This window comes from Elaeis guineensis, chromosome 10, assembly GCF_000442705.2.
Source record: "Elaeis guineensis isolate ETL-2024a chromosome 10, EG11, whole genome shotgun sequence".
NCBI classification, from domain to species: domain Eukaryota; kingdom Viridiplantae; phylum Streptophyta; class Magnoliopsida; order Arecales; family Arecaceae; genus Elaeis; species Elaeis guineensis.
This window is the reverse complement of record NC_026002.2, coordinates 16,367,239-16,499,509: the sequence shown is the minus strand read 5'-3', so window position 1 is coordinate 16,499,509 and position 132,271 is coordinate 16,367,239. Positions and strand designations below refer to the sequence as shown.

Sequence of the window (132,271 nt, the reverse complement as noted above, 5' to 3'; positions counted from 1 at the left end):
AGAAGCATTAAAAATTCTTTCTAATCTCCTTCCTACTTTTGGTCAAAAGATTTTTTCGAGTCATCTAGGAATAAGAATACACAGGATGTGATCTTCTCTTATTAGGAGTGATCGATTCCATATTGACCTACTCACAACCTTCATACATATTGCATCATATCCAGAACACCCCATACATGTCTTAATACCATGCCTGGGTATGAACTAAAATATGGGTTCATGTGCACAAAATTTCATGGTGATCTCAGATCTAAGGATCACTTGTACAACTCCTACTTAGAAAACCATCTTTGACATACAAGTAAAGCTTCCATAAGATGTTCTCTTTCATCGAATCAATTCAGTAGACTCATTTTCCAAATGAGCACCCACATCCTTGTATTAGTGTCCCATACACAAGTAGCTAGTGAGATCTGCCATCTTCTTCATCGAGCATATATAGGATGTGCCAGTCTATCCGAAATATTTATTTCTGACTCAATATTCCTACAATAAGAAATATTTAAGATTAAAATTTTAAGATTTTAGATCTCACCAGTATGATTCATTCATGTCTTCTAAAATTATTGTCCTAATCTTTGGAGTTCATCATAATCTTAGACATAATAAGATGCAGCTAATATGATGAATCAATACCTCATTTTATTATCAAATAATAAATATTATTATACTAGTTAAAAAATTATAAAAAAAATTACATCGTAATATACTTGCGATTGACTTATAGAGCACTCTTTTTTCAATCTCCCACTTGCACTAAAGTCAATCATCTTTATATCTCAATCCCATACAATCAAGATGACAATCAAATAGCTGCTGTGGTATAGCCTTAGTAAATAGGTAAGCTATATTGTTCTTTCTATCTACTCGTTTAAGGACAACATCTTGTCTTTCTACTATTTCTAGAACGAGGTGGAAGCATCTGAGGATGTGCTTGGATCTTTGATGAGACCTAGGTTCCTTAGCTTGAATAATGGCTCCAGTGTTATCACAATAGAGTGGCATCGATTCTTCAATCTCAAGAATAACTTTTAAATCCATAATAAAATTTTTCATCCAGACAGCTTCCTTAGCGGCTTCACTAGTAGCGATGTACTCTGCCTCAGTAGTTGAGTCAGCTACAGTCTGCTGTTTGAAACTTTTCTAACTTACTGCCTCATCATTTAAGATAAATACGTACCCTAATATTGACTTGCTATCATCCGGATCAGATTGAAAATTAAAATCTGTATATCCCTCTAGTTTCAACTCTGATTCTCCTCCATATATGAGAAAAATATCTTTAGTCCTTCTTAGGTACTTAAGAATATTTTTCATAGCTTTTTAATGATCCTTCCCTAGATCAACCCGAAATTTGTTAGCTATGCCTAAAGCATAAGCTACATCAAGCCTGGTACATAGCATAGCATACATAATTGATCCTATAGCCGAAGCATAAGGGATTTCATTCATCTTCTTCCTCTCCTATGATGTCTTAGGACATATTTTCTTAGAGAGACATATACCATGACTTGTAGATAGGTAACCTCTCTTACTTGTCTCCATATTAAACGTCTTTAATATGAGATCTATGTACCATGACTGGGATAAGCCTAACATCCTTTTACATTTATCTCTATAAATCTTTATACCCAGTATATAGGATACTTCACCTAAGTCTTTCATGAAAAACTTATTCGATAGCCAAGTCTTGACCGATTGCATCATTAGGATATCATTCTCAATAAACAGTATGTCATCGACATACAGAACCAAGAAGATAACAGTACTCCTACTTGTCTTCTTATACACATATGGTTCATTCTTATTTTTGATAAAGCCAAACTCTTTAACTGTCATATCAAATCGGATATTCCAACTCCTCGAAGCCTGCTTCAATCTATAAATAGATCTCTTTAACTTGCATACTTGATTTGCCCTCCACTTGAGATAAATTTTTTGACTGTGTCATATAGACCTCTTCCTCTAGATTACCATTCAGGAATGCAGTCTTGATATCCATCTGTCAGATCTCATAGTCGTAGTATGCCGCTATAGCAAGCACAATTCGGATAGACTTGAGCATAGCCACTGGTGAGAAGATTTTATCATAGTCAATTCCTTGCCTTTGTCTGAAACCCTTTACCACCAACCTAGCTTTGTAGGTTTCTACTTGGCTATCTACTCCGATCTTCTTTTTGAAGACCCACTTACACCTATTGAGGTTACACCCTCAGGTACATTAACCAAGATCCATATTTGGTTGGTGTACATCGAGTCCATCTCAGATTCATAGCTTCTAGCCATCTGTCTGAGTCTCTACTCATGACAGTTTTCGAATAGGTCAGTGGATCATCATCGTGGGTGATGTTGATTGCATTATCATTCCCAATGATAAAACTATATCTTAGAGGTACTTGACGTACTTTATCTGACCTTCAGAGGAAGGACTGTGCTGTGGATGTACCTCATCCTTGGATACTTTTGATTGAGGATCTTCTTGTGATTCAATCACAGATATTTCTGGATCGATTTGTAGATTCTAAACTTCTGTAAGTTCAATATTTCTCTCACTGCCTCCTTCTTGGATGAATTCATTTTTCAAGAAAGTGGCATGCCTACTAACAAATATCTTTTGTTCAATAAGGTGATAGAAGTAGTATCCATTAGTTTTCTTAGGATACCCTACAAACCTATACTTGTTTGATCTAACACTAAGTTTATGTCCAAAAATATTTTTGACATAAGCAAGACAGCCCAAATCTTAAAATATTTAAGATTAGGCTTTCTTCCCTTCAATATCTCATATGGTGTACTTACAACAGACTTTGAAGGTACTCTGTTTAAAATATATGTGGCAGTCTCTAGGATATATCTCCAAAATGATATTGCAAGATCAGTGAAGTACATCATGAACCACACCATATCCATCAAAGTGTGATTCCTCCTTTCTGCTACACCATTCAACTGGGGTGTATAAGGAGGGGTCCATTCAGAGAGAATACCTTTACTTTTAAGATGATCAAAAATTTACTGGATCAGTATTTTCCTTTTCGATCAGATTGAAGAACTTTGATATTTTTTTAGTTTATTTTTCGACCATACATTGATACTCCTTGAACTTATCAAAGGCTTCGAATTTATGTTTCATAAGATACGCATATCCAAACCTTGATAGATCATCTATAAAGGTGATAAAATAGGAGTATCCTCCTCTGACTTGAGTTGTCATCGATCCATATACATCTGTATGTACTAGGGCTAACAACTCATTCGCCCTCTTTCCATATCTAGAAAATAGAGTTTTGGTCATCTTATCCATGAGACAGATATTCATAAGTTCTCAATGATTCATAATCATACGAGTCAAAGAATTCTTCTTTGTATAACTTGTTTACCTTGACTCACTAATATGACCAAGATGGCAATACCAGAGATATGTGATATTCACATCTTTTCTCTTTCTTTTCATATTTCTTTCAATATGAAAAATATTTTCATTGAGTGCAATAATTAAAAGATTGTTATCAATATAACTACTGCCATAAAATTTATTAGAAAAAAAATGGAGCATCTATTTTTATTAGCCTTATTCATAACTTTATTTTAATAACAAAGGTATAGAAATAATATTTATAATGACCTTTGGCACGTAATAATAGTCTTTCAATTCTAAAGTTTTGCTCGAAGGCAAATCAAGCATATAGGTTTTCACAACCTCTGCACTAATAGACTCTCCACTTGCGCCATAGAGGTCGAGGTCACCTCTTTTCAGACCTTTGATATTCTGTAGTCGCTGTAATGAATTACAAATATGCGATCCACAGGCGGTATCTAATACCCAAGTATCAGAGTCTGAGCCACTCAATGAAAAATAGGTTGTATCATATACACATATTTTGGTACTGTACTTGTACCCACTTCAAACTTGCAAGATTATTCTTGCAATTATACTCCCAATGTCTAAATTTGTCACAAAATGAACAGCTAATATCCATATAGACATCTTTTGCCATCTCATTATTACTGATCGATCCATAGTCAGGAATATCCAGAACATCAGAGTTCTTCTCTGATATGAACCTAACTTGCAAGTTCCTCAACTAATCCATATAGTTGGGGTCGATCAACATATTTTTATTTATGGTGTTATACAGTGAAAATAAAGAAGCTATAATGCAGACTTAAATCTGCATAAATAAGAATACTAGTATAAGCAGACCACTCATATTTGACATGCATAACTAGTGAGGACTTTTAAAATTAGATAAGTCTCCCACTATTTTATCGGATACCATAGCCCTCTCTTATGGTAAACGAGAAATCCTAATCTGATTTCTTAATAGGGTTGAGACCCTGATCTCTCAATAAAGTCTTGTGGATATCACAACAAACCTCAATGAGTTCAAAGGTAGAAAAATCTATCCAATTGCATCTCATGTAACTCTCAACATAATTCTTATCTCTAAAAATACTCATAGCTTTGTGGATATCATAACAAACTGTAGTGTTTTATAGTTAAGTCAGACCCTTCATTTCCATACAATCATATCTGAAAAATACTGTCCTTGTGGATATCACAATAAAGTAATATATCCAAAATATACCATAAAGCATCTACTATACATCAAGATAAATCCACATCAATCTCCATAACAAGTCTTGTGGATATCACAACAAACCTACTATAGATTTTGACAGGATATTGACTAGGCATGAAGAAGGCATATGTAGTGTTCAAAATACTGAGCTACCTTCATTCAAGATTCAAACTAATCAATTGATCAGAAAAGTGTTAAGATTGGTAGGGGTCCCTATTGTTTTTCTTAGACACCAATAAAATTGGCCAGACCACAACGGAACCAATTAAATAACCATCGCACTTGAAGCACTCTTTAGACACCAATTGATTAATCGATTCAAGAAAATATATCAGCTACTAGTTTATAACATTACGACTTAATATGATTTTTATGAGGACTTTAAGATCTCATGCACATCCTAATTCAATCAATTACAATGATGCACTATTATAGTTGTATCTTAACAATCATCACAACTAATCATAGCATCCAATCATATCTCTAAGATATGAAAGCATAATCATATAACATGATTATAACATAGCATTTTAGCATATCAAATGCACAAAATTCTTATAACATGCATGAATATAAAATACTCTTTTCACAGTTCTTCTTTTAGGACATCACAGTGGCAACCCTACACGCATAATAGTACCCTATGGAATAGGAAGAGAGGATCTTTGAACCCTATTTACTCTTATGACAGGACAGCCTGGTGATGAACTTCAATTAGAGTTTAAGCTACTAAGAAAGATTTTATAATACATCATTCATTTTATATTTAAAATATTTCTCTAAGACATGCTAGGGTTTGAATGTTCAATCAGGTTCAACCTTTGATCGACTTGAATCAAACCAAAAATCCATGCTTGATCACAATCAAGACAATAATTTAAGCTTTGATTATATAGATCAAGGTAGGCTCTGATATCACTTTGGATTTCGATGGTACAGTGAAGAGTTTGGTGTTTAAAATTTTTATTCAAAACATTCGATGCACCGAAAATCCTAATGCCCAAAATCTTGACTATAATAATCAAAGTATAATTAAAATAAATTTAGATCAGAAGAATACTATAGTGCTAATCAATTTTCATGAGACATCCAAGTGTCTGTCCTCCAACAATGATCCATATAAAAATTGAACCAAAGACAGTGCTCCTCATTCACCTTGCTTCAAGAGTTCTAGTCCTAGAACTCGACTAGCCACCAATCGATCGATCTTTTTCAAACTTGAGTCTGAACCTCTCAGAACCACCTACTGAACTTGACCACTTTTTTTAGACCTCTTAAACCTTAGAGCTATTAGGATTAGCTTGTCTTAAAAGAATAAGCTTTTTCCTAAACCCTAGAGTTGTAAAAGAGGGAGAGAGGGATGGATAGGGGATGTAAGAATTGAGTGATCAAACTTTTTGTTGTCCTTATTTATAGCACTAGATGGGGTGCCAACAGAGAAGGCACACCTCATCTGAAGCCATATCAAGTCTCGTATCACTTATCTGAGAGTCTTTAAACAGAAGGATTCTTCAGGGTGTGATACGTCAATTTCAATCCTCTCACGCATGCATGCCCAAATAAAATGCATTTGGCATCTCTTCTGACTTCAGATATGCATGAAAAATTATCACGTAATACATAATTCAAATAGAAAGGCTATCAGAAGTGACACCTTATTTGGATAAGTGTTTAAACCTAAAAAGGACTCTCCATTAGAGAGATGCACGAGCACCTTCTCGCTGTTGCACGCGCACGCCCAGAAAAGGGCATCAAAAGCAACCTTCCAATATCCAATAATTTTTTAAATTTTTTTCACATGATCAGCACTTAAATCTAATCTTTATCAAAAAATTATCAAATAAAAAGTCTCTTAAGACTCCTTAAATAGAAGGAGTCTTCGCATCCCTTCGTGCATCCAGAAAACCTATCACGCATGCAGCAATGTTTCAAGAATTTTTTCATACATAATTGATTGATTTTTCATACTTTAAATAGTGTGCTAGGTGGTTCATGATCTGATCTAATTATCATAAAAATTAGAGACCCAAAATAGAAGGACTCTTAGTCCTCTACATGCCAAAATCAAAGAGCACGTGCGCTCTTCTTATTTGCCCAAGAGTCCTTAACTAGGACTCTTGGTTTTTGGCGTTAATCATAATATATGGTGCTTTTTTTGGCTGCTTCCAGGTGGCTTGACCTGATCCAAATGTCCATCAAATTGGGCTAACAAATCAGAAAGGCATGAGATCAAATTAATCTCTAAAGGAGCTAGATTTCCACACGTGCTAGCATGCTTACCAGAATCCTGATTGAATCTAAAATTCCAATCAACCTTTTTTAAAAAATCTTTGACTAATTTTTATATATATGTAACCCATTGATTCCACATCTAGTTAGTAATAAGTTGAGTGCAAGTTGATCTAATTTGATTAGACTTTAATCTAATCGATTTAGGTCCAATCGAGCTAACCCGAGCTCAACAATTAGAACCCTTTCTAATTGATGATCGAATTAAATTTTTAATTCGATCAGATCTATAAGTCAAGATTGATATCTAGCAACGTATCATGATTATCTAAAAAATATAAAATTTAATAAAAATATCAAATATACCATTCAGTGGTAAGTTACCATCCAATATAATCCTTCAATCATCCTTGCACCCTGAATATGTTCATGAGTATGGAATCATATCAAACTCAAACACATATTCATATCAATTCTCAATTAACCAATGATGACTCTGATGAAGAGTATTAAAAACTCTTTTTAATCTCCTTTTATTTTTGGTCAAAAAAATTTTTTCGAGTCATTTAGGAATGAGAATACACATGATGCGATCTCCTCTTACTAGGAGTGATCATTCCATATTGACCTACTCACAACCTTCATACATATTTCACCATATCCAGAATACTCCGTATATGTCTTAATGTCATGCCTGGATATGAACCAAAATATGGTTCATGTGCATAAGTTTCATGGTGATCTCAGGTCTAAGGATCACTTGCACAACTTTCACTTAGAGAACCATCTTTAACATACAAGTAAGGCTTCATAAGATGTTCTTTTTCATCGAGTCAATTCAGTGGATTCATTTCTCAAATGAGCACCCACATCCTTGTATTAGTGTCCATACACAAGTGGCTAGTGAGAGCTGCCACCCTCTCCATCGAGCATACATAGGATGTGCCATCTATCCAGAACATTGATCTCCGACTCAATGTTCTACGATCAAAAATATTTAAGATTAAAATTTTAAAATTTTAGATCTCACCAGCATGACCTATTCATATCTCCTAAAACTATTGTCCTAATCTTTGAGGTTCATCATAATCTTAGACATAATAAGATGCAGCTAATATGATGAATCAATACCTCATTTTATTATCAAATAATAAATATCATTACATGAGTTAGAAAATTATAAAGAAAAGTTCATCATAACATACTTGCGATTGGCTTATAGGGTACTCTTCTTTCACTGATTATAGAGAGATGGAGGCCATTATCAAGGAGTGCCTTGAGAGCTGGCAGTCTAGAGCTGTTTTGATGATGGCCAAGATCACTCTGGTGAGATCAGTTTTCAATGTTATCCCAACTACATGTTGTCTCACACTATTATGTCGAGGTCTTCTCTTTGGAAGCTCGAGAAACTCTTTAAGATTTTTTTGTGGGGCTCACACAGTGGAAGGTGTACACTTTTGGCATGGGATGTTATCTATCAGCTAGTCAGCTTAGGGGGATGGATATTCATTCCTTATTGGTCCAACGAGAGGCCTTGATTGCTAGGCATACGTGGGGTTCTTGATTCAGTCAGATAACCTATAGAGTACGATGATGCGGATGTCATCTGTCAGCCAATCAGTCGAGGGGGTGGGTATTCATTCTTTGTTGGTCTGACAAGAGGCCTTGATTGTCAGACATACATGGGGTTCTTGATTCAATCGGATGATCTATAGAGTACGATGATGTGGGCTAGATACAATCATGGGACCTCAGAGGGTTATATTGTCGGAGAAGTTTTTTATATGGGAGGAGATTTGCACTTGCTTCCCTAACATGATGGCTCAGATCAGTTTAATAGTTGGTGACAGACGGGCGATTAATATTATTCGGGACCAATGGATGGACGACATTCTACTTTTTCATTGGCCTACCTTTATCAGCTCGGAGGTGGGTGATACTATAAGGGTCCGTGATCTGTTCTAGTTAGATGAGAGGAGCTAGAATAAGTAGGTGGGGACTCAGCTCTTCAATAAGCAGCTAGCCAAGAGGATTCTATCCTAAGCGATTCCCTTAGTTGAGGGTCGGATGTTAGAGTTTGGCGATCATCATGCACATCCAAGGTAACGGCCAAAAACCTATATGATCTTTATAGGGGGAGCCGGTCAAGAGGTTAGATGGTGTTTAAATATGGAGACTTAGAGTCCATCAAAGGGTTTGTCTATCCATCTAGAAGGTTGCTTAGAGTTGGCTTCCTATTAGAGCCCTGTTAAGGGTCGGAGGGATGATTATCCCATTCATTTGTTCATATTGCGGGTTGCAGGACGAGATGATGGAGCACATCTTATTCTTCTATCCGAGGATGGCCCTGGTGTGGTAGTTAGCTAGTCTCTTCTGTATAGTGTCCTTGGGGAGCAGTTTGGGCAGGCATTTCTGGAGGTTTTGTGGTAGAGTCTAGAGTCTGATTCTTCAAGACCTATTGGCATTAGGGTAGTTTATGCTGCTTATCACATCTGGTTTGTCCGAAACACAAGTCTTTTTTAGGAGAGATGGTAGTCAGCAAGGTTCATGCTTGAGAGAGCTTTATCTTAGACTGTCGAGATATTAGATGCGTCATCGTCTGGATTGACCCTAACGAGTTAGGATACCTGAAACTATCTCTCCACTCTTGTAGCACCCCATAGGGTTTATATTACATGGAAGCCTCTATCTTCGACTTTCTTCAATTTCAATTTTGATTGCAGTGTAACTAGTGGCAGTGGTGGTACCAATTTTGTGATCAAGAGTCCTGACTCTAGGTTCATTGCGGCTGGAGGAGTCCATCTATTTGGAACCACTCTTCCCAGCATGGAGCTACGGACTGTCTGGGAGGGCATCTACTTGACGAGTCTAGTTCTCATGGCTAACCGACTGGTGGTGGAGGGGGATTCAATTGTTAAACAGGATCCGGTACCACTCATTGCAGCAAAAAGAAAGAAATAAAATGAAAACATAATCAAGTACGTAGATCAGTCCAAGTACTATCTTTACAGAGCATGCAAGCTTCACAATGAGAAAAAAATAAGTACAAGAGAAGAATACCCACTCTTAACTCTCATACACAAACCTCCTTAACAAGAAGTACTTATAAAAGCTCTCACAAAATCATCCAAGGAGACCCTCTCAAAGGCTTGCCAGTATCAGGATCCTCGACGACCCTGAATGCTTCCTATGATCCAAACCGCTACATCATGCCATATCCTTAGCACTACTGCTGCCTCTACACGGCGTGCTGTGCTACTCGCTGTCGCTCTACTCTGCCACCGATCCTCTGTCAGTGCTCTACCTGCCTCTGCTCTGCCGGTTGCACTCTGTAATCTCCATGGACCGTCAGGCCTTCTTTATAGGCCCTAAACCTAATACAGATCGAAGACACTTCTGACTGAACTCCAAAAATTCAGCCGCCGTCTGATCGTGCCTGTGAACTCTCCTAGATGTTGGATCATGCAGACCAACTTCTGTACACCGTGATATTTAGCCCCTGCACCATATCGATCCACAGATGGCTCATGAACCACGAAAAACGAGCATGAAATGCCCTGAACAGTGTGTGGACCATGCGATCGGTCCACGCGCTACCCGTGGATCGCGTCACATCTCGCTGTCCAACGTGGACCGCATTATACGATGGGCCTGCATCCTTGCGCCTGTGCTTGTGCTGGGCCAGTGCACGCTTGGGCTGCGTGTCCCACGGGTCTGTGCACCCGAGCTCCTCACCTATGGGCCCCATTGTTCCATATCTTCGAGCTCCTCACAACGTGCTCTTCGAGCTGGACTTTTCTGTATCTAGATTTTAATCACTATGGATCAAATTTGAGATACCAAATCTCAACATCAATGATAGTGATGAGTTAGATTTGAAGGTTGGGTGAGAAAAGTGGATAGTCTCTAACCCATTGGTCTATAATATCTGAAGCTTGTTGACGGGGTATGTCTTTATGGATGTTAAACACATCTATGTAAGTTGAACAGCGCCGCCGATTAGAATTGCTAGTTTGCTGGTGATATTGTGGACCATTATGGGTGAGATTGTTGAACCGGCGTATCTATTTTGTCAATATCTTTTTAAAATATATTTTTAATTTTTAAATTATATTTGTACCCGCATTATATGAATGCTTCGTTTATCAAGAAAAGAAAAGAAATATAGCATTCGTAGTTCCAACTGCACCTTCCAAGTTCCAAGAAGCAAAGCAAACCTGCAAGGCGACCCTATGCTCCGAGCAACGAAAGCAAGTCGGTTGAGATTTTCCAAACACAAATTTCTCAATAAACCAAGTCCAACCCGCCTACGATTAAACCCAAACCGGTCCAATTCTTGGTCTCTTCCCAGCCCAAACAAAATGGCCGTCCCGTCCGTGCACAACTCTCTTTCTCGGTTCCTCCACCCAGGGGGAGACCAGAAAGCCAATAAAACAGACCGAAGACCCGACCGGTAGGTAGACCCTCCTTCTCTCCCTCCATGGCCGACGAAGACCCCAACGACGCCGTCCTCAGCGACGTCGAGGGCGACGACGACCCCCTCCCCATCGTCCTCCCTGCCACCCCCGCCCCCGCCCCGGATGATCCGTCCTCCGTCTCCACCGCCGCCGCGGCCGCCGAGCAGCGCCTCCGCGACCTCCTTGCTGAGCTCGAGGAGGAGCGACGCGCCCGGAAGGCCGCAGAGGACTCCCGCGCCGACCTCCAGACCTCCTTTAACCGTCTCAAGGCCCTCGCCCACGAGGCCATCAAGAAGCGCGACGAGGCCCTCCGCGAGAAGGACGAGTCCGCCCGCTCCGCCGATCGGGCCGCTGCCGACCTCGCCGAGGCCCTCCGCCTCAAGGACGAGGCCCTCAAAAACAGGGACTCGCTGCAGTCCGAGATGAGCACCGCCGAGCAGATGCTGGTCTCCGGCATCCATAAGATCTCCGGCAAGGTCAGCGGCTTCAAGAACTTCAACGCTGGCGGCCTCCCCAAGTCCCAGAAGTACGCCGGCCTGCCGGCCGCGGCCTACGGGGTCATCAAGCGGACCAACGAGATAGTCGAGGAGCTCACGAAGCAGATCGAGGGGCGTCCAAGTCCCGGGACCAGGCCAGGGAGCAGATGGAGCAGAGGAACTATGAGATCGCCATCGAGGTGTCGCAGCTCGAGGCGACGATTAGTGGTCTTAGGGAGGAGATCTCGAAGAAGGGTGCGGAGATCGAGAGCCTGGAAAGGTCAGTTTCCGACAAGGGTGAGAAGATCTCCGAGATGGAGAATGAGATATCGGAGCTGAGGCAGTTCAGTGAGGATTGTGATAGCAAATTGAAGAGTTTGGAAGCTAAATTGGACGCTCAGAGGCCGGTGCTCATCGACCAGATGAATCACATTTCGAAGGCCTACGAGCAGATTCGTGAGATAATTAAAGCTGTGGATTTGAACGATTTGGATCAGTTGGATTCGTCGGACTCTTTATTTATGTGGAAAGAAATGGATATGGAGGAGAATTTGCGGATTTCGTTGGAAGGGACGAGGTCGGTTTATGAGTTGGCCAAGGTTGCGGTGGATAAAGTGAAGGATGAGGTGGAGGAGAGGAGTAAGGAAGTGAAGGCCTTGAACGAGAAAGTGACAGGGTTGTTGGCAGAGAAACAACATATTGGGACACTGCTCCGAAGTGCATTGTCGTCCAAGACAAATGAGGTCTTCCAAGTCGCACAAGAGGGGCTGAGAGAGGCTGGGATTGATTTGAGATTAGATGGCCAGAATAAAGAGGGCTCAGAGGAGGGAGGAGAGGATGAAGTCTATTCCTTGGTAAGTAACATGCACTCCTGATTAGGTGTTGAATGTTTCAGTTGCTAATAACTAATTTTGAAATTAAATTGCAGTAGACTTTTCAAATGTGAATATTTAAGAATCAGTATGTAAAATCTGCTGCATTTATTCTTTTATAGGCTGGGGCATTGGAAAGTACTGTAAAGGAATCTCAACTCAAGATACTTGAATTGCAGCATTTGGTTGAAGCACTCAGGTATCCATCATATATCTTGTATATTTATCTATGTCCACACTTGCAACTTTGAGTATTGAAATGAGGGGGTTGCTTCATCATTGTGTTTCTTATCTTTTCTCAAGTATCATATTATTGCTTATCTGGTTGGCAAGTGTATTTGTTTGTGTTGATTATTAGTACGCGATCGCTCTTTAGTCCAATGTATATGGTTTGAATTGTGCAAGGAACTGGAACCAGAACCTTAGAAAGAAACTTATAGAAGTCACATGTCATGGATCTATGTACGTGAATTCATTGAACTCAGACTAGATAGGAATTGGTCAAGATCTGATTCACTAGCCAAATAGTCTAATTTTATCTTATTTGGTAGTTTGACAAATTAGTACAATGGCTATTTGGGGGTTCTGTAGAATTAGATATCTGATCTAAAAACCCAATTTAATCAAATGTTGATTTATGGGGCTAGTGTTGCAATTTGATGTTTCAGTGATGGGGGTAGTGGGAATGGACTGGAGATGCTTGCAGAGGGGCAAAGAGTGAAGGAGAGTCACGCACATATAGAGAGAGAGACTCCTTTACTCCATAGAGATTTGTTGGATCATTAGTTAGTAGTTGTGGATTGGTGGTTTAGTTTTGGTGTCAGAGTTCTTAGTTCCAAGGACCACAAGAAAGTGAAAAAAGGGGAATAGCAAAGGGTGGAAAGAGAGTGGTGCGATGGAGGAGGGAAGTGGGCAAGAGAGGGATGGAGGTGTGGAAAGGGATTTTATAAAGAAGGCCATGTGGGGGAGCTAGGTTGGGGTTTTGGTTGCCTAGTCCCTCCTCCCATCTTATCTTGATGTTCAACTTGATCCAATGGTGGTTTGGCATGTGTATAGAATTTGATTAAATTGACACTTAATTAATTTGGTGGTTTACCATAGGATTCTATGATCAATCATTATTGTTAATTACTAGATTGAAAATCCTTATCAATCTTGGATCAGAACTAGGTCAAGATTCAAACTTTTGGTAAGTCTGAATGATTATCATCTGTTGACCCCAATTGGAGGTCATCTCTCTCTCTCTCTCGCTCGCTCTCTCTCTCTCTCTCTCTCTCTCTATGCCCCCCTCTCTCCAAGTTCTCATGCACCTCCAATTATTCCTAATCTTTCGCATACTAGAACTAGCTCTAATGCCTCTCGTTAATGCATGATGCATATAAAATAATTTTATACTTCACACGCTTAAATGGGGCTGGGTTTTTATACGACAATGTATATTTCAGCAAATGTGTAGTGGTGTTTTAAAACATGATTCTTTTGGCAGCATATGGGGATGCAATTTGTTGGCCACATAACTTTGGGTTTGAGTTGCTGCGGTTGCATGTAGTCTTGTCCTCCATGTTGAAGAATAAGTCTAGTCGAACCAATACCGAAGTTCATACCAGCTGGCGAGCGGTTCAGTATGGTACAATCCATATTGTACCATTTTTGGGATGTATTGAAATACAAAGAGCGAGGGAGGGAGAGGGGCCGAGGAAGTTCGAGCCATCATGGGGAAGTTTTGAGAGCTCTAGATCCAACAATGGGGATTGAGAGAGAGAGTTCGAGCCATTGCAGGGTAGCTTCGGATCTAACGATGGGGACAGAGAGAGGAGAGAGGGAGAAAGAGAGAGGGGGGAGAGGAGAGAGAGACTCACATGTGATTTGGGCTTTGGGGATGGAGGGCTTCAAAATCAAGTGACTAAGCAAAGGAGAACTGGATGGCTGCAAAAAAAAATGCAGCTATTATATACCAAACTGGTTGGCTGAACCATGCTGGTGACTGATTGGCCAATTTGGCATGGTTGGCTAACCTTGTTAAAGAATAATTCATTCCATGTTGAATGCTCGTAATTTGCTTAACTATAGTTGGACCATGAAATGATTTAAAGGTGATAATGAATGATTCTAGAACACCTTGAAGAAAAATGTAATGCTCATCTTGTTTAAATATATAATAATAGATATTTTGATTGACTTCAAGGGAGTAGTTGAATGTTCTACTATACCAAATAGTATTTTTTGATGCATGCTAATAATGCATTCAATATGATGGTTCCAAGATGCAAGGGCTTTCAACCACTGTCTAGACAAATCATCTCGGTTCACTTCTATGTTACACCTTCAAGTAACCTACTTAAAACACTTCACAAGGATTATAAGTACTGTGTGGCTGTGCGGCATTGTGCTAATCCCCAATTGGCATGGATCAACTATATTGTATTGTGCCATGCCATGCAAAGTTGGCTGCTTGGCATGGCTAGTAGCATTAAAACTAAGGTTGTGCTAGTCTATACTAGCTTGTGTTCATGCTGCTCATGTGTCTTTTTATCATTGTCTATTCCCATCATTGTGATTGACACACATTGCCATGGACAAACATGAATAGACATCGACTAGCATGCATGATACACAAACATGCCCTTGTACTATGCCAATCTCAGAGGTACAACATGTGTTGTATGACATGAATTGGCATTGCACAATGCCTTAGTCCACAACATCTTCAGACTCATGGGTGTGGTTATAGTAAGAATAATATTCTTGTACCAAAAGAATCATGTCAATCATGTGCCTTGTTTCATGCTCCAGTATCAAGGAGCTGGTCAGGAGAGAGCAAGGGTTTTAAGATGCATCCAAGACCTTGGATCTCTGGACTCAGTACGGCTTAGTGTCAAGGACATTGATTCTTTTAATTTATTTTTGCCGTTTCATGTTTTGTCTTTTTGTTTTTGTTTTAGTGGTTGTTTAAGATAAATTTGAGACTGTTTTATTACCATACTTGACTAGGCGCTATGCTGGGAAGGGCCCTGGTATTGGCATTTAAACATTCATGCATCTTGTGCATTATTTTCATGGAAAGTTGGATGGCTAATTTTATCTATTTTTAATGGTCTTGTTTGTGGGCTCAAATTCTCCAAAGTAGCATGTCTTTGATATTTTATTCTTTTAGCTTGACCTATTACTGTATGTGATGTCAAATAAAGCAGGTCCTTTTTCTGTTTCAGGAAAAATGGTGGCATATAAAATTCAGATTTTCAGTTAACAATGTTTGAGGAGTTCCAAAGTCCAAATAAAATATTCATATTCTTTTTCTTGTTCAGTTTCATATACTTTTCTATTTTTTATATATAAATACTTCTATGAGGAAAGGAAAACCATGAAGCTATTCTTTAGGTCTCACCTTATTGAGGTTCATAGTGCACCAAGTTGTCTTTGCTATTAAAAAGAGTGAAAGAATTGATCCCCTCCTTTAGGTTTGACTGCCATTTTTTGTTTACTCCATTTCTTGTTTAAAGACCATTCCATTGTGCACAGTCATGCCTTGTCTTTATACACTTATTCCTGTTTTATTTGCACTTATGTGTTGTTTTATACCAGCTTATAGATGTGCCGGCAGAAGTAAGATGACCATTTAAGCTAAGGCCAGTAACAAAATTGCTGGTGATCAGGTCCTACACTTAAAATGGGCGTCAGACAAAGGGGTGGACCTCAATTTTTTCTGGAGAAAAGAATGGTCGTACTATTTGGGCAAGAGTATTAAATATTAGTCAATAAACATTGTGAAGTTGGTCTGCATCATAGCAAAATTTGATACATCTAGAGTACTATAGAAATTTCCAGCTTAGAAGTGAGCCTCTGTTTTTATCCTTCCATTCATATGTCAGTTTGCATTCACTAAGGTTTTGCAGGCCCATATCATATGCCAGTGGAGAGTAGCTTCTATGTCAATTTCATACTTTATATTCATAAATCCTTTTTAATCATCCTCATTGATCCAGCCATAGCTCTCCTGTTGAATTAATCTATAGGTCATTCCTCTATATTTGAAGGCATTCAGCTTTAGGTGTCTGAAATTTACCATGCACTTTAGCACCCCTCTGTGGATTGATTTTGCCATTAAGTGTCAATAAGCAGGCTCTTGAGGAAATGTTTTCTTGTAGCAAACAATGATATCGTTCTCCTCAGGCATGCTAGACAATTGCTCTAATATGATTGATCACCATCAAGGGAAAGCAGATTTCAAGGATTTGAGAATACGACCTCTTTCTCCATCTTCCATCGTGTACTCCAATAACATGCTTAAGCAAATGGTACTCGCAAATTTTATGGGTGAACAAGCACTTGCAAATTTTATGGGTGAACAAGCATACATAAAAAGGTAATCAACATTTCGTGAAGCAATGAGACAAATGGCACAAGAATAACAACTGAGAGTCCCCCTTATTTAAGCTCAAATTTTGTTAAAAGCTGCATGATAAATGCTGATGTTTGGTTTTATTGAAATTATCTCCCTGTATCATCTGGAATTTTTCCATTTTTTAAATTTCTTCTTTTAATAACCAAACACATTCTAAAATGTCTCAGCTTTTGAACTTCCATTCTTTTTATGTCAAGCTCAAGTTACCATTCATTAATTTGAAATTTAAAACTCCCAAAAGCAACCGTCAATATCTTGTTTATTCTTTATTATATTTAGTTCATAGGTGAATGCTTATAATGTGGGATGGTAGTTACTTTTGAACGGATGACTTGTATTATGAATAAATTAATAATTAGCAAACTGGCTAAAATAAACAACAAAAATGAACCCCCAAAAAAGATCTGACAATGTTGATGGTAAATGATAAAATAATACTCCTGAACTAGGTATGCCTTCTTAATTTATTAAACTTTCTAACCTATATACTCTTCTCCTACAGTGATTGCTCCTGTTTTGAAAGTTTTCATTCTTTTAATAAAGCGTCATAATGGATATCGCACAATGAGTATAATTGATTTATATTATGAAAAAAGACATTGAACTGCTAAAGTCATCTGACTTTTATATTATGGAAGCATTTAGTTAGCCTTGGAATGGATTCAGCTATTCATCTGCTGCCAATTTTTCCTATTCCTATTCCTATTCCTATTCTTTGCCTTTGTCCTGGGGAAATAATAGTCTTCTTCATTCTTCCTTCTCTTATCCTGTCATCTTCTCTTGTTTTCCCCACCGCATGTGTCATTGAAGTTAATTTTGATGGTGTTGTCAATAAGCATACCTGTGGTTGGAGCTGGCCTACTTCTCCATGACTGCTTGGGTTCATTGCTTCATGTTGGAGCTTGACAACTAAGTGGTTCTGTCGTTGTTGCTGACATATGGGCAGCATTGGAAGGTCTTATAACAGTCTGCAATAACTTTAATTCTCCATATTTTGCTGCAATGCAACTCGATGACAGTTGTGAAATAGATTTGCAGGCAACAAGATGCCCCTGACATCTTTCTTCCATGCTTCTCAATGTTTTGTCTATCATGTATTTTTTTTTTCATTTTTTTTTTCAAGGTGTCATGCATATTTCATGAACAAAATCAACCAGCTGAATGGTTAATGCCTAGGCTTTGACTGGGGACGGCAAATTTTACTGTTCCTTTTATTTTCTATTCCTCAATTTTACTGTTCCTTTTATTTTCTATTCCCTTTGTTTGTCCTTAGCGCAACAAACAGTTTTGGTTGTTCTTTTCCTAGGGATAGTTAATGTGGTTGAACCTCCCTGCTCACACCCCCAACCTTATGGAAGTTGTTTGTCTGATAACAATTCTGTGTTATTCTTTACTTTACAAAATGAAATGGACATAAAGGTGGCGCACTCATTGAAGCTGCATATTGACCAGATTACTGGAGCCTTTATGTTGGCGTTCTTGCTATTTCTTTTTTTGTGTCTTGAGATTGGTGCTAAGTTGCTTTCCTCTGTATGCATGTGCTTTTACTGGATTAAGGGCAGAGTCCTGTTTACTTAAAGCTCGTTTGGATGCTCAAGCAAAAGAGATTACCCAGCAAAAGCATCATATTAAGGAACTTGAGGAGAAGGAACGGGTGGCAAATGAGAATGTAAATTAGCCTCACTCTTCATGCATGTTCTGTGCAATATTAAAGCCATTTTTTCACAATAATCATTCCAATCGGCAGTGCATTAAGTAATAAAAGTAAATTTTTGTATTCTTTATGAAGGTTGAAGGCCTCATGTTAGACATTGCAGCAGCAGAAGAAGAAATTGCAAGATGGAAAGCTGCGGCAGAACAAGAAGCTGCAGCTGGCAGAGCAGTTGAGCAAGACTTTCTCACTCAGGTATGCTAGTTATGCAGGCCGTATATGATTTCTGGAATATGCTTGTGTCTAAATGGTAACAATATTTTGGGCAGTGTCTTCTTGATATAGGCCCAGTTAGGAAAGATCTTAAAGTCATTGGCGTTAACTTTAGGAAGTTTATATGTGCCTCTGCATATGGGGTTTTATAGGGATCTGAATTTTCTAAATAGTTCTCTTTTTATTTCTCTTTTTTTGTTAAAGGTTTCCCCTATGGAAGGGGTGGACAACCTTTAACTATCATAGCAGTGCTGGTCATGTCTCCTTCAAACAAGTGGATCTTTTTTTTTTTTTTTGGGTTAATCTGAACTCAAGCTAAAAGGAGCTCCTAAGGTCCTTCATAAGGAGGAGCCCTGTACTTCAAGTTAGACAAGCATGCTCACACAAAAGTGCATGCCTGTGCACACATAGAGACACTGCACATAAACAAAGAAATGGAGAGTAAGGTACATATACAGAGGAGTGAGTGAGTCACGAGCCGAAATTTGAACTTGCTCGAATCTTTAGGTGTGACCATCACAATCAATCAAAATATTTTTGAAACTTAGTTCTTTGAAAGAACCATGTGATCCAATAACTATTTACGCCTTCTCTAATGCACCATATTATATCGTCAATGATATCAATCAAAACACGAAAGCTATGTCACCGGTGTTGCCTTGATGACCATTCAATATAACAACTTCAGATCATGCATTCTTTTTGCTTGGAAAGGGGTCCACTTCATATGTATGATCTTCCTCTGAAAAGATTGAAAATTAAGTGGAGGGAGCTGCAAAGCTCAGCCAGCAATCCTCTACCGTGGTCAAGAACTTAAATTTCCATTGAACACACACATTTCTTAAATCATAACAGATTTTATGAATAAAATTCTCACTGAAAAGCAAGTATGGGTTCACTGAAATAAAATCAAAAACTTCAATAGAAACATGATGGCTGTGCAAGGATCAAGAGACATGATTTTTGTGAAAATAGTTCAGATAATTCACATTAGGTCATAAGTTGAATAATTTTCCAAAGTTCAAGCAGAGGTTCACTATAACACTTCAATAAAATTCTGCAATTAAAATCTTTTATTAAGAAATAAAAACAATAAAACCGTTAAAGCACATTTGGTACCAAACTCTAAGATTTTACATAGTTTCCACTTTCTTATAAGGTTCCTTTCTTCCCTTGAGGCCTCTCTTACCCTCTTTGTAAATACAAGTGAGGTCACTTATTATCCTCATTTATAATTTGAGCAAGACCACTCATATACCAACTGGCTGGGGATCCACGTGGATACTCGTTGGTAATCTAGATGAGGCCGTGAATACCACCTAGGCAGAGGTTCCTTATTGAAATTCGAGTGAAACCACTCAAGTCACACTTGGTTAAGGATCTAAATATATCTTTCAAGTTTGATATCATTTTTAGATTTGGAAGGATTTTTAAATTAATTCAAAAATATTGGCTTAATATTATACACATTCAGAACTTTCATATTGAAGCAAAAAATAAATTCAAACTATCATGGCAGCAGAGTTTAAAAAAAAAAAAGAAAATCTCTCTAAGTCCTTGCATTGAACCATGTCTTAAAATATGGAACAACTTTAAAGCTTAAGCTGATAGCAGCAAAATTTCAGAAGCCTTAATTTTGGAATGATAATGTTGTTTATCACATAAACCTGAAATCGACCTCAAGTTTGAAAAGCCACTAATAAAAAACCATTTTCCAAAATTGATTAGGTTTTGTTGATTAAAACAATAATCAGGTTTGAAATTGACTTTTCAAAGGATGGCAGCTTCAAACATATAAAAGTTATGAGAATTACTAAGGAAAGAAATTGTATCATTTGGAAAAGATGATGTAGGTTAGAAATCCAAACAATGCACAAGCTCATATGAAATAAAAACACTAACCAAGAGTGCTTTTGGCCAATATTAGAAAGCTATCATGATTTAAATGAAATTTTTCAATAACCAAAATGCTCACCAACAAATTTTATAATTATATCTTATATCATATCATATCATATTATTATACTTTAAATATAATATAATGATAAATTAATATTATGATATATTATAATATATAATATAATGTATTATATAATTCTACTATTATAATAATACAACATAATATAATAATATTTTAATAATATTATTATATTATAATAATATAATAATATAATAGAATCTACTATATGATTAGATTATAAGCCATTATATTACATTACATTATATTACATTATAATTACAAGAATATTATATTGTAGTATAATATTAAATTATATTACATATTATATTACATTATATGATAATAATATTATATAATAATATACTAATATTTTGATTTTCATCATATAATATTATGCAATATCTTTTATTATCATTTTATTATACCAAAAGCACTTTCTTATTTTAGTTACCAAACGTATATTAAAGTTTCAAAATACTTTATAAATGTAGTTATCAAACATCAAACAGCTTTTTGTAAAAAATTTACTTTCAAAAGCTTCAAAAGCTCTACTGACAATAATAATCCTAAACTGGATTTTAATTCTGTTTGGTTAAGCTTTTAAAATGTCAGAAAGCAGTTTCTGACCCTTAGAAAGCACTTTGGGGTGCTACAGTGATGTTTGATAAAAAATTAAGAAGCTATTTTGGCTTTACTAGAAAGCTGAAAAAATTTACTGGAGGAAAGCTCTGTTTTGAAGCTTTTCTCAAAAGTACTTTTTGGTTAATGTCAAGAAGTTATTTTGATTTAAATAAAATTTTTAAATGACAGAAATATCCACTAACAAATCTCATAATTATATCATATTATATTATTATACTATAAATATAATATAATAATAAATTAATATTATGATATATTATAAATATATAATATAATATATTATAATATTATTATATTATTAAAATATAATTTGATATAATAATATTTATTAATAATATAATATTTTATATTATAATAATATAATATAATATGTTATATTATAATTTATTATTAGATTAGATTATAATCCATTATATTATATTACATTATATATTATATCATAATTATAATAATATTATATTATAGTATATATTATATTATATTACATGATAATAATATTATATAATAAAATAATATTTTAAAATATAATAATATTTATATTATAGACATATAATATAATCTATTATAATATAATTATATAATAATAATATAATATAAAATATTATAATCTATTATTACATTAGATTATATTATATTACATTATAAATTATATTATTATATTATTATATTATATTATTATGTTATATTAAATGATAATAATATTATATAGTATAATCATATTTTAGTATATAATATTATATTATAATATTCTTTACTATATAATACTATGTAATGTTTTTTATTGTCATTTTATCATACCAAAAGTATTTTTTTATCTTAGTTATCAAACATATATTAAAATTTCAAAACAATTTATAAATATGATTACCAAACAGCAAATAGCTTTTTGTAAATACTCTACTTCCAAAAGCTTTACTTCCAAAAGCTCTAGCAGCAATCCCAAACAGGGCCTTAGTCAATTACCTAGGTAGGTTGGTTCCCCTTAGTTCAATTAGTAGTTGGGTTGGGTGGGTAGTTAGGTATAAGTCAGTTTGGTCAAGGACTTTAGTGAAACAGATTACTTATAAGGACAAACAGACTAATAAAATAATAGACATTCTATTACATACATTCTTATATATCTATTTTCTTAAGACATTACATGTAAATGAGGAAGTAACACCCATTTAAATTTAATAAAAATACTTAAAATCATATTGCTGAAGAACAAAAGGTTGATTTTCCAAGTTTAATTCAAACTTAAGATTTTTGCTGTTGGATGGAGATAGAGTCCTTTAAAAGCTAATATATTTCTCAAAATCCAAAGTTCCTGTAAGAAACGTCATATTATGTCTCTAAAACATCTCATTTAAAATGACAATAAACAAGACTTAATGCTTCCACAAAATGATTCACGTTCAAGTGTCACGTATTCATGTTTATGTGTAAATATTTTTATTTATACATCGGGTTATTACATACAGAGATAGATGAATAATAGATAGGCAGATGGAGAAAGAGATTTTTGCTTCTTCATGGTGTGATTCTGCGGTGTTGAGGTGCAGCAACTCCATAAATTGACATGCTGCCTTGATAATTTTGGTCATGTGACATCACTGGCATGTCATTCTCTTACTCTCATATCTGGCAATTAGTGGATCTGGTCTAGAAATTCCTAAATGTCAAATCATAAATCACAATGACAATAAGAAGGCTGAAGATTCGAGATTATCAGCGAGGGTCTAAATTGTAGAATACCTCTTGCAGTTACTTAAGAAGATTGAACTCATTGTGTACCCAACAGCGAATGAATCACAGAAAAATGATCAGTAGTATGCACAATCTGTGAGTAGAATTCCTCAGATAAGGATATATCTATCAACTCTTTCTTTCTATGATTTCTATTGAAGTTACTAGGTCATTCTGACTTCTAAGATCTTGTCATATAAATCAGTAGTCTTTCTTTCGTAACATCCTTGACATTTCTCTATTTGTACGGATAGCTCATTAAAATTCTATTCAAACTTAGTTATTGTCATTATCACTTCATGTTGCTACTGATCCCTTATTGATGTGGCATAAGTTGGAAATGAGATTTAAACATTGTTAATTTGAACATTCAGTTGTCAGCTCTCCGGAAAGAGCTTGAGGAGGCAAAACAGGCAATTTTAGAATCAGAGAATAAGCTCAAGTTCAAAGAAGAGACTGCAGCTGCAGCAATGGCTGCGAGAGATGCAGCTGAGAAATCATTACGGCTGGCAGATTTGAGATCTGCAAGGCTGAGGGAGAGATTGGAGGAGCTGACCAGGCAGCTTGAAGAATCCGATAATCAGGATGACTCAAGGAACAGAAACAGTCACAGATATGTTTGCTGGCCATGGCAATGGCTGGGATTGAACTTTGTTGGATACCAGGGTGGTGTGCAACAAGATAGTAATGAAATGGAACTCTCAGAACCCCTTGTCTAGGTTTATATACTCTTGTATCCAGGAAGAAAAGAAAAGTAAGTGATTCTTGTAATTGTTTAATTATAAGGTAATGGTCTTCGCATTCTTTGCAATTTTTTTATTTTGGTCCAGAGAACTGAGAATTGCCTGCTCATGGATGCTCGTGCATTATAGCAAGTGAGAGAAAACTGTGCTAGTTCATTTAAAAATCAAAGAAACTTCAAGCACGTGCCAGTTACGTATCAAATTTTGATCTCCAGAGGCACCATTAGTACATCGTTATTGATTGACTATTTGTTTATTCTGTTTGTGCATTGATTATCGTGTTATACGGCATGATTTCACATACATGACGCTAAACTTTTTCCATGATCTACCTGCAAAATTCTAAGGAAATTTTGTCATTTGAACCAAGGGGTTGGATTTTGATGGTACTTCGTTTCAACAACTCTTGCAGCTTTGCTGCTGCTTGGCTGTAGGGCTGCGACTGTACCTCACATCCATTAGGGTCCACCTTACCAGTGACGGCAAAATTTGTGGATTTTTACTTTCACTCTACAGGTAATCTGTATCTTTGACTGTAGTTGCGACCTTCATTATTTTCAATCAAGCTTTAACTACGTAAAGGGTGGTTAGTACCTTTACTTTCTTGTCAAGATCATGTCAACTGCAGTTACCAAACATTAGCTATGAACTTAAAATTTCAATCAATAAAATATCTGTTGGAACTGTTACATGGCTGGACTCTCACTGCTCCAAAGGATCAAAAGTTAATTTATGTTAGATCATAAGGCCTGCAATGAAACTGTTACGACCAGATCATCTCAACATGAGATATCAAACATGTGTTGTGAACGTAAAATTTCGATCAATAAAATATCTATTGGAACCTTTCACTGCTCCAATATATGCAACATTAAGTTCAAAATCGATTAAAAGCTAATTCATATTATTAGATCATAAGGCATGCAATGAAACTGTTTTGAAGAAGCAACATTTAAGAGAAGATGAATTGGTCTGGCTATCGGGACTTATTTTTCTGGTGTTAGGCGGCTTGTGATGGATAAATACCTCTACTTCCATCCTGTCAATGTCTTCTCGATCGTATCCTTCAAGCACGTGGATCCTCTACGGTGCATTGCATGTATGATTCTTCGCATGATGGATGGATGGTGCACGCGATTGAGTACACATGCATATCCGACCATATGCAGCCATTTATCACATCCGACCATATGCAGCCATCTATCACATCCGTCCATTATGTGATGGATGGCATGCATGATGCATTATACCATATGATTCATCATTGTACCATAGAGAATCCACGCACGTCCTTCAAACACTGTAAATCCTTCTTCGTCAGATAACCAAACGCCATTGGGACACCCAGATACCTTCCAAGTACTTTACCCTTTGCATCCCAATCAATTTTAGTGCTGAAATGAGTTGTGAAATATTGATTCGCTTACTGGACACCTGCAGTACTAGGAGAAAATTTACTTCAAACCAGCAGTCATCGCTAAACATGATATGAAATACTGCTATACCAAGTTTAATAGATAAGATCTGTATCTATTGAGATTTCTGAAAACCACTTCAGAAATCAAAGCGCGAGAGAGTATGTCTGCCCATAAGATGAATAGATAAGGAAATTCACCAAAAAAAAAAAAAGATGAGGAGACAAAAGGTATCCTTATCGCAAACCCATAGTTGAATTGAACCAAGGGATGGCGATCCATTAATCAAAATAGCAAATGGATTTTTGATACAAGCTAAAACCCAATTAATTCACTGGCTAGGGAAATTGATCGGTAGTTATCATTCTATATATTGCTTGGGATGATTTGAAAAGAAATCAACTTCACCCATGCCAGTCTTCCATTATCGGATGGTATCCCTTCTTTATATGATTCCTACTTTTTATTTGAAATTTGGCAACTTAGTAATCTTTCAATCGTTCTTGTGTTTATCATGTTTTCATGAGGCCGATCAATCCAAAAAAAATGTGATCCAAATGTAGAATGATGCTATACCATGGCCTCCAATCACCCAATTAGAGATCAAAGCTGCAATCATCTCCCTTCTAGCTGAGAAGACACTTAGAATCGACGAATTTCCATCTTTATTCTTCCAAAAGCTGTGAACATTAGCAAGGATGATGTGAATGAGACGGTGAAATAATTCTTTCAAGATTATTGGATAGTGATTGATGGGAAATTACCCCAATCACTTGGATCCCTAAGCAAATGAATGCTACGAGACCTCTTTACTTTAGATCTATCGGCCTTTGTACCACTCTTCAGTGAAGATCCTTGAGAATCTATTTAAGACTGCTCCATTGGCCCGTTTCAATGGAACAAGTATTAGAATTTAACGTTTTGAGATTCGATCCACATTGAGCCCACAGTGAGGTCCGCGATGATGGACGGAGTCCAACGAGCCCAATTTATCCAAATGAAGTCCGATGAAGGAGATATGCTCGATTGAAGATGGTATGAAATTCGAAGCAGCAGAGACCGACAGCGACCGGCGATGGGTCGGCAGAGGCCACCGTGGAGCGAGTACGCACGACAGAAGGTGGCCCAAGCCATTTTTTCCTCTTTCGATCCATGGTGGACGGCTCCTATTATCATGGACCATGGCAAGCCTATGACCTTAAGGGGATCGTCCGAGGTGGTCGAGGCCAGGGGGAGAAGGTGGCCAAGCCATTTTTTCCTCTTTCGATCCATGGTGGCGGCTCCTATTATCATGGACCATGGCAAGCCTATGGACCCTAAGGGCGGGAAAAATCATGGCTCACAAAGAGCACTGTTTATATGAGCAGTGCTCCGATGCTAAGGCTACAGTGGTGGGCGTGCAGATGCAGGTTTGGGCGGCATGCGGATCCAATAAAGAAGTTTTTTAAGGGTGTTAAGAGTTGGATTTTTATCAAGATTCAGACATCATTTTTCACCCGAATTGAGCCACGTTTTCAACGCTGTATTCATGCAGTTTTGGGCCCTTTAAATATAGATGCTGGATATTGTTGAATAGAGCTCAGAAAATCAAAAAGAGTGGTTGTTTGTTCGGCAGAGGACCCAGAGCAGTAGAGGTAGATGCCGACAGAGAGCAAGAGCAGGATGCTTCAGGCAGGCTATCAGACAATGGACAGCGATTGCTTCAGAGGTTTAGGAGGGTCTTCCTAAAGAAAGAGCTTTTGTGAGGGAGAGCTTCTTGTGAGAGAGAGATTGGGTGTACGAGGTCAAGGGTGTTATCTTCTCTTGTAATTTTTTTCTTTTCTCATAGTGAAGTTTGCATGTCCCGTGGAGGCGAGTCTTTTTTTGGCTGATCTACGTATTTGATTGTTTTGTTTTATTTCTTCTCTCTTCCTACTGCGATGCACGGTATTGAAAAGGTCCAAGAGGTGGTGTCCTGGCCAGACATCCCAATAAGTGGTATCAGAGCGAGGCAGTACTAGAATGCAGATTGCGGCGGTGGCGAGCAAGATTGAAGATGGAGAAGACAGGATCAATCAAGATGGAGATCAACAAATTTGATGGAAAGAGCAATTTCTCTTTGTGGCAGGCAAGGGTGAAAGATGTGCTCATCCAGCAAGGGTTGATCGACGATGCTCTCTTGTGTGAGGAGAAGCCGACCACCATGAAGGTATAGGATTGAAGGTGGCTTCAGATGCATGCAGTGAGTACCATCTGCATGTACCTAGCGATTGAGGTGGTGACCATATACTTGGCGAGACTTCTCCGACGGTGCTGTGGTCGAAGCTCAAGGAGTTATACATGACGAAGTCTTTCACCAACACTCTTTTCTTTGGAGGTAGTTCTACCAACTGCGGATGACTGAGGGACAAAGCGTGCAGGAGCATCTCAGCCACTTCTAGAAAATTCTCACCGACCTCCTCAATGTTAACGAGAAAGTTGAGGAGAAGACCAAGGCGTTGGTCTTTCCATCATCATTTTCTCCTTCGTATAAGTCCTTGGTGACTACTTTTTAATGAAAAAGAGCACCATCAAGATGGACGAGGTCACCGCGGTAATTCTTCAAAACGAAATTCTCAGGAGAAGAACCAGCTTGAAGCTCAAGTGGCAGCTCCGCTTTGGTGTTTTTAAAAGAATAGGAGGTGATAGATGGAGCGACAGAAGATCACGACGATGGTAGTTCAAGTCCGGATGAGAGATTGAGCAAGATCAGATGTTATCGATGTGACGAATTGGGGCATCTAACCAGAGATTGCTCTCAACTCAAAATCGAACGAGGACTACTGCAACGACGGTCAGTAGCGACTCAAAGGATGATGCCTTGAAATATCTGACGAGGTATCTACTTTTTCTCAATAGTGGATTTTAGATTCTGCATGCACCTATCATGTATGTTGCAAAAAGGAGTAGTTTGACTCCCTGAAGAGCAATGAGGGTACTATTTATCTGCCAGATGGATCGAGCTGTGCAATCAGAGGTATCGGACGGTTAGCTGGAAGACACATGATGGTGCAGTGAGGAGATTGAGGGAGATCCGATATATACCCGATTTCAGACAGAATCTCATCTCACCGAGCAGATTGGATTCGAGAAGCTACAAGACGGTAGCTGTGGAGGAATTCTGAAGATGTTGCGCGGCGATAAGATTGTTCTGGAGGAAAAAAAGAGAACGAGAGGACTTTACTACCTAGCGGGGAGCCTAGTGCGAGGTGGAGCTTTAAGAGCTAGGAGAAGTCCAAGTAAGATGGAGCTCCAGATGGAGGTGGATCGGGCACGAACTCAAGACTCGAGAGGATGATAGGCGATATCGCAATGTGAGATTCTTATTGCCATAGGATGATATCCCGAGCAGGTCTCAGGTCAGGAGGAGCACAGTATATGATGGAGATGAGATCGAGCAGTCTAGCTCGACTCCCATATCTGTCCATCTATGATTAATAGGCGATTGTCCAGGGCATGGGAGCGAGAAGATCCAGAAGCTCTCAGAGTTAGGAGGAAGCCGAATGTCGAGTCGAAATGAAGATTGTTAGAATTTGACGTCTCGAGATTCAGTTCATATTGAGCCCACAGCAAAGTCCGCGATGAAGGATGGAGTCCAACGAGCTCAATTCACCCTAAATGGAGTCTGAATGAAGGAGATATGCTCCATTGAAGATGACATGAAATCCAGAACAGCAGAGATTGGCGGCAGCCAGCGGCGGGCCAACAGAGGCCATTGTGGAGCGAGCGCAGCAGAGAAGGTGGCCCAGGCCATTTTTTCCTCTTTCGATCCATGGTGGACTGGCTCCTATTATCATGGACCATGGCAAGCCTACAGACCCTTAAGGGTCCATAGGGAAAAATCGCAGCTTAACACTGTTTATATGAACAGTGTTTCGATGCTGAGGCTACAGTGGCGGGCACGCGGATGCGGGTTTAGGCGACATGCGGATCTGGTAAAGAGGTTTTTTAAAGGTGCTGAGAGTTGGATTTTTATTAGGATTTAGACACCATTTTTCACCCTAATTGAACCCCATTTTCAATGCTGTATTCATGCAGTTTTGGGCTCTTTAAATATGGACGCTGGGTACGTTGAACAGAGCCGCAGAAAATCAAAAACAGTGGTTGTTTGTTCGGCAAAGGACCCAGAGCAGTAGAGACAAGACGCCGACAGAGAGTAGGAGCAGGATGCTTCAGGCAGGCTATCAGGTAATGGACGGTGGTCGCTTTAGGGGTTCAGAGGAGTCTTCTTAAAGAGAGAGCTTTTGTGAGGGAGGGCTTTTTGTGAGAGAGAGATTAGGTATACGAGAGTTGAGGGTGTTATCTCATTTTGTAATTTTTCTCTTTTTTCATAGTGAAGTTTGCATGCTCCATGGAGGCGAGTCTTTTTTTGACTGATCTATGTATTTGATTGTTTCTGTTTTATTTCTTCTCTCTTCCTGCTGCGACGTGCGGTATCAAAAAGATCCTAAGATGTGGTGTCTCGGCCAGATATTCAGAATATAATTTGCATTCACCGATAGAAAATTCTATCTTGGATAATTTTTTATATTGCATATGAAGACTTCTACATCCTGAAGCATATCTTGATCAAATCAAGCTTGATCTCTGTTAAACTGGATTTGGAATATGCCATCGATACGGTGCACTTGGATTTCATCAAGGAAGTACTACTTTGGCTTCAACCATAGATGGGTTTCATGAAAATTTGCTTGAATGATCAACGACACTGTTTCGGAATTCTCTGGGTCTTCTATTAGGTTGTGCCCCCTTCGTCTCCTATCTTCCTATCTATGCGTGCTTTACTGAGTGGTCCACCATGGAAGGCTCTTTCCTTGACAAGCTTCTACTTCTAGAGAACTGACATTTGTTGTTTGTGGATGATTATTTATTGCCTGAGTGGACTACCATCGAAAATTGCTGATCTTTTATATCAATTCTCACCAACCGTAGTTTGGTGTTTGGTCAAAAAATCAACGTGCAAAAATTTGATGGTTTGGTTCAGCACGAGACTATACGGGCGTCTAAAGTGGAGGTGGTTGGATATCTTGTAGATCCCTCAGAAAACTTCACTTTACGTACCTCATGCAAACATATTCTGAGGGCGTATTTTAATTGCCTATAAGGTGCTTGGCTGTCTTGGATTTATTCGTTTTTTCTGGCCATAATGTGCCTTGACTCCTCCCCACCTTAATTTTGGTCATCCCCTTGGTTGAATCTATCTTTTAGATTTAATTACCACAACTGGTTTACCAAAGAGAAAAACACATAGACAGCTGAGTTTTCTTTTCCTTTTTTTTTTTGGTAGAAGGGTATAATGTATTTATTCATGTAAAAGTTATGCGATTACAAAAAATGCAGGCATGCAAACAATTACAACAGATTGCAAGATGGAATGTGGACAAATGAGGTAGAACACAGTTCCTACAAGATACTTTACAAGACAACATTGTATGGGAGTAAAGTGATCAAAAATTGCAGTGTAAGAGTATGAACTTGAAGAGAAGATCCCATAGTTACAAGACAGCTGAGTTTTCGTTGCCTATGCATGATTGTCTAACTTTTATATGTTGCAATATCTATTTCTTTATAGGCAATGATATAGTTTTACATAGTTTTACATTCTTTAGAGATATATATATATATATAATAACTATGCATCTTTTTTTAATATATAATTGTTATAATGCAACGTATGCATATATGTATGTGGGGTTATTAGGGTAGGACGAAATATTTGAATTGAGAAAATAGTCATATGTGAAATTTATATTTTTTAACCTAAAGTCTATCCATACGAGTGAATCAACGAAAAATGGCTTGAGAAAATAGTCATGTGTGAAATTTATAATTTTTTAAACTAAAGTCTCCCAATACGAGCCTAATTTGAATTAGTGAAAAATGGATCCGCTCGGATCCAGCTCCAACTCGAACAACGACAAGAGAGATATTAGATATAATATAAATTATTTTATTAATAAAACGAAACGATGAAGCATATTCGTAACGCATGACATCCGTGATAAACGCCAGTTTGTGACGCGAGGAAGCATCCCAAGCCAAAGACGTCAGCTTCCAAGTGGAACGTTCCCGGTACCTCCTAGCAGTTTTTTTTTATAAAAAAAATCCCCAGCCTTTGCTTTATTCTCCTTTCTTCCCTCAATAACTTCCGGTCAACGAAGAGTAAAATTACCCTTCCACCGGCACGGGATAAAATAATTACTAGAGATTAAAAGCCTCCGAACTCTTTTATAATAAAAAGTGAGACCTTCCGTATTCCGTCGCCCCCTTTCCCCCTTCCAGCCTTCCCCAATCCCATCCCTGATCCCCAGCTTTACAGCGATCAAGAGATCGAATAAGAATAATAATAATAACATCAGCAGCAGTATCACGAGAGGAACAGGAATAACAATAGAATAAAATCCAATTCCCAGCTGTATCCTTGCATGGATCCCTGCTGCTTTGGGAATAATATCCCTTCTCCAGGTATTGCCATGACTCGGGATCTCTCCTTCTCCTTCCTCTATTCTTTCTTCTTCTTTGTCAAGGCTTCTAATCCTTCATCATGAAGCCTGTCCATGATTTGCTTTAGTTTTTGGTCCCTTTAAGAAAGGGTTTGTGGAAAAAATTTGGTAGAGAAAGACAAGCAACTTTTGGCTTGACTTTCTTCCGTTTTCGTAAAAAAAGGACATTTTCTTCTAATACAAGCTTTTCTGTTTTTTATTTTTTTTGGGTCATATACTCTGATCTATTCTCATTAATACCTCATTCATGGCTATCCTTTTTTGCTGCCACAGAAGAAGACGATAAGAAGAACAAATTTAAGTCGGTGACTAACTTTGAAATCTTCTACAGAGAGACGTAGGAAAGGAGGAGACACGGTCGGAGGATAGGCACAACCGACCTAAGGGTTGGGTTTGGTCTCCTCACGCCGCCGCGGCCGATTTCTTTGGCCGAACACCATTCAAAGTTTCAAACCCTTCTTTCTTCGAATCTTCTCTACTCACGCTCAAATTAGCCTTCAATTTATAGTGCAGTCGTTTCCAGTTTTCGGAACTTTTCTCGACATTTTTAGGGCGATATTCGGTCGATTTGATCGACGAATCTGCGCGATTTGGGAGGATTTTTATTGGATTTGTAGGGGGTTGAGATCGATGGGATTGCGAAGCTCGAGAGAGGCGAGCCCGAGGAGCTTCCGGTCGACAGGGTCGTTTCAAGATCGGAGCTACTCGCAGGAGCAGTATTGGGGCGAGAGTTATCCCTATGAAGCGCCTGGGTATCGGAATTACCCTCCTCCGCCGCAAAGCTATGGTGAGCCGGTGCAGGCCTATCCACCGCCGTCTTCTGGTTACTCGCAGCCGTCCCGCACGCAGCGTGCTGGTGGGTCTCGACCGAGGCTGGATCGGCGGTACTCGAAGATAACCGACGATTACAATTCTGTGGAACAGGTAGGATATGGAAACTTTTTCTCTTGTTGATCTCTAGAATCCTGACTGCAACATCAGCTTTAGAATCCTAAGTTATCATCTAGAAATGATGTTAAGGATGTCAATTTTTCTTTGAGTATGGTTTTTTGTTTGGGATTTTTGGAATGGTTCTTTTGACATCTCGTTATAGTAACTTTTAAATGAAACAAAGTGGAAAGAATTATTCATTATTGATGGTCTTACAGGGGTGGATGAGATATTGCTGCATGGTCTGTGATTTTTTGGGCAATGCCCGACCCATGTAACCAAGCAACAAGCTCGGGAATCAGCTGGATGCATTTTGTGTCAATGATGTTGGTCATCATGTTAAATGTCTCTAGGGTTAATAGATAGTTGGCCTCATAAAACTTCTGCACTAACTTAAATATCCTACTCAGGGATATACCAGAATAATACGAGACTAAGTAGCTGGAAATCGAATGGTTATAGAACTGCTAGACATTTTAATATTTCCAAAGGAAAATGGTATAAAAAGACTTTAACTAATTTGGATTATCTCCAGTTTGGATGTGAACCGGAAAGAGCTGGTTCAATCATGACCATTCATGATTGGATGGGCTCCACACATGGGCTGCCCTGTGTACTGCATGGAGCCCATCCAATCACAGCCATCCATCATGCCAACCATGGATTCCATGATTGGAGAACCAACCCTCTCCGGTTGAGGTTTGAACTGGAGAGGATCCTGATCCCGACTTTAACTTATTAGGGTTAGGGGTGTTCCATATTACTGCCTGGTAGCATGTTAAGCGTAGGCAATCCTTAGATCTTTTTGTATTATAATTAAATAAGTTATTTAGACAAAAATAATGGAAGATTTAGTTGCAAATAGGATAACTTTATGTCTGCTAGATGTTATCAGTCTTTTAATTGGAAAACTTACATAACTTTTTGAATCACAACCCCCACAAAATAAAACTCTCTGTCTCTCTCACACACACACATACACCCCCCTCTTTTCCAACAACTTGACGAAGTAATACATGGGAATAAGATCACGACTGTCCTATGCATATGTGATTGGTGGGGATGGTGTTAGATTCTAGTTGATTTCATGGCGTAAAAGTTGATATCAATGGTGTTGATGTATGATGGTTTGGAAAATCTTAACGATATTGAATGAGGAGAGGAAAGGAAGACAAGGCAAACAATCTTGGTGATGAGGTGGTATTGAATCTTGGTCAAGGGGGAAGAAAGGCATAACTTAGCCACATTAGAGGGATTTGAAACGTGATTGGAATAGACAGGAGACGATCACAGGTTTTTGAGGGTTTGGTGTAAAGGTAAATATATATCTAGGTGCATATGGTCCATTACCTTTTCCATTCATAGCATAAAATAAATTTGCAATGTACTTGGCATTAAGCTACCTTCCTGCTACCTTCCAGGCTTCTATTAAAATATTAAATTAAACCATGGAATCATTCTTCCTTTATTAGTAAGAACCGAGGAACTTAGTGTTGGTATCCTCTATTTGCAAAGTGACCAAGGATTTCAGTTCCACGGTACCCACTTCTTGTAGCCCAAGTCCAAATATTCATCTTTTTTTTTTTTTTTTTGATCTGTTCTCTCCATTCCCCTTTTGCTAGCTTATTAGGTTTCTCCTTTCAGTCAGTAAACTAAATTTGACTAAGCATCCACTTTTGTTCTTTTCATTGCTATCTGCTATGTTTTTTTCACAGCTACATGGAACTGGAAGAAGGTCGTATCAGTAACATTGATTGGATGAGAATTTTTGGTCATGCTAAAACTGCTCTATAGTATTTTATGATGTGTTGCAAATTACAACATGAAATCAAAATGTGATTCCAAGAACAACCTAGTTGAGTTGTATTTAGTATCCAGTTTTAGGTTTTTTGCTTTTTATCTAACCTAGATTGTGAATTTGCTTCTTCTCAGGTCACTGAGGCTCTTGCACAGGCTGGCCTGGAGTCTTCAAATCTCATTGTTGGTATTGATTTCACAAAGAGCAATGAGTGGACAGGTTAATTTTTAGTATTTAGATGTCCCATGTTACTTACCATTCAACGTTTATGCACTGAAGTTGCTCCATATAAACATATTATACATCTGACATATTTTGATGATCAGGTAAATTTTCATTCCATGGACGCAGCTTGCATCATGTCGGTGATATTCCAAATCCCTATGAACAAGCGATCTCTATCATTGGACGAACCTTGTCAGCATTTGATGAAGACAACTTGATCCCATGTTTTGGTTTTGGAGATGGTAAGTTTTATTTATTATGAGGTACTTTCTAAGAAAAGCTAAGGAAATTAATAGTAATTATGAAATCTGCCAAATCACTCATGTTATGATTGAACATTTTGTCTTTTGGCAGCATCAACACATGACCAGGATGTCTTTAGCTTCTATCCTGATGAGAGACCATGCAATGGTTTTTCAGAAGCCCTAGCACGATACAGAGAGCTTATCCCCCATCTGCGATTGGCTGGTATATGTACTGCTATTTAATATTTTCTGGTTCAGGCCATGCTTGGCAATTTGATTATTCAGTTGTTAGCTTTTCTTTCCTTGCAGGGCCTACCTCATTTGCTCCTATTATTGAAATGGCTATGACCATTGTGGAACAGAATGGTGGACAATACCATGTTTTATTGATAATTGCTGATGGACAGGTATATTGCCTTCAATTTATCTCGTTTTAAATGATGCTCTTTTGCATTTATTGTGAGTTCTGTGTTTAGTCTCTGTGGATAACTTGAGAAAGTTAAATTTAATACTGAATTTATGACCAAATAATAAGACACAAAACAATATATGCATATGACCCTCTCCAAATCTGTATGTATATGCGTCTTTTTGTTTGTTGGTTCTTGTTTAAAACCCTTAACCAAATTATGTGAACGTAGACAAGTCAGTGAAATGACCACAGACAATGGGCATGGTAGGACTTCCGTTCTGCAACATGCATCATTTCCAACATAAGAAAAGTGAAAACATTTGCGGGAAAAACTGTGAAGAATCCAAGATTTTTGATAGTTTGGGGACTACCATGCTTAAGATGTAATAGTCATTGGCTAAGAATAACTCATTTCTGATGGAACTTGACTACAAGGCCAATACGAAGCAAACATGTAACTTCAAGGGGCTGAATTTATGTAGTGAGACGAAAGGTAGATATCATTATGTTTACACGATGATTACTAAGTTGATAATGAATACAATAATCGTATGGAGCTTTAAGAGGATATATCCAGTGTTCTTGTTTAAATATTATGTATTCTACCAATTTTAATTGGTGAATGAATTATCAAATCGTATAATAGTACATTATCTTCCATGCCTTGGACTAAAAGCATAAAGAAACCAAGATATTTTATTTGAGGTCTTACATATTCCAAAATCTGTAAACTTTTTCTTAAGCATATATTCTTCATGCCTAAGCAGAATTTAGGTTAAAAGTTAGTAGACTTTGTTAACATGAAATGTACACGTAATAATCTATTTTTATAATGAAGATAACTAAAATGAAAGAATTTACTAACAATGGATTTTTTGGTGACATGCCATCTCTTTTCAATGTGACTTCATTTATCAAAGAAAATTTAATTTTGTATACCTTGATTGCCTATAGCTGAGTTTATTGTGTGAGCAAATATCCTGATGTTGTCCTTCACTCATTTCATAGAAATATATTACTAAGTCTATATGATGATAGTCATGTATTCATATTGCCCACCTGGTTCATGCCAAGCTGCCTGTCTGCATGTGTTTTATCCTGGAGAGTAATTAAATTTTTGGTAATCCTATAATCTGATTATAATTAATTATGCTTGTTCTTTAAAATGATTTCTTGAAAATGATGGCTGGTACAGGTTACAAGGAGCGTAGATACTGAATTTGGACAGTTGAGCGCTCAGGAGCAAAAAACTATTGAAGCCATTGTAAAAGCTAGGTAATATTCTTCAAATCCTACTGATTCTGGTGTATTATTTCTAAATTTATCTCGTCATTGTAATTTAAACTATAATGATGCCCTTATCATATGGTTGTTAATTGGAATGCATTGGCAAATCTGTCTGGTCAGCTACCTGACTTGATATAATGGTGATAAGCTGTTGTGACTTGACTGATGTGTACTGTATAAGTCAGTCACTAGTAACGGGATTTGTTCTCCTTCCTATAAGTGTTATTCTTACCATGTGTTTTATGTCGCAGTGAATTTCCTTTGTCTATTGTTCTGGTTGGAGTTGGAGATGGCCCTTGGGACATGATGAAGCAATTTGATGATAACATTCCTGCTCGATCCTTTGATAATTTTCAGGTAAGACATGGAGGCAGATATGAACTCTTGACACTTACTGCTATGTTTTATCCCTATGGTAGCTTGTAATTTTGTGAAGTTGTTCTCCACCTCTCCAGTTTGTAAATTTTACGGAGATAATGTCAAAGAACATGCCCCAAACCAGAAAAGAGGCAGCATTTGCTCTCGCAGCATTAATGGAAATACCTTCACAATATAAAGCAACATTAGAACTGGGAATCTTAGGGTATGTATGCGAACCCCTTTAGCATGTGAAGCTCTTTTTTTTTTTTTTTCTGTTCAACTTTATTACCGACCTACTTAACCTGGGGCCTGTGTTGGTTTCCATTGTTTATAAGCAGTCGTTGTTCAGCGAAGTCTCCGGAGAGGGTCCCTCTTCCCCCACCTGTTGGAGGTTATGGTACATCTTCCTCTGGCTCTAAAAGTTTCCAGTCAACCAGTTTTCAGAAGAGTGTACCACCTTATTCTGGATATGATACAGCACCAAGTGCAGCTCCTACTGCGCCAAGTGCATCATTGGACAATCAGGTACGCTATCTAAAGGACATAAAAATTATATTCGCATATGCTCTTCATTGGTCCATCAAAATATTCCAGTTTTATACTGCTAAGAAATCTTTTGACTGTTGATTGAACTGGAAGTAATGGGGTTATGGGTTAGTTGTTCGACCATTGCGTCAACCAGAAATAAAACATGATGTCACCAATTATTAATTAATTTTAAATAAAATTTATAATTATGATATATATTTTATTATTTTAGGCATTTTTCTAATAATTTTTGGCATCCTTGGTCATCAATAAACGTTTACTTCTAAACATGATATCATGGTATCACAAATTGGAGTTCTACTGGTGAAAAAAATGCCATGACTCCTGAATCTTTTTAAAATTTTAAGATTCTAGTAACGAGTATTACTCATCCAAGATATCAATTCTGACCCTTTAAGGAGTTAGCTATTAAACATGTGTTATCCTAAACATTCATTCTACGACGGTATGTGAAACTGGGAACACATGGATTTAAATTCTCGGCCTTTTGGCAACAAAAATATGACGGTAAATCAAGAAAAGAAAAGTCTGAAAAAACATTACAGGTTTATCCAAGAAAAAACTTCAGGTCTTCTATTCTGAATCCATTCACGGATAAGAAAACCACTATCCAGTAGCTTTTTCTTGTCATCCCCAGATCCCAGCTTCGCAGAAAGAAGGGAATTTTTCTCTACAGGTGATTTCAGTTTTAGAGACATAAAAGGGGGGTTGTCCACCGGGCTTTGGAGGGCTTGAGGCTTTTGGGAGGGCCATGGCCATGATTGCCCTTTTACCTTTGTGTGATTCCATTTTTGGATGGAACAGGAGGCGAGTGGAATACGCTTCAGGCTCGAGGGGGACATGGCTGCTATGACCCACTTCATGGTCCTTCTTGTCCTTTCTCATGGTGGGTGATGGTGATTGGCTGGCTGATGATGAAAGTGGGGATCTTATATAATTTATGAGAACTGTCTGGTCCATCCAAAACCAGAATGGTTCTCAAGGTTCCACTGGTTTGACCACGGGTTCAAGCAGTTCTCACAAAGATAAAGCAGTTTTCTATGAAAACAGGTTTAGGAGGTTAACTGTACTGGAAACCTGACTCCTTGATGGTTCAACCAGTTCAACCAGCTGGTTCAGTTCTGTTTTTTTTTAATAACATTTGCTTCTAAGGTTGTATCTCTGGGATTTATTATGACAACAAATATTATACCTTGTCAATGCTCATTAACTGTTTTCTTCCCTTTCATTGTTTAATTAAAAAAATTATTCTCTGAAAGCTCTGCTAACTAGTATGTTGCTTTGATCTTTTGCAGCTTTGCCCTATTTGCTTTACAAACCCAAAGGACATGGCTTTTGGCTGTGGGCACCAGGTGAAGGCTTTTGACATTCTTATATCTTTTGTTGTTCTCATGTTTCAGTTTATGTAACATCATCTCAAGGCAACGACTGAACCAGAATTAATTGTCTGCACAGTTTCCAAATAACTTGAGTATAATAGCTGATAATGAGACTACAAATAGTAGAGCTTATCAATTTCAGCGAAGTAATTCTTACCATTGCTGTATTTATTTTGCTTAAATTGCCTCCTTGCAGACTTGCTGTGATTGTGGCCAGAGCCTGGAGTTGTGCCCCATCTGCCGAAGTGTAATTCATACTAGAATAAGGCTTTATTGACGTGATCAGCATTTATGGTAATTATTCTGCTGCCACCGACGAGCAATGGTTGTGCCTCCATGAACACCGTGCGGTTCCCGTGTCCAAATGCCTGTGTTTGAATTAGTGAAAGTGTTCATTTGTATTTTGGGTACAGTATTGCAGTATCGTAGAATTTTGTACATAAATTACCCTTTCGGCCATTGTTTAGGTCTAGTGAATTCTTTTCTTTTTTAATTGTTTTTGTTCCGGGTATTTTACATCTCAAGGTTGCATTATTTTTTGTGGCACTAATAACATTCTTTGTTTGATGAGCTTTTATATATATATTTGAGTAAGGTTTGGTCAGCTGTCTTTATTGTTGGAAGATGTTTGTTTGTAACATGGGGGCTGGCATTCAATTATCTAATTGGGCTAAAATGAACTAACGCTGATGAGCTCAACTGGGTTACGAATGGTTGCTAACAAATCATTTTCTGCCGGTGGTGTTCTTCATTTCCGCTGGTGTAGAATGGTTGGCGTGTTCTCTTTAAGCTTTGAGAGGGCACATTTCCTTTGAGAGACTGGTAATCGTTCTCTACGGTAAAATTAAATTTAGGACGTTATCTAATCTAAGCTAGGTCAAGCGGATACAACCTTATCCAATCGAAGCTGACTCAAGCGGTTGCAAGAAGTTTGCTCATGAGATCTTTCCTTGCGGTAACAGAGCTCGCCTGAACTGCTAGTAACTCTACCTCATATCCAGAAAAGAAAATAAAAAGTGTAGACATGCATCCATAATCTCCTCGTTTTTATCATGCATGAACAATGAAGCCTTCCACCATAGACATACACTTTAAGCGCATTATTCATGACTCTATTACATAAGGTGATCACTAAATGATTGTTTGGATGGTATCCTCTCTTGGTAGGAATTATTAGTCTAATCTTGATATCCATAAGTATGCCGTCATCCTCATTATTAGGATCTTACGGTAACCGTCATCCTCATTATTAGGATCTTACGGTAAACTGGAAACAGTGCGTGAAGACGAAGAGGTGATCCCAGCAATATAATCTTTGTTTCGAGAGCTGATCTCAAACCACTGGTTATCCGCCTCACACCTTTCATTGCTCAAGCACAGGCATGGATTGGTGATGAGAGTGTTCCCAGGATCAACATCCAAGCACAAAAAGCTTCCATCTGCTTTCTTTGTTGAAAGATGTGGTTTTCCACTCGATGTCACCTCCCATTCAGAATCAGAAGAGCAGACAATTCCAAGCCTTGCAGGCTTCCCGGAATCCACGGCTTGTAAACAGAAATATGTGCCCTTCACCATCAAAAGCTTTTGTGGTGTGTAGGTCCAGCCATCAGATTGGTTGCAAGGACCAAGCTTCAATGGTTCATTTAGAGATTGACGAAGGACGCAGGAATTAGTTGACGGGTGGAAGATTATATTGTTGGGGCGCCTCACTGGAGTCACCAAACCTATAAGATTTCATCATAAAAATGAGAAGAAAAAAAAAATCGATCAGCTAAAAGAACAAACTGCAAACGATTGCGTCACTTGATTGAGAAGATTTCATTATAAAAAAGTAAAATATTTTCTATCATCCAAAACAGCAAAGAATATAAAGCTGCATCACTTGATTGAGATTTGAACAATAGTAATTTACAGTATACCACTTAGAAATTAAGTCCCTCTACTAGGAGAATACTAACCAAAGTTTAAAATAATTAAAGCCAGATCAACCAAATAAATTTTTAAATAGAAGAAGTTTATGTAAAATATTTTGTGTCATCAACATACCCAATTGGGATGCTCGGTAGGGCCAGAATAGACCTCTGGTATTTATGGTACCTCCTAAAATCCTCCACCCATGGGGATTTATCTTTTCCTGTTTAAAGGTTGAGATATGACAAATCCATGCCCATTGATGAGCAAATCAAGTTGCTTTCCTTTCCAAAACTTCAAGCTAAAGAAAAGGGTTGATGAAACAAACTATATCCAAGGCAACTGTTCCTTCCCAAAACTTTAAGCTAAGACAAGGATTGATCAACCATCTCATCAGGCTAATGCACATATTTTGTGAGGGCTCGGTTGGAGTCCTCTGTAACTAAATCTAATGCTGTTATCGTTCTGGCTGTGCATACGCAATTTGTTTGACAACAAAAAGGAAATAGACAGAAGTCTGAAGGAAAGCAACGGTTCCCAAAACCAAATAATTCTTAATAAATAAGAAGAAGATGGATGGTGGAAGCAAAGATCTTTTCATGAGATGGCTTTTTCTTTTTCTTTTTCTTTTTGAATGTAATAATTCGTGGCATCTTTTAATCACCTCAAGGTGCAAAGAGATTTCAGATTGATACTGATACCTTGTCTTTTTTTCTTTTTATTCCTTCTTCTTAGAGGATAGATTGGCTGCCCCATCACTTCATTTCAAAAGCAGACTTATAATGATCAGTTGTCATTAGCTGAATTCTAACCATGGAGCTATCTCTTTTATTAAAACCTAATGATTAAGAGAAAACTCATGTAGTTTTATATTAACAAAAACTAATGGCAGAAGAACTAAGAAGAATGGAGAGGGAAAAGAAGGGGGTTTCTGGAACCTGTTTGCTCCAAGTGGGTGGTGGGTGGCGCAACGGGGAGAGCCGTTGTGAGAGGAGGATTTTGGAGCAAGAATTCTGAGCAAAGGATCATCAGAGGCGGCAGCAACGAGAGCTTCATGTCTGCCTTCTATTTTTTGGGGTACCAGATTTTTTGGGGTACCAGAAGACGCAAATGAAGCGAAGGAACCCCAATCTAGGCAGGCACCAGTGGATTAAAACGAAAGGAGTTGAAAGGAGGGCCTGGCTTGAAAGCTCCACCTTTGACTTTATTATATGAGACAATTTCTTATGAGACAATTTCTTCACGCTTCCTATTGCTTGTATTATAAGTTCATTAACTCGGGGGGTTTATGTTGTCCCTTTTCCAATGCTATGTGAAAGACCAAGATACCATGGATATTAAGGATATGTTTGATCCATAATTGGAATCAAAATATATTAACATAGAAATCAAAATGATCATATTTTTGATGTATTTAATTTGTGATAAGAAATGGAATCAGAATTAAATGTGAATTCAAAGAAAAAGGTACGGATTGGATTTTAGAAGATTGAAGTATTTCTATTTCTTTTTAGAGTTAGAATAAAAATGGGACTCTCTCCGATCAAAATTTCAAGTTATATCTTACACACGAAATAACATTTGATCTTTTTTTTATGGCATAAATCATTAGATTGCATATTACACATCTTTCAAAGCACAACAAAATCTGTACCATGGATGAAGGGAAGAGATTGGATGCTTTGAAAGATGTGCAATGGGTTATCCAATAGTTGATGTCGCAAAAGAAGATCAACCATTTTTTCACACAAAAGATACAATTAGAATTCTTAAATTTAATTATTGAAATGTGAGTCACTCATTTCTATTTTTATTCTAGAGTTCGATACTTTTCGATCAAAGATGCCTAAATGAGGAATTTTTTTCTTCTCTGCTTCCTCTCTCTCTCCATACTTTCGCAAGTAATTATTGCCTCCAATTAGAAGAAAATCAAGTTGGTTTATTTAGGGTCTATGCTAAATAGTTGCCCATCTTTGAGCACCAACGGGGCTGTTTTTTGAAGATTTTTTTTATTATTTTATTATTTCTTATTTCCAAAAGTATCCTCTTTCTTATTTTATTTTCAAAACTATTGTCCATGTTGAAATCGTCGGTTCACAGCCACGTTGGCGCCGATGTGATTTTTTTTTTTGGACGAACTGAGGGGAGGAGGACGGCCGATGGGCGAACGGAGGGGAGGGGAGTGCGGCTGAGGGGCCGAGGGATAGTGTCAAGAGGAGAATAATGTCAGGGGGCAGTGCCGGAGACACGATGGGCACGGGACCGCAGGGGGAGGGGAGCACGAAGCAATGGCGGGCGGTGCGATCATAGGAAGGGAGGCACAGAGGGGTGGCGGTGGCACCGCATGGGTTGGCCGCTGGCAGAGGAAGATCGGCCCAAGGGGTGGGAGGAGGGAAAGGGAGAAACGAAGGAAAAAAAAAGATAGAAAAAAGAAAAAAAAAGATAAATATAAATTATAAATAATTTTGAAAAAATATTGAAAAAAATTATTTTTTAAAAAAAATATTTTTTAAAAAATATTTTTTAAAATTAATCATTTATTATTAATTGAAATCGTCATTTGAGCGTGCAGTTTCACTGAAATCGCCAGTTGGGCCGACGATTTCAATGAAATCGCCATTTGGACCGGTGATTTTAGTGAAATCACCATTTGGGCCAACAATTTTAGTAATAATATTTTTAAAATAAAATATTATTTCTAAAAAATTTATTGTAAAAATTTATTTTTAATTTATTTTTAATTTATTTTTAATTTATTTTTAATTTTTTAAAAAATTATTTATTAAAATTAATAATTTATTATTATTTAAAAATTTATTTTAAACTCCCGCGGCTCTGTACCGAACATCCATAACTCCCCCTCCGATGTCACCCGTGGCTCCTCCAAGCCTATCCATGTGTTTTTCAAAATTATTTTTTAAAAATAATATTTTTTAAAATAATTTATTATTTTTTAAAAATAATAAATAAATTATTATTTTTTAATAATAATTTTTAAAATAATAATAAAATATTTTATTATTGTGTCAAAGTACAGCAACAACCACGATTCCGAATCAATTTTTTGATCTGTGTTGCAGCTATAGCAGGCTCGGACTCATAGACTGATGTGCTTGCTATATTTTTTTTTAATTATCTTTTAAAAGAAATCATCCACTCGTGTCGCCACCTTCACCCATCCTCCGATCCCTCGCACCCCACCCCCACAGCGCCCTGCACTGCCCCCTAGTCACCCGCACCACCATCCTCATCCACCCGCACCGCCCGTCCAAATGGTGATTTCACTGAAATCGCTGGCCCATGATGAGTCTGAGTCTGCTACAGCTGCAACACAAATCAAAAAGCTGATTAGGAACCGTGGTTGCCGTTGTACCTTGGCACAGTAATAAAATATTTTTATTTTTTTTATTTTTAAGTATTTTTTAAAATTATTTTTAAATATTTTTTGAAATTATTTTTAAGTATTTTTATTTCTTAAAAAATATTAATAAATGAATAAATAAATAAAATATTTAAAAAATATTTAAAAATAAATTTTTATTTACAATAAAAAATAGATTTTTAAAATATTTATCGAGTAAAAAAAAGAGGATCACTCTATGATAGGGCGACTATATGAGTTGCCTTGTGATAGGGCGACTATATGATAGAGCGACTCTATTTGGGATTGAATTTTTTTCTAAGTGACGGAAAGGGAATGGGGGTCGGGCATGAAATCGTGGGACCAAGTAGCGATTTCACTAAAATCATCGATCCAAATGGCGATTTCAGTGAAATCGCTGGCCCAAATGGCAGGGCCAGCACAAGGGGGTGTCGGCATAGGGGGTAGGGTGTGTGGAGCCGGAGATGCGACGAATGGGGTGCCGCGAGAGATAGAGTATGTAAAGTAGCCAAGAGTGGGACAGAGAAGGATTGTGATTTACAATTGATGATGGACGCTTTTATCATTGGTGAAGAGTCGATGCCACATAAGGGAGGCATGAGTATTTACCAGGCACTTCAGTACATGAATCTAAGTCTGCTGCAGTTGCAACATAGATCAGATGGAGACGTGATGGGTGGGGTGCCGGGGGATGGTGCGCAGAGCAACTGAGGGTATGGGTGGTGTGGTGTGCAAGTGAAGGAGAAAAAAAAATATTATTATTATTATTATTATTAAATATTAAATAATAATAATAAATTATTAAAAAATTTTAAATATGTCGATCTGTGGGGGGAAGGAGGTGGGGTTTGGGGGCCAACGTGCAGGGGCAGGGGGTGCGCGGAGCAGTGGCCGGCATGTAGGGGCCGAGGGGGTGCACAGAGGAGAAGAAAGAAACCCCAAAAAAAATAAAAATAAAATAATTTTAGAAAATAATAATAATAAAATATTAATTTTTAAAAATAATTCAATATTATTTTTAAAGTAATATTTGATTAGTATTTTCACTAAAATTATCGACCCGATTTCAATAATAAAAAATATTTTTATTAATAAAATAATAATATATTTTTATTAATAAATAATAATATTTAATTATTAATTAAATAATAATAATTTATTATTAATAAAATAATAATAATTTATTATTAATCAAGTAACAATAATTTATTATTCATAAAATAATAATAAAAATATTTTATTATTTATTTATTTTTTTTTTCTTCTGTTTCTTCCTCTCACCCCTTCGTCCGACCTCCCTCCGTCGGCAATCGATCCACACCCATCCCCTCCAGTGCACCACCTGTCATCCTATCCCATCGCCATCCTTCGCACCGGTCATGAGCCAGACATCCATTGCGGCCCCATCTTACCACCGTTCGTGCCACACCCGTTGTTCACCTCGGTCTCCACGTGACCACCACTTCTCCTCCCCTCTCTCTCGGGTCACGACGGCTATTCATGCAAACACAAACCCCTCCCATCCTCAGCCCTCCGTTTGTCCAAAAAAAGAAAAAAAGTGGAGAACACGTCACCGGCAAGTCGGCCGTGCTGGTTCAACCGGCGGATTTAGTGTAGGCGATAATTTTGAAAAATAAGACGGGAGGATGTACTTTTGAAAAGAAGAAATAAAAAATAATAAAAAAAAACTGTTTGCTGGTGCTCTTTTTTATTTAATGTTCTAGGATTATATTTTTCTTTTAGCGTGTGTACTTGTTTGTAGGACATTTAGCAAGTACATAGAGAAGAAACTTAAGATGAAGAAAAGAAAGGAATCCATGGAATCCATCATCATAAATCAATAGCTCATAATTGTTAGTATTTACAACCCTTTTCAAGCTATGTAAATTGACTCTCATTAATACAAATCCTAAACTTTTTAATGTAAATCATAGGCCAAAACAAAGAGCTTCAAATATTCATCAGTTTCAGAAATTTGGAAAAAAAATTCACTATATTATTTTTCTCAGTGTACTTGTAATGTAAATATAAGGATCCACAACCTCACTAAAATGACATATATTGTACAAGAATCTATGCCAACATGTGTTAATCCCCACGCCATTATGGAATGATCTGGATATTTGAAGAGGACCAAGAGAAATTATTAACTTCTAACTAATCCTATTGGTGAGGTTTTGGATCGTTGTTAGACCTGATCATGCTCATGGCTTGACCTCACCTTAAAAAATTAATTAAAATATATTATTTGATTTTTTGGTCCTTTATAAATACTCAGTATCTCCAACACATAATCGATGTGAGACTAAATGCACACTAGTACAGATGCTTATATATACATCTAGTTTAAGCTTTGATACACTTATCAGATTAAGGATCTAAATTTAATCACAAATCTAATTAAATTAAATTACAAATATTACGATTGATCCATTCTTCATCCCAAAAAGGTTTTATTATAGTATTCCCTAGTCTACATATACCGTAGGCCAAATTTGCTTTGATATCATTTTAATTATCTTGCTCTTGATCTGGAATCCCAAGTTAAAGATGTGGCAACTATTGTATACTCATAATGCTTAACCCCATAAGTATGCAAGGCATCCATCATAATATCTTAATAGAATAAATAAGGTAATTAAGTAAAATCACAGTAACTAAAATTTCAAATTTAATTATCGAGAAGTTTAAAACAAACAAGAATCTTCAAGAATTTTATTCATAAGAGCCGATCTAACGTCAACTATTCTCCAAATGCTAAATCAAAGAAAGAAATCCATAAAAATGCTTCTAAGATTTAAACCAAAAAAACAAATACTAATTCTAGACTAAATTGAGTATTTTGCTCTCATATCTAGTCATGCTTCCATAATAGCACCCCCTTCGCAACTAGTTCTTTAGATCTATAAAGAAAAAAGAGATCAAATAGCGAGCTCAACAACCTACTATGTAAAGAATATCCCGATCAGATAATGCAAGCACTAATTTAAATAAGTTTTCGTGCCAATGCTAAGCATATAAATATAATCATTATATTTTAATAAGATAAAAATATCCAAAATTTCTCTGGTATTCATTTTCATATTGTAAGAACAACTTACAATATCATGTATTAACTTAATAGCTTATTAACTATGATCATATTTATACTTTATAGCTGGATTAAAAACCATATTTGTACTTTACGGAGTGGGCTCGAATACTACAGTTATACTTTGTATACTGGATCGAAATACCATATTTATATCTTACAAGATAGTAGGATAAAATACTATATTTATACCCCACTGAATGGGCTAGAGTATCATATTTATATCCTATGGAGTAGGCCAGAATACTATATTTATATCATATGACAAAGTTGGAATAATGAATATTGGAATAGCTAAAGTATACTTTATTGCATCCTTTGCTTGAAAAATGAACATACATTTGAATATTTATACTTGTTTTAAAGAAAATTAAAGTTGTTTTTAGTCCGACAAATCTGAATAAATTATTTTATTTCATGTATTCTTTCATTTTAAATGTCATTCTATTTTCACAAATATCACTCTCAATTTTTTTAGGTTAGAAACTTAGAATAAATTCGAATTATTACAAATATTATTTAGTTAGATAAGCTGAGACAAATGAATAAATGCGAACCGACCACCTTAATCAACACTTAGTTGGGATTTCTTTTGCAAACCAAACCTAACCCAATCCTTGGTGGGTTCCCTAAAGAAGAAGCTAGGGTTTTATTGAACAGCACGTGCATCCATGCGTGCCTATGCTAGCACTAGCACAAAAAAATGGGGAAGATATTATCATGGCTAGAAATATCCCCCTCTAAGCCCCCGTCCGTCCATCTTTTGGGCCGTCCGCCCTCACCAAAGGACCTAAAACCCCTCTTCTCCTCCTCCTTATCCCCTCCGTCTCTCTCTCTCTCTCTCTCGCCATGACCGCAGCTCCCGCCTTCAAGCCCTTATCCATGGTGGAGGGCTGCCTCCCCTCCCTTTCCACCCAGTTCTCCTCCAAACCCTCCCACCCCTTCCTCCCCATCCCTCCCAAACCCCTCCGTCTCCTGCACCTGTCCTTCTCCTCCTCCTCCTCCTCCCCTTCTTCCCTTCCCCCATTCCTTTCCACCCAAAAAAAGCTTTCTTTGATCCCCCTCGTGGCCCAGACCTCCGACTGGGCCCAGCAGGAGGAGGAGAACGAGGTCAAGAGCCAAGATGTCGTCTTGGAAGGCGAGGAGGAGCCGGAGCAGCTGGAGGGGGAGGGGCCCGAAGCTGGGTTCTCGGATTGGGAGGAAGAGGAGGGTGGTGGAGTCGTCGTCAACGAGGGAGAACCTGAAGGGGACGATGGGTACGTAGAGGAGGAGGGTAGAGAGGAACCCTACGCCGAGCCGCCCGAGGAGGCCAAGCTCTTTGTTGGGAATCTCCCTTATGATATCGACAGCGAGAAGCTCGCCCACCTTTTCGACCAGGCTGGTGTTGTCGAAGTCGCCGAGGTAAATGCCTGACGGAAAAAAAAAAAAAAATGAAACTTGTGCTAAGGCAGTTGTTTTTCCTTGTCATTATCATTGTTCCTATGATGATTCTTTTCTGTTCGTGTAATCAAATTGGCATTTTTTGAAATGAGCTTTTGCTTGTCAACTTTGCTTGTTCGTTGGATGATTTCGTCCTATTAGTGTATTTTTCAGGGATTTGTGAGGTTTGTTTTATTTTGGTATGAGAGATTCTATGTTTAGTATGAGAATTATCAGGAATAGATGTTTATTCTTTTACTAGGAAATCTTGTGAGTAAAGTATATCAGGATCTGTTTCTTGCGGTGTCAATAAAGATCTTTTCCTGAACCTATTGTTGCATTAGGAACAGAGAAGAAAAGATTCAGGGGGGTTCTAATGCATGTTGTGAACATTATGGGTTTTTGATTCTTGGGTTTTCTTGTTTGGTCGACTATTTTGTTGGAATGGATGATGCAACCTAGCGCTTTAAGACTGTTCTGTAATTTGTTGCTGTATTTGTAGGTCATATATAACAGGGAGACAGATCAGAGTCGTGGGTTTGGGTTTGTCACTTTTAGCACTGTTGAAGAAGCTGAGAAAGCTGTGGAAATGTTCCATCGTTATGTAAGTTTTTCTTTTCCATCTTTTTTCAGTGTCATATAATAGGATGTGCACAATGTGCAATACAGAATAGAATATTGATGTGTTCTATTTCCTCATCAGAATACGCGGAATAATATGTTTGCATGATTTTGATCAGGTGCTAGATAAGAATGTTCTACATGGTGAACTGCCAAGAATGACCTTATTTTTCTTTCAGAATTCATATCTTATTGATTAGTTGCTTTACATTGCGCCAGAGATACTAGGTTTTCCTTGATATCGATAATTTTAGAACAATAAGAATTGAATTTTGGGAGATAATGCCTTCATCATTCCATTTGAATGCCAAAAGATATTCTTCATCTGCACCTTTTATACCGTGCCATGCCTTACAGATGCTGCAACATTTTGTTGTATTCATGTTATATTTATCCAATAAATGCAGAAACTAACTCATAGTTGCATTGCTTGTTTTTCTTTTGGAAGCTTCTCAGTATTGGGGATGCTTTCATGTGACATATTTATCTCATGCCATCACTTAGCCTGTACGTGATAATAATTTTTTAATTAGCGGTTCCTTGTTTGTTTATCATGTGGGCCCTGACTGATGTTATAACTGTTGACACAATGATTTTTGGAGTTTGCTGTTTGTTAGAAGTAAGACATCACCATCAGAAAATTGTTTATACCATTTATGTGGTTGTTGAAACTGTTCCTTGAACATGCTTTGGCTGCACAACTTGTAGTTGTGGTGGAAGTTCAATAACTTCTCAAGTTGGAGAATAATTTCTGTGGTGTCAAAATCAGCTAATTCCATTATTCATACAAAAACCAGCTAATGTATCATTGGCGGGGCCATCTAAATTTTTGATGACTAGTTGGCTAGAGGAAGCAATATCTCAGGAAACAATAAAAGAAACAGAGTGGAACATACCTTTTAGTAGTGATGTGTCGAGAAATAGTTCATGAAAGCATGGAGTTGGCACTATGTTCCTAGCTGATCCAATCAATGACCTTCGTCTGCTACTTATTTTCAGCTTCTAGATTTCTATTGACCACTACAGCCTGGTAGCAACAGCTTATTGAATTTTCTGTGATTTTGATTGAAGTTCCTCATTTAAGAGCTTCCCCTTGTTCCCTTTCATACCCGGTAAAGAAAATGGAAGCTTCGAAACCCATCATTTAAGCATACCAAGTGTGTGAAGAATGGAACAATCAATTCAATTTTGAAGCTTCAGTTGTGAGGAGTGAAATCTAGATAAGAAAATTTCCAAAAAAGTTACAAATGAAGTAACTATGCTATTGTCCTATTTCCATTTATGGGTTTCAACTTTCAAGTACATGAATGCCCTCCAGTTTTATTAATGTTTTCTGTAGTGTAGATGGTACCAATTTACATACATATTCTCTTTTGGAAGAACAATGGGGAGCAATTCTGAAATTTACTGGCACCATCCAGGTTCAATCAGTTGGCATTTTGATGTTTATTATTTCTGGCAAATGACAGGAGTTCATTATATGAGTGGTGTCTGAATTGTGTTCACTTCTCCAATTTCTTGTGTTCAATTAGCTTTGGAACCTGACCGGATGGGAGATCCGTGCGGATCGGATGATGGAGGAACTGACTGGATTTGAATCCAAAACCAAAAAACAACTGGATATATATTTTCTCATTCTTTGCTAACTATCAAAACTGATTAGAACTTTTGATAAAGTTATGTATTTTCAGTGCAAATCTCAACTATTTTGAAATTAGAACAATCAAATGAGAATCCTCTTAGTTGCAAATAAATTGTAAAGGAAGAAATGAAATCAAAAGTTTATTTCATCAAAACAAAGCAACTAGAAAATTGAAATTTTCCTTTCTTTTATTTTAAAAGACAATAATATTGAAATCTTAAATAATGGATAGCAGATGATGAAGATGATATGATGTCATTGTTGTCTTATCTCATCATTTTCATGGTCTCATGTCTGTGAGGGGATAAGCAATGGCAAGTGACGACCTGAGGGATGAACTTTATACAGTGCTTTGGAGTATTTGAGTTTTTAGAAGGCATGAGGGGCTAATTTTTAGGGTTTGAGAAATGGTGAAAGGGGTGTGTGTGTTGGGGGGGGGGGGTTGGCAAAGAAGAATCTTTCTTTTTCCATGCTCCCAGTGTGAATCATTCTTCTAAGGAATGTTTGGTGAATGGATTTTAGATGCCTTACCATATAAAATAGAAAGCCCGGTTTTGAATTAGAAAGAGAAATCTTATCAAGATTTTTGTTTGACATATCAAACAAAAGTTGGTTATATTAATTTAGGCCCTTAAGCATCAGATTTTTGTTTGACGCTATATCTGATGCTAAATTTTATAGACATATTGGTTTATCTAATGGTTAGCCTATTTTACAAGCCCATGATTGTATTATTGCATTTAGAGTCTTCAGCAAATCTCTTCAAATATGACTTCTAGTATTTATATTTTTAAAAAATTCTTTTGCTGCCTTTACTTTGTTTAGGTCATGTTGTATGCTTCTAGATTGTTGTAAAAACAGCTTTCTAGAAAAATATCATTATATATTTTTCCCCTATATTTTTTTCATCCATATCTTGCTTTTTCTGCTGACCTTGTTTAGCTCTGATCTTAGGTTTTGAAGAATTATATATTATATTAGAAAACTAAACAACTGACAATATGTTTCTCTAAAATGGACTATAACTAAGACACACCCCAATGCATGTACATGCAAAAAAAGGCAACATTACTTAACTGAATAATTTTGTTTGAGACCATTATTCTGGATAAAGATTCATATCTGTTTCATCCTGTGCGAGCTAAAAATGCTACATCCTTTTCCAGCATTCCATTTTGGCTTTTGGGGCCCTGCAAACCAAAATCGTTCAGGCTAGATGTTCAGTTTGGGATGAAACATAAAATGTTTTTTTTTTTATGTTTTCTAACACATTTCATGGCATGGTCATGATTTTCTCATATATCTATCTCTCTATCTATCTGTCTATCTATATTATTTCTGATGCTGCTGTTAGTTGACTTGCGCCTGCTTGTTTTTGTATGTATTAATCAGGATTAAAAAAAAAAAAAAAACAATTGAGGGAAATGAGTGTATAGTCCCCATCTATCTATCTATATTATTTCTGTTGCTGCTGTTATATCTATATTTCTGTTGCTGCTGTTATATTCATATTATTTCTGATGCTGCTGTTATCTGTTGACTTGCATCTGCTTGTTTTTGTATGTATTAATCAGGATTAAAAAAAAAACTATTGAGGGAAATGAGTGTATAGTCCCCAGAGGATACTAAATTACAGTATTTTGTCGAAGCTTATACTTTGCTAATTTGTTGAAGCAGGAACTAAATGACAGATTGCTGACTGTAAACAAGGCAGCTCCTAGAGGCACTCGTGTTGAGAGAGCTCCCCGAGAGTTTCAACCTTCTTTGAGGATCTATGTTGGCAATCTGCCATGGCAAGTGGATGATGCTCGCTTGGAACAAGTGTTTAGCGAACATGGTAAAGTAGTGGATGCAAGGGTCATATATGACAGAGAGACTGGTCGTTCCCGTGGCTTTGGTTTTGTGACAATGTCATCCCAGAATGAAGTAGATGATGCAATTGCTGCTCTTGATGGCCAGGTCAGTCCACCCGTACTGGCTTACATATAGAAGTATGTAGTATCTTAGTAAACCATGGCACTAATTACCACTACTCTGATATTCAAAAGCTTAAACTAGCTCTCGGTGAAGAAAATTAAATTCTTGTACCCACCTAAACAGATGCTTCCAGACTACAAAATTATGAAACATGCTTTTCTTGTTATATGAACAGGATACCATGTCATATTAGGGCTGTTTTTCCTATAGAAAATTTACTCCACAGACAAATAATATATTTTCATATGTTACAAATTTTGGCAACAAATTACAGTCATAAATATATATTTTATCAGCTAAAAATGTTGGTCTAACGGTTTTTTCAGTTTTAGCAATTGCTTTTGGCTATCGGACGAAAATTCTAAATGGCAATGAGTTACATGTTAGATGTATCTTTAAATGGGCAAATTTTACTTGCTAACATGCTGCCATGTGCGCCGTTGGTGTTAACAGAATTTGGATGGTCGGGCACTAAGGGTGAATGTTGCTGAAGAGAGGCCACGACGCGGCTCATTTTGATATTGGAGAAGCAACTGAGAGTTTCTGAATTCTTGGAAGTCACAATGAGTGTTTTTATTAAGCATTTTAGTATTATTGTTATTATTTTTTTGTAGTTTGTGCTGTAGAGGAATTTTTGCATGCTTTTTATTTATCAGGACTTTTGGGTCTTCAGTGCTTCATTCATGTTGATGATGCTGTAATACACCATCTCCGTCCCATGTTGATCAATCCTTTTTGACAAAGTTCTTGCTTGGAAGCTATAAGATACAAGTTGGAGACTCAAAAATTTCTCAATTGAGTGGTTCCGCTGTTTACTTATTTTTGAGATGCTGCATGCTAGTATTAACTTTGTATGCCTTTTCTCAAAACAATCTTTTACTTAAAAAAATAATAATTTTAGCCAAACAGACGAACGAACGGTGCTACAATTCATGTACCCATATCTTATGTGCTACATTATGAGCAGCGCTAACCAAAGTAATAATACATCTTGTTTTTTTAATTATTGCTTTTCATAATTAGATTGAGTAATGAGAATATGAGAAACTCTTTGTGCACCATGGGCAGTGTAGAAATTCAATGTGGAGCACATTGCTTTATCTAATTGGTTTATGTAGTTGTCATTTTTTAATTTGTATTTAATATTTGTAAGTTGATTTTTTTGTTTAAAAATTTTATGTGATAAAAATATTTTTATCTTTTAAAAAAAATTATGACATCCTATCGCATATTATGTCTTAGGATGTCATAATATAATTTCGGATATCATAATATATTAGAAATATTTTTGTCTAATCATTTTTCAATGTGCATTTAATGTTTGTAAGTTGTTTTTTTCGTTTGAAAATTTTGAATGACGAAAATATTTCTGTTCTTTCAAAAAAATTATGACATCCTGTGCATATTATGATATTACGTGTTATATTATGATATTTTATGGATAAAAATTATAAATTTTAGGGTGCAGCATATCATAATATGGATATAGGATATTATAATTTTTTTAAAGAATAAGATATTTTCATCGTATAAATTTTTAAACGAAAAAAATCGATCTATAGATATTAAATACACATTGAAAAATGGTGACTACATGAATCAATCGAACAAGACGATGCATTCTACGTCGGATTTTTTACGTCGTTCGTGGTGCACAAAAAATTTTTCATGAAAATAATATTATATCTCATTTTGGTCCCTATTTTTTTTTTTTTTTTTTAGAGAAAAAAAATGAAGTGGGGTGGATGGGAAGGCTCTCAAGGAAGCCATTAAATAGAGAGAGAGAGAAGAGAGAGAGAGAGAGGATTCAGTGGCAGGAACGGTGGTGGTTAAAAAATGAAAACTGCTTTTAATTGGTTGAATCACTGCAGAGATCATTGAAAACTGGTTTCGGCTAGTTTTCTGGCAAGCGAGCTGAATGATCCCAACAAGACCAAAGCACCTTTGAAAGTACAATATGCCCTCAAAACAAACTTGTTGGAGAATGTCATTTCGGATTTTGGTTGGAATTGATTGTAATTGGCCATCTTAATACTTGGTTTGTGATTAAAATTAAAATAGATTGGAATAGAAATAAAATGATCAAATTTTTTGAAATGTTCGATTTATGATGAGAATTAAAATGAGAATCAAAATTTGAACCATAAAAAAAATATGTATTAAATTTTAAATAGATTGAATCATTTTCATTCTATCTCCAATTCAGAATTGAAATAAAATTTCTTCCAACCAAGCAACAGGACCAAAAGTTACTTATTTCGATTCTCAATTCTATCCCACCAAACATCCCTTGAAAGTTCACGCTGGCCAAGCTGCTGAATAATTAATTGCCTTATTTGGCCACTTCAACATTGACCAAATGTGCACCATATTTTCTCAGACAGAGATCACAACAGCAAACACACCCTTCTACTTTTTGTGGCTAGGGTTAAATTACAGAATGGCGTGCAATCGAGTACAGTTTCAGCTGCACCGAACAATTTACTTATACAAAAAAAAAAGAAAAAAAAAAGCCAATTAGAGTGATCTACTGATATTTAGTCCGATCTTATTCTATCCGTTCATGTTTTATTTTTTTTTTTCTTTCCCTCTTTTTTTTTGTATTAATGAAATCCAGGTTGGATTTTCCCTCACACTTCCTCAAAAAAAAAAAAAAAGGTTACAATGTCTAGAAAGAAAATTCTTTGTGCACCATAAATGATGTAGAAAATCTAACATGAAATATACCACTTTATATGATTGATCTATATAACTACAGCTTTTCAATACGCATTTAATATTTACTTTTTTATTTTTTTATTTAAAAATTTTGAATAACAAAAATATCCTCACTCTTTGAAAAAATTATAATATTTTATATCTATATTATAACATCCTACATATAGAAAGTCATAATTTATGCAGGATGTTATATCATAAATTTTTTTTTTCAAAGAGCAAGAGAATTTTCAATCATTCAAAATTTTTAAACAAAAAAATAAAATTACAGACACCAAATACGTATTGAAAAATAATTAGATAAAAATATTTTTTTTATATTATGACATCCTAACCCATATTATGATATCCTAAACTATATTATGATATCTTGTATGCAGAAAATCGTAATTTGACGTAGGAAGCCATAATTTGATGCAGAATATCATAATTTTTTAGACCATATTATGACATCCTGCGTATAGAAAATCATAATATACCATAGGATGTCATAATTTTTTTCAAAAAATAAAAATATTTTCGTCATTCAAAATTTTTAAATAAAAAAATAAATCTACAGTCATTAAATGCGCATCGAAAAATAATGACTACATGAATCAATCATATAAAGTGATGCGCTTCATATCGGATTTTCTACACTACCTGCGGTACACAAAAATTCTATTGTCTAGAAAAAGCATAACAATGGATGATCAATACTCTTCCACATTGCTATGAATCAGGTTAGAGTATCAACAGTTTAAAAGTCAATCAACCACCGGACCTTTGGTAATACAAAGCATGAATTTGTGAAGTGAAACTTAGCAAACTTTTTGAGCCTATCAATACAAAACACGCACAGAGTATATGCCTGGCCGATATGCAACTGCAAAATAGCCGACATTGTCACACTACCAACATAGCTAAGCGTACAATTGATTACAAGATTCCTAGACATGGCACCGCTAATTATGCACACAAGCTCCTGCCCCAGTAAAAGAAAAACAAAAAAAGAGGAACCATCAAAAGAGATATCTAAAGGGGGGTGGAGATGCCATTCCTACTTAACATGTTTCATTTCTTCTCCTTCTGTGCATACAAATTTCGCCATCCAGCGTACATGCAAATTTTTCGATGACACCAACTGCTGTCTTCCATGAACATGAAGTTGCACAATGTACTTGGAAGGTTGGCTGGTGTTAACAATCTAAAATGCATGCCTTAGTCAGAGCTTGTTTGCCTTGTTTATGGTTTGAACATAGTAGTACAATCTCCATAGTGTTACGTTGTCCTACAATGGTAAACCATCAGAAAAATGAATGCAATACTCAGTTAATCAATACAAGTTAAAAAAGGGTGTCCAGTGGGGATACTCCGGGGTTTGGGGAAGGTCCTAAATTTTTACCTGTTCTTCCAAATTTATAAAGATATTGTCAGAAATATGTCTTGCCGAGAGGTTCCTTTGTTGGACTATATCTACCACACGGTCAAATGCTTTGTCTGGAAGCTTCTGGATCTGCTTGCCAAGCTGTCGCTTCTCAGCATGAGTCATTGCTCTGCAAATTGTGCAGCAATTATTAAAGACTAGCCCAAATTTTCTTACACCAATGCTTGGACAACCATGTAACAGAATAACTTAATGTTGATAAAAGGGAAGCCATGAGGTCATCCATAATTTCTTTCCATTAATATGCTAAAGGGTGGCCCAGTGCACTAGGCTCCTGCCATTGCAGGGTCTGAGGAAAATCTGATAAGAAAACATTTATCAAACCACATTTATATAAGGAAAATAGAAATAAATCAAAATATAATCATCCTGCATTATCTGAAAAAGGTTTTATAGAAAGGCCACCAACTTCCATTTGGTATCCAAAAGAACCGAGTGACAATTGGAAAGGGTAGAAATGAAATAGAGCAGAAAAAAGTAGACAGTTTAGATTGCAATTGGATGAACATCAAATGACACAAAGGTAATAATCATTCTGTTATAAAAGATCCAATCATAAAAGGGGTGACTAAAAATATATCAGGAGAGGGATGCCACATTATAGACAATAGAATTTCATCATATGCTAAAGAACCAACTTTCAAGAACTAAAAGAAATAAGAAAACGAGTTTTCATGGCTTCCGATATTGGAATACCTTAGTGGTAAGAACTTATTAAGACTGTAATTAATGCACTCTCTAGGGCATAATGGGCATACATGCTCCAGCAATAAGGATTAACACTATTAGCTAACTACTGAACAATATTGTGCATGCATAGAAACGCATGTTTATATAGATACATGTATAAAATCAAAAAAGAATGAAATGCATATATGGAGAACATGATAAATGGATATATATCATAATGTTTAATTAATGCATATTCAGTATTCCCATACAATCTAAGAACTATATTTCTATGATATTTTGAAATAACATCCTTAGTACCAATTGGTGTCCTTTTACTAACATTTATAACAACATTCGGCGGTGGATTTTTTTAGTGCTTTCTATCTCTAATACATAATTGTGCACACGCGCACAATAAAATTGCTCTCTATATCTCATGTGCATTCTCATATCCATGCTTCCTCTCATGTATATGCCACATGTTCATAAATCATTGTGCGTCGACTATGAATAACACTTTAAACATGGAAACTTGTCTCTCTTTATCATGATGCTTTTCTATAATCTAAATGTCTGTCATAAGAATGATTCTGTTGATATTTTGTTTATTCTATTTTTAACCAAAGCTAGTCATAACACTCATTTCATGTTTCCAAACTCCCAAGCATGGAAAGATCAGTAAATTTAATCAAAAAAATTTGACATTTTTTTCCTGTTTCATGCCTGTTTTTGTCTTATTTTATTATTTTTTTAGGCAATCCATGTGATTGTGAAAAATAGTTGATATCCAACCATGGGATATTTCAATTGCGAAAAAATGGTTTCCACTCTCCAGCATCCTAAAATCCATTATTCAGTTCAATGGACACCAGGTATTAGCATAACTTGATGACATCATCATGTATAAAGAAGCAGTGCAGATAGCCATGTCATGTAGAACCTGCCAACAAAAAATCAGAAAAGAGAACAAGCATTTATCTGCTACCACCAAAGAGTAGTTATCTACTCCAATGAAGCATCATCAGTCAGCTTACAGTCTTTCTATATTTTCCTAGAGACCAGAGTTCAAGTCCACTTGTGAAGACCTAAAATTGTACTTCAATTCCCTAATCTGCATTTTAATTCTAATACAAACAGTTAATATTCAAGGAACAGATGTAGGTAAACCCATAATTATTTGGTTTCTTCACAATCTCAAAGCATATATCAGGGAAACACCAGATAATCCAAATTTTATGCATGCTCCAACTTAAAAAAGGATAAACTACAGAAGCAGTATATTACCTTTTCTAGCTATGAGATAATGGATTATTTACCTGCATTTGGATACCACCACATCCAAAAATTCTTCAAGATCCTGTTCCATCTTGCAAAGCTGAAAATATAATATGGTTTTCTTACTATGAAGAACAATCTTTATGAAACAACATGTATACTATTGTACATCAGCAATGCTGCATATTTATCAGTCAAAAAAAGGAAACAGGAGTTATCCATGAAATCTTTATCAGCATATCAACAAAATTACCGTTGCAGAAATCACGTTAGCCTTCTCCAGGGCCTCCTGGCATATTTCATCATTTCCTTGAACAGCTTGAATATCATTATAAACCTAATGTAGATCCAGAACTCAAAACTGTTAACTGCCTGCTTAAGTGTTTCAATAAGGCTGTTCTTAACCACAACTACAATGACAGGTGTTAATTTGTAGCTGATATATTCATAAACAGCTGGCTTTTAAGAGAAAAAAGAGATATATTTGGTAGATAAACAAATACATCATGCAAGAACAGGATGGAAAGGCTAGCTTATACCGAAACATACACAGCCACCATCAATTCAACTCATGGAGTGTTGCAAATAATATTAGTCTGGAATGTTGCTTGCTTATGATTATGAATGACTCACTCTCCATACAAAGGCAACATTAATACAAATTTTCGTAAAGAAGGCTTAGCTCGCAATAATATTCGGCAGTCATGATTAGCTTTAAGTGTTCAAAATAACATCTCATATTTATAGGAGTTTATTGGGTAATGGGTCTCCAGAAAGATGAAGGATATAGAGATGAAAGGATTAAATCACAGAACTAAATAAGAAAGAAGTGGAGAAATTTTAGGAAGAGAGATATGAAAGTATTAAATTGTAGAATTGAATAAAGAGATGGAAACATAGGCGTCTGGAGAAGGTAGAGAAATTTTAGGAAGATGAGATATTTTACGTATCAGTTTATGCTGCAAGTTATTCATATCTTCTTTGTACTTTTATCATCAAAGATACCAAAATCCATAACATAGAAAATTGAAGATAACAAGCAAAAATGCAGAGCCCAGAACTACAAATCAAGATGAATAGCAAAAGGCTCTTTGGACCACAGATAGGATAATTAGAACTGCAATATAAGAAATTGCTAAAATCAGGATGATTCCACTGGGAAAGCTGAATTCATGTAGCCGTTCAGTTAAAAGATCTATATTATCATAATAATCAATTCAGATAAATTTTTCTAAATTAGATTGTTATTATAATTTGGAAGATTGGTGGCCACTCTAATTATAGATCATAACCATAACATCTGAATTGCAGAGCTCCATTTGATGCATGACTGCAAGCCTAATTTGAAGTTTCATTTCAATAAACTTCATTAAAAGAGCCTAATGAAATAGTGCTCATTTTAGTTCACATATATTTTGGTTTTAGATTTTAATTCAGGTCCTGATGTGCTAAAGTATATTACAGCTGTACATGGAGTAACTTTGCCACTTATGCTTGAAGTTTCTGGTGGACTCCTGAGGAGTCTACTTTCCTTTCCTTTTTCCTTCAATTTCATGACAGTTCACTTTTTCTCCTCCTACACATAGCACAACACTTTTTCAGTCCTTTATATTTTTTAATGTATATCCATAAATCACACAAGAGGATAAAAAAAGAGATCAATCTTGTTAAATCTCCAAAAGTATTATTATCCCCATAGACTTCAATACAGTAAAGAAAAACAAAACAATACTACATAGGGACCCTAGAAACTCTAATTTTCTTTTTCTTTTCCCCTTAAGTTAATTGCCAGTCTTTATATGCAAAAATATAGATTTCTAGACAGAAAGCTTATCTCAATTCTAAGGCATAGCCTTCTAATAACCTTTAGCTTTCTCCCTATTTGTGGCACACAAAACATATAGAATCACATCAAACTTCTGCTGCACCAAAACAATGTAGCATTACAAGATCTGTCTAGAAGGTCTAAACTGACTTATGTAAACCCCTGTAACTTGAGAAGTTTCACAACAAAATTATTCATTATAATGCATGTCAGTTATTTTCTATGTCTGCATCCAATCTCACTTCTAATCTTCTATGATATTGCGATGGTTTTACAGAAAATGCTGAAGTAACCTGTTTCAAATCTTGGATATTTTGCCAAATTTTACATTATGTTTTCCTGATGGTTCTAGTTGGTACTAAGTTTCCCTTCATCAGTAACTTATATTGTTGCTTAGTTTGGCAATAAACTCAGAAGTTCCGGGTTCTGCACACTGAAAATGAAGAAAGAAAGATGAAAGTAAATGGTTCATGATTTCATAGTTGGATGCTTCTCATGCCCACGAGAGATTGACCAAATAAATTTGAATTTGTAACCTTGCTTTTGTACCGTGCATGTGCCTGTAGAGTATATCAATATATGTAGAGAGAAACAGTGATGTCTATTAGCAGAATTTATTATGTTTTCAGCATCAAAACAATATACCAAGCAAAGAGTAGCAGTGAAGAAAAATGATAAGGATAACGATGACAACCACAAAAAAACTCATGCTTGTGTACACATTTACCTGCCTAACAGATTGGGAATTAAGAATGTCAGTGTAGCTGAGATAACTTCTCGATATGGGAGAAGGAGATGCTTTCCGCTTCCTACTACAATTAGGTTCATTCATGTCTTCATCTGAGGCACTTGCACAGCCTGACAATAGCTCTTTTTTACTTCGATCTGATTCAGTCTGGAATACTGATAAAATTTGACCAAATATCTGCACTCAGAATGTGGTCGACTATCACTACAAATTTTGGCAAGTCCATCTCCAGTGCATCATTAAACAAGTGCATATAGACAGGATTCACAAAACACAACCTTAGCAAGGCTGATGATCATTTCTATTTTGCATAGTTAAGCCATGAAGCAGGCTAAAGGCAGATACAATTAGCCCACATACAACTGTCACAGCACAGGTGTATGTTAGATTAAATCAAAATTATGGATTTCAACAGGCCAATAGGAAAGCTACTTTATTTTGTATCTTCATGGTATTAGATACCCTCCAGCATGAAATAGCATGGAGTCAAGAGGGTCTGGTTTGTCAAAACACTGGTTTGGACCAACTCAAATCTTTCACCTATGAGCAACATGTGATGATCTGTTGAGACCAGCTTGGCAAAGATTAGCAGAAGATTAAGACTAAATTCTATAAAAGACTCCAGCCATATATTAGCATACATCTAATACATGTTCCTTCTTGTAAAAGCAATAACATCCATGAGGTGGCATTTTCTGTATATATGGAAAGGATGCAAATATACCTCATCAGCTTCTTGATTAAAACAAAGTGCGCTCTCATGGATCATTGACTTCAAATTCTCCTTCTGAAACTCTGAAAGCTCTTCACCTATCCCTCTTGAAAAAAATGAACCAGAAGCACTGCAGCTTTTATCTTTTCGGCCCTTGTCTCCTACTGATGGTTCAGAATTTGATCCCGGAATGGGTAATGCAATGTCCTCATTCTGAGAAAACAGCTCGAAAAAAAGATGCTTGTAGTAACCTAGATAGTTAGGTCCAAGTTCATTTTGCTTCGCATAAGAATCTTTGGACATTGTAAGAAGAGGAATCCTGCATACATGGTTCTACAAAAGTTAGAGCAAATAGTTAGACTAGTTAGCCTACAACTTTAAGAAACATAAGCATGGGAATAATATTTTAATACTATAGGTTCTGAAAAACAAAAGCATCTAGATAAAAACAAAATTGGATCAATATTCAATTGAGGTTCAAGCATGTGCTTCTCTGACAAGTTATGAATTGGAAATCAACTCTGAAATTGGGACTTGAATCTGCGCTCATGCATAAGTACATGAATCTGGCACATAGCAGGGAAGGATTCTTATATTTAAGTAGGAATAAGTTGAAACATTCAAATTTTGAGTTCATGGTAGCATATGATGCAGCAAAAACATAGGACAAATTAGAAGAACAGGAGGAAGTGCAATTTAATTTTAATCAAGTATAGAGTTGTATATCAATAAACTCCCAACTCAGCTATTGTTAATCTCAAAGGCATCCAGCTTTCCATTGTGTACAGATGCCTACTTTTTAGCAAGACAGACGCCAGCAGTTTAGACTTGCAACTTGGATTTTTAAATCATGATCCTTCATCTATATTGTCATTTTAACCAGTGTTCAGTTGCCAACTGCAGTAGCTCAGACAAGAATTTTTTAAATGGTCATATCATGGTCATTTCAAAAGAGGCAACTGTTGGATCCAAGGACAGTTGATTGTCATTACAACATAGCGAATGCTTGTAGGAAATTAGAATCATTCCATCAGCTAACTGGCTTTTAGACCAAGTTAAATAGCAACTCAACAAGCTAACCCAATCTACTTACAGTCAACTTCATGAATGGTTCTTCTCTATTCCATCCCATCAATCATCAAATTTTAATCAAACTGTGCTTTTCCAGCTTGTTTTATAACAACTAACCATTGTGTGTCTTAAGCTATCTGTTCCATCTTTAACCCAATAACAGAAAATTGAGCCTTGTTTCTCACTGGAGCTCTCTTTTAGACTAATATGTTTTTAAGCGATGGCATCTCAAGTTGTGAATAACTAGTTCATCAGTATTGTGGCTCCTTCTGTAATAAGCTCCCTCTTGACCTGTCCTTAACACAAATTTTCCACATCATTCTCCTCCATTCATAAAATAAATGCATACATTAGTATTGCACAATTAAATATTTTCACAATCACACAAACATTGATCCATAGCATTCTAACAACAATTACCACACATAGAGCTGGACATCTCAAGTCTTACAAAACAGAAGGAAACAAAAGAAAATAATGACAATCACAAACTTTTTTGAGAACTACTGTCAAATTTGGGTTCCTTTAATGCATAATACTTAGCTGTCCGGGCAGTTTGACAAATAGACAGGAATTTTTACAAATGGCATCTCATTAGGCATCCACCCTCCCACAAGTTATCAATATTTAGAATTATGCTAGTATGTTGGTGGGAAAAAGAGTTATCTTCATGGTATTCCTAATCGCCCCAAACCGATCGGTACTTCCTGGACCGTACCCTGCTGTAGGGAACCAGTCTGATTCAAACTGAATTTTTGAAAAATGATCTGAACCGGACCAAACCAATCAGTTTAATACCGTATCGGCCCAAACCGTCCGATACCGGATGGTTTGGTCCGGTTCGGGGACGGTTCGATCTAACTTTTTTTTTTTATGCTGTTGGATGGAATTTTTTTATTATCAGTATGGTACGGTACCACACCATACCATACCGGCCAGCAACCGGCATGGGTTCCGATATCGAGTCCGTGAACCTTGATTATCTTAAAGTAAGAAATGCCTAGTTCCTATCTAATGCCTTATTCCTATCTTCATAAGATTTGTCCAATAGCTTATAATGCACGCTATATATAAAACATAATTTTTTTAATTATTTTAATAATTTTTAAAATATATATAGAATAGATATAATAAAATAGATAAATAAAATTAAATATTATTTAAAAAAATTACATCCCATGCATCGCATGGAGTTACAAACTAGTGCCAGTTTGTAATGAAGTCCCAACATTGTCAACAAGAATTCAATAATGAAATAAGAGGAAGATAAAAGAAACAAAATAATGAAAGTCTTTGGTTGTGAAAGCAAACTACCATTGAGATAATATAAGAGACTTATCCTGAACTGTAGGCTCACCCTTATTTTATTACCAAAACCATGACAAGAGAATTTATGTCCTTTAATTATGATAGATCTTAATCAACAAATAGCGAATTTTCTAAATACAAAATTTGCCAGAAGAACGATAGGATGCAAAGAAAGATTATTCAGCATATCACCTTAGAAGACCTGAAGGCTCCAAGAAAACATAAGTACCCTGCCCCAAAAATAATAAAATAATCCCCCTACCCTTCAGTTTTGTTATTTTCAGTATTACCTTGTCAGTCAGCAAAATTACACCTTAAGCAAGAGTCACCCCTCTACATACACATCTCCACTATATAGTTGCAGCCTTGGCACCATTGATACCACAAATTTCATGCCTTTGTTACTACATTTTGTAAACCATTCATACATCTCCAACTATGAGAATATCTGAGGACAACTCTGTAGTCATTTGAATCACTTGACATGTCACCAAAATGAGGCCCTAAGATAAAGGTCTCAAGGAATTGATCTTGATTGAGATTTATAAGAAATATGCACGTGCAAATTTTCAGGAATTCAATTTGGTCTAAATTATGTGGAAGAAGGGCTAGAATATCAAGTGAACGTGAGTTTCTAAAGGAGTAAATTTTACATCTGAGTACTTGGCAAGACAGAAGTAAACTTCTGAACATGACAAAAGTGACATAATCATATTCATCCAAATGTGTCATAATAAATGCTTAACAAAATCAACAACTTTCAAGAAGTTGGGAGAAATATTTCAAAACAGTGTAACATATATATAACGTACATCATCCAAACATCTAATATTGGAAGACCAACATGAATTATGTTACTTCTGGGTCCCCTTTATTTCAATTAGATAGATCCTAGTATAGATAAGCATTTGAAAAGAATCAGTATCAAGATATAACAAACATAGAATACCCACTAGAAAAAGAGTTATGCTAAAAATCAAAAACAAAAAATTTTACTTTTCGAAAGTTCATCATCTATATAAACTAGTTAAGAATCTACTAGAACATGTAAATGATGCCAATCAGAGTTCTCTGGAAAGTTGAATAAATTCCAAGAATGATACCATAAATGTTACTTGGACACTGATTTGGGTGTCAGATGTCCAAGTAATCCAGAAAAATCTGAAATGGGAATCTTAAAAAAAAAGACAAGGGACATCTCTATACATGTTGATGTCTAGATATGTACTGATGTACGCATATAATGAAAAAAAGTAAGCTAGATCTATGCTAGTTGATAAAGCTTGACAAAATGGTTGTTAATTATTATGTTAGAAATTTTAAAAAAAAAATTCATATGGAAAAACCAGAAAAAGCATGCAATCATGATGGCATCATAATTTGATGATATGAAGTGTCCAAAGTGTCCCAAATCCCGAGTGCCTAAGTGTCCAACACATGCAAAAATCCAAAATTTGGAGTGTCCAGGTAGCACTAGGCAAGGTCGTTAAATAGCTTGGGCAACCCCAAGCAGTTGCCAAGGCAAAATATTTAATTCAAAACCAATCATTTTTCGACAACCATTTCCTTTTCATTAACAGATTTTAGTACTATTTAAATAAACCAACAAACATACCTATAAAGCATATGTGATGACTTTAAACAAGAAAAAACCACTTATATTATATTCTAGTTTGTAAAATTTGTTTTAAACTCATAACAAACATGATGGAAATAACAACATGTATCAATTGTGTTTGCTCAAGAGGTGGAGATTGCTAAACTTTTTAAATTGTCCATCTTTCTGGAGCATGCAATTTGAGTCCGAGGTTTGACCGGAAGATCTCAAAAGCCCACCCACTTATTTAATACTCAAATTAAGTTATTTTATTTTATTTATTGACACGGCATATTTTGTTTACTTGGAGACATAACGTGAATTATCTCACTATCTTATTAGCATTGATTCCACAAATCACCTAGCCTCATCCCAACTATTTGGGGTAAACAATACGAATCCTTGTTCCCCAACAAGGATGAAAAAAATGATTGAACCATCTCTGTGCTGGACCAAAGCCAGTATATGAGGGGCTGACATGCCCCTGTTCTTGGCAAACCAATCCTAAATTGCTTGTATTAGCCTCGTAACATTGGTCCCAAACAGACCTGTACCAAGGCTACATCAAGTAATACCCCCTAATACCCCTCAAGATAAGCCCTTAACGCCTTTTAGAGCTCATTTCCATCACTTCAAGAAAGGATCTGAGGAGCCATCAGCCATCCGAGGGTAATTTCCACAGAACTGAAGCAAGGATCATGGAGTTTTTGGGATCCAAAAGCATTCTTGTAAAAGCCTACATTTCTAGCTTTCTATGTCCAGAAGACGATAGTTATTGTTGAATAATATTATAAATATATTCTTTCTTTTTTCATCTCTTATATCAATGCTAGCACTACACAATCTCATCTTTACTGTTGATAATCTTTGACATCATTCATTTATTCAATTATTTGTAGTATGATAACTACTTTTAGACTGTCAGGATCAACAGATGTGTGATATATATATATATATATATATTTCAATTGCAAGATGTATAGTGTTGTTTATTAAACTGGTAATGAAAAAACTCAAACAATCAGCAAACATCAAAAACCATGACCAAAGAACTTAAATTGATACTCCTATTTTATTTCTTCCAAAAACAAAGGATTAAGATAACGAAACATAAAAAATGCAACAGTAAACCATTCTTAAGGTCAAAATAGGCAATATGTGAGGTATACTAGTCATATCAAAGCATATAGATTGACAACCTTTGTCCATATGGTCCATAATATGCCATACCCATGCTTGCTCAATATGGGTTTGATCATCAATATTTCAAAATCTTATTCACCATGCATCCTTATTAAAAACCATATCCAATATTACATCAAATTTCCCCATATCCATTTTGTGACCTCCACCATGTAACCTTAGGTTCTATCCTATGTTTTCACATCCTTCCAAATTAAGGCACCTCTCTTTACCCCAGCATTCCCTCATTTTTGTATTACATGCCTAATTATCTCTATATAGTTTTTATCATTTTGTCCTAAATATGACCCAATTAAAGCATTTGCTATTAGTAGGAGAATGTAATTGGAATCAATAAAACATACATCTGGTTACTACAAAGTTCAGATTTAAAATAGTAAAAAACCGATTCTGATATTTCAAAATTCTTGTTTTCCTTAAACCAAGTAATTAAACAACCCTCAACCAACAAGCTTTATTCGAGCTTGATAAAAATAGATTTAAGTATCGAATAACAATTCATAATGGCAAATTGCATATTACATGTAGAATTCAATCCAACATGGAACTTATACTAATTGAAAGCATGATAATGGAAGAACAAATGGAAAAAGGGATCACACAGTAAAATATCAAAAGCAACATGAAATATCTAATCAAAAGACATAGTAGAATGGATTTGATACTATACTTAATTCAAAATACAAAATCTAATAAAGACCTCACAACCATAAGTCCTTAGATGAACAAGGCATGTTTTCCAATCCTCTTGTCCATGCTTAGTCCATACTTGGTCTCACTATGCTCACAAAAGCTTGGTAGGATTTCTTTAAACCAAGGTATGCCATACCATACCAAATCGGACAGTATGGGGTGTACCATACTGTATTGGTACACAATATGGGAGGCATACTGACACTTGGTACCCCGAACTGGCCTCCATAATAGGAGTACCGATATAGTGACAAATTGGCACTAATGGTACAGTGCCCGGTATTGAGACAGTGTACCTTGCTCCAAACTTTGTGTTGCTATAGGAAATAAGATATGGAAGCAAAGGATTGAGAGAAAAATTATATGAAAAAGATTGATTCATAAGACTAATTTTACGAAATTAAAACTTTGGAAGAGGATGACTGAGCATAGGTTGACATATGATACAAAAATATCAGAGATTCAATTTATTTTTTTTACAAGAAAAATATCAACTACGAAAGCTATTTTTCCTCTTCAAAAGTTAATGAAAAAGTATAGAGAAGAAAGCAAGATCTTCATATATTTTTTATTGATTTAGAAAACATATATGATTAGAGTCCTTAGAAAATTCTTATGATGGGTATGAAAAAATAAATGAGTTTCTATTAGATATATTAATATGATTAAGGATGTGTATAATGAAGTAGTTATATTACGCAAACTACTGATGCTAATACTAGTGAGTTTCTAATCACAATAACTTTACACCAACAATTCGCTCTAATTTCTTATCCTTTTATGCTAGTTATGAGTAAGCTTACTAGACATATTTAGAATCATATTCCTTTATGCATACTATTTGCCGATGATAAAACCTTAATGAGTGAATCTAAGGTCGGGGTTACTTGTCAATTTGAATAATGGAGAACATTAGAATCAAAAAATTTTAGATTAAGTAGAATCAAAACAAAATACATGAAATACAGTTTTAGTAAAATTGTAAATAAAGATGAACATAGTGAAAGTTAAAAATCATGAAGTATTTAGAAATGATCATTTTAGATATTTAGGATCAATTATTTATAAAAGAATATTGAAGAGGATGCTATCCATAGGATTAAAGCAGGTTAGATGAAATAGAAAAAATGCAACTGAAAAATTATGTGATCACAGGATATCTGCCAAAGATTTATACATAAAATGAGTGGTCGAAGTGAGCATGTTGAAATAGATCTATGGTAATAAAAATAAAAAAGATGAATAAAAAATAAAGTCTTTCATAAATAGGTGAAAGAAGCATCAATAAAGGATAAATTAAGAGAATGATAACTTAAATGGCTTTGACATATACAACGTCCATCAAGGGATAGATCAACACACAAAAGAGATTTTAAACATGTAGAAAGAAAAAAAGAAAGAGATAGACTAAAAATCATTTGAGATAAAGTTGTAAGAATATAATATTTAAACATCCTTCAAAAAGTAGCCGATCCTAACTAATTAAGATTAAAGCTTAGTTAAGTTGAGTAGAGTTAAGACTACTAGTATATTAGGTCCCATTTGGCATCACTTCCATTTTTCTATTTTTTTGAAACAAAAAAATTTATTTTTAATTTTAATTTTTAAAATATAAACATATTTGATATAGTCAATTATTTTAAAAATACAAACATTGCAATAGCGATGGAGGTAGGCAATGAAGAGACTAGTGGTGTTGATGATGAGGAAGATGGTGATATGGTGGATGTAATGATAATAGTGATGACGATGACTATGGTGGTACGGGTACCAATGATGTGGTGGAGATAATTACTATAACAACAATAGTTTGGCAAAGGTGGTAGCAATGATAGTAGCTACATAATGGAGGCAACAATATAAAGTGATGGTAACAATTGTAATGGTAGAAGTGCCAATGATGATGGAAACCATGGTTTTATGTCCCGATGGGATAAGGAGCATCCTGACCATCCCATCCCGTTTTTATAAAAAAAGAGGACTGAGATGGGATCGGGATTCCGAAACCTAACCATGTAGGAAAGAAGAAGAAAGAGAATAGAAAGAATGAAAGATGGAAAAAGAAAAAAATGAAAGAAAAATAAAAGAAGAAAAATGAAAGAAAGAAAGGAAGAGAGAAGAAAAAGAAAGAGAGAAGAAAAAAAAAGGAAAAAAGAAAGGGATGACAAAAAAAAAGAAAAAAAAAGAAAACTAGAAGAAAAGAAAGAAAAGAAGAAAAAAAAAGAATGAGAGAGAGATAGAAGATATCTTTCGGGATGCATGATCAAGACGGCTGTTAGAACGAGATGGGATGGAATAGTAAAGACAATGATGATAGTAGTGATGGTGGTGGTGACAGTAATAGCAAAGACAATGATTATGATGATAGTCGAGGCAATGGCAAAAGTGATGGACATCATGTTGGTGGTGATAAAAATGATTTTTTATTTTTTAAAAATAATAAAATAATTTAAAATATAAAACAAGAGTATTAGATTTTTTTTATCTTAATTTTTGTGATTTTGCTTTTAAAGTAGAAAAAAAAAGATAATGACAATCAAAACTTAACCTTTTGTTTGGTATAAAAAATGGATTAAAAAAAATATGAATAGAGAAAAAAGATGGATAAGAAGAAAAAAAGATGAGTCTTTCATCTATCCTTCTGTATTTAGTAATAATAACAAATAGATTCGAATGGTTCTCTCCTTTATTTAATAAAAAAATAAAAAAAATAAATAATATTTATATGACATTTTACTAAATTACTTTTTGATAAAAATTATTATTATTATTAATTTATAATGCCAATTTATACTAAAAAAGAGACAGTATATAAATTTATAATCTTTATAATTTATGATTATTTAAAAATTTATACAAATATTTAATTTAATTTAATAAATAATTTAATAAATTAATTATATATGAATTAATTAATTTATATATTAATTATGTAAATAAATTAATTTATTTATAATTTATGAAGAGATTTTTTTTAATAAAAAAATAAAAAATATTAAAATTTTATCAAAAAAATTAATGAGAGATAATTTTATCGTAAAATCCATCACTCATATTTTCCATCCATGAAGATAAATCTGCGATCCCTTCTTTTTTTTTTTTTTTAGAAGAAATAGTAGATGAGGCTATCAATCATTATAGTTCAATTCTTGAACGAAATGAGAGGTGGTATAATGTAGAAGAAACAAAAATTAGTCCCTCCCGCTCTTAAATAATACCAAATAAAGAAAGAATTTTTAATGAGAGATTTTTTGGGATAGAAATCTCACAAGAAGAAGAAGATTACTTGAGATGCTTGCCTATACACGAGCGAGCAAGCAAGCAAAGTAGGGAAATGGAGTGAGAGAAACTTCTACCTTGTGAAAAGGAAATTGAAGACAAAGCAGGTTCAGATCTGAATGCTTTGCCCTTAACAATACCCTTCCGTTCATCCAAGAAGCAAACCTTCCCCCTTCCTCCTCTCCCCTTCCCCAAAAATAAAACGTCCAGTCCTAGCAAGGGGGGAGATGGGAAAGGGAACTATAGGGCGGGTTCAGGATTCACCCTAATTTCTCCAACATATTTATCAGCATACCCTCGCTTTACGCGCCCAACAGACGCCTGTCATCTCAGCCGTCGACTTGGACGGCTATGAATACTCGAGATCGACGGCTAGCATCGAACCAATTATTTAATTGCAGACAAAAGACTCGTGAACGGCGCTGCCATCCAGTCTGATGGATGCGGTGCTTATACCACGATATTCGGCTGAAAAGCCGGATATTCTCTCGACTTCGCTCCTCTTCCGTTGGATGGTAGTCATCGAACGGACGGCAGAACGGGACCATTTCCTTTCCTCATCCCTTCACCCCATCCTCCTCCGCCTTTCGTTCTCTTTGGCATCGAGGCATCGCGCGGGATCGCCTGATATGATCTTCCGCCGGTGAGACGAAGAGAAACGAAAGCATCAACGGTGGAAGCGGATGGGGTAAACGCATGGGCCCAAAAATCATATGAGGCAGGCGCTGTAAAGTATCGTATGGAGCCGGCTTCGTAGTTTGTCTTGATATCAATTTTAAAGAATAAAATTGAAAGATAAAAAAAAATTTACTAATAAAAACACCGATCTATGATTTAGATTTTTTTTTTATTTTCAATGCATATTTTTTAAAAATATATATTATATGATAATATCATATATACTAAGTATATAATTAGATGATATATATTATAAATTTTTTTGATACATATTTAGCAACAACTAATATATATTTACAGTTGAGTTGATGCATAATTTATCAAATTTAATATTCTCTCGTATGTAATATATAATTAATTGATATACACCTAACAAAATATTTATCCAACGTTCTAATATATATTTTTAGATAAAATAATACACAATTTTCAACATAGCATGAACATGAGTAAATGATACATACCGGATATTTTACTGAAATATATTATAATTTTTTTTTATATATATCCAGCAATGATCTGATACATACATATAGATAAATTGATACATAGTTTACTAAACTTAGTATCCACTAATACACAGTGTATAATTAGTTGATATACACCAATCAAAATATTATTTATCGTCCTAATACATACTTTTAGATAAAATGATACATAATTTTTATGAATTTTTAAATATAAAGATCTTAAAAAAAAACTCGAAAAAGATCTCATAGATAAAAGAGATAGTGCATAAGATTTGGAAGAGGAGAAAGAAACTCGAAAAGAAGATCTTATAGATAAGAAAAATGATTTGATGAGAAAGATAATGGATGGAGAGATTTGATAAGAAAAAAAGATAATATGGATGGTCATAAAAGATCTCTATTAAACATGCATTTTTTTTTTATTGTTTTGATTATGAAACTAACGGACTCCTTTAATAGGAAAAATCTAATCTCTTTTTGATTTTTATTTTTTTTTTAAATATATAAAAAAAAAAGAAAACGTGATATAAAACTAGGCTCACCCTATATAATTTTTGTTTCTAAGACATGACAGGCTATACTCAATGGACCAAACTATTATATATAATTTATTATTTATAAATTATTTTTTTGATATAGAGTTTGTATACTAATATAAAAAACTCCTAAAGATGTATTGAATGAAATTGAAAATAGAGAAAATAAAATTCTTTTTCTCTCTAGCTTTCTCTCTAGTTTTTTCTCTTCTGCTGTAAATATTTTAACATTGCAACCCATGCATCAACTGATAAAAAATATCCATATTTTCATATTCTTTACACAGTTCAATTTTATGTTTTTTAGTGTTTTTCCAATGTACTCCTCCTCCTAGGCTAATAACATTATAATTCTTATTAAATTAAGCATAATTTAAAATCCTTATGGAGAATACTACATCGGCTTCTAATAGGAATCGAAAAGATGGAAAATATAGATAGCTTATGTGATGCACATGCAAATGCCCCTTTTTCAATGCAACTCACAATCCATGTTCTTCATAACAGTTTGAGATCTTCTGAATGACCATAGCACTCTATTTTGAGAACTTCCAGCTCTCGGCATACATTTGGCAATGCTTGGAAGGATAGCTCCAATGGCTTGCCTGTTTTTGAAGTAACTAGACGAGGCGACCAACATGCTCTCGAGATGAAACAAGGAGACAGGAAGGAACATATTCAGACAGCTTGCAAAAATTGAAAATAACATTGCTTATGCACAATGTAGCCTCTCTATAGCCTACCTTGCGGATCCATGCAAGCTAATTGCTTAGCACTCGAAACTTATAATCGGTAATGAAATTCTCTTGTAAAGGAAACGATGGCTACAAATTGTTGATAAGAATTAAAACCTTGTCAAAGATTTACTCTCATCGGGGGTGGAAGGAACCGTGTCTCTAAATTACAAATCGGAAACTGGAAACTGCTTGCCGAGGATTCACAAATTAGATCGGCCAGCTTAAACAATTTCAAAGAGTGTTGGTCCTTTGCCATCTCTCTATCTCTAATTTCAGCTTATTTCTGACGTTTCTACTTTAGATATTGAGGTAATTGTTAAATCTCTTTCGCACAAGGCACTTGGGCCTGAGGATATCCCTCTTTTTGTCAACACCAGTGACCTATCGTTGGCAAGGATATGTGCTGTTCAACTTTCTTTCTTCTTAATTTTTTGGCCACGGGTTCCACGAGACCATGAAGCATGCTTGGAAAGCCACATATTTCTTTTGTTCCACGGGTTGAAGGTCCAAGTGAAACGTCTCATTTCCATCCAACCAACCTTTATAATACTGCCTATAAAATCATTGCCAAGATTCTAGCCTAACAGTTGAAGTTAGTGATTGAGAACTTAAATCTCAAAGGAGCAAGATGCATCTTCCTGGTCACAGTATTATTGATAACGCTATGATCGTTCAAGAGGCTCTCCATTCATTGAACAGATCGGGAGCTAGGTCTTACGGCCATTAGAATTGATGTAGAACTTGGTTTTGATAGGCTTTCTTTGAACTATGTCAATGTGGCCTTAGGACAACTTTGAACTTCTTAGGGCGTTAGATTCAATGGATCATGGCTTGTGTCACGGGTACCGAATTCATTGTGCTTGTTAATGGGACATCATCAGATTGTTTACGTCCTCCACGGGAGTTTAAGCAAACTTGCCCACTGTCATCTTATATATTCTCTGTTTGGACATGTTGTGGAGGTCTCCGTGAAAAGATGTTGAATGATTACATCACCGACTACTTAAAAATTTAAAATAGAAGGTAGAGACGCACTGAATGCCATTGACATAAGACACCTTAAATATAGAGTATTTACTGGTACATATATGCATGGCTCAGTTTCAACCGGCTAGAAATTAATTTTTAAACTAAATTGATTTGAATCAATTTTCTAAAACTGAAACCAAAACTAAACTAACCACATGGAAAAACTGATTCAAATCAAACCAAAAAAATCAATTTGATATGGCTCAATTTATGAAATTGTAGGCTATTGGAATTATATCAAATAGATAGTTTATGAGATGGACCATATGGATTGTTATCTATTTTATTTTTTTCTTGCCATGATAAACGGACAGCTTATGAGATAGATTAAATAAATAATTTATAAGATAGACTAAATGGACTAAATTTAGAAACAATGAACCAATAGAATTAGGATGACATATAAATAAACCGGTAACAATATAGAAGTAGGATGAAATATAAATAAACCAGTAACAATTCATACAGCATACACATACACACACATACCCATTGATCGGTTTGTTTTAAATTGAGTTTTTCAATATCGAAATCAAAACCAAACCATTTTTTTTGGCTTTTCAAATTTTTAAATCAAAATTGAACCAAATATAAAAATTCAAACTGAACCAAAATTTACTATTCGAATCAATTTTGCAATTTGACCGATTTACTTGCAGACCTAATCATAATAGTGAACCAGCATGTTCTAAACACCATTATTACAAGAAAACATGATAAACAATTTATACTAATATATAATCACATGAGATACAATTTTTTCAGTTTTTTTTAACTATTTTTTGAAATGTAATATAATAATTTAACAAAGTATAGTAAATATAAGACTTTAATAACAAAATTTCTATGATACATTAAGCAATGAATTTTAATAATTACCAAATAAAAACTCCCATCATTCATACTAACATTATTAATACCAACATCTATATGATGAACAAAAAAACTTTGCACAAGCTAAAACAACATGCACAAGCTATTGCCATAAATATTAGCATCATTAATACAAATCTAACAATGCATAGGTACAATTTTTTTACTTTATCCAATTATTTTGGAATGCAATATAAAATACAACAAATTAGAATAAACAGAATGCTTTAATGGCTAAATTTTCATCGAATACTAAAAATAAACTTTAATGATGGCAAGTATATTAATACTAATATCATTAATATTTATTGCATAGTAGCTGAGCATAGTAAATGAATATCATTGTTACCAATGTCCATATGACATAACTACAAATAGAGAATGCTGCACAAGCTGAATCTCTATTTTCCACATAGATATAATAAGATAATAGATTCCCACACAAACCAAAAAGCACAGGAATAAGAAATGACAAATAAAGCACATTATACAATCATAGTAGCATGCTACCAATTTGAAGTAGTCAAGTGTACCTTCACAGCCTTCCTAGCAGCTTGAAGGCAATTAAAGCCAAAAATAATGCTATCTTTTTCCCTTTTCTGAACATTAAAGATAGTATGAAGGAAAATCCAGAATTATAAGCCTTGCATTAGAAGAATTATAAGGTGCTTGCAAGCAAATTATAATAACCTTGATGAGCAAGAAAATCATTAGTAAAGATCATCAGTTTCTTAGGTGCGCAAAAGTCAATTGCACCTTCAATGTGATCAACTAAGCAGCATCCCAGTTATCCATCTTGAGCAAGGAGATCTGATGCAACAGATCAATTGGCATGTACTTAAGCACTCCTAAATTTAAGTATAGCCTTCTGAAATCTTTTCCTCCGTATTAAACAAGAATAAAGGCAAAGCACATCTCTACCAACTGGGTATGACAAAGCATCCATTACAAGTACATGCAATTTAAATTGGTCACCACAACATACAGAGCAACTAGATAACATGGACCAACTTGCATGTGAGAACAAACTGAACCTGCAAACAACACTATATCATACAATCTTATTAAAGCTTGTACCGGCATCTCCTTTTGTTGGATATGGCTATAGTCAAAATAAACAATACGCTAGGTCTCATGAAGAACAGTACTTGCAGAAGATGAAACCGTTGCTAGCATTAGCAGATCATAAAATTCACAGAAGTAACTTCTGTCAATAATCATGCAACTGGGTTGCTCGACTTGTGAAAGGAACATACCATACACATATTTCATTTCTAACACTGACAGAACCATCCAACTTCTTATCAACTACCTTCAGATTCTGGAAAACGGTGCCAACAGGGATCACCATCCTGCCACCAGGCTTCAACTGATCAATAAGTGGTTGAGGAATCTCAGGTGCTGCAGCACCAACATGGATGGCATCACATGGTGCCAGTTCTGGCCAACCCAGCCTTCCATCTGAAGCCAGTGGGAAGTCAAAATAAAACAAAGCTAATACTAAATAGGGACAGATCCATATACTGCACAGCAGCAAAAAAATTCCTGGCCTTAGAGCAGATTTCAAATATCTATTAACTTCCCATAATCTGGAGTAAAGCTAGAAAAACTGCCATTTCATTATCGACCTTCATTAATTCAATGTAGTAGGGTTCCACCAAGTTCTTTAATAGCAATGATCTATGTTGCTATTCTTCATTTGTCAAAGTTGATTGTGCCTCTATTTATTAAGCTTGCTCATATATGGGTATCTTATTTTGAGTACATAATGATCAAAACACAAAAACTGGTAAAGTGGCCCCGTTTCTGTACCAGCAAAAAACTTATAAAGGAAACCTGTAAGGACCAGATATTATCTGGTAAGAGACAAAATGCAAAGAAGAGGAAAAGAGTAAAAGCATAAACCAAATTTGATTCCATACAAATAACTTAAACATATGGTCTCATCCCATCTGTTGTCTTTTATACAGGCCCCTTTTTTTTATTTTGGCCATTCCTTGATAAACAGGACCACATCTTCTGCCATCACAAGCATTTCAAAATCTTCTCCTAGCAAGTGCATCATAACTTTGGGTCTTACAATATTTTTTATTACATTATTCAGCAAAGCAAATCAGCCATATAAAGAAGAAAAGGATAAAAAATTACAAGAGCAATTATGGAAACTCATACAACAGCAAGGCCAAAGCTAAATTCAGGAAAGGATTGAACTGACACAAAAAAGACCATGATGTCAAGTAGCAAATCCCACGTTATTTGATTATTTCACTCAAAGTTTGCCATCTTGGTACCAGGCCTTATACCAGTACCAACTTATTACGATGTTGGTACAGGGCCAGTTTGGTATACCGAGTGTCAGTATGCCTCCTACACCACGTACATGTACTGAACTGATATGGTACGCCCATGCCGTTTGGTTCAATATGATATGGCAAACTTGATTTCACTTGTGACCAAGTGTATCCACATCATGAACCACTGACCACATTACAATCTCGTAGGATTATCTAGTTTAGAATTAGACTCTGCTTGCACTTTTTTTTGGAAGGATTTTACTATTGAATTAACTTTCAGATCAGATCTGAATTATCAGTCGATTGTGATGATAAATAGCCACATCATTGATCCAGAGGTGAAAGGAGAAAAAAAGCAGCAAAGGTCTCTGAAGAGGAAAAGAAAAACCCACATTTTTATTTCTTTACCAGAAAAAGATATTAATCATAACTGATTTGCCACTCTTGGAGACAAATATCTATAGACACCATCTAAACAATCCTAAAAGGCTAAAACAATTTGTTTACTGAGCCTAGGTATCTAAGTTATATAATTTCACTCATTAAAAAAAATCCTAATCCAACAAAAAATCTACTTATTAAAGACTACTTCCATAAATCTATGTCACTTTAAGGATAATCTAAAATTCACCTTTAAAAAAATATGTTATATCATTAAAAGTTAAAACTATTTCCTACATGTCAAACTGCTACTTTCCATATTTCCTTCAGTTTTCTTTACACATTAAGTTTATCCCATAAATACCATGCAAGAAACAAGGTAACCCAGTAAATAGTAGTCAAATTTAGAATACCATACCAGCAACATGTATAGAAAGAGAACCTTCCTTTGACAATGATGCTGCTGAACTTTTCTTGATATTCTCAACGGAAGAAGTAACCAGCTCAGGAATGTGTTCGACACCCACAACATGACCTTGAGGTCCGACCATCAGTGCGAAGCATGCGGTTAAGTACCCGGTCCCTCCAAAAAATAACACAAAATTAAAATATGATTATTTATGTCATAGTGCCCAATGAAAGAGGGGACAATCTAGGGCTATTCTACTATAACTCCAATAACTACTTCTAAAATTTTATGATTAATACAGCTAAAACATAATTATCAGCCGATGTATAAGTAACATAAGCAGACAGAATTCTGGGCAGAATATTTATGGACAAACATTTTTTTCCTACTATAACTCCAATCATGACTTCTAAATTTTATGAATAAAACAGCTAAAACATAATTATTAGCCAATGCTAAGTAGTATAAGCATACAGAATGCTGGGCAGTATTTTTATGGACAAACATTTTTCTCTGATCTGATGCTTTATTTTTCAGAGAAAATAGCTGTCGAACAAAAGCTAGCAAAAAGTACAAATAAACAATGCAAGAACCAATAACAAAAGCAAGGGATGCCTAGCAGAATTATTTGTGGAGAAGCATTTTCTCTGATCTAATGCTTTACTTTGCAAATAACTGTTAAAAGAAAATGGAAGTAAAAAGAATTAATGACTATTGGAAGGAAGAGATATTACGGGTGGTAATTGTGGATCTGGGAGGTAAATTTGGGATCTTGATTTATTTCCTGATCTTGTTTTCTTTTCTCATTTTGGTAGAGAGAAATTCTATATATTGTAAGCATTTGTAAATGTTGCGGCCAATCCCCTCGTCGCCTGGTCGCCAGGAACAAGCGCCTGCAAAAGAAGTCCGCACTAATCGGAGATGCCTCCGGGGGGACCCTCCGACGGTCAATCAGAGAGGAGACTAGGCAACAGTAGACAAGAATCAAGGAACTCAACGAGAGAGAGAGCGAGAGTTAGAGAGGAGGGATTCAAGGGGTTCGAAAAGACCTTTATTACTGTTGCCTTCCCCAATATATATAGTGGAGCGCGGTATGGCGCCGTCATTAATGGCGCAGACAATGGAAGAATTGTCAAATCGCCAAAGACTATTAGAGCCACCGTGAGGTTGTCAAATCGCCGTGGGGCTATCAAATCATTAGGGTTGACCCATGCCTTAGGTGGGGTAATGCCCCAAGGCGGCTGTGCCGCATGCCGATGTCAGGACTGGCAGCCTCCAGCAGTCGTACTGCGTTTGGAGGAGCCGGCCGACTGTAGTCGGCGGCTAGTTGAGGGGCGTCGGGTGGAAACTCGGGGCCCCTCCGACAGTTAGTCGGGTGCGTTGCGAGAGTCGGGCATCGGACTCCATAGTTCAGCTGACCAAGAGAGAGAAGGTCTGCCCGACCGACGTATCCTCAGTCGGTCGGTAACGGCAGCCGTCGGTCGGCAGAGTCGGCGTCAGTCAAGTAGCCCGACGGTGAGTCGGCGTGAGTGGGGTCGGTCGGTATACCCCAACAGTTGCCCCCCTCCACTCCTGAGTCGGATGGTGCGTTGGCCAATGTCTTTGTATGGGTGACAGCGTCGGACGAAAGGAGTGGATTCCCATCGCATCAGGTCCCAAATCTAACGATCGTACCGCCGGCTGATCCGATGTCAGGCGCCTCATGAATGCCGGGCGATTCACCGGTGTCAGATGTCCCGTCGATGTCAGATGTCCCGTCGGTGTCAGATGTCCCGTCATATTGGGAACGAAAACCGTCGTTCCCGACGCCCCTTCGGGGATGCGAAACGTCACGGAATTTTCACCACGTGGCAAGTGGCCATTGGGCCGGATCCATTCGAGCGGATGGGGGTGACGTAGCTCGATCTGAGGATGGGTGCGTCGAACCGTCGGGCTGAAAGACGGTCCGGATGCCGCCACGTGGCGCGATCTGGGAGTTCCTCGTTGGTCGTGCTTCCATCTCGGCCGTCGGGGGGCACTATATATACAAGGTCGCCTGCTTCCAGATCTCTACTTTCCCCATTTGCTGTCGAGACTCTGCCCGTGCGTCCCCAGCTCCAGGTAACCGTCTCCGTTTCTCCCCTCTTTGGAGGTCCTTTTTCTTCTCTTAGGGGCCTGTCCCCGTTGCCCATCTTCTTCCCATATTCTGCTCTCTGTTCTGGTCCATGGCCAGACATCTCCAAGAGGAGGCCGATCGGGAGAGCCGACTGACGACCCTCGGTCGACCCCGGAGGTGGAGGTCTCTTCACTTTCGGGGCCGAACGTCGATCGGCTTCGGGAGCAATATTGCATCCCGGAGCAGTTTCGGCTGTTCGCCCCTGGTGCCAATGGTCGGGTCAACAGCCCCCCGAGGGCCAGGTGGCCTTCTACATCGAGGACCTCGGGTCGGTCTTCGCTTTCCGATCCGGAGTTCGTCCGGAACGTCCTTGACTATTACAGACTATGTCCGGCACAACTTGCGCCGAACTCAGTTCGGCTAATAGTCAGTTTTGCACTGCTGTGTCGGCTTTTGCCGACTGTCCCTCAGATCTCGCTCTTCCGAGCATTTTTTGTCCTCCGACCCCACCCTAAAGCCCGAGGGTGGTGGTACTTTAATCCTCGGAAGGGGCTTTCTTTCATCACCGGTCTTCCGTCGTCCATTCATGGATGGAAGAACCAATTCTTTTTCGTCTCTTCTTCTATTCCTTGGGGGTTTCCTGCCCGTTGGGGAACCCCCGAACCCAACCGAACGAGAACAGTCGGGTGGAAGTTGGGGACCGGGAAGACTTCCACCGCTGAAAGATATTTCGGTGCCGAAGCAGAGGGAGCTCGTCACCGAGCAGGCCCTGTACGATGCCGGTCTCAGCCCGATCCCTCGCTTAGGTTTGCTTTCTATTTTTCCCCCTCCTTTCTCCTTTCCTTTGTTTTCGGGCGCTGATCATCTGTCGTCCTCTGCAGATATGCCGCCGAGGGAGAACTGACAGTGGCCGACGTCCGGCAGTATGCCGTGCGGAAGAGGCCGGTGCAAGGGGCCGGACCATCGCGGCCCCCCAAGAGGCTTCAAGTGGCTCCATCGAGCGAGCCGGCTGGGCGGAGGCGGAGCCCGTTATCGCACTGTCGGCGCCGACGGTGTTCGTCGAAGTCCCGTCCGAGGGACCGTCGGTCGAGGGGGCAGCCTCGCCCGAAGGAAGGGCGGCCGAGGAATCGATCGAGGATGTGCCGGCTGCTCAGCCGCGGAGGAGGATCGGGAGGAGGCGCGCGAGCCCGAGCCGCCCCGTCCGCTGCTGCCGCGCCTTTGGGGGATACTCGGTCGGGCTCGAGCATGCCATCCTTCTCCGACATTAGGGCCTGGATGTCGGCCGAGGGAAGGCTCCGATGGCGTCTGGCGACGAAGGAAGGTCGGCCGGTGGCAGGGCATCGACCGACTCCCCTCTTCCCGAAGGTGCGTCGGCCCTGGCCAACCATGACTTGGCCAGGAGGCTATGCCAAGCGCTCATCCTTCCGGCCGACATTGAGGCCATGAAGAATCAGCGTGTCTCTGACATGCTGTCTTCGTTTTACCCGACTATAATCCGGGTAAGTCTTTCTCTTCTTCGTTTCCATTGTCATTTCTCATAAGTTCGGCCTTCTGACGGTCGGTTTCGTCTCTTGCAGCTGGTTTACAATATATCCGAGCTGGAGGCCGGGTACCGTAGATTCGGCGATCTGCGTGCGGCCTGGAAGGACAAGGCTGCGGCCGTCGAAGCCGATAAGGTTATACTGGTCGACCAGCTGCAGCAGTCGGTCGACCGGGAGGCCCGGCTTGAGGGGGAGATCTCTCGTCTTACTGAGGGTCTCCCGACTCACAAGCGCCTTGGCGACTTCGGAGACCGAGCTGCAGTCGGCTCGTGATGACGCCAAGAAGAAGTCCCGAACCACCCGTTGGCTGCGTCACGAGAGGGACAGCTTCGATAAGGAGCTCAGGGCCGAACGCGAGCAGCTCCGAGTAAGCCTCGAGAACCTTGCTAAGGCCGAAGAAAGTCTGTCTATCGCTCAGGCCGACGCAGACGTTGCGAGGGCGGAAGCGGAGTCGGCGAAGGAAGCCATGGGTCGGGCTATAAAAGACTTCCGTGACTCTGAAGAGTACCGGGAGGAACTTCTGGCGAGCGGCTTCCTCTCGTACCAAGTGGGGTATGAAGACGCTCGGGAAGCCGTCCGAAGCTTGTACCCGGAGCTCGACCTCGACAGCATCGTTCTGCCAGAGTCGGAGGCCCCAGCAGCGGAGGAGATGGCCGACCCATCGTCGGGAGGCCGCACCACCACAGCGGAAGCCGAAGCAGACACGGAGCAGGCCACCGAAGGTCAAGCGGCTCTGACTCCCGAAGCCCGAGCAGATTCGCCGACCGTCCCCAGCCATTGTCCAGTGGAAGAGGCCGACTCTGAGGACTAGTCGGTTTTTATCTTTCCTTACTTTTGTATATCACACTTGTATTCGGGCTTCTGCCCAGTTTTGTAAACTTGGCCCGAATTTCTAATGAAATCGAAGTTAATCTTTTTGGACTTGAACTCTTCTCCTTTGTGATGTGTCGCAGGATGTATTTTGTGTAATTTGCCGAAGCACCTTTAGAACGCGTAGGTCGTAGACCCAAGGTCGTTCGGTAGGATCCCCGATAGTGATTCAAGATAGCCGGTAACGCGCGCCGCTGCGAAGGTAGAGCAAATCCCGACTTTCGATCAGTCTCCCGATGGTCGTATTATCCGACGATCGGGGGCTTAAGTCGAACATCTATCGCCCGGTCGTAAGTCGGGCGTGTTCGTCGAGTCGAAAGTTGACCGACTACCGGGCAGGACTCGGTTGTCGGATCATTTCATAGGGTCTGATAGTCGAATGTCGTTTGATGCGTTCAGTCGAATGGCGTCCGACGCGTTTAGTCGGGGAAGCGATGACAAGTCGGGTCCCCATTACCCGGATCTAGGTCGGGTACTTACGTCGCGCCGTGTGATAAACGGTGGTAAGCCGAATATCCTTCGACCGGTCGTGACCTGGTCGGTAAGTTGCGAACGTGACGTTGGTCGCGTTGGCGCTTTGCCTTTCTCGATCGGGGCCGAGTCGGCCGATCGTTCTGCCCGATCGTTTTGCCCGAGAGTTCTAACTATAGGAGTGTGACTCCCGTTGTCATGGATATATCGGCCTTCGTAAGAGCGTCCGATGCATCGTCAGCGATCGGGCCGTCGGTCCCCGGTGGAACGTTAAGTCCGAGTCGGGACGTCGGGGCTCGTACTTCTTGGCAGCGCCGACCAATCGTCGAAAAGTCGAGGTTCCAGACTCCGAAGTTTGAAACTGGATTTGTACTTCGAGTGAGTGGATACAAAGTTCACTGGTAGTACAACTTCAGGTTGTCGGCATTCCAGGTCCGGGAAATGGGGCTCTCTTCCAGAGTCTTCAGTCGGTAAGCCCTCGGTCCGTAGGTGTCCGCCACTTTGTAGGGTCCTTCCCAGTTCGGAGCTAACTTCCCTTGATCAAGAGGCTTCGAGACTTCTGCCTTTCTTAGGACTTGGTCCCCAGACCTGAAAAGCTTTGGTTTGACCTTGACGTTGTAATATCGGGCCACCTTCTGTCGGTAGGAAGCCATACGGAGTTGTGCTTCGCATCGGAGTTCGGGCAGGAGGTCCAAGTCGGCTCTCCGACATTCGGAGCTGTCTGGCTCGCGATACTGCTCGACTCTGGTCGATGGTAACCCGATCTCCAGCGGGATCATGGCTTCCGTTCCATAGGCCAAACTGAAAGGTGATTCTCTGGTCGGGGCCCGGGGTGTCGTCCGGTATGCCCACAGGACGGAGTTCAACTCTTCGACCCAAGGCCTTTGGCTTCATTCAGTCGGGTTTTGAGTCCGTGCAGTATGGTCCGGTTGGTCACCTCGACTTCGCCGTTGGACTGTGGGTGCCCGACCGAGGTCAGTCGGTGCGTGATATGGAATCTCGCACAGAATCTCTGAAGTCCTGGTTGTCGAATTGTCGCCCATTGTCGGTGATGATGGTATGCGGTAATCCGAACCTGAAAATGATGGACTTCTGAACGAAGTCCTCCATCTTTCGCTCGGTAATCTGTGCCAGAGGCTCAGCTTCCACCCACTTGGTGAAGTAGTCGATGGCAACGACTATGAACTTCCTTTGGCCAGATGCCGGAGGAAAGGGACCGAGTATGTCGACCCCCCACTGGGCGAAGGGCCACGAGGCGATGATGGGGGTGATTTGGCTGGCTGGTCGGTGTTGTATGTTGGAGTACCTCTGGCATGGCTCATACTTCCGGACCAACTCAGCCGCATCCTTCCTCATAGTGGGCCAGTAGTAGCCCTGTCGCAGGACTTTATAGGCCAAGGATTTGCCCCCCAAGTGATTTCCGCAGATTCCTTCGTGCACTTCTCTGAGCGCGTAGTCCGCGTCGGTCGGTCCCAAGCATCTGAGCAAGGGAAGGGAGAACGACCTTTTGTAGAGTCGGCCATCCATTATCACGTGTTGGGAGGCCGACCATCGGAGCTGTCTGGCCTCCGCGGGATCTTCAGGGCTAATCCCGTCGGTCAGGTACCGGACAATCGGATCCATCCAGCTTGATTCGGCCGCCAGCTGTAGCACCTCCTCGGCCTTGTCGATGCTCGGTTGCTTGAGATTCTCTACGAATGTCCGGCCCAAAGCGTCGTAAGCTGAAGTCGCCAGCCTGGAGAGTGCGTCGGCCCGAACGTTCTCCGACCTAGGGATGTGGGAGATCTCGAAATATCCGAGGCGCACCACAAGATCTTTCACCTTCTGGAGATATCTCGCCATAGCCGGATCTCGCGCCTCGAATTCGCCCTTGACCTGTCCCACGATCAGCTGAGAATCGGAGAAGACTCGGAGGCTGTCGATCCCCAACTCCTTCGCCATCCTCAAGCCGGCGAGGAGCGCTTCATACTCGGCTTGATTGTTGGAGGCTTTAAAGTTGAATCGGAGGGCGTACTCAGTGACTACCCCCTCCGAGTTGGTGAGTAGAAACCCAGCCCCGCTCCCCTGAGCGTTTGAAGCTCCGTCGATGTGCAGTACCCAGGTGGACCCCGGATCAGGCTCGGAGACCGCAGCTCCTCCGGGTTTCTCACCTCCCGACCCTTGGTCGGTTGTCGGGCATTCCGCGATAAAGTCGGCCAAAACCTGGGCCTTCAAGGCGGGTCACGGTCGGTACTGTATGTCGAACTTGCTGAGCTTCATCGTCCATTTCGCCAGTCGTCCCGACGTGTCGGGTCGGCGCAATATCGCCCTCAGGGGCTGGTTGGTGAGGACCACAATGGCATGCGCTTGGAAGTATGGACGGAGTCATTGCGCAGACACGATCAAGGCGAAAATCATCTTCTCCGTCTCCGAGTACCGAGCCTCAGCGCCGTGGAGCACTTTGCTGGTGTAGTATACAGGTTGGTGAATTCGGCTCTCGTTCTCTCGAACGAGCACCGAACTGACCGCCTCGGGGGAGGTGGCCAAGTAGAGGTACAGCGTCTCCCCGGCTTCCGGCTTCACGAGCAATGGCGGGGAAGCCAGGTACCTTTTCAGGTCCTCGAAGGCCTGTTGGCACTCATCCGACCAAGAGAAGCCCCTCACCTGCCTCAGGATTTTGAAGAACGGAAGGCATCTTTCAGCCGACCGAGAGATGAATCGGCTAAGGGCGATGATCTTTCCGTTCAGCTGCTGGACCTCCTTCTTGGTGTTCGGATGGCGCATGTCGATGATTGCCTTGATTTTCTCGGGGTTGGCCTCGATTCCTCGTTGCGAAACGAGGAACCCGAGGAACTTTCCCGAAGTCACTCCAAAGGTGCACTTAGTCGGATTCAGCTTCATCCGGTGTCGTCGCAGAGTGCGAAAAATTTTTTCGAGATCCCGAACGTGATTTATATAGCCTGCGCACTCTTTATCAGCATGTCGTCCACATACACTTCCATGTTGCGCCCGATCTGATCTTTGAAGACCTTGTTGACAAGTCGCTGGTACGTGGCTCCGACGTTCTTCAGTCTGAAGGGCATTACTCTGTAGCAGTAGAGGCCCTTTGCGGTCACGAAGGCGGTGTGTTCCTCGTCTTCGGGTGCCATTCGGATCTGATTGTATCCGGCAAAAGCGTCCATGAAACTGAGCAGTCGGTGGCCAGACGTCGCGTCTACCAGCTGGTCGATCTTTGGGAGTGGGAAGCTGTCCTTCGGGCAAGCGCGGTTTAGGTCGGTGTAGTCGATGCAGATCCTCCATTTTCCGTTGGCTTTTTTCACCATAACAACATTGGCGAGCAAGTCGGGATAGGTGGTCTCTCTAATGAAGCCCGTCTCGAGTAGCTTATCCACCTCCTCGTCGATGGCCTTCTGTCGTGTAGGAGTCATACCTGGGTCGTGTCGGCCTTGGACTCCGCCGTCGGGGCGACCTCTGGTTCCACCATGGGGGTGAGACCCGACCGTCGGTCGGGGGCCTGCTAGGCTCGGCAGGGTCCCGACCCTTCCTCCGCTTCTCCTTCGGGCCCTTGGACTCCGTCAGGCGCCTGTCAGATGCTCCTTCGTCTGCGCGCATGTACTTGTACGCGCGCTCCAGCAGTTCGGCGTACGTCCGGGGGAGGATCTTGTCTAAGGAGTAAGTAAATCGGGATGCCCTCAACCCCCGCTTCATGGCCGAAATGGCCATGTCTTCGTTGAGGTCCCGAACCTCCAGCGTGGCCGCGTTAAATCGCGTCACGAAGTGTCGGAGCGTCTCATTTTCTTCCTGTTTGAGAGAAAAAAGGCTGTCCGAGGTTCGTGGCGGCTTCCGGCTGGTGCTGAAGTGGGCCACGAAAGAGTGCTCAAGCTGCCCGAAGGAGTGGATACTTCCCGATCGAAGACCGGAGTACCAGGCCCTGGCAGCTTTGCGGAGCGTGGCGGAGAAGCCGATGCAAAGGAAAGCGTCGGTTGCCCCTTGAATCGTCATGAGAGCTTTGTAGCTCTCCAAATGGTCGATCGGGTCAGTGGAGCCGTCGTAAGGCTCCACGTGTGGCATCTTGAACTGATTGGGGATCGGTTCGTCGAGGATGAGTCGGGAGAGAGGTTGGGCGGTTTGGAAGTCAACGTCGTTCGAGGACTTCTGTCCGTCCACCTGCAGCTGGGCAAGCCAACGGTCGATTTTCTCGAACCTGCGTTCGTAGTCGTCGATCCGTCGGTGCTGAGAGACCCCGGGGGTGGAGTCTCCGGAGGAGTCCGAGAGAGAGGCGGACGGTGTTCGCGGTCGCTTCTCCTTCCTCGCTCGCTCCAGCTGGGAGGGAGATGGCCGTCGAGACCGGTGGGTTTCGCACCGCGGCCACCCCTTCTCCTCTTGGTGGGAGCGCTGTGGCGGGTGTTTCGAGGAGGCGACGGAGGCCGATGCGGGTTTCGACGGCTGCTCCTGGAGGGCACCGGTCGCGTCGCCGGTTGCTTCGCCGGTGAGGGCGGCAACCGGATCGGTCGTTGCTGAAGGCTCTTGACTGCGTCTGTCAGCACGGTCATCTGCCGCACGATCGCTGCGATCTGTGTCTCTGTGGTCACCGCGGGATACGAAGAGCTAGGTTCCACCATGGAGGGTGGAGGAGAGGCCTCTTCCCGACGGGAAGAGCGCCTCGCCAATCCGGTGACTTCGACCGTTGAGCTCTTGTTCTTGTCATTTTAGGAGATGTTTCGAGTCCCCCTACCTGACGCGCCAAATCTGTTGCCGCCAATCCCCTCGTCGCCTGGTCGTCGGGAATGAGCGCCTGCAAAAGAAGTCCGCACTGACCGGAGATGCCTCCGGCGGGGATCCTCCAACGGTCAAGTCAGAGAGGAGACAAGGCAACAGTAGACAAGAATCAAGGAACTCAACGAGAGAGAGAGCGAGAGTTAGAGAGGAGGGATTCAAGGGGTTCGAAAAGACCTCTATTACTGTTGCCTTCCCGATATATATAGTGGAGCACAGTATGGCACCGTCATTAATGGCGAGACAATGGAAGAATTGTCAAATCGCCAAGGACTGTCAGAGCCACCGTGAGGTTGTCAAATCGCCGCGGGGCTGTCAAATCACTAGGGTTGACCCATGCCTTAGGTGGGGTAATGCCTCAAGGCGGCTGTGCCGCATGTCGGTGTCAGGACTGGCAGCCTCCAGCAGTCGTACGGCGTTTGGAGGAGCCGGCCGACTGTAGGTCACGACTAGTTAAGGGGCATCGGGTGGAAACTCGGGATCCCTCCGACAGTCAATCGGGTGCGTTGCGAGAGTCGGGCATCGGACTCCATAATTCAGCCGACCAAGAGAGAGAAGAAGGTCTGCCCGACCGACGTATCCTCGGTCGGTCGGTAACGGCAGCCGTCGGTCGGCAGAGTCGGGCATCGGTCAAGTAGGCCCGACGGTGAGTCGGCGTGAGTGGGGTCGGTCGGTATACCCCAACAGTAAAGAAGAAAATAAGAAAAAATATCGCTTTTCCTTGCCATTCTCTTCTTCCCATCTCTTCTCTTCTCGCCAACATGGTATTAGAGCCCGATTTTGATCCATAATTTTTTTTTTCTTTCTCCTTCCGTTCTTCCCTACCCTTCCTCTTCCCTCATCCGGCGTCACCAAATCCTTTCTTCCCTTTCTTTTCCCTTCCTCTGCTTCCCTGCACCTTCTACCGTCCTGCACCGCCCATTGCCGTCCTTACCTCCCGGATTGCCCCGCCGTCCTTACCTCCCTGGCCCCATCCCACCGCCCACCTTCCCAATCGCCCCCTGCACCTTGTGCCGCCGATCACCACCGCCCCGCCCTGCACCCCATGCCTCTCGCACCCAGCGGTCCCACCCCCTTCACCCCGAGCCTTCGCTGCCACTGCCATTCTCCTCCACCCCGTGCCTCTCCTGCTGGCGCTGCCGCTGCTGCTACCGGTGCTGACCAACCAACTGCCACTGCCACCGCCGCCTGCTGATCCGCGCTCTCAGAGGTCCGCTGACTGCTTTCCTTCCTTCATCGATGGAATTCATCCGTGAACCACGGGAGCAAGAAAGGATAAGGTCCTCCCCTTCTACTTTATAGTTGACTTCTTTTTTTTTAGAAAAAAAAAGAGAGTGGGTGAAATAAAGTAATTTTTTTTGAAGTTGTCCAGCAATTAAATTCTCGATCTGGGATGGACAATCCTTCCCTTCAAATCAGCTCTGTCAAATTGGATGGGCCCTAACTTTTTGTGGGCTCGGAATGTGCGGCTCTTAATCAAAGCCCGCGGTTTGGAGGGATATCTCACCGAGGCCAAAACAAAGCCGTCGTCTGGAGATGCTGCATTGGAGCAATGGGAGTTAGAAAACTCTCTTGTGACAACCTGGCTCCTTAACTCTATTGTACCCTCTATTGCTTGAGGGCTCTCCTTTTTCAAAACCGCCCGCGAAGTATAGGAGGCTGTTACTAGGACGTACTCTCAGTAGGATAACACCACCCAGGCATTCGAACTCAAGCGCAAGATGCGCATACTAAGACAAGGTGATCTTTCTGTTACGAGCTACATTGCGGAATTCTAGAGTCTCTGCTCTGAGTTGGACTTTTACCGCCCTTTTAAGGCATCCCATGCACAAGATGCTGCTGAATTCAAAAGTACAATGATGAAGAACGCCTTTTTGACTTCCTTGCTGGTCTCAATGATGAGTACGACCCAATCCGAATCCAGATTTTGGATCGTCGCACTAATCTGCCTTCTCTTCAGGATGCTTTCTCACTAGTCTTTAGTGAAGAAACTCGCCATCGAGTGATGATCGCCCCAACCGATACAGTCCGCTCTACACTGATTGCTTAGTCACCGTCCCAAGCTCGTGGACATGGGGAGAATGGTATACGGGTATGCTCTTATTGCAACAAAATAGAGCATGTCCATGACACCTACTGGCAGTTGCATGGCCGTCCCTCTGGACGTGGTAGGGGTGGTCGCCGAGGGGGAGGACGATCTGGTGGCCGTACTCAGGGCAACCTTCATGCCAACCTTTCAGAACACATGGAGGCCTCTCCTTGAGCACTGACTGTATCAACTTCTACTCCGACACCCTCTGATATTGAGCATTCCCTTTCTACTAATGAGATGCTCTGGTTGATCATGGCCCGCCTCAATGTCTCTGGTGAAACTTTCTCTACTACTTAGGGTTTGCCTAATAGCTTCTCCAGATCTCCTTCCTTCTTCTGTTCTCACTTTGCACAATCTAATTTTTCTCATAATCCTAATGCATTTATTTCAACTAATCCTTTATTACATTGGATAGTTGACTCAGGTGCCACTGCACATATGACTGATTAGCCTAACAGGTTTAGCTCTTACGCATTATATTCTGATCCTAACAAGGTGTAAATTGCTGATGGTTCCTCTAAACACATCTTTGGGAAAGGGACCATCCATTATACACCTAACATGAAATTATCGTCTGTCTTGCATGTTCCTAGTTTTCCTACTAACTTTTTGTCCATTAATTCTATTACAAAAGATTTGAATTTTAAAGCTATCTTCTTTCCTACCCACTGTGTCTTTCAGGAGCTAACTATGGGGACGACGATTGGGCATGCTGAAATGCATAATGGGCTCTACTACGTGACTGAAAGGACATCACAGAACTGTCAGCATACTGGATTGACTTCTTCTGATAATGCAATACAAGAGCTGATGTTGCAGCACCGCAGGCTCGGTCATATCCCTTTTTCTATTATGTCTAGATTTTTTTCTGATTTATATAATGCATGCAATAAAGAACAGTTGGTTTGCGATGCATGTGAATTTGCCAAACATACATGTAGTTCTTACCCTATTTCTAGACATCGAAGTAGTATACCTCTAGAGGTTATTCATTCTGATGTATGGGGGCCTTGTAGCATTGCCTTAGTCTCGGGGCACCGATATTGTGTTATCTTTATTGACTGTTATAGCAGAGTGGTGTGGGTAATCTGCTAAAATCTAAGGACAAGATTGTCCGATGCTTTTAGGTGTTTCATAAGTTAGTCAACATCCAATTTGGTGCCAAGATTAAAGTTTTGAGAACTGATAATGGCATCAAATACTTAAATCGAGACTTTTGTGAGTATCTTAGTACTTAGAGAATTATTCATCAGACTACTTGTATTGACACATCTACACAGAATGGTGTAGCCGAGCACAAGAATAGGCATCTTTTGGAGGTTGCTCGATCATATTATTTACTATGAAAGTTCCTAAATCCTTATGGGGAGAAGCTGTCCTAACCACTGCTTACCTAATCAACCGAATGCCTCTCTGTATCTTGGGATACAAGACACCACTAGCATACTTGCAGAGGGAGTCTTCGTTTCTTGTACCTCCTCAGATATTTGGATGTGTGTGTTTTGTTCGTGATCACCGTCCTACCAGCAAACTTGATCCTCGAGCTTTGAAGTGTGTATTTGTAGGTTATCATGCCACTCAGAAGGATTATAAATGTTACCATCCTCCTGAACAACGAATGTTTGTCAGTATGGATGTCACTTTTCGTGAGTCTGAAGCTTTCTATGATAATAGTCCATCGAAAATCTCTGCCACATAACTGACTCTTGCCTCAGAATTTCTGTTCTCTCCTAGCATCTCTCCTAATCCTGCTGGTCGAGAGGGGGAGATTGTAGCCACAAAAGAACAAACTGAGTCTTTTCAACAGAGAGAGTCTTCTTCTTAGAGGGAGTCGTCTTCGTCACAAACTGAGTCTTTTCAACAAAGAGAGTCTTCTTCTCTGATGCCTTTACTGAGGGAGTCGTCTTCGTCTTCGTTCGAGTCTTCTGAGCCTATTATGCATTCTGCTCCTGTCCAACAGTCTCCCTCTGATTCAGCTCCGATGCCTTCCGATAACAGTAACATTCCTTCTTCTGATAGTTTTCCTATTGCTCTTAGAAAAGCTTCACGTCCACATATTATTCCTTCCCGCCATCATCATGATATTGCTAATTTTGTTTCCTACAAGTCCTTATCACCTACATATAGGTCCTTCATTGCATCCCTAGATTCTACTGTTATTCCTTCAAACTGGAAAAAAGCTATAGCAAATCCTAAGTGGAAGGAAGCAATGCTGGAAGATATGCGAGTCTTGGCCAAAAATCAAACATGAGAGCTTGTTCCTTTACCCACCGGCAACGTGCGATCGGCTGCAAATGGGTATATATAGTCAAGCAGACTCCGAAGGGTACAATTGATCGCTACAAAGCTCGATTGGTCGCCAAAGGCTATGCACCGACATATGGCATCAATTATGAGGAGACCTTTGCTCCGGTGGTGAAGATTAATATAGTACGTACACTCATTTCTTGTGCAGCAAATCTTAGCTGGAGGCTTTTTCAGTTAGACGTGAAGAATGCTTTTCTTCACGGGAATCTCTAGGAGGTTTATATGGACATCCCCCTAACTTCACGAGTGCAGCAACTGCTAACAAGGTGTGCCGTCTGCATCGTTCTCTCTACGGCCTGAAGCAGTCACCTCGGACATCGTCTGATCACTTTCGTCGTGCTATGCTCGAGATGAACTATCGAGAGAGTAATGCAGATCACATGATATTCTTCCACCACGACAAGGGTAAAATTGCAATTCTAATTGTATATGTTAATGACTTTATTCTTATTGGTGATGATCTCCTGGAATTGGCTCACCTGAAAGCTCAGTTGATCCAGTCTTTTGAGGTTAAAGATCTGGATAGTCTCCGATATTTCCTTGGGATTGAGGTTGCCAGATCCTCTCGAGGTATATCTCTCCAGCGAAAATACGTCCTCGACCTATTAACAAAACAGGAATGTTAGGATGCCGACCTGCTGTGACTCCTATTGAGTAGAATCATCGCCTTTCAGCAGATAGTGGTGAGCTAGTGGACCGTGGACGTTATCAATGTCTTGTTGGCCGACTGATCTATCTTTCACACAGCAGACCTGATATAGCCTTTGCAGTGAGTGTTGTGAGCCAGTATATGCATGATCTCCGAAAACATCATTTGGAAGCTATATATAGAATTCTGCGATATCTTAAGAGATGCCCAGGAAGTGGTCTGTTATTCTCTCATCATGGACATCTCAAGGTTGAAGCTTTTTTCTGATGCAGATTGGGCTGGCTTATTGACGATCGACGATCTACTTCGGGCTATTGTACTTTTGTTGGAGAAAATCTGGTAACTTGGCGCAATAAGAAGCAGGATGTTGTTGCTCGATCCAGTGTAGAGGTCGAATATCGAGCTATGGCTCAGGGCATTTGCGAGATCTTATGGTTGAAATAGTTGCTTACTGAGCTGCGTCTCTTTCAGTTATCTCCTCTATTTCTATTCTGTGATAATAAGGCGGCTATCAACATTGCCAACAATCCTATACAGCATGACAGAAATAAACACATTGAGGTGGACCACTACTTCATTAAGGAGAAGCTGGATCGGGGAATTATCTGTCTTCCTTTTGTCAAGTCTTCAGAGCAACTGGCAGATGTTCTTACTAAGGGTCCAAGCACTTCTTCTTTCTCCTTAATTTGTAACACGATGGGGCTTCATGATATTTTCGCCTTATCTTGAGGGGAAGTATTGAAAGGAAGAGATATTATAGGCAGTAATTATGGATCTGGGAGGTAAATTAGGGATCTTGATTTATTTTCTGATCTTGTTTTCTTTCCTCATTTTGGTAGGGAGAAATTCTATATATTGTAAGCATTTGTAAAGAAGAAAATAAGAAAAAATATCTCTTCTTCTTCCCATTCTCTTCTCTTCTTGCCAATAATGACCGCAAGAACCAACACATAAAACATGCACAACACATTCAGAAGCACAACAGTGTGTATGCATGCACATGCACATGCTCATATTCGCCATACATCTATTTGTACACATAGGCATATATGCATGCATACATGTATGTGTATTTTGTATGCATATGAAATCATGTGTGCATACCATGTACAAATGGATGTTTATGCATATACCAACAGCCAGAGTCAGCAAATAATATTCAATCTACATCTGATCCCAGCTTTATAAGTCCATAGTCCTTCACTAAATCTGTCTTGGATTTAGGGCTGTCAAATGAACAAGCTGTTCATGAGCAGCTCTTGTTCAGCTCGAGTTGAGCTCACCATTGGCTACTTGTTTTAATAAATGAGTTGAATACAAACTACCAAATTTGAACTTGAAATTCTAGCAAGCTGAATATGAGCTTGATCGAGCTCACTGGTACTTGGCTCAATATAGACCGAAATGTAAAATCATAATATACAAATTATTAATTATTTAATAAAAGATATTCTTTATATTTATTATTATCTTTCTACAAATTATTCAAGGATCCACTCAGCTGTTATATCTTAATCTAAAGGCTCCACTATTTAGACAAATAGTAGAAATCTAAAAAATAAAGCTGTTAGATTAAGATCTAGCAGCACTTATAAAAACATACCTTTGGCCCCTTCTGTTCCATCTCTCTCTTGAATGTTCCAGACCATGCACCCAAATCTCTAGTCTTACTCTCCTCTCTTGCAAACTGCAAATCAACACAACTACCTCTGCTTTGGATGTCCCTGCTGGATCACCTCCATCATAACCTTGTGAGGGATATTCCTCTCCTCTCCAATCTCAAAACTCTTTCTCCAAAATCCAGAGGGCAGTTATCCCCTTGCTAAGGTGTCAATCTAATGGTGGACCACCTCCTCCTCCACAACTTCAATGCCTAAAGTGGTAAGGTAGTTTATCAAGAGCTGTAGATCTGGTAAGAGATGGAAGGAGAGGGTTTTGTTTTTTTACCTTTTGTTGGGAGACAAGGGAGTAGTCAGATTCCATATCATGCTCGAAGAGAGAAGCATAATTGACCTCAAAATGCACCGAGGTCAAGCTTATCCTTTGTAGCATGACTCGAAGTAGAGCCAAGCTTGAGCTAGTCATCTGGAATTCTGAGCGGAGATTGAGCTGGACTCAGCTTGCTTGTGTTCGGCTCGTTTACACCTTAGTTAGATTGAGATGTCCTCCCTAACACTGATCACCCTTTCACTTCTCATTGCAACCAAGATTCACCGCTTAAACAGTTTTTTCCCTTTTTTTTTTCCAAATGAAAACCAATATAGAAGTCAACCTCCCCTTATCATGCATAAGATCAATAATGGGAAAGTTGCACATGAGTGAGCAATTCAGAAGTCTGAAATGACCCTACAGTTAGTTATTGCAGATTTTCATACCTGAAAGTCGCCTGCTGATTCCAACCTTGTTTTTCTTTATTGTGTGGCGGAGGCAGATATTGGTGGTACCCATATTTTTTGTTGCAAATTAACATATGCGTCCAAAACTAATCCCAGAAGTTCATTCTCCCATGACATCAAAAAGCGGGTTCAAATCTTTTCCATGGAGGATGCCCTCATCACTTTACTATCTGCTGATAGCATGAGCATAACCCAAAAATAGAACAAATTGAAAAAATCTTGCTTGAAAAATAAAATATAAGGACAATAAAACTGAAACTATATAAGTTTTTTATAAGATTCACCGAACCGATCCCGAAACATGCGTCGGTCAGCAACTGGCATGGTATGATATGGATCCGTACCACTATACCATGCCAGGGCTAACTTTTTTTTTTTTCAAATTTTTGAACTAAAATTGGCAAATCATTATCCGACTTCAGTCCAAAATCGGCAAAAAATAACAAAGAGGGCTTCCGAGCCCTCTCTCCAAGCCTCTCTTGCTCCCCCTCCCTCTCCATCTCTCCCCCTTCCTTCCCTCTCTCTCTCTCTCTCTCTCTCCTCTCTCCTCCCTCTACCTTCATTTTGAACCAACATAAGGAAGTAAGGAACTACGGAGTAATCAATCAGTCCAGCTCGGCACACCCTACACCAGCCAGTTCGGCAAACCATGGAACCTTTTAATGCAAAAGGATCAAGGTATAAAAATTTTCTATTTAAAAAATCATAAGGTCAAAATAAATTTAATTATCCAGTTCTTACAACAAAATGAGCAACATATAGAAAGCAGTTACAAAGTACATTTGACCTAGCCTTACGACCCCATGCTCCAGTATTTTGCTCCATTACAGATGGCTTCACTAAACAAACCAAAAAAGTACAATTAGATACGAGAGAATTTTAAAAATAAAATATTCAAAAAATGTTATGAGGAAAGTATTAAAGAACAATATAAGGAAGAGAGGTCATTATGTATAAATCATCTTAAGCTTAATTTAATATTAAAAAATAATAAAGATGCTACGAAGCAAACAAATTTCACAAAATAACTAAAAGAAAAATAAATATTCCACAGTCAACACTCACCATATGCTACCGACGATTGTAGAAAACTTACATGTCAAGACATAATGGACAATGATCATTGTGCAAGCGAAATTTTTGCATCTTAGACAAATCCAAACTGGTTCCTCATGCCAATAGTCAAAACATCATGGACAAAATAAATCTGTTTTACCCTATGTTTCTGTGGGGCCTAGCCTCACATAGATTGGGTCGGCCTTTTGGTGTGGCCTGGCACCAACAGCATAGCCTGGAGAGCCATCCCCATATCCAAACATGGCAATCCTCTGCTTGAACACATTGACCCATTTCATTTCAAAGTTTAGGTTGGGTTGGACAAAGCAGAAACTTATGCAAGGTTCATGCTACATGATTCTTAACCAAATTATAAATCTTTCCCCCATGTATGGTCACCGTTTGTTTAAAGTATATAAGAAGAAAAGTAAAACTCAAGCAGCCTCAACCCATCGTCGATTAAATGATGCAAGCATAAAAACATGAAGATGGGGATTCCCCTATTAAGTATCAACAAAATCTTCTTAGAAAACAAAGTTAGAAAAGCTACCACAGAAACACAGATTAGAAGCTAGAGAGGCAAGAATACTAGTGTAACTCCATTTCAACATTAATGTAAAAATTGGAGGGACATGATCTCAGCAGCAGCAGCAACATTAAATAGATAGGGAACTTGACCCCCTCCATATCAATTGAATATCAAATATCACTATGAAGTCAATTCAATTCAGCATGCATAAACATGTTGAAATCTGACAGTTTATAATTATAGCCATGTGATAGAAGCCTGCAGTCTGCAGATCTTGAGAAAGCTTGGATAGAATCTTTAAGTGTAAGTAGAATGTAGGAAGGTGAATAGATAAAAAAACTGACACTTGTTTCTATGCCTTATGACAAAATTAAACCTCTACTGTAGAGCCACCAGAAAGCATAACATCATAAGAACAAACTATGTGCGAGTAGAACACCTGAACCAACATCTAAAGCACTCATTCCTGGCAGCAGTTGTTTTTCTAACAGTTCTAGACAACTTGCATGCATATGAGGTGCAGAGATAGTTGCATTGTAGCCAATTTGCACAGGCCTATCAACATAAGGCGGGCATCCAGCTGGCACAAATAAACCCCGATCAATTGCCTCCATTACTTCTGCCACTTCCCTCGATTTGATTATTCCATGCTGCTTCAAATATTCCACCATCGCTTTATTTCTATCTATTAATCCATCAGTCCAAAAACGCTGTATGAAACAAGAGACGAGCATAAAGGCAGAAAAAATTTCAGTGCATACCTTGCTCTCTTATCACTAGGGAGAGAACTTACGACAAAAACATGCAAAAGAGTAGAATCTCTGACTTACAGCTTACTGACGATACTACACAAAACAAGAACACAAAGAAACCAAGAAAAAGAGAGCTTAGGCAGCATCAAATAGATAATATGTGCCCTAGCACTCATATAAGAACTTTCTCAATGATAGCAATATCTCCTTACAGCTAAAAATGTTTTAAATATGAAAGGATAATCAACAGACATATAACTTCTGAACTTAAATAAGTCAACAGTTTGATCTAAATAATCATTGAACCAAGCGACACTTATTTTAAAATGGACATCACTGCCTGCTACTTTTCAAACACAAAAGGTAGTTCGCTAAAGTTGGAGATTTATCCTAATGTAAATTGTTTAGCAATATAGCATATAGCATATGGTGAGATGTAAAGAGAAGAAAAGGAAGATGGTACTTGATGTGAGAAAGAAGAAGATGAGAGGGAGTATTCAATTCCATCACAAAAGAAAATATTAATGTTAAAGATAACAAATGATTCCTCTTAAATTCAACATTTTACTCGTGCCCCTATTTGATACACCAAAAGTACTCTAAGTTATTATTTATCACCAAAAAAGGACTCCAAACTTGTCTATATTTACTCTAAGACTTTAGTGAACACATTTTGAGTCAAAATATGGATTCCTATATTTCTGAACTCTACAATGTTGAAATTTGAAGTTTTTTCTAGAAGAAACATGACTCTAGAATCCTTATTCAGATCATAAAGTAACATCTTGAGACTTATAGAACTATCTAAGAATTACCTTAGAAACAAATCCAAGGAGACAATAAAAGTAAAACTAAAACTGTTCTGGTGCATAAAGCTCATTCTCGAGTTTAATTGCTTGATTCAATTGGTGTCCAACCAAGATAACATCTGTGAGGATCCATGTAACAATGTCCTTAGTCCCACATCAGTTATGCACTGGGTAGATCTTAGGTACTCATACAAAAAATTCAAATAATATCTCCTAGTAGCTTTTTTGAGCGAGGCCCTAAATTGTTACAAATGATATTAAGCCCAGCCCATGGCCCAGGTGGAGTAGGAGACATTGTAACACAAGTCTAAATTGGATGTAGTATTTGTGATTGGATTTGAATGGATTTGGACCATTAGTGTAGCAAGGATGCTAAGGCTTGAATGGGGGGAGTATGTGAGGATTTGTGTGAGGCATGTATTTAGTTTCACATTCATTATATACTAGATAGATCTTGGATACTTAAACAAAATCAAGAAATCCATATAATACCTTCCAACTAACTTTTTTGGGTGAGGTCGTGGGTTGTTATAAAGCCCTCAAATCTTATCTAGATTGCATTGCTTTAGTCGCAAGTTGGCCCAAATTGTTATTGCTGAAGATGCTTTAGGAGACAATAGTTGCAGAGTCAAGAGCTCATTATCAAAAAGGAAAGTATAGTTAGTGGAATGCACATGCTTGATTTTTGTCATCTTTATTTGATACTTACATAACCTCAAACCAATAGCATAACCTCACAATTCATAATAAATAGATGTTACAAACTGATCTACGAGCTCTATGACCTAATCTACTTGATCTCCCAATTGGCGGTCATGTAATTCAAGAAGGTGAACTTAAGGTTGCATGAAGAGATATTGTTTCCTCTTCCAACATCATAATTGCCAATACCATGCCAGTCATATTAAACCAAAGAAGCACTCGAACATATTCTCTACTCTTGATTCCTTTGAGAACAACCTCTTGTTTATTTAGTTTTTCTTTTCTTTGATTTCCCCCTTCATCGAGAGGACGAGGGCGACATACAAAAAGTGCACATCTGGAAGGTGTAAGTGAACTAAACCTCTAACCTGAGGGAATTATGATCATTCCTTTATGTAGTTTGCTACGACAGATAGCCCACAAATACCAGCTATTTCCTCATTTCATTCTTCTCTTTTGAGATATGTATGAGTTTAAGAAGGCCATAGAAATCTTAAAAGTGCTCACAAACCTTTTACAAGTTCATCTTGTAATCCTGTAAGGTATCATGCATTTGTTGTAGGAGATCATCTTGTCTAGCTCCTATAAATCCTAGAGGATAACCCTAACCTTCACAATATAAAGACTTTTTACAAAATCTCTTGTAATGCATACACTTTGACTCCTTTAAATAAAAGAGCCCCATCGTGCAATGCTCCTATCATCACAAGTTTGTGATTTGTGTTAAATCATAGTGCATTAGGAGCAAAATAAGGCAGCATGGGATTTCATAATCATGTAGATTGCAAAGATATGAAATGGAATGCATATTGCAGGAAATTTCATACCAAAGTTGTTCCTCCAAAACTAGTCTCAACTCATATTCTGTTCTATTAGCTTGTGAAAAAATATGGTCAATGCATAGATAATAGATGCTTTAATGCATTGATAAGAGGCATAAAAAAAAAACAATATTCTAAACTCCTAGTTGCAATGATCAACGAACTACATGGGTAGCTCATTACCCCAAGCTTAACCTCTAAGCATGCTATCATCAGAACCAGCTACATAAAGAGAAGATCTCTAGAGAAGTTATTAGAAAATTGGACAAGCAGGGATTATGTCTACCTAATTATGTTGCTCTCACCAACAAATGCATCTTCAATCTAGCCAAGTCTGGGGAAGTGCATTCCAAGGCTCACTTGCACAAACTTTTCCTCTGTTCTTTTATTCTAGCACTAGGTTGTTTTATAGCTCGACATGGAAAAGCCGCATCAAATACATCATTCACATTTATATCCAGTTCAGCAAAAAATGAGAAAATTTGCCCTAATACCACTAACGACACGCTGACCATGAAAGGAAGCAATCAAGAACTGCCTCGGTAGCTCAGTATATTACAGCTACGGAATTTGAGGGTTCAATTAATGATTCCTATCTTTGCATTTATGCTATGTACTTCAACCTTACAAGATGAATTCGTTCTACCTGAAATTAAGTAATAAATTGTATAAGCTCACCAGAAATCTTATGTGGACTTTACTTAGACCTTTTTTCTTTTCCCACTTCTCTTAATCCATATAACCCTTTTACCGTGTATCAAGATCAAGAACCAGATCCTCACATAAAACTCGTCAATTGCTAGAATTCTAACACGATCAACCGAGAGAAAACGAAGAGAAAAACGAAATCAAGAACCCGGAGAGAGAAACCCTCACAAAAAAGAGGAACCGGGGACTTAAAAAGTCCGCTTACGCGGAAGAATCGATTAGAGTATAAGCAAAGTACCTCCATTCCAAGGAAGGGTTGGATCTCGGAGAAGGGCCGGAGATGATCCTCGGAAGAAGAAGAAGAGGACGAGGAAGACAGAGAGTGGGGCGAGAGCGGATTGGAGATCGCGGAGAAGAGGGGACAGAAACGGAGACGAGAAGAAGGGGATGGAACGGTCGAGAGCAGCGCCGGATTCCACGGCGGGAGAGCGGAGGGTATATGCAATTGCAGGCATTTCTTTAGTCCTCCGTGGCTACCGCCACTTTCAAACATTTCTTGCGTTTTTCCGCCGCCTCCACCTCCGCTGGCCGCCACGGAGCGGCATTGCGCACGTGCGCGGAGGGAAAAGCTTGGCGTTCGCACGAGCCATGCTGCGCCCAAATCCGGTGTTCAATCAGGTCGCGATAACGGTGATTGGATGGCCCCACGCGGGCGTTTACGCACGAGAGCTTATTAGTTTTGGGCCCAGGCTCGGGGACAGAATCGGGCTGGGTAGTAGTTGGGCCTGGTTGGGTAAGGCATCGGCCCAATTACGGCCAAACGGCCCAACCCTAGCCGGGTGCCAAACCTTATGGTCCACTCGAAAACGGGTCTATGGATCTGGTTCAAAACGAATTCCCCATCTGCTCCTCCTGCCAAGCCGAGAGCCCGGATCTTGGGTTCACCGGCTCAGCTCATCCCACCGCCGCAGCAGCCTCTTCTAACACTTCCAAACCCTTGCCTCTTTGCTCTCGCTCTCTCCCTTCCTCCGCGGTCCTTAATGGCATCCCTTCTCCAAAAACTCCTCAGGAGAACCCATCCTCCTCCACCCCTCCGAATCCTCCCATCCCTCACCAAACAAGCCCATCTCCCAGACCCCTCCTCCCTCCCTCCCCAAAACCCAATCACGAGAGCCAATCTCACCCCAACCCCTCCCCCTACTTATCTTCCAAACGCCGGTGCAGGCGGGCAGCCCCCTCCTTTCTGTCACCCCATTCAGATATACCCACAATTTCCCTTCTTCTTCCATGGACTCGTCGAATCCGATGCCGAGGATGCGTCCCGCGATGGGATCAGCGATCGAACGGTGTGGGCCGACAGCGTGAAGAAGAAGAGGAAGAGGAAGATGAACAAACACAAGTACAAGAAGCTCAGGAAGCGCCTCCGCCGCCAGACTTAGCCTCCCCCGGCTCCATTTGGTCAGCGCCCCCGTCCGGCATTTCTCTTACCATTTTTTTTTCCCGGAGACTTTCGTCTATCTACACCTTTGTACCCTCCTGTTTTGGAAATTCGAATGAATTCATAAGTTGGGCACTGGATGTGCTTAAAACCTCTGTAATTCATTCCCAGTTCTTGAAATTTTTTATGCTGCAGATGCTTATAAATACAATGAATGTCCATGAAATTAATCCTCTGATTTAGTTATATGCATGTTGTTGCAGTCAACATTACTATTCTGCGTAATATAACAAAATGGTGATCTCATGGTTTATTGAGTATAAAGAGCATAGTTGTGATAAGATGGAATGAAAACGGTGTAAGGGATTGAGATTAAACTGCCCAAATAAGATATAACGGTATTGTAGGAGATTGTGTTATGTTTCCGAGTGAAGCTGCAAGTAACTAGATAAGTTTTGTAATAGATTATGTGAATTGCTCACATAACAAGGGGAAACTTAGGTTCAGACTTGTGATGTGAATGAGAATACCTTTCTATTGGAGCAAGAATTTAGTCAATTTCCGGATTAAATGACTTAGCTACCTTTTTTGGTGGATGATTTGATTTGTGTATGACAGTATGTTCTTTTGAGATGTCTGAGTACTCAATATGAAGCCAACTTTAAGTCCTACAAGTTTTATGTTTGAGTTTTAGCTAGTTTAGTTGTTCTGGTGGCATGTTGATATATATGATCATATCTGGCTGTTTTGTTCAAGTCTTACATTGTTCTCATTAGTTTTTAGTGGATAGCTCATATTTATCATTTGTAATTTGCAAAGGTTTAAGCTGTAGAGATTGTTTAGCTATTGAAGGAAATATTGGAAAAAGATTGTAATCTCTCTTTTCGAGCTGTAAGGATCTTTAGGGCTGATACATCATTTCTGTGGAGTGCCTACATCAAGGCCTTTTCGAAGAGCCAACGGCAGGACGTTGTACTCTATCAAGAAGGATATGTTCTTTGTCAAGAAGGGATTTGATGTAGCTTTATCCATCCTCTCAAATTATCTTTATCCCCTATATGTTGTGAAAAAGAATGGACTTTTGTTGTTTTTCCTTACAATTTGATCATACAAATAGGAAATCCATTTGGCTAGTATTCATCAGCCTCATATTAGAGCCTTTCCTTGGTCCCTTGTCTTATCTATTTTTAGGGATATTAATTAATGATGAAAGTGGTAGTTACTCTAAATGACACCGGGCAAATGTTTAATTGATTTTCATATTGGAATTGAGTCATGAAAGCGCAAAATTTATTATGTGCATGTGCACCATTCATGCGAAGCAAACTATCACAAGAAAGATATCTATGATCAATCACTTATTTTGTGGTTGGAACTTTTGGCAAATCTAGAAGGTTTGTTGTTTAATGTCAAGATGTGCTGCAAACCTTTTGGGTTATTCATGGAAGATGAGAATCCCTAGAATTATGGGGAAGATTCACTAGGAAATGATGATTTCAGAGTTGAAGATGAAATTTCCGTCCACAATATTATATTTGATGGAAAGAGAATAACCACATCCAAGAAAATGTCTGAGGTTAGATGCCTTCTGCGAGTGTGACTACATGTGGCTCTCAACACTTGTTAGAATCAAACCATCCCTTGTCTAGTTACGTCATGTAACCCAGGCATCAATTGCAGTTATATGCTGAGCATTTTTGGAGTCAAAATTCACCCTCACATGCTAGGATGTTGTTCGTGTGTTATCATCAAGGTTCAAGGCGTTTGATAGTTGGGAAATGTCATCTACTTATTAAACCTGCATATTAGTACAGGATAACATCTTAATGGTCCTGAACTGTATATGAGTCTCAACATTGTGGAAGCAACTAAGGATTGTGACAACAAAACAACCGTTTTCTTGAAGTTATAACTGATAAAGACATACCATAATATTTGTAAGATTAACACTGAATTCAAGGGAAAAGGATGTACACCAAAAGGTGCAATGCTACCTGTACATTAAGGACAATGTCCCTATAGAGTGAGTGCTGAGTTCTGAGTACCATGAAAGAATACATGGGGTTGCTTTTGATGGGTCACAGAGATGATTTCATTTCAGAGTGTCCTGGTTCCTGACTGATTTATAAACAGTGCAATGGAGTAGCAGTGAATTTGGATAAAGCAGGTTTTTTCTTTGTGTTCAATAAATTCACCATGCACATAAAGTGATGATATTGAGATCCTTTCAACACATTCACCAAGCACCTAGTGAGGAATTACTGGGAAGACCATCTTACTGTTGATAAAGTGAACGAAAAGGCTGAAATGCACATTATTATTACTTAAAAGTGGTCTTATTTGAGAATTGAGAATGTTGAACTTAATCTTATTTCTGGAAAATATATGCCGTTCTGATATCTTTGGCAGTAGTTTTGTTTATGCCTCTTGTTATTGAATCCGGACTTACATATCGGGCAGGAAGACAATAATGTTGTGGACCATGGTCCATGGTAGTAGGTAGGTGAAGGTAGGTAGTGGAAGATGATCCATACCAGTCATTTTCTCTCTCCAGAGAACCTGCATATATGGCCAGGATGGTGTAACTTGAACCTCTCTCTCTCTCTCTCTCTGTCTCTCTCTTTCCACACACGCACACAAACACATTTCATTTATAGGATTAGGTGATACATGATGGAGCTAATAAGCATTTTCCAATCATCTTCTCTCACCCGAAAAGCCTGCATATATTTCTATTTTCATTTGGAAGATTTTGAATTATTCCGAGATGGTTGAAGATTTTCTGGCAGCATTAGTTTAGCATGGACTGGTTCTTTTAACATCAAGCTGAAGAAGCTTTATACAAATTTTTGGTAGTTAATCATATTTGTTAGAAGAAAGTTATAATAACTGGTAGATGGTCTTCTACAATCAATTCCAAGTCAGAATTGCAACAATGGAACTAATCAAAATTCCCTTTCCATCAATATTTAAGCTTGATTGCTATCATCTGTCTCTGGTGATATCCTTGGGTATATCATTGAATTGACTGGGCTTCAGTTTCCTTACGTGAGTTATGGGCAGGTGATATCCCCTCGATGTCGTATTAATTAAATCACCTAATCTTGCAGCTGGACCATCTTTGTCGAGGAGAATACGTACCTTCAAATGGACTAGAAGTTTCTTGTCAGGAGAAAAACTAAATAAAGAGAAAAGCATGAAGCACATCACATTGCAATCATTTCTTTGGTAATTTTTGCTCTCTTTTATGATGAGTTTACGGTGTAATCATTTCTTTAGACATTCTTTAGTCTCTTTTATAATGAGTAGATCCTAGATCATCAAGTGTGCTCTTTCTAATGAAGACCCACTAAACCTTTATGCTTGTTTATTTGGAATATTTGTTAAATGTCATTGTGGACCAGCACATTAGGAAAAAAGTGAAACATAAAGCGGGTCCCCATGGATATGGGTTCCAAGACAATGAAGTGGGACATCAATACGAATTCAGAATGAGTTTAAGACTTTGGTGGTGCAAGTGTGCATTTAACCTGGAATCCTAGGAACTGAATAAGTGGCTTAAAATGAAGCCGTGCCTGGATCTCTGGAGATGGGAGTAAGTGGCTTAAAATGAAGCCGTGCCTGGATCTCTGGAGATGGGAGTAAAATGGAGTACATAACCAACAACTATGGGAAGGAAATAAAAAGAAAGAGAAGACAATAGTATTATTGGCAAAATCTTTTTGTTGTAGGGTTGGGTAGGTTCTCAGGTGGCTGCAGGATGGTCAGTTCGAATACCAACAAGAAGCACATGACATTGTGGTTTGCCAGTGTCAATCAAGTCTAGAAATGGTTTCAACTTTGCCCTCTCGTCGGGTAGCATCTCAAGATTCACCCACTGCCACAATCCTTCTCGAAACCATCCATCTCCTAAACCATATGAGTTGGTTGTTCTCAGATTTCAATAGACGTGTCATCTTAGTACTTCAGAATCCTCTGCACAGGTCTGGCCCCCTCACCCACTTTATATAAGTGGGTAGATGATACACAGAAGGACCTGGCTCAAATAAGTGTGGGGGTCGGGCAAGACATCTCTCCTAAGTCCCAACTCTTGCAGGAAGTGCCCAATAAGGTTTAAAATAACAATCCCCTTTTTACTGGTATATGCTGGGAACGACAGCGAATTTTTTTTTTTTTCAATGCTTATCATGTTAAAATGATACTAGCATTCAACCCCAATGTTGCGGAGATTTAATTAATGATAATGATAATATTTTATAATAAATATTGTTCTTATCAATTAATCCCATGATGGGATCAAAAAAGTCTCTAAGAATTTTTCTTTCCAAAGGTAGTTTTCTAAACTAATGAAAATTGCTGCATTTGGTATTATTTTTTTATCATACTAGTTATATTTTTATTTTTTATTTAAAAAATATAAAAAATAAAAAAATAAAATTTGATACATGATGTTGCAGGAGATTATCCTATAATCTTGCATGTTAATACGGAATATCACTTCTAATAACCGTGTGTTGCTTTACTATTATTGTATAGATAGATAGATTTTTTTTATCATACTATTTATATTTATATTTTTTATTTTTTATTTAAAAAAATAAAAAAAATTTAATATGTGATGTTGCAGGAGATTATCTTATAATCTTATATGTCAACATGGAATGCCACCTCTAATGTCCGTGTATTGTTTTACTATCATCATATAGATATTTTGTAAGTTTAAATCCTTATGCTAGTTGTTGCTCAAAAAAAAAAAAAATCTTTATATTATTCCAAAATAATAATAATAATTCTCTTAGAGCCTGTTTGGATGCCTGGTTCTAAAATCTCATGGGATTTATGGGTTTGGATTAGTGCAACTAAGAAAAAAAATCTAAACTAGGTTTATATTTTCAAGTCTCAGGGTCTTTATGGTTAGCTTATGACCTCATGTAAGATATTCTTGGATGGCTGTAGACATAGTGTTAGCCTCAGATTCAATACTTTTTTATGGTTATATTGGTCCAATCCATGAATCTTGTGGAGTTTTTTTTTTTCCCCATTATTATCCATTGTTCTGAGTTATAATGATGACATAGTTGATGGCTGGAGCAAGTAAACACTGGCTATTATTTTGTTGTAGTTCGAAATTTTTTTCCCCGGGAGGAGGCCTGCAAATTGTTGCCCAGGTCGTTGCTACCTGAAGGAATCCTGGTTGCCTGTGTATGGTTTGATGTTTACTGGAGGTGAAGAGTCCTGAGCATGTCACTATTTGTGGAAGGATATATTTGTTTGCTGGGCAACTTACAAAGTAGACCTAACTAATGTATATTTTCTTTTTTTTTTTTTTGGTAGGAAACTAATGTATATTTTCTTTGTTGGCAGATGGAAAGCATATGTTAAACATATGTTGTTTTTCCTAATATTCGAGTCTTAGTTGTGCGATTTGGTGTCCCCCTTGCCAGTTCGCCAAGGGCAAGACTACTTTCTTGGAGGGCGGCAGGGTGGATGTTCTCTTATCTATCTTGGATTTGAGAATTTTTGATTTCTCTCTCTAGTTCATTTGGTTCGCAGAAAAAAAATTTTTACAAAAAATAATTTTTTAAAAATAAAATTTTGATATATTTGATTAACTATAAAGCAGTAATTTAATAACTTATATTTAATTAAGTATCTATTTTTTCAAAAAAAATTATATAAAATATATATTATACCCTTAGTAGCTACAAGATCATATTTTTTTACTCCTAAATTTTATATAAATATTAATATAATATTTATATTAATATAAATATATTATAATATAATATTAGACTATAATTTATTATATTAATATAATACTAATATATATTAATATAATATTAATATTTTAATATAATAAATTTGTTAGTATAAATATAAATATTATATTATATTAATATTAATAGAAATATTATATTAATATTAATATTAAAATATAATAAATATTATAATATTAATATTATATTCATATAAATATTAGGATAATAGTAATATAATATTATATCACTATTCAGTATTTCATCCTAACCATCTATTGATATTTTACAAAATCTTAACCATTGATCTAAAGGGGTATTTTGGAAAAAAATAAAGTAACACCACTTTCCATCTCATAGAAACATTGAAAAGTGCCAAAATTCATCTTCCTCATGGGTTTTCATTTCTCATAAAATGTGGGAAGTAATTTTTCATAAGGAAAATATTTTCACTCTCTCCTCTTAAAACTCTAATCAAATAAGAGACTCTCTATCTATTTTTCAGAAAATATCTCTTCCTTCCTCTACTTTCCGTCAATCAAATGAGTCTCAAGAATGAATCTTTTTCTAGTGCTAATTTTTGAAGTGGAAGAAAGGCACTTTGTTAAGGTAAGGAAGGTCACATCTGAAAATAAATAGACAGTCTTTGACTTGAAAACAATATTTTTTTTTTATTTTGATTTTCTTACTTGAAAACAGAATGAATAGTGAGACATCCACTCTTTCTTTAAAGTGGCAAAATTTCAACCATGAGATCTAGCCCTTGCCAATTGAGAATACTTACTGTAAGATTTAGCGGCTTCATCCTTTATTGCAACTTAGATTGCACGATCAAGATCAAAATATCCATCTGTTCAGTGGCTAGTTGGTGTATGTGATTTGTTGAGTAAGTCAAATAGTCATGATCACACAGGTCTGCCGAAGAACTTTCCCCCAAATTTGTTAAACCAAAGAAAGATGCTTCCCCTCCTCTTTGTCCTAGGAGGGATATAATGGTGTATGGTATTATATAGTGGTGAAATTGTTAATATTTGCTTCTAAGGTGGCCATCCCACCATGCCGTGCACCATGTGATAGTATACAGTATCAGTTACATGGTGGTGAACCAAGATAAGCATTTGATGAATGATGCCCACCCAAACAAATGCCAATGATTGGCATAATATACCATCACATGGTACATGTGGTATACGATTAGGTATAATTTCTACATGAATAGACCCACAAAGATCTCTAACAATAGGAGGCTTGCAACCAGACTCATAACTAGACTCTATAAATGGATTTAAAAAAAAAATATCGCATAATAAATATGATGGAGGGATCCAAAAATGAAATGAAAAGAAAAGAATTATGATGATAAAATGGTTAGAAAATATAAAGAACTAGAAATAAATTTTCAGCTTTACTTTCAACTTAAAAGCAGCTCTCCGAATGAGTGTTATGTAAAAGTAGCTACCCATTCCAAACATAAGTTAAAAGTAATTATTCATTTTAAATAAAATTATCCTTATATCTTTATATCCTTTAAAATACTATAATATTATATTATTATAATGCAATATTTTTTTATAATAAGGTAGTATTACATTATATCAATATAGTATTTCTTTATAATAATGCAGTGTTGCTTTATTGTATTATATTATATTAGTGTAGCATTGCTTTATAATAAGCTTTATTATATTATATTAATGTAGTATTCCTCTACAATAAGGTAGTATTACATTATCATAATATAGTATTTCTTTATTGTAGTATTATTTTATAATAATATAGTATTGCTTTATAATAATACAGTATAACTTTATAATAGTATAGTATTGCTTTTATTATAGGGTGGTATTATTTTATAATAGTATAGTATTACTCTATAATAGTGTGATGTTGCTTTATAATTGCAAAGGTAATTGAATCATTTTACTCCATTTGGATAATTGCTTTTAAGTTATGTTTCAAATAAGAAGAAATTTTTTTTTTTGAAACTTAAGTAGATAATTACTTTTAAGTTTAGACTTAATCAGATATTTCTCATTAATTTTTCTTAAAAAATATTTATCATATCAATAATAATATTTTATTTACTAATAAAATGACCGTTCGGAGGTGATTTCTACTTCACCACTGAACACAATGCATTGTGGACATCAAGAATCGGTCGCAGACCATGATTTATAAAGCATTACAAGGCAACAATCAGGTTTGATAAAAATTATTCTCACAACTCTATATTAATCTTGGACACAGTGGAGCATGATCTCAAACCATCATTTGAGCCCTATAAGGCTATAACAGTGGTTGGTCTATCATATAAACTATTTCAAAGTTCAAATGAGATGAATTACTTTATTTGCCAGCAGCTTTCACAGCAAGCAAGCTACTAGGATATGTGAAACAAAAGCACACCTACATTACAAGATAAATTTAATTCTTGGTAAAGTTTACATATATTACTGTGAGGATTCAGAAAGTTTGGCTTGAATTATGACTCTATCTAATAGACCACGACATATCCTCGTAAATCCAGCACAAAATTCCAACTCATCTACGCCCACCACATACTATTTTGGTGGGTGTATATATATATTGTTTATATTATACCCAGCCATCTGTCAAGAGCTGGGGGTGGCGGTCCAATTGCTTCCATTGCTTCGCCTTGGATTTACGGAAAAGATCATAGCAGTACATGTGCTCTGCACCACCAAACTTCACATCTGCCAATCTCTGTGGGACCTCATTCACAGCCACCATCCAGGTGCATCTTGGTCCCATGCACCAAACTCGTATCATTATCTAATGCTAGCAGTGGATTTAATAGACGCGACCCCTGCATCGAAGGATATGGCATCCACATTTAATTATTTAGTCAAGAAAAAGAAGAAGCACTGCACATAAACACATACCAACTTTGTTGTTACAAATTCAGCATTACTTACTAACCAAGTTCTTAGATATCAACGAGGCAATCCGGCTCTTACATACAAAATCGTGAATACCTTTGATTGATCAAAAGTTTAGATTTTGATACTTTTTTTTTTTTGGTAACAATAGATTTTGTTACTTCACTAACATGATACGATCCCCCAGCTGCCACCGGGTAAGTTTGATCTTTTCACAGTTTCATAATTACTCCCGTTCTTCTTATCTGATTCTAACTTTCAAAAAAAAAAAAAAAAAAAACAAGAATTTAATATTAAAAAATTCAAGAATTTAACATTAAAAAATAAGAGAAGTGGACTCTTAAATTTAACTATTTAGAAGTTGTCACGTGCTCATTTTCTTAAGCCATAGGTTGGCGTATGTTTGTCAAATACAAAAATAGCCTCTATTGCAGGTCTCATATATACATACATAAATAGTAAATACAGCACTGTGATTGATAACCAATTAAATATTAAAAAAATATTAAAATTAAAATTACTCCAGTCATTTTCATAGAGAAGTGGAAAAAAAAAATCCTAATAATCTTTCTCTTTTTTGTATAAGAAAAAATCAAATAAGAAAACAATAAATGAACTCAAAATGATTATAATTTTTATCTTTTTTTGATTACCATTTAACAATCACATCCATTAGTTATATTGAAATAGTAGATCACGACATTGATATTTAAACTCTCATCTCTATCTTTGTTAAACGGAAGAAAGCTATATCCTTTCCAAAATTTAAGATTAATAAAAGAATTTAAAATTAACCAAACTCTTCTTCCCTAATTCTACCGTTGAAAAAGATTTTTTTTTTTCTTCTAAAATCTATCAAAATAAAGTTTTTAAATTATCTTCTTTAGTTACCATTTAACTCATCCAAAATTCTTTTCGATTGGAGCTAAGCTTCTACATCGATGAATTTAAAAATATAAATCAATATATATTATTCTCAAAATAAAATATATTTTTTATTGTTGCATGTGGATTGCATGTACGGATTCAGAACGCTAATAGCCTAATACATACCCTGAAGTTAATGGATTCACCGAGGATTTAGTCAATAAATTAGGAAAATCTAGAACCCGATCTTTTCGCCAGTTCCCCATTCCGTAGTCTGTTCTCAAATCCAATACCTCCTTCCACCTGCACAACGATAGCTCGGAGTATCGAGGGAGAAGAGAGGAGGGAGCAAAAAGGAGAGATTTTTTTTTTCGTTTTTTTGGCGGGAGCGGGAATGGGAGGGGTGGCGTCGTCGGTGGCGGCGAAGTTTGCATTCTTCCCGCCAAGCCCGCCGACGTACGAGGTGGTGACGGACTCCGAGACCGGGCTGGTGACGCTGAGCCGCTTCCCTCACCGAGAGAACGTGGAGGTGCTCCGCCTGCCCACCCGCCGGGGGATGGAGATCGTCGCCGTCTACATCCGCTACCCCATGGCTTCTTCCACTCTTCTCTACTCCCATGGCAATGCCGCCGATATCGGCCAGATGTACGAGCTCTTCCTCGAGCTCAGCTTCCACCTCCGCATCAATCTCCTTGGGTATTCGTTCTCCTTTCTTTCGCTTCTTTCTATTCTTTCTTGTTTGGGTGCTGGGTTTTGTTGGAATTGAAGAATTTGCGGTCGAGATACCAACATTTGGTTTAATTTGGAGTTTTTGAGCTTGGATTGTTAATGAATTATATTTTAAGAGCAGCTGTTACTCACTTTCTGTGGTACGTTTCCGTAAAAGAGCTATCTTGGTAGGTGGTTTTGATGCTGGTTCGCAGAAAGGACGGAGCTTCATGTAGTATTAATGACTTTTTCATGGAGTTTCGATTTCCCTTTTTTTTTTTTAATTCTCTTTTTTTGTTATAGTTCTGAAATAAAGTTGATATTTTTAATATGATGAAGTCAAAACTTCGTTTTCTTCAATGAACAATTTGGATTTGTAGCCAGAATGTGATCTCAAGGAAAGCTTTGCTTATTTTATATAGCTTCTTATGGGGCCTCTGATTGTTTGGTTTATGTAATTTGCCAAAATAATACCTTTCAATTTGTAGATATCACGATTTCTGGGAGATTAGCTTTCTTGCACTGATCTTACGCTACAACTTGCTGTTATTTTAGTGTTTAATTGCTTTTGTTCACATCTAAGATTTATTGGGAGGTGATAATGTTCTTTGAAAGATTGCTAGAGCGTATGATTTTTGCTGTGCTTGGTTTTGTTGTTTCAGTGAAAATTTACTCTTGAGAAGGTCTCTTCAATGATTGCTTCTATATACCTCCTTCCTGTATTAACATTCCATTACCTGTCGTTCTGTTGTTAAACAGGTATGAAGTTTCTGATTTTTGGCTTGTATAAGGTTTTCTTTGTCTTCATGCTTCTTCTGGTTTGTGGGTTTGATGGATACCGATGTTTCTTCTCAGGCAAATGTTTCTTTTGGTGATTTAGATCTCTGATTGTATTTAAGCTTTTGAAAATATCGATGCAGACAAGGTTTTCATTGGTCCTTTAATTACCTTCTTGTTTGGATTTCTAAATCTTTTCTGCAAAAGAAGCTTCCTGAAAGAAACTGAAGCGCTGGTATGCTGGTGAGTCTTAGGAGAAATTGATCTAAATTTGAGATCGTTTCACGACTGAGCTTCTGTTAGTCATATTCAAAGTTCGAAAATTTTGTCTCACTGTTCCTTAAATCTTTGGTTTAATTACTTGTTTTAGTTATGATTTCTTATTCTTGTATTGTGAACCAGAATTGATTAATGTGAACATATATATTTCTTTTCTCCTTGCCTTCTTAGATGGATGGCTTTATTTGTCCATAGGCTTAAAGAGGATGTCATTGAAATATTCGGCTGTCCCTTCATTTCCTTTTGTTGCCATTTTCAGGTTATCAAAATGATATTACTGGGTATATTTTTGTTTGTTGGCTCTAGGAGGATGCTAATGAAATGTTCAACTTTACCGTTGTTGCTGTTTGTCATCATTTTCTTGACGTTAAAAGGATGAAGAACCTACTCTTTTATGTAATCATGTCAGGCATAAGAGTTCTAATCATTTGGTCATCTAATCCTCTGAGACCAGATTCTTTAAGATGCTTGCTTTGCGAAGAGCATGAAACAATCAATCAGGATAGTCTGTGGGACAAGGCTTGCTGTCTTGGATTTGTGGCTCAGCTAATATGTTTGCAAAAGACTGAGATCAACCTAGTTTATTTTATGTACCAAAGACATGCTTTTTGTGATAAATATTTGTTCTGACAATTTGTAGGAAACAAGCAAAAATTATAATATAACCTTTGGTGTTGTCAGATTTAAGTGGAATAGTAACAGTGTTGACTAATAATTTGGCAATCAAGTCTGCTATTTTAACCATCAACCTCATGTATGACAATCAAATGGCATATAACTTGATCTGTAAATTAAGTGAACTATTGGCAAATTTCATTTCTGTCTCTTGTCACTTGTTTCCTGCATCAGTGCTCATATCAATGCCAACAAAATAACCTTTTCTTTTAGCAAATTTCCCGTATCATGTATCCTTTTGGTGTAAGTGTTGCTTGTCTCTCTTATTATTGGGTTTTGTAGCATCATGTCTTTATACAAATAAAGGTGTCAGTTTTATAAACTTTATCGGTCAGTGTAAATTTTTGGGGGAAAAGGTGGATGCCACTTAATTCTCTCTCACTCCATCATCTTAAGCATCTCTAGACTGCTACCTAAATCAACCAATAAAAATAATATGGTGTGATTTAGGAAGGCACCCTCTTTGGTCATCTCCACTTTTTTATTTTTTTGAAACTTGTCCTACTTTTCCTGGATTAACTGATAAAAAACCAGATATTTTTAACTAAGAGTACTATCAATTTAGTGAACTTGGCTATATATTGGTGTGCAGCAAAAAAGCAAGATGGACAAAAACAACTCATAGTGAACCAGAAGATTTTGGATTGGTGTCGCACATTAAGTAGAAGTTTTTGGTGGAAAAGTTTAAACTAAGTGATTTATAAGCATGCGATTTACGGATATAAGGTCAAATCATAAAGAAGATTAGGCAAGGTGCTAAAAAGTTTGAATGGTCATATTTGTATATAACATGGATGGCAGTTGTTGGAGAAGAATATCAATTTCATAACTTTTATTGATGTAATATTGCCCTTGACAGGAACAAAGGGGGATGAATAATTCACAAATCTGATATATATGGGATAAGGTGTCACGCTCCACATCAACCATTGACCCAACAACTTGTTTTGGACCTTAAACCACGCGGCCCAAAAATGCCTAAGCCCAGTTGTTGGTAGTAGCCCATGTAAGTTGTTATATACTCCACTTAAATCCCTACACAACCGATGTGGGACTATCACATAAGGCTTGTTAAATTGCAAGAGAAAAAGAATACACGGTAAACGTGTGCATATATCTCTAATTCTTAGGTGTTGTGGATCTGAATTGTACTCTGTGGCAACGGATATAAATTGCTAAGTTTATCAAAGGTGGTTATCTTTGTATAATTCATTTTGGTGCTAGGTTGTTTTACTGGAAGGCAAACTAGACAAAGAATTAATCTTAAAGAATATGAACCCTTATTAAAAAAATGAATATTAAATTATTGGATATATATGTCTTTTTTTTTTTTTTTGGTGAAGAAAAGGTATGGTGGGGATGCCAAGGTTTAAGCTTTTGAACCCTGGACCTCTCACACAAGAGGTGGAATACAACTAGCTCAGCTAATGTTGGTTGGCTGGATATAGAATTCTGGTAAGTACTTGTAACTTCAAGAAAGTCTAATATCTAGGTATGGATAGCATGGAAAAGTTTGGCTTCTTTTATAGGCATACCTGCTTGTCTAGATTATGCAATTATTTGCATAGAAAGTATGCCTAAACTGTATTTATCTAGCTTCAGCATAATCAGGTCAGGCTGCAGGCAGAGAGGTGTTCTGCCTGAATCCTGCATTAAGCTTTTGCAGCTTAAGTATAAATGGGAGTGTGAGTGGGAAAGAGGTATGTGGCAAATCCTTCATATTGGTAAGTAAAGTAGAGACATAAAGCAATAACACTATTCTGACAAAATCCTAGTGTAGGTTTTTTGCAGCTTAAGTGTGAGCTTCAGCAGGAAACTGGCCTCTGGTGAACCCCTCATCAAAAGGAACTCTTGAAACAAAATATTACATAGATAAACTTGTTGTGAAGTTCTTTCATCCCAGTATTCATATTGACCATTTATACTTGCAGGTATGATTATTCTGGATATGGGCAATCATCTGGAAAGGTTTGTTGCAGTTTTTCTTATCATATGCTTTCTCTCAATTTATTGGTCTGTATAAATTAATCAATATGAAAATATTTGTGAAACTAATTCGTTCCTTTTCCTTAGCCAAGTGAGCAAAACACTTATGCTGATATTGAAGCTGCTTATAAGTGCCTTGAAGATAATTATGGCGCAAAGGAGGAAGACATTATCCTTTATGGACAGTCTGTTGGAAGTGGACCAACTTTGGATCTGGCAGCACGTCTACCACACTTACGAGCAGTTGTTTTACATAGTCCTATACTTTCTGGACTAAGAGTCTTGTATTCTATAAAGCGGACATACTGGTTTGATATTTACAAGGTTAATACTTCTTTTCTTGAATTTTGCATGACTTTCTGTTGTTGGACACTTTTCCAATTTTATCTGCTCTTGAATAACTCTATTTTGCTCCATTTCTTGACCAGAATATTGACAAAATTCCATTGGTCAACTGTCCTGTACTAGTAATTCATGTAAGTATCCCTTCTTGCAATCCATGATTATTTGAGAGGAATCGAATCCACAAGTTTAGGCATGTAAATTGATAAATCTCTCATTATTAGTTAACATACATGTTTTTTCTATTTTTCCCTGCCTACTAATTTTCACTTACATCACAAGCAAATTATAGCTTCCTAGGCATAAAAGCTACTAAAGAAAGTATCAAACAATTTGAAATATTATTTAACTTCACATAATTATATGTTTTTAGCTTTTATTTTCTTTCTTTTTTTTACTTGTATTTGTGTGAAAGGAAAACTATGGAAACATAATGTAAGCTCCTTAACCTGGTCTTCTGGCCATCAAGAGGGAGATCGAGTTGTCTGATATTATGCATTGATATTTAAATGTTCGAAGTTTGTTGAGCATTGTGTTTTGAATTAATCGATCAAGTCCTAGAAATGATGTCTTTTTATCTATGTGAAGGAACCCATTTACAAACACACCAAACAGTCATGTAACCCTAACAATAGAAAAATATTCAAAGGAAAATAGGAAGTACAAGACAATGCATCCAAATTAAGTGGAAATTATGGAATACCTACGAGATAATCCATCCATTAAAATGTTACAAATTATGAAGCACAAACCAGAATTATCAAGCTCATGAGATCTGTCTGAACGCTGAAGTATGGCTACCTTTTCATGCATGAAACTACCCATGAAACATGATTTGCATCACACCACCAACATGAGGTCACAAGTACATATTTAGGGACAAAAGCTATCTTCTTAAATGAGTATAAATCTGGTAACTATCTCTTTGTTTGTATAGATCCAATCAATCTAGACTAGACTAAAAACTTTGTTTAAACTTAAGGTGTAGCCTGTAGTAATTAGATTTGGCTGAGGCTTCAAATCTCACATACACCCCTATACTATCGACATACCAATACATTAAGATATGTGGCCTGCCACCTCTATTAAATTATAGTTATTGGATGATACCCGCATTACAGGGTTGATGTGGTCAAGATTTTAAATTCCATGAGAAAGAGGTGTCCCGATATCTCCATAGAATGGGACATCCCGTTGTCCCGTCCCGTCCCGATAGCCATTCCGGTAGATATCCTCCATCTCTCTCATTTTCTTTGCTTTCTTTGTTTTTTCCTTTTCTTCCTTCTTTTCTTTTTTTTTGTTCTATCTTCCTTTCTTTTCTTTTTTTCTTTCTTTTTGTCATCCCTTCTTTCCTTTTTTTTTTTCTTCTTTCTCTTTCCTTCTTCCTTCTTTTCTTCCTTTCTTTTTCTTCTCCCTCCCCTTCTTTCCTTTGTTTTTCTTCTCCTTCTTTCCTTTCATTTTTTCCTTTTTTTCATCTTCTTTTCTTTCTTCCCTCTTTCTTCTTCTTTCTTTGTATGGATAGGTTTTGGACTCCCAACCCCATTCCGGTCCCGGTCCCATTTTCTCATAGGAACAGGACTGGACGAGATGGCCCGAATGCCCCTCATCCTGTCAGAACGTAAAATCTTAGATGTGGTATAGCATGGTCAAGATTTGAACCTTATATGTGGCCAGAGTAAACCTAAAATAGGTCTTGAGCTAGCCATGGTCATCAAGATGAATAGATCAGACTTGGACACTTTGGGGCAACATGGGTCAAATACGGATCAAGCTGTAGCTGGAATCAAGCAAATCCACTCACATCCATTTGCGAATTCAAAAGAAGCATGCTCATGTCATTAATTCTGTGCTTTCTGATGAGTATAGAATATGACATTCATTATCTTTGGTACTTTTTGGAAATAGGACACATTATTTATGCTCCTTTCTTCCTCATATGGAGCATTTTATTCTTGACAATGTATGATGACTTGCAAGCATTGTCCAACTTCCTGCAATTTTCATATTTAACCCTTTTGGTTTTGTTATTGGTCATAAGATATGTCATACATTGTGTGTAAAAGGAAATCATTTACTTTTCCTTCAACCTGCTAATCATGTGAATATCTTCATATGTGCTCTGACTTGTGAATGCTTATGACTTGCTCTGTTTGAAGTTACTGTTGGATTAGCAAATTGTAATTTCATGAAAGCTTCTGACTGGCATGGAGCCTTACATGAGATTGATTATCACCTCCATTTTATTCTTTCTCCGGATTCTGTACAACAACATTTTTGTGCAGCAAAATGTTTACCTGCATGTCTCCACTATATTTTTCCAGGGAACATCAGATGATGTTGTGGACTGCTCTCATAGTAAGCAGCTTTGGAGCCTGTGCAAGGAGAAGTATGAACCACTATGGCTTAAAGGAGGAAACCACTGTGACTTGGAACTCTTTCCTGAGTATATTGCACATCTTAAGAAGTTTGTATCTACAGTTGAGAAATCACCTTCCAAAAGGAATACTCTAAAGAAAAGCACAGATAATTTTGAACTGTCCAGAAGGAGCACTGACTGTTTCGAAGCATCAAGGAACAGCACTAATCAGAGAGAAAAACCAAGGCATAGCACAGAGAAGCTGAGAAGCAAAGATCGCATGTCTTCAAACATTGAAAAGTTGGAGAAGTTAAAGTTGTCATTCAACCTTACCGAGAAGTCCAGAAGGAGCTTGGATTGCCTCCAGAAGTCTCGGAAGAAGACTGATCAGCTAGAGAGCACCCGGAAGAGTGTTGACCGGCTGGACAGAGTACAAGCTGCATAATCTTTGGCTTCATGTAAATTTCATGATCTTGGTTATGTAGTTTATATGCGCATTTTACATGTTATCCTAATCACGTAATTTCTCCATTTTACACCAATCCTGTAATCTGTCTATGGAAATTAGTTAAATAATGGGTGGAAGCAAATAAATCTCGATGTATTAGACAATTTTTTTCTGTTTATTGTTTGATGAGATTAATAGACTTGGTTCAAATAATCAATGTAAAGTCTGGTCAGCTTGATCTTTGTATTTCTTTTGCGCATTTGTTTATGTTTTGACTGGCAATGTATTGATTTTGTTTGAGTTTAGAAGACGAAGTCGGCTTCCTCAATTAGTAAAGTTTTGTTATTTATTTATATACACTAATCATGAGCCAATGTTAATTAAAGTTTATTAACAATTAGGTTGTCTTTCCCTAATTTTTTTCTGATATAGTTTGCTATTATCAGATGGATTCATAAAATCGTGGAACTCATGAGAAATTTGAAGTGTCTGCTCTTATAAGTTAGCTTTACTGTCAAGTAGACAGTCCCCAAACCAAGATGAATGGTAACAGAAGATGCTATAAGAGCTCAGGTAACAAGATGTAAACATATCTACCAAAAAAAAAAAAAACAAAACAAGATGCAAACATGAGTTGTAAGGTTCATCAAATTTGAAGGCACTGAGCAATCTTTTCTTCCACCAAAGAGTGCCCTGGGGGGCACAAAAGAAGCAAAAATTGGCAGAGCAAGCTATTTTGATTTCACAAGAACTAAACTCCATGATTATTTCTCCTTCCAAATGATGTAATGGTGGTGATATTGCTAAGATATTAACCAAAAAAGAGAGGGAAGGAGATAGAAAAGAGGACACTAATTTGGGTTGGAGAGGTGGATGGGAGGATCATACCTCTACCTTCCATTCCAAGGGCGAAAATGCATATGATAATATTCAACTAGATTCATTTTTATATTCAAATATATACAAATATAAGTATCTAACTAATATCCGCATATATCATACTCATCAAAGAAAAACGAACATGAATACAAAAAGATAACTATTCGGTCCATATCTAAATATCCAATTTATTTATAATTTTAAATATAATTTTATCTAATTTTATATAATATTTATTAATTTAATTTATTTTTTATTTAATAATATTTTTGATTTGATCATAAAATTTAATTATCTAATTTATATTCATATTTATATCTATAATTCCACTATCTAACTTGTATCTATTACTATTTGTATTTGTTTAAAATAGAACTGGATATGAATTTTTACATCCAACGAAGATATCTATATTGGTAAAAAATAAATAAACATAAGTAGTAGGGGTGCAAGTGGATCGGATTGGACTGGATCATGAGTCACTTCGATCCGATCTAATTCTTTGATCAGATCTTGATATTAGATCTAGATTCAATCCAATAAAAAATTAAACCAGATTTATGATTAAATTTTTTTGGATCCAAATATTTCGGATGTATGATCGGATCGGGTCAGCATAATATTTGGATCCCACCCGATACTGGTCAGATCAGACTTTGTGGATCTGAACCGCAGGTTTTGGGTCGGATCTGGAACCGGACGACGGGATTTCTTTCTCCACCGCCACACCGTAAGGTATTGCCGTCGGCACGCGGCGGGCTCTCTTTGAGGCAATTAATAAGACGCCTTCGAGTCAACTGCAAGGAAAGAAAGGAAGAGAGAGAAGCGAAGCGAAGAGAGCGAGATCGATTCTGACGATGGTGAAGGTGGCGACGTATTTCGCGATGGCGTTCGGGGCCTTCGTCTTCTGGCAGTCCATGGACAAGCTTCATGTCTGGATCGCCCTCCACCAGGACGAGAAGGTCTCTCTCTACCGTTATCTTTCTGATCTCTCTTTGGTGTATTAGGGTTTTAATTGTTTCAAACAAGTTGTAGATTTTTTTTGCATTGAAACCCCTATGCGTTGATTATCTGCAAATTGATATATTGATCTTCTGCCATTTTTGGTTTCTTTCTTATGATTGCTAATTTGCAGGGTGTCAAAGTGATTAGGAAAACAATTGTCTGGTAATATATCTGCAGACTAGTGAAGATGCACCAATTTGTGGCTGGTTCTGAGTTTTTGAGAGGTTTTGAATCTGGCGAGATCCAGAGACTTGGATGGTATTTTTAATAGGAATTAGTTGAATGGGAATGGAGTTGGTTTAGGCAAGTCAGCCATCGAAGTTTTCTTTTCTCTAGAGCAATTATAGGAAATTTTAAATTCATAAACTAGGATATTCTTGGATTTGTGGATCTGTGTGAAGCTTGTGATTGAAACCTTAAAGAAGTTATCTGGTGGGAAATAATCTGAATGACCTATATGTGGATAAAGCTAAAGTCGCATAAGAAGGAGAAAATAGCATTAAGAGTTAGTCATGAAGCTTCTGTAAAGTTCCTAGTGGTAGTGACCAGGAATCTGCCCAGGGTTTTATCTTTAAGTTCTTATATGATGTAGTAATATCCCAATAGAAACTCCCATGGAAAACCTAGATTTGAGAAAATATTTCAATTTTCATTTTCTCAATATTCTGCTGAAGGTTTTGGTGATAAAGAATTCAAGCATGTCTTAAAGGCAACATATAACTGTAGGTCCAAAGAGATTGAAGAAGAGAGTGAAAGAAATGACTCATATGTTTTATTTTTAAGTTTTGTATGGCTTTTCAGGGACTTCATGCTTTTATACCCCTAGATCTAATCTAGTTTAATTTTGATTTAATTCAACCAAACCAATAAAGAACATCAGCCCAAACTTAAGATAATGGAAAAAAATCATTTTATGTCCCTATGTTTGTTCATCTCTATTAATTTTGGATATTGAAATGAGACCCCTTGGTGCACCTAACTTTGCAAGGGATATTTTACTATTTCTCCATATAGTCCTCATGGCAATCTTCTTGCTTCATTTTTCCCTTCCAGTTCTTGTGTTATGTTGTTAATGTTTCAAGCTAGTCACTGGAAGTTCATGTCATATGGCTTTTGCCTTATGCTGTGAAAGCTTCTCCTTCAGTTCATGTTGGTCACTATCATTGAAAATCTGAGGTTATTGAATAATTTATCCCTTCAGTGTTAGATTGCTGATCTTTGAAATTTTCTATGGTGACATCCTTGACCTAAACTCTTCAGAATACCTAAATCTGAAGCAGTCATTATATATGATTTCCCTAATATTTATCAAAAATTTTCAACAATGAGCAACACAATTCCTTGAGGCAACATATCATCCTTGAGTGGCAAAAGATTGGCCAAAATGTAAGAAGATAGAAGAGAGAGTGGAAAAAGAAGAAGATAAAACTTCTTCCTTTTTTTTTTTTTTTTGCATGATTGTTACATGACTCCTATTTGTAACTGTAAAAGACCTAAACTTAGTCTATTGCACGGATATAACTTAGGTTTCATGGATTCAGGTGTGGGTTTCAGGTGCAGATGCATCTAGGGGATTGAGTCCATCATGTCCTCAAAGCTTATTTTAGAACACAGGAAGTTGACCGAAAATTGATCTAAAAGTTGGATGTTGTTATGCCAACACACTAGATGCCATCAAGTATGCACTAGATGCACATCATGCCTTGTTTTCCACACATTCATACATGTTGTATACGGGCTTGGTCTTGTTTTATACGCAATTGTGCTATGTTTTATATATAGCTACAAAATTAAATTCAAATGGCCATCAGATGAGGACTTTTTGAATACAATTTTTATTCAATAGGCCCTCGTCACTAATTGTTAGAAAACCAGACATCTATTATTATTTTGCCCATCTAATTGACTAGAAAATCAGGGATCAAATCATTCATCAGATAGATTGATCTGTCTCTGATTCAGAACACTGCTTTGAATATTTTACTTTCGTACTTATGGAGTAAAATTAAGTATAAAACTGAACTTGTCACTTTAGCTAATTCTTTAGCTCTGTTAATGGTTACCAAATAATCAACTTTAGCATCTAGTAGAAAATAATGGAAGTTGGTTGAATGTTTCCAACCTTCATCTAAATTAACATGTATTGCATACCCATCAATAAAAAGAATGTATAAGTGAAGAGTTGAATAATAAGTAATATCACAGCACAACCTTTTAATTGATTTTGGATCGGACTGTTAGTCTGCTGCCTAAGAACTTCAAATTATTACATTTCTGTGGTACATATTGGTTGTTGTTTGTTATTTGGAAAATCAATCAGTCCGAAGCATGGTTCTTTGAATGTTGCAAATACCCCCTACTATCTGCTTAGGGGAACATGATTTATGCTTTATAAGCTTAAACCTTTATGAACATGTTCCTGATAAGAGGGGAATACATTCTAAAAATAATAAGATCACCCCAAGGCTTAATTTGTGATTCATAACTTTAGAATCAACAATAATACACCTAGTTTTCCAAAATTTAATGAGATGAATGTGCATTTCTACATGAAGATACACGAACCTGTTTTTATATCAGATGGGTGTCCGAAGACTGGTCATGGCTACATGTTTAAAGCAAAAAATTTGTTTCCTTCAATGTTTTGGATGATTTGTAAATGGGTGTTAAGAATGTGGTTTCTTGCTGTTCCAAGTGGTGAATCTAAATTTGCTCATATTCTGTCAGAAAGAGAGGCTGGAGAGAGAAATGGAGATCAAGCGGATCAGAGATGAACTACTGGCTCAAGCAAAAGAGAAGGATTCATATGCATAATCTTTTCATAACGTGAACTCGAGTCTACAAATATTTTTGTTTTCACTCTTTTCTGTTGTAATGCTTGATGCCGAGCTGGTTGCTGTCAAATGCTTCAAGCTCAGGGATATGATTTTTCTGCATTCTGATGATCAATTCTCTGAGAATATTTTATGAAATAACAATTTGATACTGCTGATGACTCCTGCTTTGTTCATATGACTGATTTTGCATTACAGTGTTATGACCTGACAATTAACATATCTACGTGGAGAATGTTTTTCTGGGGAAGAACAGGGAATTTCTTGCAAGAAAGGATAGCGCATGACAGATTATCCATTGCCACCATAAGGACTTCCCATAATCAAAATTAATAATATAACTGGTACATGTTCGTGGTTACAATAAATAGTTTGTTCTAGTCAGTGTTTATCAAATGTGCATACTATAATCAGGTTCTGTCGACCCCAACCAGGCAAACTGCTTTGATATAAACTTTACTTGGGAAGTAGGTAACCAGCTGCATGTTGATCTCTGAAAAATAGGTGAAGTGATATGTCTGGTTGCAAAGTAAGGTAGCCTGGAATAAATGCATTAAATTACTCTTGATCCACTTTACTCCGAAGTCAACTCTTCTTCTGTACAGGATGGAATATATTACTGTGGGTTATCTTCAAATTGCAACTTTTTCTCAAAATGCCTTACTTTTGGAATAGAGTGGCTCAGGAAAGTGTTTGGCAGGTATAAGCGGGTTGAAATAATCTTCTTCCACTGTAACCCCAAACCTAATGTAGCCCCAGTATTATTTGAATTAGTGTATGATTCCTAGGAGAAAAATATTGTTAAGTCATATTCAGTTAATAATCTGTCTAGAGATGAAAATGGTATGTGTGCATGTGTTCATGCATATGTGTCTAGTATAACATATGCGTCTATGTATGTTGAACTGAATTCTTCCGGTGTTCAAGCAGCACACCAAGCTAGGAAAATATTTTCATTCATATTTAGTTGCACGATCTGTTGAGATATGAAAAATGATGGAAACATCAATTTATATGCTTAGATGATTCAAGGAGATGTACCTTCTGTTTCAAGTTGGCTGGCAGATTAGCTGTAAGTTTTTATAGATGATAAGTTGGCATTTTTCAGTTGAAAGATCTGTTTGAAATGATTATTTTGCTCTTTCAGTATCTACATATAAGCACCTTGATTTATCTGTGTGGCTGTAACACTCTACAAAATTCTCAGCTACATGCTTTTGTTCCTTGTCCCATTTCATGATCACTGTACCATTGAAATATATGTCCCTTATTGTTTGATCTCATTGTCATACTAAAAAAAGTACGATTTCCAATTTTATTGCACTTCTTCTTCTTTTCTAAATTATGTAGATTACAGTGTCAAGTACAGATTTATATACTAATGTTTCTGAGTTCATTTTTATGTTAAACAATTTGAACATGGTTGAACAAATTGAATGCTTATAGTTGCAGCATCTTTGCCTTCAAATTCTTTTTGAGATATGATGACTAGTCCGGTTCTCCAATCACCCCAGACCTATTATTCATAGCATATGAGAAGTTGCATTCAGAGCTGGGTAAACATCTGGCAGTCTCAAGAATGAGCCTTTTTTGCCCCTTAAATTTGAACATATGGATGAAATGCATGCTGAATATCAGGATCTGCATTTTTTTTTTTAAGCTGTTTTCCGGGAATACATTTTGACTCGGTTAAGGTCATTTTTTTTATTGAAAAAAAAAAAATACAAGGTGTCATTTTCACAAACGACTATAGTCTAGGGTGTTATTTTTATTTATTTACTTACTAGGAGAGGCTATTTCTCATCCATCACACTGTACCCATCTAATTCGGTAGGTCTGATCCAGCCACCATACTTATCTAATAAATAAAAAAGAATCCAAAGAATGTGAAATTCCTTGTAAACAGAGATTATCAGGTGTTTGATACACAGTTATTCTGCTATTCTGATCGGCGGTACCGTCATCACTATTGTAAAACCTTTTTTTTTTTTTTTTTTTATAAAAAAGGAACACTATGACATGAATCATGTGAACTTTCTTGTAAACAGAGATTTGAAGAACAGGACCCACCATCTCTTCTTGGATTCTTTAGGATGGTAACTTAGGAAAACAGCATCCTTGGACATGTTAGCCGACCGAAATCCGTGCTTGTCACTGGCTTCAGGATAGAGCGAGAAGCGCGCACGCTTCGGCTTGGTTTTGGATGGATGGGACATCAGAAGGAATATTAATATTGGAAAAAGGAGTAATGAGTCATATCTTAGAGCCACTCATTGATGGAAAGGGGAAAAAGGCTAACGATAGGATGTCCTGAGCCTTCTCGTCTCCTGAGATACCTTACTTATCCCATATTTAACTACACCTGTGTGTTCTGTCCAATGAGTTGCTAAGAAGGCTCAGTTAGAAGGGATCATAAGGGATCATGGAGCCAAGCTCAAGTCCGCTGGGTTTGGTGGTACATATACCGTTATCCTTTTATAAAGCCTAAAGAGCGACCCACTTGAAGCCTAAGGCGCCACTTTGCCTAGCTACCTTGGCTAGCTGAAACAAACCTTGTTTCTTGCAAATATCTATCCCTTGTCATTCTTGCCGACCTCATAATTATATCATGCCAACGTTTTTTAGTTTCGATGGTTGTTCCCGAGAAGCAACTTGGATAATTCCTCCTAACCCCATTGCTTCCCACTAAAGGGTCCTTTCCCTCTATATAAACCTCATACCAATCCTCTTGATCTCCATACTCCAAATCCTCCTTTTTTTTCTATTTCCCTTCCACTTCTCAACCATTGACAAATTAAAATGGCGAAGGCCTTGTTGTTTGGGGTGCTAGTTGCACTAGCTTTTGCATTGGCTCATAGCATTCCATTCGACGAGAAGGACCTCAGAACTGAAGAGAGCCTATGGAACTTGTACGTGAGGTGGCGAGGCTACCACACCGTGTCCCGGGACCTCGACGAGAAGCACAAGCGATTCAATGTGTTCCAGGAGAACGTCAAGTTCATCCATGAGTTCAACAAGAAGGATGCACCCTACAAGCTTGCTCTCAACAAGTTTGGTGACATGACCAACCAAGAATTCCGAAGCTGGTATGCGGGTTCCAAGTGCAACACCACAGGATGCGCCGCCGGAGCCCTCGTGGCGCCGGACGTTTCATGCATGAGAACGTTCATGCCCTCCCTGCATTGGTTGATTGGAGGCAGAAGGGTGCAGTCACCGCCGTCAAGGATCAAGGCCAATGCGGTGCATCACTGTTTCCTATATACCTATGAATCATATCATTATATATACAGAGACTGATAGATAGATAGATTATTTATGTTAGACATGCAGCTAGCATGATGGAATTATTTGCTTGTTTATGTTCATAATTTAGGGAGCTGCTGGGCATTTTCGACGGTGGTTGCTGTGGAGGGTATAAATCAGATCAAGACGAAGAAGCTGATTTCCTTGTCAGAGCAAGAGCTTATTGATTGTGACAATGAGGACAATAATGGATGCAATGGAGGATTAATGGATTATGCATTTGAATTCATTGCGAAAAATGGTGGTATAACAACAGAGGCTGCGTATCCTTACAAGGCAGACGATGGAAGATGCGATGTTTCCAAGGTAATTGAGAATTACATTTCTAGATGGCTATTCTTATGAGATAAATAAGATCCATATTAGATAAATAAATATACACCAATATTGTGGAGAAAGTATTCTTATGAGTTATCTATTTCAGCTTTCCAAAATAATTTATGATGTTTTCCTATACCCTTTTGAGATTTTCGTACAATATGTTTCAGAAATTAATGATTGAAGTCCAAGTGAAATGTTAATGGGGCTTTCATGGATCAAGCAACGTAATATGTCATGAGATCATTCATTTGGTCCACCTAACCTAAAATGCAATTGTTCTCTTTTAGAAATTCTTAGGAAGAGGGTTGTTTTGCAGGAGAATTCTCCGGTAATGACGATCGACGGACATGAAAATGTCCCTGCCAACGATGAGGAAGCTCTTATGAAAGCTGTGGCTAGTCAGCCAGTGTCTGTTGCTATTGAAGCAAGTGGTTTGGATTTCCAATTCTATTCTGAGGTTTGTGTTCAAGTGGTTCGCCTCCCTCTCTCTCTCTCTCTCTCTCTCTCTCTCTCTCTCCCCTCTTCTCTCTCTATATATATTTATATACATAGATATATATAGAACCTATAACAAGTCCATGTACATAGTGAATCTTATTGTGGAGAGAGAGTGGACTTTTTAATTTCACATCGGCTGTTCAGTCAGGTCACCTCATCTTATAAGGCATCGAAACCTTCTAGCCTCTTGAGGTGCTTTTTGGCCAGCAAAACGGCCCACAGAGATAAAACTGTGCGGGGACCCCTTGGGGATGCTCAAAGCGGATAATACCTCACAGACGGATGAAACCGTCTTACGCCTGACATGGACTATGGACGCGTCCTGAGAGCCGGTCTGACCTTATTAGCCTGGTTGACCAGACCGCAACACTGGTGGCCTTGTGGAGGGGGAGCGGACTTTTTAGTCCGCCTCTTGTGAGGCTCCTTTTGACCTGTAAAGTGGCTCATGGGGATAAAGCTGTGCGGTATAAGTCTAGCTGGCCGGACCGCAACAAACCTTAATGTTAAAACCTCGAATCTATGCTTTACATTGGCAAAAGATTTCTATGCTTCTAAGTGACATGCTGTAATTTGATGGCAGGGTGTTTTCACTGGCAGTTGTGGCACAGAATTAGACCATGGCGTCGCGATCGTGGGGTATGGGACAACAAATGAAGGAACTAAGTACTGGATTGTGAAGAACTCATGGGGATCAGGGTGGGGAGAGAGTGGCTACATCAGAATGGAGCGTGGCATCCAGGACAGGCATGGGAAATGTGGTATTGCAATGGAGGCTTCATATCCAATCAAGACATCCCCTAATCCTTCCAGGAAGTCAGTCGCCAAGGATGAACTCTAAGATGATAGTGGCACAGGGAATACACATGGAAAGATACTCTATTTCAGATTTATTTGTTTTATATTTTATGTATTATATATCATAGTAGTGTGAACGAATATTTGCTTAAAAAGAAGGGGAAAAAAGAAATACTATGAATGAATGAATTTATGCACCACATTATAAGAATTTCGTTGTATAATTGTTTTAATTAAAAGAATTAAAGGTAATTTCTCTAATCCCAGGAATGTAGATTTTGCTGTTCAGCTCAAAGTTCTAGTGTAAGATCATGTATTATCAGCAAATTTTATGCAAGGAATGCCAGGAAAATGGTGAACTCAAATTATCCAATGCTTTCCCACCATGTTGTTTTGGGGCCTTTTCCAATATTTATGATATATATAACATGAGAAGCACAGTTTATGGTGCAATCAAGGCATAATTCTGGTGCCTGGTCCTTGGGGATTTATGAGCTCTTGCTTTCAGTCTCTTAGCAGCTTCTAGGCAATAGAATTTAGGTCATGCTATATTAGACCAAGTTACCAACTTATCATGTGAAAAAAGTGTAATAACTAGCCGAAGCTTACGTGAAGAGCAACGAGTTGATATACATGTAGGATATATGATAATTAGTTGACTAATAAGTACAGCTCTAATATGCTGTTTATCTTTGAAACAAATTTTGGGGGATTGAATTGATTCATAACTTCTAAGTACTTCAACATTCAAAAGGATTATCAACATTTACCATGGCTTGGGGCCGGGCTTGAAACAAAAGTAAACTTAAATATTTTCGAAGGAATTTTTGAGTAAGCTTAAATTTTTGGATGTTGCAGATCATACGTATATTAATAATGTTAACAACTCGTCTATAATCTATGCAACGTGTTATCATGATGGTAGTAAGAGGGAAGAAAATAATCTTCGGTGGTAGAGAAAGTCTGACCATGGCATCACTCCAAAGGCTAATATAATACCTGGCTTCAACAAAGCTACTCATAACATTGGGCCATATAACCAGGCCTGTGACATAAGCCCTAATTGGTATTTTGCTGGTTTAGGGTGTGATTGACCATGAACCTTATTATTGTGTGGGCCCAGAAGAGCTCTTGCCAGACCATTCCCCGATATCTCCTCTTTCTTGACCCTTGCAAGGCTTGGTGTCAAGCGCCAGCAGCCCGAAATGGGATCCTCTGCGATGCGACTTTTGCCCCATGAAGTATGGTACTACATTGAGCAGCAACATTCTGCTGTCTCCTTTATCATTAAAAAAAAAAAAAATAGTACTATTATATTGCATTAATAGTACCTCACCGCATTGTATGAATGAGCGAAAAGAATCTGTATATGATGTGAATGATACGATGGTAAGAGTGAAAATGATATGGATATTATTCATCCGATCCATTTCATATTCGAATCAATTTGGATATGAATAAAAATTTAAAGATGTAATTAATATTCATATCAATATATATATTTATTAAAAAAAATAAATTTAGATATAGATAGACAACTATCCGATATATATCAGAATATTCAAATCTATACGTAACCCTATATAATTTTATATAATACCTATTATTTTTTTAAAAAATATATATATTATATAAATATATTATTAACTTGATTTATCATATATTTAGTAATCTTTTTGATTCTATAGTTATAAAGTTTAATTATCTAAATTATATCAGTCATTATATCTATATTTCTAATATTCGAATCGTATCTGTATCTGTTTAAAATAAATATAGATGTGATTTTTGTATCCGAATAATATCTATATTTATATATATATTTATCAGATAAAATAAATATATATATGAATATGCTAGTATCCGATCTAATTTTATTTCAAATGATGGTAATCAATGATGGTACCATACTCTATCGGATAAAAATTGCACCGAAGAGGATCCAAACTTCCACAACCCATGGGACCTCATCTAAAAGTAACGGGTATGGAGCCAACCCAATGTTGGAAAGAGCTGTTTGTTCCTAGGTTATTCTAAGACCATTAAGGATCTGAATTCCTCCTGATCATCTTTGATCTAGAGTTTAGTTTGACAATGTTTTGGATCTCAAAGCCTATGCAGCGTTTGCAGCATATCAGAGGATGTGCAGCAGAAATTCTAGTTTGCCCCATTGCTGTATATTTTTTAAAAGAAAGGAGTTAAGAGCTCATTTTTTTGTGGGTAAATATCATGGAAAAGTTGATCAACTTTCCTATTGACCAACTTACCCATGTTCTCACAGATTTTAAGATGGGTAAATTATTTTTCATGGATGGCATTTACCCATGAAATAGGAAAAAAATTTTACCCATCCAGAGAATGGCTAAATGATTTTTTCATCAACCGGTAAAGTGATCTCTTAATTTTATTCCTAAAATATCCTTTTTCTCATTTCCGATGTCTCTATCGTTAATGCCTAATAACTCAGACTAATAAAATATATCTTTATTAGAAGTTGATA

General features: G+C 37.8%; 9 protein-coding genes and 1 long non-coding RNA gene across 15 annotated transcripts; 7 read left to right on the top strand and 3 right to left on the bottom strand.

Annotated features, from left to right (window-relative positions):
* Nucleotides 1-11,142: 11,142 nt before the first annotated feature.
* LOC105052969 (uncharacterized) lies at nucleotides 11,143-24,089 on the top strand. The gene is given in 6 exon segments (XM_010933957.4): nucleotides 11,143-11,872; nucleotides 11,875-12,596; nucleotides 12,737-12,813; nucleotides 18,574-18,685; nucleotides 18,806-18,922; nucleotides 23,645-24,089. Coding segments are annotated over 6 exon segments (1,956 nt in total). The 5' UTR covers nucleotides 11,143-11,289; the 3' UTR covers nucleotides 23,990-24,089.
* A 7,621-nt stretch (nucleotides 24,090-31,710) lies between these two features.
* Nucleotides 31,711-39,738, top strand: LOC105052970 (E3 ubiquitin-protein ligase RGLG2). 3 transcript variants are annotated; one of them, XM_073244056.1, is made up of 13 exons: nucleotides 31,711-31,911; nucleotides 32,281-32,873; nucleotides 34,812-34,896; nucleotides 35,004-35,144; nucleotides 35,257-35,370; nucleotides 35,457-35,554; nucleotides 36,755-36,834; nucleotides 37,098-37,203; nucleotides 37,302-37,429; nucleotides 37,545-37,731; nucleotides 38,560-38,641; nucleotides 39,051-39,107; nucleotides 39,331-39,738. In XM_073244056.1, the coding sequence occupies exons 2-13, from the start codon at nucleotides 32,580-32,582 to the stop codon at nucleotides 39,339-39,341; spliced, it is 1,383 nt and encodes a 460-aa protein (XP_073100157.1). In that variant the 5' UTR covers nucleotides 31,711-31,911; nucleotides 32,281-32,579; the 3' UTR covers nucleotides 39,342-39,738. The 3 variants fall into 3 exon arrangements, with proteins under 3 accessions (XP_073100157.1, XP_073100156.1, XP_073100159.1); XM_073244055.1 differs by having other exon boundaries at nucleotides 32,223-32,873; XM_073244058.1 differs by lacking the exons at nucleotides 31,711-31,911; nucleotides 38,560-38,641 and having other exon boundaries at nucleotides 31,947-32,873.
* Nucleotides 39,739-40,155: 417 nt separating this feature from the next.
* Nucleotides 40,156-42,186, bottom strand: LOC105052971 (uncharacterized). Its single transcript, XM_010933961.4, has 2 exons — nucleotides 41,984-42,186; nucleotides 40,156-40,858 (listed from the first exon to the last, which is right to left on the bottom strand). The coding sequence occupies exons 1-2, from the start codon at nucleotides 42,099-42,101 to the stop codon at nucleotides 40,392-40,394; spliced, it is 585 nt and encodes a 194-aa protein (XP_010932263.1). The 5' UTR covers nucleotides 42,102-42,186; the 3' UTR covers nucleotides 40,156-40,391.
* Nucleotides 42,187-48,263: 6,077 nt separating this feature from the next.
* On the top strand, nucleotides 48,264-53,972 carry LOC105037621 (28 kDa ribonucleoprotein, chloroplastic). Its single transcript, XM_073244531.1, has 4 exons — nucleotides 48,264-48,919; nucleotides 49,440-49,541; nucleotides 52,878-53,159; nucleotides 53,631-53,972. The coding sequence occupies exons 1-4, from the start codon at nucleotides 48,368-48,370 to the stop codon at nucleotides 53,694-53,696; spliced, it is 1,002 nt and encodes a 333-aa protein (XP_073100632.1). The 5' UTR covers nucleotides 48,264-48,367; the 3' UTR covers nucleotides 53,697-53,972.
* A 2,708-nt stretch (nucleotides 53,973-56,680) lies between these two features.
* On the bottom strand, nucleotides 56,681-71,974 carry LOC105052973 (uncharacterized). 2 transcript variants are annotated; one of them, XM_010933964.4, is made up of 7 exons: nucleotides 71,782-71,940; nucleotides 62,566-62,872; nucleotides 61,821-62,018; nucleotides 59,522-59,605; nucleotides 59,310-59,368; nucleotides 57,280-57,430; nucleotides 56,681-57,165 (listed from the first exon to the last, which is right to left on the bottom strand). In XM_010933964.4, exons 2-7 carry the CDS (start codon nucleotides 62,854-62,856, stop codon nucleotides 57,100-57,102), a joined length of 849 nt encoding a protein of 282 aa, XP_010932266.1. In that variant the 5' UTR covers nucleotides 62,857-62,872; nucleotides 71,782-71,940; the 3' UTR covers nucleotides 56,681-57,099. The 2 variants fall into 2 exon arrangements, with proteins under 2 accessions (XP_010932266.1, XP_010932265.1); XM_010933963.4 differs by having other exon boundaries at nucleotides 56,837-57,165; nucleotides 62,566-62,886; nucleotides 71,782-71,974.
* Nucleotides 71,975-76,915: 4,941 nt separating this feature from the next.
* LOC105052975 (protein-L-isoaspartate O-methyltransferase) lies at nucleotides 76,916-102,227 on the bottom strand. Of its 3 annotated transcripts, XM_029266977.2 has the most exons (5): nucleotides 101,903-102,050; nucleotides 98,703-98,717; nucleotides 98,312-98,582; nucleotides 79,121-79,285; nucleotides 76,916-77,488 (listed from the first exon to the last, which is right to left on the bottom strand). In XM_029266977.2, the coding sequence occupies exons 3-5, from the start codon at nucleotides 98,541-98,543 to the stop codon at nucleotides 77,238-77,240; spliced, it is 648 nt and encodes a 215-aa protein (XP_029122810.1). In that variant the 5' UTR covers nucleotides 98,544-98,582; nucleotides 98,703-98,717; nucleotides 101,903-102,050; the 3' UTR covers nucleotides 76,916-77,237. The 3 variants fall into 3 exon arrangements, with proteins under 3 accessions (XP_029122810.1, XP_029122809.2, XP_073100358.1); XM_029266976.2 differs by lacking the exon at nucleotides 98,703-98,717 and having other exon boundaries at nucleotides 101,903-102,227; XM_073244257.1 differs by lacking the exons at nucleotides 98,703-98,717; nucleotides 101,903-102,050 and adding an exon at nucleotides 101,243-101,832.
* A 276-nt stretch (nucleotides 102,228-102,503) lies between these two features.
* On the top strand, nucleotides 102,504-108,444 carry LOC109506324 (uncharacterized). The gene is made up of 3 exons (XR_002165599.3): nucleotides 102,504-103,062; nucleotides 106,153-106,270; nucleotides 108,165-108,444. It is a non-coding gene; the product is annotated as an uncharacterized lncRNA (long non-coding RNA).
* Nucleotides 108,445-112,766: 4,322 nt separating this feature from the next.
* On the top strand, nucleotides 112,767-120,383 carry LOC105052976 (uncharacterized). The gene is made up of 5 exons (XM_073244953.1): nucleotides 112,767-113,261; nucleotides 116,936-116,972; nucleotides 117,078-117,314; nucleotides 117,419-117,466; nucleotides 119,654-120,383. The coding sequence occupies exons 1-5, from the start codon at nucleotides 112,960-112,962 to the stop codon at nucleotides 120,131-120,133; spliced, it is 1,104 nt and encodes a 367-aa protein (XP_073101054.1). The 5' UTR covers nucleotides 112,767-112,959; the 3' UTR covers nucleotides 120,134-120,383.
* A 1,377-nt stretch (nucleotides 120,384-121,760) lies between these two features.
* Nucleotides 121,761-125,030, top strand: LOC140852035 (uncharacterized). Its single transcript, XM_073244696.1, has 2 exons — nucleotides 121,761-121,977; nucleotides 124,748-125,030. Exons 1-2 carry the CDS (start codon nucleotides 121,873-121,875, stop codon nucleotides 124,832-124,834), a joined length of 192 nt encoding a protein of 63 aa, XP_073100797.1. The 5' UTR covers nucleotides 121,761-121,872; the 3' UTR covers nucleotides 124,835-125,030.
* A 156-nt stretch (nucleotides 125,031-125,186) lies between these two features.
* On the top strand, nucleotides 125,187-129,992 carry LOC105052979 (vignain). Its single transcript, XM_073244695.1, is given in 5 exon segments — nucleotides 125,187-127,951; nucleotides 127,954-128,094; nucleotides 128,228-128,463; nucleotides 128,795-128,935; nucleotides 129,557-129,992. Coding segments are annotated over 5 exon segments (1,074 nt in total). The 5' UTR covers nucleotides 125,187-127,653; the 3' UTR covers nucleotides 129,815-129,992.
* Nucleotides 129,993-132,271: the final 2,279 nt, after the last annotated feature.

Coding starts and splice junctions, on each gene's coding strand:
- LOC105052970 (XM_073244056.1), top strand. CDS start 32,580: ATGGGATTGCGAAGCTCGAGAGAGGCGAGCCCGAGGAGCTTCCGGTCG. Junction 35,371..35,456: donor CCCCCATCTGCGATTGGCTG/GTATATGTACTG, acceptor CTTTCCTTGCAG/GGCCTACCTCATTTGCTCCT. Junction 37,204..37,301: donor GATCCTTTGATAATTTTCAG/GTAAGACATGGA, acceptor CCACCTCTCCAG/TTTGTAAATTTTACGGAGAT.
- LOC105052971 (XM_010933961.4), bottom strand. CDS start 42,101: ATGAAGCTCTCGTTGCTGCCGCCTCTGATGATCCTTTGCTCAGAATTC. Junction 40,859..41,983: donor CACCCACTTGGAGCAAACAG/GTTCCAGAAACC, acceptor GAAATCTTATAG/GTTTGGTGACTCCAGTGAGG.
- LOC105037621 (XM_073244531.1), top strand. CDS start 48,368: ATGACCGCAGCTCCCGCCTTCAAGCCCTTATCCATGGTGGAGGGCTGC. Junction 49,542..52,877: donor TGGAAATGTTCCATCGTTAT/GTAAGTTTTTCT, acceptor TTGTTGAAGCAG/GAACTAAATGACAGATTGCT. Junction 53,160..53,630: donor TTGCTGCTCTTGATGGCCAG/GTCAGTCCACCC, acceptor TGGTGTTAACAG/AATTTGGATGGTCGGGCACT.
- LOC105052973 (XM_010933963.4), bottom strand. CDS start 71,856: ATGAACGGAAGGGTATTGTTAAGGGCAAAGCATTCAGATCTGAACCTG. Junction 59,606..61,820: donor ATTCCCAATCTGTTAGGCAG/GTAAATGTGTAC, acceptor GATCTACATTAG/GTTTATAATGATATTCAAGC. Junction 57,431..59,309: donor GTGGTGGTATCCAAATGCAG/GTAAATAATCCA, acceptor CACAATTTGCAG/AGCAATGACTCATGCTGAGA.
- LOC105052975 (XM_029266976.2), bottom strand. CDS start 102,157: ATGTTTGAAAGTGGCGGTAGCCACGGAGGACTAAAGAAATGCCTGCAA. Junction 79,286..98,311: donor TGCTTTAGATGTTGGTTCAG/GTGTTCTACTCG, acceptor TATTTTTTGGAG/GGACCGGGTACTTAACCGCA. Junction 77,489..79,120: donor TCTTTCTATACATGTTGCTG/GTATGGTATTCT, acceptor CACTGGCTTCAG/ATGGAAGGCTGGGTTGGCCA.
- LOC105052976 (XM_073244953.1), top strand. CDS start 112,960: ATGGGAGGGGTGGCGTCGTCGGTGGCGGCGAAGTTTGCATTCTTCCCG. Junction 116,973..117,077: donor ATGGGCAATCATCTGGAAAG/GTTTGTTGCAGT, acceptor CCTTTTCCTTAG/CCAAGTGAGCAAAACACTTA. Junction 117,467..119,653: donor GTCCTGTACTAGTAATTCAT/GTAAGTATCCCT, acceptor ATATTTTTCCAG/GGAACATCAGATGATGTTGT.
- LOC140852035 (XM_073244696.1), top strand. CDS start 121,873: ATGGTGAAGGTGGCGACGTATTTCGCGATGGCGTTCGGGGCCTTCGTC. Junction 121,978..124,747: donor CCCTCCACCAGGACGAGAAG/GTCTCTCTCTAC, acceptor ATATTCTGTCAG/AAAGAGAGGCTGGAGAGAGA.